Raw genomic sequence first — 144,179 nt, 5'->3', positions numbered from 1 at the left:
GAAGCATACGTAATAACCTTACCATTCTGCATTAAAACACATCCCAAGCCCTTATAAGAAGCATCACTAAATATAGTATAACCATCCGTACCTGAGGGTAGGGTAAGAATCGGTGCAGTCACAAATCGAGTCTTTAACTCTTGAAAGGCTGATTCCCTCTGTTCGGTCCAGTCAAATGATATCCCCTTTTGAGTCAATTGAGTCAATGATAGGGCAATTTTGGAGAAGTCTTTGACAAACCTTCTGTAATACCCGGCTAAGCCTAGAAAACTTCAGACTTCAGACTTCGGTAACATTTGTCGGTCTAGGCCAAGTCACTACTGCTTCAATTTTCTGCAGATCAACTGAAATTCCATCCTTACTGATTACATGTCCCAAAAACATTACATTGTCAAGCCAAAATTCACATTTGGTCAGTTTAGTATACAGTTTCTGTTCTCTTAGGGTCTGCAAGGCAATTCTCAAATGATGTTCATGTTCTTCCGTGCTTTTGGAATCAATTAAAATGTCATCTATGAAAACAACTACAAATTCATCTAGGAATGGTTTGAAAATTCTGTTCATAAGATTCATAAATGCAGCAGGTGCATTGGTAACTCCGAAAGGCATAACTAAGAATTCATAATGTCCATACCTCGTTCGAAAGGTAGTCTTTTCAATATCCCCTGTCTTGACTTTCAACTGGTGGTACCCAGATCTAAGGTCGATTTTGGAGAACACTTGGGCACCCTGTAATTGGTCAAATAAATCATCAATACGAGGCAATGGATATTTATTTTTCACTGTTACCTTATTCAGTTCACGGTAGTCAATGTAAAGTCTTAGTGAGCCGTCTTTCTTCTTTACAAATAAAACTGGAGCGCCCCATGGTGAAGTACTAGGCCTGATGAACTTTTTATCTAACAACTCTTGTAGCTGAACTTTCAGTTCTTTCAATTCAGTCGGTGCCATTCTGTAAGGAGCTTTAGATACTAGCTGTGTACCCGGAATCACATCGATGGTGAACTCAATCTCCCTATCAATCAAATCTCCTGGAAAATCATCTGAAAAAACATCTGGAAATTCTCTAACTATAGGAATATTGTTCACATCCGTTTTAGCATCAGTAGGTACAGTCAATACATAACACAGATACCCTTTACACCCCTTTTTAATCAGTTTAAAAGCTTTCATAAACGAAATCAGATATGGGGGAGGTACTACTCCAACTCCATTAAACACAAATTCAGGCAATCTAGGTGGACGGAAAACAACTTGTTTTGTTACACAGTCTATGGTAGCATGATATTTTGTTAACCAGTCCATTCCCAATATCACATCAAAGTGATTGATATTCAGGCCTCGTTTGGGAACAGGCTAATTTAGTAACTTTTTGGCTATTTGGCTAAAAAGGTAGGTAAAAAAAACTTGTATGTTTGGGATGACTTTTTGGCTAATTACGAAAAGATGTGCAAAAAGTAGAGAGAAAAGAGAATCTTTGACTTTTTGGTATGAGTTGTTGGCTTTTTGGCTAATTTAGTAACTTTTTGACTAATTGGCTAAAATAGCCTCTTGCCAAACGAGGCCTCAGTAAATCAATATACAAATGAACATTCCCAACAATAATTCACATGCAAGGTACATATAAGCACAAGTCATAGATCCCCCAACAGGTGAAGATACAGCTAACAGATAATTCATGGGTTCCAATGGTCTATTAAATTTCCGTGAAAAAACATGCGAGACATATGAATGTGTAGACCCCGAATCAATCAAAACATAAGCATTTTGAGTACAGATTGAGAGTATACCTGACACAACGGTCTCGGTATTCTGCACATCTCCCGATACGAGTGCAAACACTCGGCCTTGCCTCATAGGCTCTTTTTCGGTAGCTTTGGGGTTGGGTTTCGGTGGAGCAGTTGATACTGCGGCGTTGGGTGCAGCTTTACTATTGCCCTGAGGAGCAGAAGGGCAATCTTTGACCATGTGGCCCACCTTGCCACACCTGTAACAAGCACCTGAAATTTTATAACAAACCCCTTTATGTTTCTTACCATATTCAGAACAGGGCGGTATGGAACCACTCCCCTGACTGGAACTAGTTGTTGACCCTGTATTTTGTTTTTTATTCAATGAACTGTTCCAGCCTTTCTTAAACTTGAAGCCTCGTCTCTTACCCCGCCACTCAGTCGCTGGTGTTTCAGTCTGTTTCAGTTCCTCGATGTTCGATTCAGCCATTATTGCTCAGTCAAGAACATCTACATATTTCAGTAGTTTCAGAACATTGATTCTGTTAAGGATTTCAACATTAAGGTTGCCTTCAAACTTCCTGGCCTTTTTGTAATCGGTGTCCACCATGTGTGGTGCATATTTGGCGAGTTCAGTGAATTTCAATTCGTACTCAGCTACAGACATAGTGCCTTGTTTCAGTTGTTCAAACTCAGTTACTTTGCGGTCCCTGACACACTGAGGGAAGTATTTCTCAAAGAAGGCTCCCTTAAACTGAGCCCAAGTCATAACAGTGTCGGTGTCACGGATAAGCATCCACCACTTTCTGCCCTCTTCTTGTCAGATGAAGGTAGCCAGTAGCACTTTGTGTGCTTCAAAACACGGAAAGACTTCAAACAATATCTCGGTCTCTAGGACCCATGCTTCGGCCTTTAGCGGTTCAAGGCCTCCTTGGAATAACGGTGGTTTCATTTTACTGAACTTCTGCGTTAGAGCAATTATATCATCATTCACATTCTGCTCAGGTTGAACTGGAGGAGGTGGGGGCTGTTGGTTCTATTATAGCCTCAAGGCCTCAGTCAGCAGTTCAACTGTTCTTTCTAGCCTTGCCATTCTGGCCTCAGATGATTCAGGCTCATCAGCATTTCTTGTGTTATCCATTTCACTATAAACAATTATGGCAATTATAAACATAGACAATTGCATACTTAACATATTAGCACATATATTCATGTCATGGCCATACACACTTTTTCAATGCTCATGCAATGCCCTATCCACTTTTCTAGGACATCCTATAGCTCATTTGGACATGTGTGTGCGGTATAACTCGTGGTTTGATATCGCTCTGATACCACTCTGTCACGACCCAAACCCGTCCCTATGAGTTTAGCACCGTAACCGGCCAGTAATCCGTGATTACCGAAGGTCTACTTAACAGTAATAACAGTAATACAGAGTACAGGGGCTGGCGGAAGCCAAAACATTAATAAAAGATATCCAACGAGTTGTGACAGTCTGTATGCAAAAAAGACTTTTCATAACATATTCACATTCTGAACCAAAACAGTATATACATACATGTACAATCATCCAAGGCAGGGACCTAATCCCTATTAGAACAATACAGTATAGGTACAGTCAGTCTATACAAAAAACAAAGACAGAAAGAATGAATCTAAACACCCCAAAAGCCCTAGCTTGAAGGACTTGGAACCTCACAGTGAGGCACAGTGGTTGGCTTGACAAAAGGGAGTTAAACCCAACGCTCCTAACTCCGGTCCGGTGCCTGGACACCTACATATATATATATATAAACAATGAGCTAAAGCCCAGAGAATAACATATGCATAAAAAGGTTAAGAATGAATGTCCTTTCAGTATTTAAAACAGTCAGTTATAACAGTATATTAGTTATTCGATCATAGCAGTCATAAGTGGTACATCCAATAGCAAACAGTACAGTAGATCTTAACAGACCGAACAGTCAGTTGATGGCCATCATATCAGTAAACAGTAGTGGTTCCAAACATGGGAACCAACAGAGATCTCTGTGACAGTAGCAGTACAGTACAGTAACAGTAACAGTAAATTGCTATGGATGCCACGAATACAGTTCACAAATAGGACAAGCATTCATTCAGTAAGAAATATCATTTCAGGAAGCAGTACAATAGATCATTCAGAAAATATTCATGATTGAACATATCTTTACAACATTGTTACTCACAGAGTTCTGGGTTACAGATAGGCTAGTGAGGGTCCTCGGGTGCTAACCCTACACAGTTACAAGATAAACACACACTAAGTTGCACATTTGGGAAACAATAACTTAGTCCCTATCTTGACTCAGTGTGGTTTTAAAGAATCATCCTCATTAAGATGCCTTAAACTAGGCCTAGGAATGCCTAGGATGAAATGAGGATGCAAAGATGCACTTTAAAATACTTTTCAGAATTTTCAGAAAACAGGGGTGTCGCTCGAGCGTGGCTTTCTCCGCTCGAGCGGACATGCAGACAAAAGAGCTACGCTCGAGCGTGACTTTCCTCGCTCGAGCGGACTGCAAAAGTACTGGATGCATGAAATTCACGCTCGACGGGCGCTCGACCCCCGCTCGAGCGTGAGACACAAGTCCTCGCTCGAGCGTGCATTCCCTCACTCGAGCAGACTGTAAACACATGCAAAGTACTGGATACACGCATTTCACACTCGAGCGCTACATTACTCACTCGAGCGGACTACATGAACTTAGAATGTACGCTCAAGCGTGAAGTTCCTCGCTCGAGCGTGGGTCCAAAATCTGGAATTTCCAGATTCGTCTCCAAGCATGAAACTCAACATTTAAAGCATCAAATTCGATCCTTTTGGGCTAATTTTCTGGAAAACACTTTAAAACTCATAATATGACATGTTTCAAAGATCAATTTGCAAAATCAAAGCCCAAAGGTAGTTCAATTGAACCCATTTCTAAAAAAAACTTCAAGAACGTGATGAACATGCAATATGCATGAATTTAATCAACTTCAAAGCTTCCAATACATAATCAAATGAGTCAATCCTTTCAAAAACATGATGAATTCATGAACTATAATCAAGATATGGACATGCATGTAGCAATTTCCATGAAAACAACCTCAAAATGCTGGAACATGTACATGCATGCATTGATTACTACTCAAATCAACATTTTAAACCAAATCTTGACTCCAAACTCTAATTCACCAAGAACCATGCAAGAAGTAACTCAAATTCATAATGGAGAAGGTGAATACTCTACCTTAGGTCCTCAATTTCAAGTCTAGGAGCTCAATTATGCAATCTCTCTTTAAAATCTTCAAGTCTCCAAGCTAAATTTGTTGAAATCAAGTTTTTCCTCTCACTCTCTCTCTCTCTCTCTCTCTCTCTAGTCGGTTATGGTTCAAGAAATGGCTGAAGAAATATTATAATGCTAGCATATAGAAATCAAATGAAAGGCTCATGAACTAGTCCACTAAGTGGCATTTTGGTAGATAAGTCCAACTAATGTAATTTAGCTTATTTAATCCAATTTAATCATACCAAATCAAATTTCAATTAAACATACCATAAAATCACATAAATTCTAATTAGCATAAAACACTAATCAGTTTCGGATTTGGCCGCCGATAAGGCCTTCAATTTGCAGTTTAAAACATAAAACATGAACAGATCATTTAGCAGTCAAACAAATAGTTTTGCATTCAAACTAATACACTCAATCAATCAGTTCAGAATTTCAGTCAATCAGTCACTTAACATGCTTAATTATAGATTAGCACTAATCAGTGGTGAGTGTTGTCACAGTTTGTCTGTTTCTTAACACCTGAGCTGTGAACAATTTTCATTATGAGTACCATGAATATATAAGCTTATGGATGTGATGTAGATGTCATTGAATTAAGATGCATTAACATTAGTTCCTAATTTCGAATTTGATAACAATTTAATCTTTTTAATTTGGAGAAGCAGCATTCCTTAAAAGTTAAAAGGAAATTTCTCTCTATGTATGAGTAGCAAATTCCTTGAAAATTATGATTTAGTGTACGCTTGTTATGATTTTACAAGTGAAATGGTTGTTAGTATAGATCATTATTAGCTTTAGTTCAATAAATTTGCTATAACATGATGCATATTGTGTGATCCACCAATGATGTATACTCATTTACTAAATAGTCAATACTTGAAGAAAATCTATTTGCATCTTATATGGATGGTTGATGTTTAGAAAAAAAGCTTGTCGGGTTGAGATCAGTGAATTTGGTGATTTAGAATTTCTTTTTTTTTTTAAATACAACCTTCACAATATCTTTACAAATTGAATGAGTCCTCAAAATTTGACTTCGTTCAATTTGGATGATGACACCAAACAGTTTCAAACTCGCACCTCACCTGCACACATACATGTATATATTGTCAAATTGTCAGTTAATGTAGAATGAAACATCGAACGCTTTGTCCCCATAGACAAAGCCTTATTCAGATCAATTTCAATAGATCTACTATGACAAAAGCTGCAAAGTGTTTTGGATGACAAATGGATTCCCAGTAAATTATAGTTTGGCCATGGCAAGTGAGATTTTGTAAATCTTTTTCCTTGATATTTGGTTGGTAATTATAATATTGATGAGGACTCTGATAATTAATTGTATGGGCCGTCTAATATGGTTAATTGTAACCATGTCTTTTATTTTAGTGATATGAAGTTTGAGAATGCTACATCAATTTAATTTCATTGCTATAGCCTATGTTTTTCCTGATATGCTTATTGCTTACATTACATTCATTATTTCTTGCATTTCGTAAACACCAATAAAACACTTCTTTTTATATTTTTTTAAAGTGAAACACTAATATTTTTGGTGTAAAATATTGTTGTTTCACTTTAAAAAATTGTAACTAGTAATACTTGTAAAATATTACTGGTTGCCTAAGATATGCATTCGAGTTTTCAAAATTTTTATTTAATATTTATTCGAGTATGCAAAACTAATGATTAATTTGAAAACATTACTTAATTTTGAGTTTTATATGTTGGTAGCCAAAAATGTAAACAAATTTATTCTATTGGCAACTATTGAATGAGATTTGCGGATTGAATAGCGTGGTCAATTGTGGTGCACGACATAAGCACATATATAAGAGAACAATGCTACTAACTGAGCAAGTTAGAGTGAGCAAAGGAAGCCCAATTGTTACTTGTCTTCTAGAAGGTCCAAGTGGCAAGTAAAAATGCATCGGTTTCTTGTCCTCATTAGCTAATGATCATTTTCTAAATCTTGTTTGTTTTGGACAGTGGTAAGACTGCAATGGCAGCTACTGTTGGTATTGATAGTGATTTTCCCTATGTCAAGATAGTAAGTAATCCTCATAGCCTACCCTCCATCCTTCTCTTTCTCTCTCATGTTTTTAAATTCTACTTTTTTGCCTATGACAGATATCAGCTGAAACAATGATTGGGCTTAGTGAAAGCAGTAAATGTGCTCAGATTGTGAAGGTATTTGAGGATGCTTCTAAGTCACCATTAAGCATTATTATCCTAGATGACATTAAGAGGTAACTTCAGCTTATTCTAAGTTTGTGTTCTGCAATATGTTTGTCCTTACATTCCATTGGTAATCAGTCTTTTCAACATTCATTAATGCAGGCTACTGGAGTATGTTGCAATTGGACCTCGGTTTTCTAATTTGATTTCTCAAGCATTGACGGTCCTTCTCAAAAGGCTTCCTCCCAAGGTTTTTCCTTTATTCCATTTATGTATTGGCTAAGTTATTATTATGGTTAAGTTACATTTATTTTGTTGAACTTTAGCATGACTTAAACTTACCCGAAAAAGGGCAACAAGGGGGTGAAATTGGGAAACAGCCTCCAAACCACTGTATGGATGTCACGGCCACCTTCCCCGTGACAACTAGGACCTGTCACAATAGACAAAATGTCATTAGCACACGTAGTTTGGGAGTTAGAGCTGAAAATGCATTAAACTTAACCAAAAAACGTTAAATGGGTGAAAATGCGAATCAGCCCCAGAACCACCGTATGGATATCACAGCCACCTTCCTGAAAATTCAAAACAGCCCCCGAACCACCGTCTGGCTCACACGGGCAGTTTCCCCATGACAAATAGGACTTGTCACAACTGACGGAACATAATTCGGACCCGTAGGTTGGGAGTTATAGCCGAATACGCCCAAAACTTAGTCGAAAAAGGGCGTTTCGGGGGTAAAAATTCAAAACAGCCCCCAAACAATCATGTGACACACATGGACAGTTTTCCCATGACAAATAGGACTTGTGAGAACTGACGGAATGTAATTCGGACACGTAAGTAGAGAGTTAGAGCCGAAAACACCCTAAACTTAGTGGAAAAAGAGCGTTTCGGGGGTGAAAATTCAAAACAGCCCCCAAACCACTGTGTGCCTCTCATAGGTAACTTTCCCATGATAAATATGACTTGTGACAACTGACGGAATGTAATTCCGACTCGTAGGTTGGGAGTTAGAGCCGAATACGCTCGAAACTTAGTAGAAAAAGGACTTTTCAGGGGCAAAAATTGAAAACAGCCCCCGAACCATCGCCTGGCTCACACGAGCAGTTTCTCCATGACAAATAGGACTTGTCACAACTAACGGAACATAATTCGGACCCGTAAGTTGGGAGTTAGAGTCGAATACGCCTGAATCTTAGTCGAAAAAGGGCTTTTCAGGAGGGAAAATTGAAAACAACCCCCAAACCACCGTGTGGCTCTCACAGACAGCTTCCCTATGACAAATAGGACATGTGACAACTGACGGAATGTCATTCGGATCCGTAGGTTGGGATTTGGAGCCGAATACGCCCAAAACTTAGTTGAAAAATGGCGTTTCGAGGGCGAAAATTCAAAACAACCCCCAAACTACCGTGTGCCTCTCATGGGCAGCTTCCCTATGAAGAACATGACTTGTGACAACTGACGGAATGTAATTCGGACCCGTGTTTTGGGAGTTTGAGCCGAATACGTCCGAAACTTAGTCGAAAAAAGGTGTTTCGGGACGAAAATTCAAAACAGCCCCTGAACCACCGTGTGGCTTACACAGGAAGCTTCCCTATGAAAAATATGACTTGTGACAACTGACGGAATGTAATTCGGGCCCGTAGGTTGAGAGTTAGAGCCGAAAACGCCCGAAACTTAATCAAAAAAGGGCTTTTCGGGGGCGAAAATTGAAAACAGCCCCCCGAACCACCATATGGCACACACAAGCAGTTTCCCCATGAGAAATAGGACTTGTCACAACTGACGGAACATAATTCGAACCCGTAGATTGGGAGTTAGAGCCGAATACGTCCAAAACTTAGTCGAAAATGGCGTTTTGGGAGCGAAAATTCAAAACAGCCCCCGAACCACCGTGTGCCTCTCACGGGCAGCTTCTCCATGAAAAATAAGACTTGTCACAACTGACAGAACATCATTCGGACCCGTAGGTTGAGATTTGGAGCCGAATACGCCCAAAACTTAATCGAAAAAGGGCGTTTCGGGAGCGAAAATTCAAAATAGGCCCCGAACCACCGTGTGACTCTCACGGGCAGCTTTCTCATGACAAATATGATTTGTGACAACTGAGAGAATGTAATTCGAACCCATAGGTTGGGAGTTGGAGCCGAATATGCCCGAAACTTAGTTGAAAAAGGACTTTTCGGGGGCAAAAATTGAAAACAACCCCCGAACCACCGTGTGGCTCTCACGGGCAGCTTCCCCATGACAAATAGGACATGTGACAACTGACGGAATATCATTCGGATCCGTAGGTTAGGATTTGAAGCCGAATACGCCCAAAACTTAGTCGAAAAAGGGCGTTTCGGGGGCAAAAATTCAAAACAACCCCTGAACCACTGTGTGCCTCTCACGGGCAGCTTCCCCATGATGAATGACTTGTGACCACTGACGGAATGTAATTTGGACCCGTAGGTTGGGAGTTAGAGCCGAATACGCCCGAAACTTAGTCGAAAAAGGGCTTTTCAAGGGCGCAAATTGAAAATAACCCCCAAACGGCCGTGTCGCTCTCACGGAAAGTATCTTGAATGATATGGCACTGAAAGACATTAATAAGTAAAGATAGTTTTATATCCAATCTAATGATTCAAGTGCCTTTTGCAAATAATTAATGAGGAAATTAGTAAAAAGAATGCTTTTATTCATATCGGGCTTTGATATTGGTTTAGCCACAGAATTTAGATAGATGTTGCATACAAATAGAAGATTGTTACATTAGCTTCATGTTAGCAATGACAAATTTAGTAATGCTTGCTCTGCATTTAACAATGTTCCTTATAACAAAAGACTTTAGAAAGACTGATAATTGATTCATCATGGAAGGTTGCTTTTTTGATATGTTATGTGTCACTTGTTGCCAAATTCATTCATGAAATTGGGCATTTTTGGGTCTAATTCTAATTTTTTTTGTTTTTTTGTAGATGACTTTGTTACGTGGACTTGTGGAGAAGAAATTTCACTTTTGTATAGAACTAATATAATACTTTTGTCGTCTCCGATTTTTGTGCAGTTCACCATTACTAATACAAAAAACTTTTGGCAGCCAACAGATAATTACTAGCATAGTTCATAGATCACCTTCTGTCGTCGTACAAATATATGAGTTTTTTTCGTGGTACATAGATGTACTTTTGTCTTCGTACATACATCACATTTTGTTGTGGTACAGATAACGATGGTAATTTGTACCATGTCAAATGGTCATTTTACATTGTAGTAAATGTAATTTTTGAATACGAAGGGCTTTGATTTTTGTATGATTCTATATTTTATATAGAATTATTATTTTAGTTTGGACAATAGTTGGTTTGTATGGACTTTAACAGTTAAAGTTATTTATTTTTTGTATACGGATACAGCTTGTGGCATGATTGATAGTATATGTATCATTTTATTTATATACGTATAACAGGTTGCATGGAATATAGACAGGTTATGGAGAAATTATAATATTTGCAATAAAACATAATATCATGTTTTTTGCCACTAAAAGTTTTGTAGTAAAAAAAAAAAAAAATCAAACATTTGGTGACTAAAAGTTTTGTAGCCAAAAGAAAATCAAACATTTAGCGACCAAAAGTTTTGTAACCAAAAGAAAATCAAACATTTGCCGACTAAGATATTTCGTAGCTAAAAACAAATAACAAAACTTTTGCTGACTAAAAATTTAGTAGCCAAAAATGTGGGACTTTAAACGACTAAATTTTTAGTAGCTAAAACAAAAACTATTTGCCGACTAAATGTGGCACTTTAGGCGACTAAATCTTTAGTAGCCAAAAAAATTTGACTTTAGGCGACTAAAATTTTAATAGCCAAAACACTAGTATTTACTTTAGGCAACCAATATAATTAGTGGGTAAAAACTTTTTTCGCGACTAAATCTTTGGTCGTTAACAATAATTGAGACTTTTGGCGACAAAAAAATTGATCGCCGAAAATGTCTTATTTAATTTTTTTTTCCAACCTTTTGGCTACTAAAAATTTAGTCGGCAAATGAATACATTTGGCGACTAAATTAATTTAAGTTGCCAATTAGCTTTCCCGACTACTCTTCGGCTACTAACTCTACGACCAAAAAATTTAGTCGCTAAAGCTCTTCGGCGACTAAAAATTGACTTTTGGCGACTAAAAATTTAGTCGCCAAAAGTGATTTTTTTTGTAGTGTTAATTTATGCATCTTTTATTAAATTATAAAATAAAATTTTAAACTTAAATTCTTTTTAAAATTATGTTACTACAATTAGAATGAGATCAATATTCACATGTGTCATAATGAAGTGTCATAATATTATTGGTCTAAACATAATATGTTATTAAATACACGTATTCAAATTATTAATTACTGTTAAAAGTTTATAATTTTATTTTTTGTCATTTTTGGTTTTAAATTATATATATATATATATATATCCTTCTAAGCTACAACGACTTAAGCAATAAAAATTTTTAATACAAATATTTTTTTAAACAAAAGACAAAAAAAAATTAAGAAAATAAATGATTTTTTTAACAATTTCCAAACATAATGGATTCTATTATTTATTTTTTTTTATCTCAATTGTGAAATAAACAAATTAAAATAAAATAAAATAAACAAAATTTTTTGCCTTAAATAGTTAAGAAGTGACTTTTGCTAAAATTAAAAAGAAATAAATATTTTTTTTCTATTAAAAGTGAGAGTTTGTGAAATTTATTTTTTTTACATAATAAAAAAAAAAAAGTGTTACACGTGATAATTTATTATTTTAGTAATGTTACATACATCCACTTTCATCTACAATGATGTGGCAAGGGATTTGGGCCCTATGTCATTGAGTGTATAGCAAATCAAGAGTTGACACATATGATACCATATTATTGTAAATACAATTGTGATTGTTTTTTTGTAGATCTCAAACATTTTCCTTATTATTCATTTAGACTTTTTTAGCACTTGTGAAATACGATTGATTCTGTTAATTTTTTTTTAATCTCAATTGTCAATTAAACAAACTGAAATAAAAAAATTTTGGCTCAAATTGCTAAAAAGTGACTTTTGCTAAAACAAATAAAAATAAATGTTATTTTTCTAACAAAAGTGATAGTTCATAAAATATTTTTTTTATTTAAAAAAAAATAGGGTTATAGGTGATAATTTATTAGTCATCTAAAATTATTTTCAGATCAAATAAAAATATCATTCTAAATTTTCTTCTTACCTTTTTTTTATCCACATACTTTTATTTTGTAAGGAATTTAATTTTATTATATTTAAATATTTTATTGTAATTTTTAATTAAAAATAAATTTTGAAAAATCATATTTAAATTATTTTATACCATTACAAAATGTAATTTTTTTTAATATCAACTTGTTCGATGATCCCTTTCTAAAAGGTGTATTTGCTTTTGTTCATTAATATTAAATGTTTAATTAATCTTATTTATTATTAAAAATTAAATTAGCAAATAATTTTATATATTTATATATATAATTTTGTTTCGATTACTCAGGTTATTTGGTATTTCTGCCCAAATTTATTCAAATTTATTCAAATTTTTAAATTTTACATAGATTCTCACCAAATTAAAAATTATATTACCCAATCTTAAAAAATTTACTAGCTTGACTCAAGTTGTTTGGATTTAGCTCGCGCAAATTTACAACTCTAGCAAGAGAATTGAAAGTTACATGAATGAAATTGTGACAACTTAAAAATTAATATACAAATTGTGATAAAATTATAAAACTTAAATTATAGGTTTCAATATTTTTCTGTTTTCATAATTTACATACTAAAATCTAACTATTTATATTATTTTATATAAACATGTTTTTTATTAATTTTTTCACATCTTGTGCACAACACAGATTTTCACTAGTTAAGCTCATAATTCAAATTTCCCTTAATTAGAGCATCTACACCAACCTATTCAAATTTTTAGTCAAATTAAACCAACCCTAAAACTATTTTGTTATTTTAGCTAATCACCTTCTAACACCTATTGCATCAAACTCTTTATTCTAACTTATTCTTATTAAATATTATTTTCTTATTATGTTAATCTTTATTTTTTTATTAAATTGATAAATTACTAGCCAAACACTTCTTAAAAAAAATAACAAAAAAAAATTGTCGTTTACCAATTGACCGGCCAGACGTCCGGCCGGACTTCCGAATGAACATCCGATAACACTAATCTAGCGATAAACAATACATCACTGCTTGTAGCAAGATACTGTAACAAACAAAAATTTTGACGAGCTGAAAATGAATTTGATAGAGTTGATTTTTTAAAATTTATTAGCTAAAAAATAATTTTGAAAAACTTGATGAGGATGCGCTTAGAACCCTCATAACTAACGTCGAATAGTGTTTGATGAACCGTTATGAACTTAGGGCACGTTTGTTTGTAGGATTAAAAGGGAAATCTAATTACGGCCACAGATCACTATTCTTTAATTTATCTGTGCTTCTGTCATACACTCTCAAAGGGCACCATAATAGAGAGTAGGGGTGGGCAACGGTTTATCCGAACCGCTCAAACCGCCCAATCCGCCCAACCCGCATATAAATGGGCGGTTTCGCAAACATGATGCGGGCGGATGCGGTTTGAAATATGACAAATTTGCGGGTTGCGGGCGGGTCGCGGTTTAAACCCGTAACCCGCAAAAACCGCCCGCACTTTAATTATTATTATTATTATTATTATTTTTACTTTTTATATACCAACTTTGTAACTTTTACAGGAGTACCATTATATTATCTATGACACTATAGGATCCTTATTTTTAAGTATTTCTCAACTTTCTTAATGCCGTAGAATTATCAAGTCCTAAACTTGGTTTCTTATATGATTTTCATTGGTGATTCATCCACTTTTTCCTAATAAAATTTTCCTTCTAATGGTCGATGGAACTTATAGTTTGATTATTGAGTACTGAACTGGCAATTCTAATTGAGTACAACCTTTAATGCATTGATATACATTTTTTTCATGGCAAAAATGCTAGTGTAGGGTCTCTTTGTTTTGGGTACTTTCATTTAATGCATTGATATTCAACTTTTATTTGTAAACTCATCAAAAAATTGTTATCACAAATATATAAAATGAATTTGATGCCTAAATTCGCTGGGAAAAAAAAACTCGAAAATTAATTTTTAAAGAAAAAAAGTGTAAACCGCAAACCGCCCGCAACCGCCCGCACATTTGCAAACCCTATCCGCACAAACCGCAAACCGCACTGTGGGCGGTTGCGGGTTGACTTTTTCCCAAACCGCATAGATGCGGGCGGGTCAAAACCGAACCGCAAACCGCACAAAACCGATCCGCGAACACCCCTAATAGAGAGCTCTAATTAGAGCTGCTCAAAAGCAGCTCTAATGAGCTGTCACCATTTTAAAAAAAAAAAAAAAAATAGAAGAAGGTAAAAGACAAAACAGGAGGAGGAAAAGGACAAATTAATGCCCCTTTAGAGCATCTCCAATGCACTAGACATATAATACTTATTAGTTAAAATGCCTAGTGTGATTCACTTTTTTCAATTCCAATGCACTAGGCATATGATTAGGCATTTTGGCTCAACTCATATTCACTAGCTACATGTAGCTAGCCTTCAACGCTAGGCAAAATGTATTCAATCATTAGGATCATTTCCCTCCATCTTTATTGTTGACGTGGCATTCTATAAAATTAATAGTATTTGGATAAATAGCTAAAATAAAGAGCATGGTTGGAGTAAAAACATAAAACAGTTGATAGGCAAAATAAAATATATACTTTATAGTAATATTTGGATAGGTAAAATGCCTACTACCGTTGGAGATGCTCTTAGAGCTCCAATTTTAGAGGTCTCACTCATTTTTGTTACAATAGACAAGGAGATTATAGACACCCAGGATCCCTGCCTCTTTTGCAACGCCCCAAGTTGCGACCCCCCTCTTGCCGTCGCAAAAAGTTATTTGTCATCGCAAAAAATTTTTTGCGACGGCATTAAGAGTATTAGCGACGGCATTTTCCCGTCGCAAAAAGCTGAAATTTTAGTAGTGTACTTTTAAGACTGTCTTCCCCTTCCTCACCTTGCAAAAAATTCAGAGGGAAGAAATGCGTCCACCACCCCAAGTAAAGGCCCAAATGTCTTCCTACTAATACAAAGTCCATGGATAATGTGTTACGGTTTCATTGAACAAAATCCATTAGTTGAATGATTGAAAGAAAAAGTTTGCAGCAGCTTCAAAATCAATACAAAAGCTAATCTCTGCTGCCTGTCATTTTTTACGTCAATAAAAACTATAGGATTCAGACACATTTTACAATCTGTATAATCCAAACTGAGAAATCAAAAGAAAAGCTACAATTGAGACAATAAACAGAAAAATGTCCAAAACATTTAGAGCTTACTCTTTTGGATCAACTTTCAACTTGATGGTGGCGGTGGTGGAGGAGCATTGAGAGGGGGAGGTGGTGGCATTGACATCTGTGGCATAAAATGGGGCCTCCCAGCCAGCTGCTGTGGCGGTGGTGGAGGTCGCCAAACAGGTGGAGGGGCTGCCATTCCAGTTGGAGGTGGAGGTTGCCTCGCAAATGCCGGAGCTGCTTGTGGAGGTGGTGGTGGCATGTTCGGCGGTGGTGGCCTAAACTGCTGAAGAGGCGGTGGTGGCATATGTTGACCTGGTTGCTGTGGCTGCCCTTGCCAAGATGGTGGTCCAGGCATTGGCATGGGTGGGAAAACACCACCCTGTGGGGGGGCCCGGAGTGGTGTAATTGGTGGTGGAGGAACAGTGCCGTTAGCAAATGGGCGCATAGGAATTGGAGTGCCCATGGTACCGTTGGCCTGAGGAGCATTCGGAAGCGTAGGAGGCCCACTTGCAAACAAGGTGTGCGGCCTACTTCTCTGGGTACCGGGATTGCTGGCAGCCAACACTCTCTCTGCATTGAAATGGAATAGAATTCAGAATTTTGGGTATGATGCCACAATATCAAGTTTATTGATCATAACAAACGCAAAAACCCCTCACTAACAAAACTTCAACCCTGATGTGCCTATGTGCTTACGATGGGCAACACTGGTATTGTATGGGTGTGCATGCAGAAACTTAGCAATGAGAAAAGTCTCTCTCACCTGCTGGGGTACCATGACGCTCCCCTTTCGTGTCTTTCTTGTATGCATAGGATACTGTTATCTGTCGGTTGCAGAGATATTGGCCATTCATTGCCTGAGAAAGTAGAGGCTTATTAATTCTTGAATCAACTCTAATTTAATCAGATTAAAGAGTTCATTAAATTCCCCCAGACATTGAATACTATTTAACAGCAATGAATGGAACAGTAGATAAAGCCATCATCGAGTAGTGATCTCTGAAATCATCTGATTATTAGGATTTGCCATGTTAGTAATTTTCCGCATCCCTTTTGTGCACCTACCAATCCACAACAATATATTAACTGATTCACATGCCTTTATGTATATAGTCCAAGAAAAAATTGTGATTAGACTAATTATTTCACTGTCCATATCTATAACTACAATTAAAAAAGGTGAAAGATGAAACTCCACACATATCATGTATATAATGCATTTTACTGTTGTTTTTTTATTGCCTTTTTTGTCCTCAAATCTTTTATTTATTATGTTCTTTTCCTATATTAGAAGTGTCGGTTTTATAAATGTTTTAAGACTCATTAGGAGCATGTGAGTTGCATTCCCAAGAAAGTTAGACCTTGCTCCTGGTATATAGGTCATGTTGGAAATGTTCAAGAAGTGATGTTGAAGTGTCCAAAATTATAAAAAAAATTATTTTCAAATTAGAAAATGTCCATGTGTCTTAACAAGTTTCTAGAATGTTCGTGAAATGCATTTAACACGAACAAGGCTTCTCCCTAAAAGTGCCTGCATTACTTGGATTATTGGAAACAGTATAGTTTGAGCTAGTGAACAGTTAAACTTCAAACAGTGTTTCTTTTAATAAGCTATAAAGGTGGGACCTTTTTTGAAGTACAACAATTATGAGAAAGTGGCTGGCAATCTGGCACAGTTTTTCTAAAACATTGCTATTATTAAATACAATTTTGTACAGTGTAAGCAATCTCAAAAATCCAAACCCAAAATTGAACAAAAACAGAAAAATCGCAAGTCACGGCTCGAGATTCAATATCAATATGAGAGTTGTCAAAGAGTCTTAACATTATTTAGAATCAAATTCTTTTCCAAATGCCAAGTACAAGAAAAAGTAGATTGTTTAACTAGTATCAAATTTGAAAAAGGGTTCTGAATTACAAACAAGTCATTAATCTCCAATTTTTATTTTTAATTTTTTTGATAAAAAAGTAAACTTTATTGAAAAAGCAACAAGACGATGCAAAGAATACAAAAACAAACCTAACAGCTAGCAGCAAACATAAACCAAAACAGCATAAACAGCAAGACAAAGAGCAAACAAATCAGCTACTGAATCAAGTCCTCTACAAAATATGCAGATATGAAGTTAACAACAAAAGTCAAATACCTCTATTGCTGCATCGGATGCATCGAAAGAATCATAGCTAATAAAACCAAAACCACGGGAATTCCCTGTCTCAGGATCTCTCATTATCTGGGGAAAAGGCAGGGGAAATCAGAATCAAAAGCAAATAAACACCATACAAAAAAAAAAAAAGCACTGTAACAATGTTTTCCCTATTCATTCATAGATGATACAAATAGTTGAACACACCACTAGTGCCAAGCCCAAGGCAGGCAGGGACTTGTGTCAAACACTTGTTCAAGTTCATGCAACTCCTCGCACAAATTAAACCAGGTTTGCATCTGGACCAACTCTGCCCCCCTGCCTAGAACCCTATAGTTAGGACCAACAGGCATTATTTGGCTTTCTCCTTTCCACATATACACTAGCATTCCAAAGCAAATAAACAAGCTAAATCCAGATTTCTGATGAATGTCAGAATTAATAGAGCACCTTAGTTGCACAAAGCATGAGCAGGAGCGGGGAATTGTAGACATTCCAAGAATCATTGGTAGGGAACGTTTGTAAATATATTAAATAATATAATATATAAAAATATATTGTGAGATTATATTTTTTTTTTCTTTAACGATAATGAAAATATATGTTATAAATTTTTTTTTAAAAAAAAAAAGAAGTATAAAAAATCATATGTTAAAATATTATAATTATATACTTTTATTAGATTTTTTTCATTTATTCTAAAATATTTATTTTATTTTTTTTATCTATTTATTTTAAAATATTTTAGTTAAAAATTATTTGTTTTAATTATTTTCTTACAAAAATAAAATAAAAGAAGAGAGGGAGAGGAGAAGAAAAAGACAGATGAATGGAATAGAAGAAGAAGAGGAAAGAGAGAGAGAAGAAGATGGAGAGAAGACGAGGAGGAGGAGGAGATCGATCTCGAGGGGAGAAAAGATCGAGAGAGAGAGAGAGAGAGAGAGAGAGAGAGAGAGAGAGAGAGAGAGAGAGTAGGAGACAAGATCGACCGAGAGAAACGATGAGATAAGCGAGAGAGAGAGAGAGACAGATGATGAGAGAGAGACAGAGAGAGAGGGAGATGACGAGATCGAGAGAGAGAGATGGAGAGACGACAAGATCAAGAGAAGACAGAGACAATCGCCAAAGAAATTGAGGTCGAGAGTGAGGATGATAGATCTAGATAAGTTCCTTCTCTTCTTAGATTCCTCAGATTCGCGTTTCTCTAGCTTTAGACTTGCGATTCTGACTTCTTTGGCTGATTTGTGAGCAACTTCAGCGATTCTTGCTACTAAGTGGAGCACTCCTGAGAAGAAATTCAAGTCATGCATTGACATTGTTGACTTCTTGTAAATGAATGAATCCGAAACCAATTTGTAATGATGTGGGCGCATACTCTCTTTAGTGTGTGTGTGTGTGTGCGCCTATGAATTTGGATGCAACTGACAAGAATTTTCCTCCTATTGTCTTCTTCTTGTTTCTCTTAACGTTCAAGTTCTCAACTGTCTAATATACCTATGCTACCCATAACCCCCAATCCAACAGAAAATGGTAAAGACCAATCCTATCCACATATTATCTCAAACCACAGTGTCAGTCCATACCAAAAAAATTGGAACATTGTCAATTTGTTCATGCCCTAGTCAAAGAACCTATGACAAGAAAGCACACATGGGCAAAACAAAGAAAAATCTCTATAATGTAAACTGAGTTTCATAACCAAAGGACTAAAAATAATAATATGCACGAATGAAAACACAGTGATAAGATTTTAAGGATGGAAGAGCAGTGCATGTCCTCAGTTCTGTTATATATATATCAATAAAAAACAAACAACACAACTATATGGGAGCAAGAGAGAAGAAGTTTGACCTTGGGATTTGTAACAATGACTCCAAATGCACTGAAAGTATCATACAAAAGTTTCTCATCCACATCCTGCAAAGAAAATCAGAGCCAGGTTTGAAATTGAAAAATTGTGTCATAGGCATATACGAGTTAAGGCATGAAAATACATTCAAGTGCATCAAATTTCTTACAGGATCGAGGTTTCCCACAAAAAGGTTAGCTCCAACATCCAAGCTCTTTTTATCTTGAGAAGCCTAGAACCCAAAAACAAGAAGATAAAACTATTGATCAGATTTTACATCTAATTCAAACAAAGGCTCTGAAAATCAAACCATGAAATCATTGATGAGGCTCCTGTGGCAATATCCTAAGCGTAAGCATAAAGAAATAGAAAATGATGCATGACAAGGATAAACATTCACACCTTATTCACTCTTATTGGCTTCCCATAAAGTTTAATCATATTCAGAACTTTTATTGCCTGCATTGTGGATTTAAAAAATAATAGATAAATAAAATTAAAAAAAAGAATTGATCATATAGCCACCAGCAAGTAGGGAAAGCAAAACTCAAGAGAACAGTAAAATAAATACAAAGAGCATAACTGATGAACAATAAAGAAAGTACAAAAAGCATAACCAATGACACAAGCAATGAAGCATAGCTTACATAATCTGCATCGTCCTCGCTTCGGAATTCCACAAAGCCATATCCTTGATGAAGATTGGTGACTCTATCTTTGGGAACATACACATTTACTGAAATGGAAAGGGAAAAATACCACAATTAGGCGTCCCTGAAATTTCTAGAAGGAGCTCATATATGGTAACTCTTAAATAGTGAATACCAGACCAAGTCTAACCTATAAAACAGAAAAGAGAGATTGAATAAACTTTTAAAGCAATACAAATAAATTATTGTTTATAAGAACATTTTTTCAAACGGAAACAAACCAGCACGTTCAGCCCAATTCTTTTCGCAGATCTTTAAACCCAAATTCAGATTTCAGAACAATGAAAATATAAATTATGCCTCTCCTTCCAAATACTAGAATGATTATTCAAAGATGCTCTAAGCGTTTATTTTACATTTTGACTTCACTACAAGAGCATAACTTTTGTTTTGCAAGTTTCATCCTTCTGTTTTAGTATTCAAGGATGGTACTGATTTTCAGAACTATCTAAAGACATAAAGAGAGATATCAATACAGCACACCAAGAATGTAGAACTCAGAAGTTAGAACAACTTAAGCCCATAGTTTTACCCATAAATATGACAAAAAATGACCAAACCAAAACAGACTTCAGCTCCAAAACTACAGTATAACCTTGAAACATAATCTTCACCGAGGGAGACCAGCAAGTATTTGAATGGGCTACGTTATGTATTTAAAACAATGATGAAAGATATATACAGCAAGAGAATATGTATTATATGAATTATCAACGATGTCCCCACTGATGGCTAAATGTTTTGATGATACTTATCAAAAACAAATATAGCCAAGTATTTAAATGTTGCTGAAGGCTATGTACATCTCTCTTTTGCACACTATCTATTTTCTTTAAATAAGATTTAACAAAGAATTTTTTCAAGTGCCGTAAAAATGGAAACCTACCAACAGGGCCTGCTTGAACAAACAACTCCCAGAGTAACTCTTCAGTTATCTGCAAGCAGAACAATATAATCATCAGCAAGACCAAAAGTTCAAACAATCAAATAATTTTTTTGAGGCATCACTTGCTGGGATGGTTGTCACTCAGAATGCCAAGCATATGAATGCCATCTCAAGTCTAGTAGCATCCACTTTGTCCGACCAATGGAAAAGGAACCTAGTCTTACCCCTCCCAGCACTCTCAGTTAACAACAACAAACACTAGGTTAGAACAAAGAAACATTTACCCTTAACGACAAAGGTATCTAACAAATTGATATATATGTCAAGTTTATAGAATATGATATCGGATTACAATAGTTCTGTAACCCGTTTAAATTTATATGTGATATGGAATTAGAAGAAAAATTGGGGAATGTTAGGCTTCCACAGTAATGTATAAAAATTAAAATCACAGAATAATGAACCCTAATAGTTTAAATTAAAATAAAGATGGAATTTAATCAACTTAAAACCTCAATCGGCAGTGGCTTAAAAATCTATAAAGCGTCAATTTAGCTAATTCAGGCGATCCCAAGACTCGCAAGCAACATTCACCCAAAACTTAACAGCTGCGGTTACTAAATGCTAATTTTAAAAAATCATTCTGTATCTGATATCAAAAACCCTAAAATTACAAAAAAAATAATTTTTCCAAAATATGAAGTCAGCAATCACATGATAGTTTTATGAATAACAGACAACCCTCGAATTCAAATCACTGAAAGAAAAAAATGCAAAACTAGGTTTGGAACATACTGGCTCAAGGAGGAAGACAGTGAACCCTATATCAGTGAGGTTTAGCTCTAAATCCTATTGTTTAGCATTTTTTAATATATTTCTATACAGAAAACTTTGATAAAGGAAGGAATTAAGAGAAAAAGGAAAAAGAGAAAATTGAGGGGAAGAGAAAAAGGACCTGAGGATCGAGATTGCCGACGTAGGCGGTGGCGTCTTGGTTCCTCTCGGCGGAGTGTTGGCCGAGCAGGTTCGCTCCGACGCCCGGAGCTATTCTAGTCGTCATCGCCCTCCCTCTCTCTCTCTCTCTCTCTCTCGCTCTCTGCTCCTCTAGTTTCTCTCTCTCTCTCTCTGTCTGTCAATCTCTCTACGTATCTCTCTGGCTCCTTTGCGTAAAATCTATATTCAACCGGACGGGTATGGGCAGGAGACCCGGATAAACCCCTTCCTTCACCCGCCCCGCCCTGCCCCGCCTTTTTTTTTTTTTTTTTATTTGTCCCTATTTTGTTGGGCAAATTACCTTACACCTTCTTGAGATTTAACGAAATTACAAATTCTCCCTTAGGTTTCAAAAATTATGTCTTGTCACATCGCAATTAACACCGTTAACGGATATTATAAATTGACTAAAATGTCATTTTGACAATAAGAGCAAATTACCTGCACCCCTTGAAGTTTAGCTAAATTACAAATTCTCCTAAGGTTTAGCTAAATTATCATATTTAAATAAGTTATGAAATGCAAAATTAAAATAGAAAAACACATATCACACTACAAAAATTAAGGTTTTAGTACCCAAAATTTAGGGATAGAATTATTTTTAGTGGACCAAATATTTTTATTTCGAAAAGTGTAGTTATTATATTTTTAGCAACGAAAATTGAACATTAGTAATTAATTATTATCTTTTTGGTATTAAACTTTTTGTCTCAAAAAATAAACCATTTTGAGACTAAATTATTTTATTCCTAAAATTCTATTTATTATTGACATTTTTGAAATTTTATCGCTAAAAGCCTTATTTTTTACTTTTCATGACGACTTTTTAACGACTATCCTCATGACAATATAAATTAGTCCTTAAATGTCTTTTACAACAAAATTTTCACTTTCACAAATCAAAAAAATTGATCTCTAAAACTCTTATATATTATAGTGTCATATGATGAAAATATCATAAAATTAACAAATAATTAAATAAGTTAAAAATACAAGAAATGGCTTGTCAAAAATTCTTAGAATATGTTTGATTTGATTTTTAGAAAAAAAAATTAAATTTTCTTTTAAAAATATTAAAAATTAACTTGGTTAAGAAATAAAAAATAAAAAATTATTATTATTTTCATATAATTTTATCTTTTGAGGGGTTAGAAATAATTTTTACAAATTAAATATATTTTTTCTATTTATTTTTATTAAATTAGTTTTTATTTTTTTTAAATTCTGAAAAAAAATTTTAAACAACAAATCAAACACAGTTCTAAAAACTTTTTTTTTTTTCCATCTAACGTAATTCATTTGTAAATTTTGTTGATTTATCAAAGGGATTTCAGTAGGGGCAATATCGTCCATCAATTTATATTTTGGTGATGTCAGCTAACCTTTCTTAACGTTTAGTTAACGGTAAGAGTTAAATTGTTATGCGAATACAAACCTCAAGGGGCGAGATGTAATTTTTGAAATCTCAGGAGAAAATCTGTAAGTTAGCTAAACCTCAAGGGAGGTGTAGGTAATTTGTCCTATTTTGTTTTATAGTAATACTAGTGTATGGAGATACGGTGTGAATAAAAATAAGTGAACAAAAATGAGAAAATAAAAAAATAAACAAATAGAGAGAAAAATAAAAATGAGAGAAAATAAAAAAAAAATAAAAAGAAAAGAGAGAGAAATGTGAGATCACGGGATCCTGGAAAGATAGGTGAGAAAAAGAAAAAGTAAGAAAACGAAGCGGGAAAGTAGAAAATGTACATGTAGGACATTTTTTGAAAAATATATCTCAGTCATTGTTTTATAATTTAAACTGATCTGAGCCATCCAAGTGTCCTACTAAGACAAAAATATGTTAAAGATTCAAAAACCGTCCTATTTTATTATATAGATTTTAGTATCAAATTTAAAGATTGATTGAAAGACTACTTTATTATATAGATTTTAGTATCAAATTTAAAGATTGATTGAAAGAGAACGGGTGTAATTGTATATATAAAACGTAAAGTAAAAGAGGGAAAATATATATATATATATATAAAGATCATTTGATGTGATAATAATAAAATTATACAAAAATAATAATAATTTTGTATTAATACATATAATCCAATCAACTCAAGGTTTCCTTCTACTACTTCGAACAAACCCATATCAATTTTTTTTTTTATCTTTAAATTTAATTTTATTATATTAAATAAGCTCCCAATCTTATCACATCCCTCCGGTTGAGATTTTTATTAATTTTATTCTCTGTATATGTTGACACAAGTGTAATACCATTAGCTGTTTAACCTACTACAGCATTACAATATAAATCATGGAAGCCAACAAAAAAGTCTAGCCCTAGTAAACTAGCCCTTTTGCTTGTGTACACCCTGCTGGATACACAAGTCTAACCATACACAAGCCTCTATAATAGGATCTGGGAGTCTTCATACACCATCAGTTCTTGCTGCCCAACTCCAATATTTGCAAGTGCATGATTGGCCTATCAGTGAATGTGCCTGATTGAGCAACTTGTTATGTGAATCAAGAATTTGGTGTCTTCAAACAGTGCTATGTAAAGGGCAGTTTGGATAAGTGTCTTCTTGGATCAACTTTGCAGCATCTTGACAGTCTATTTCAATCTCCACTTCATGCCATCCTTTCTCATGAATGATGGTTGTTCTGCGGTAAATTGCTCAAATTTCTGATCAAGGCAAGTTGCTGTAACCAACTTTCAAGAATAGCCGAGCAGCCGTGAACCACTTTTCAATATCATTTTTGTAGACAACCCAGCAATAACATTTGAGCATAGTATAGACAATCTATTTAGAGTTTAATATATTTTAACAAATCAAATACCTTCAATTAATAACCACAAACAAACTCAAATTTGAATCAAACCAAAAAATTCAATCTAATATTAAAATGGAACAATAAATTTTATTAATAACTGGACAAATATAAACCTTTTATTTGTAAAAATTGGGGACATAATCAATGCTCAGACTGAACTCTGCGGTTATCTCTTTGTTAACAATTTCAAACATCAAATCCTTTTAGAAGGCTCACTGCCACTAGCATGACAAAACATGACTCAGATTATTACCAAAAAAAAAAAAAAAAAAAACAACAACAACAACAACAACTAGAGCATCCAATTGCATGCTAGACAAGGAGACAAAACAAATACTAACATCAACATAGAATTCAACCAAAACTTTAGCATCTCTTTTGAAGTATAACAATAGCCTCATTCAAAGATTCAATCTGGCTTTCAGTCAAATCAAAAAAAATTAACATTGCTAGCTCACAATTTAGCCAAACTGCATCCCTTGAGTTGCAGATCAAAAATGATCATCAATTCCCAGTGCAAAAAGTTCCAACAACACTCGAAGATTAGCCTATCGTTTTTCACCAGTCCCTGAAGAAGGAATTGCAGCCAGATCAAGTTGCTCTTCGAGTTTCCTCCAAGCATTCAAAAAGTTAGCCGGGAACTTCTTCTTTGCTGTCCAACACATCCTTTTTGCCTCGTCAATTTTTGACTTCTTCACCAACCCATGCACCAAATGCTTCAACGTGTTAAAATCCGGAATCTTATGAACCTTCACGCTCTTCTTGAACATCTCGTAACCCTCCTCAAAATCCTCACTCCGGCACATATGATAAATCAAAGTCCTAAAAGTTGCAGCATTTGGATAACATCCATTTTCCTCCAACCCTTGATAAACCTTCTTAGCCTCATCCATCATCCCACACTTGCAATAACAAGTCATCAAATAATTGTAGCTAATCGTGTCCGGTTTTAGCCCAAGATTGCTCATTTCCTCGATCAATCCCTTCACATTTTCTGCTTCACCACCTTGAGAATGATGCATTAACCGAACATTATAAACTGCAACATCAGGCAAACACCCTTTCTTCAGCATCTCATTCCAAATCCTCTCGGCCTCGTCTCGATTCCCTTTCTTGTACAAAGCATCCAAGATTGTCGTAAAAGTAACAGTGGTAATTTCAATCCCTTTATCTTCCATTTCATTCATTGTTTCAATCGCCAATTCAGGCGAACCCGACTCACAATACGACTTAACCAATACACCATACGATACTCTGTCGGGCAAAAACCCGTATTTTTGAGGAATTTCTTTGAACAGTTTGGGGACCTGATTGAAGAGCTTGGATTGGTTACAGGCCGAGAGAAGAGCATTGAAGGAGATTGCCGACCTGGGAGTTCCGAGATCATCCATTTGATTGTAGGTTTTGAGGGCGTGATCGAACATGCCGGCGAGGCCGTAAGATCGGATGAGGGTGGAGATGTAGGGTTCTTGGGTGATTTTGGGATCATTTTTGTGGGATTCCAGGAGGGTTTCGATATCGGCAAAGCGGCGAGACTTAGCGAGACGCTTGACGGTGAGGTCTTGGGCGTAGCGAGAGGAGACAGGGGAAGTGTAGTGGTTGGAGACGGAGGAGTAGATTTCTAGGGCTTTGTCTGGGTCCAACTCCGATCTCAGTTTCGCTTTGGCTTTGGAGATGGAGATAGCGGAGGAGGAGGAGGAGGTGGTGGCGGCGGCGGTGGAGAGGTGGCGAACTTGGCGGAGTAGAAGAGAAGTAGACATTATCAGGGTTCGTAATCGTCCACTATTGTTCAAGGGTTTTGGGGGAGGAAACGGTAGACCTGAGGGTCGGAGCTGATTAGGGTTTTACAGTCTTGGTATTATAATTGATATATATATATATATATTCGTCTTTTCTTTTTAATTTTACCATTATATTTTTAAGGAAAATGTCTCGTAACTCAAATTTTGTGATTCAAATGGCCAAAACGACGTCGTTTTGGCCATTTTTATGTTGTTCTGTACTCAAAACGACGTCGTTTTGGCCATTTGAGACACTTTTGAGCCACAAAATTTGAACTACGTAGCATTGTCGTATTTTTAATAATTTATTAATAATGACCAATATATTCAGCGAAAGTTTTTCGTAATCACGTGAATATTTTTTTGTTAATTATACAATAGATTTTTTTATAATTACGCAAATATTTGTGATGAATCATGAAATAGATTTTCTCGTAATTACGTAAATATTCTTAGTCAATTATAAAAACATAAGAAAGATGCTTTGAAGTTTTAATTCTTAAGTTCTAAAACCAACTTTAATAAGCTAACAATGGATCTCATCCACGATGTGATATTTTGGTCTTGGTTTTTTTTTTTCCCTTGCCATGTCATTAGTGCTCTGAATTATTGCTAAAAACATAAATATTTTATATTTTAACAAATTATAAATACACTTATAAGGTTGGTTTAAAATATGAATCGATCTTATAATATTAGAAATTAAAACTATTATTTGTTATAAATTTTCATTTAACACAATACTCAGAAGAAGAAGAAGAAAAAAAATTCTCCTATGCAATAATAAATTATCAAAATTGTTTATTGAAAAATATTTCTCATATCATTAAAAACTGTTAATTGACTTAATGATTTATTTATTAATAAAACGGTTAACTGAAAAATATTTTTTATACCATTAAAAAATGTTAATTTATTTATTAATAAAAGTAGTCATTTGTTAGGCAAATATGATTTATTTATTAATAAAATTAGTTATTTATATATATATATATATATATTTTATTTTGTTTCTTTATTAGTTCAGTAAATTATCTTGGTAGTTTTTTTTTTTTTGGCAAATTACACTAATAGTCCCTATAGTTTGGGTCTTATGTCATTTTGGTTGACTTTTCAATTGCGGCGTATTTTGATCATAAATTTTGAATCTTATTCCAAATAAGGACAATTGAATATACATTGCTCAATTTTAAGGGCAAAGTTCTCAATTTAATAAAATACAAACTAATTTGAGAAGAACAATGCCTCGTTTGGTAAGTGGCTTTTTAGCCAAAAAATCAAAAAGTTACTGAAAAAACTAAAAAATCAACAACCTATACCAAAAAGTCAAAAAATATTTTTCCTCTCTACTTTTTGCACATTTTTTCGTAAAAAATCAAAAAGTCATCCTAAACATACTATTTTTTTTTACATCATATTTTAAATGTCAAAAAAATATTTTTAAATTTTTAAAAATTATTTATACCCACTAAAAATAAAATTATGTAAAATTGATAAATTTTTAAAACATTTATTTTTATATTTATCAATTAATTTTTATTATGTGTTTGAATGATGATCATGTAATGGGTGATTGTTTTTATTTTTATTAAATTAGTTTATATTTTTCCAAAAGTCAAATATGACAACTTTGATATCATTATTAAACCAATTCATTAAATCAATAAATTCAAAACTAAAAACATTTTATATATTAAATATATCGATTACACATTTAAAGCTTAACAACCGCCCATTGCATGACCATCATCTAAACACATAATAAAAATTAATTTGATAAAAAAATAAATAAATAAATGTCTAAAAGATTTATTAATTTTACATAAATTTATCTTGAGGGATTGACCAATAAGTCCCATATTTTGAACTTGTAATCTATATAGTCCCATGTTTTTTTTTTTTTTTTGGTGATCTATTTAGTCCTTTTGGATGTGTAATGACTCATTTACCCGTTACATTGGAGTGTCACATTTAAAAAAAAGTACACTAAAGGGTTTTTTAGTGTCACATCATACCCGTCACATTAGAGTGTCACATTTGAAAAAAATACACTAAAGAGTTTTTAATTTTTTTTAGAGTGTCACATGATACCCGTCACGTTAGAGTGTCACATGTCACGTTTGGAAAAAGCACACTAAAGAGTTTTTATTTCTTTTTGAAGTGTCACATCATACTTGTCATGTTTGGAAAAAGTACACTAAGAAGTTTTTAATTTTTTTTAGAGTGTCATATAATATTTGTCACGTTTGAAAAAAGTACACTAAGGAGTTTTTATTTTTTTTTTAAATGTCACATCATACAAGCCACGTTGTCACGTTTGAAAAAAGTACATTAAAGAGTTTTTATTTTTTTTGAAGTGTCACATTATACATGCCACGTTGTCATGTTTGAGAAAGGTACACTAAGGATTTTTTTTTTTTGAAGTGTCACATCATATCTGTCACTGTTACATTTAAAAAAGTACACTTAGGCCTTGTTTGGCATAATCTAAAAAAAGTCAAAAAGTCGCTATCTTATTTAAGTCACATCATCTTATTTAAGTCACATCACATTTCTAACATATCACTTCAAATTCAACTCATACTCAACCTATATTTTCATAAAAAGTCAAAAAATACATTTATTTAGATCATCCCAAACTACCCCTAAGGATGAATTTTTTTTTTAAAGTAAAAGTTTTAGAGTGTCACATCGTACATGTTACGTTGTCACATTTAGAAAAAGTACACTAAGAAGTTTTTAATTTCTTTAGAATGTCACATCGTTGGAGTGTGATATTAATACCTGTCACATTGGAATATCACATCATACATGTTGTGGGGATATATTTTCTGAGTACCAACACGTGGCAAGGTGACGCCGACGTGTCAGCCAAGGTGCTACGTGTCTTGGTCGTTGTGCCGAGGTCATCTCGGCTAGGCCGAGGTTGCCTTTGAAGATATCGGAATCCGAGATAAGCGGATAAGGGACAAGAGTCCTAGAATGAAGAGGGAACTCAACTTGGATATGGACAAGAGTCCTAGATTGGGAGAAGACTTCAGTTTGGGTAAAGATAAGACTCTTAGAGAGTTTATCCTAATCCCACTGGGAGTCTCAGATTAGCAGTAATCCTAAGTCCATTAGGGCCAGGCTCCTTTTGGGACTATGATTGTATTGGCTATAAAAGAGAGGCACCCCATGGGTCTAAGGTATGCTTTTGATACTCAAGCTTGTGAGTTTAGTACTTGATTTATCTTTGAGAGATATACTGACTTGATCATCGGAGTGCCCCCGGGTGGTCGAAACCACCGCGGGATTCTTATATTTCTGTTGCAGGTCAGTCAGGTGCCATCTATTCTGCCAGTGCTCTCCAGCTGGTTACTAAGCGGACAGTGTGGTTGGAAAATCACCCACACACATGTCACATTAATAAAATGGTATAAGTGTCTACCAAAACACTACCAAAATAAAAAATAGGACCACATAGGAAAAAAAAAAACTCTCCACTAAAACTCTCCACATAGGACTTAACAGATCAATAGAAAAAACTTGAGACTAATTGGAATACTTGTTTATAAAATAGGATTTATTGATAAACATCTCATTTATCTTTGGTGGGTAGAAATTATTTTTAAAAATTCAAAACATATTTTTTTGATATTTATTTTTGTCAAATTAGTTTATATTTTATCAAATTAGCGACTTTGCTCTTGAAATTTAGCAGTGATATCTTCAATTGTCTTTATTTGGAACAAGATTTAAAATTCAAGGTCAAATATGTCGCAATTGAAAAGTTATAGACCAAAGTGACACGAGCCCCAAATTATAAGAATTGTTAATGTAATTCGCTCTTTTTTTTACATGGGATAATTATTTTTGTATTTGTTTTATATTTATCTGTTAAGAAAAGTTACACACAATAAAAAAAAAATTTTAAAAATTTGGAAGAAATGTTAAAGACTAATAAATTCTCCAAAAATGATATGGTAATAGAATTCAAATCTACATCATAGAGTGTATAATAAATCAAAAAATGATATATATTATATCATATAATTTTATTATATATCTGATGATTTATTTTATTCAATTCCATAAAACAATATTTTAATTTTTAAAAAATTATCAAAATACAAAATTTAAATATACTGTAATAATAGCCCGTGCCTTACACGGGCCTTTGTAAACTATACACTAGTATATATATATGGGCCGGAAATGAATTTTTTTTTCTTTTCTGTCTCCCAAACCGACTTAACCCAACCTAATTAATTTCTCATCGGGAGAGAATTCTCTCCTAACTAGGAAAGGATATTTGCTTGTTGGCACGTTTAACCCGTCTAATTCAACCTTATTTTTTTAGAATTTGAGAAGGTTTTTAGCTTATAAAGTTTGGTTGCACTGACATTTTCCGCCCGAATATTAATAGGTATGACTTGGGATTTGTACTTTAAATCTAGCCCGATTCGGCCCACTATTGAATCAATTGTTTATTTATAATACATTAAAATAAATATTTTTTATTGAGATTTAAACTTTATTTTTATTGATTTTATTGAAACTCACATTTACGGTGATGCGTGATTGAATTTATTTAAGAAATCTTTCAATTTATACGCAAAATCTTACAATTATAATGATGCCAATATATTTATTTAAGAAATATAATGTGTGATTGAATTTAATTATGTAATGTTTTAATTTTTTTTTTTTAACATATAGCTCGGTGAGCATTCTTAGGATTTATAATTATTTTTTAGACTGGGCTTGGGCAAATATAGAGGGCCAATGTTAGGGCCAGGCTGGACTTGGGCAGACACAAAGTTCATTATTATGTAGTGCCGGCCCAATGTTTGTCCACCCCTTCTCCCAACTGGAGGGTATTGGGTATTGTTGGGCTCTAGTGGGCCCATCATGGAGCCCAAATCGATAATCTAAACAGTTCAATATGTAAAATTTATATTTTATTTCTGTAAAAAATTACGTTAATCAAATATTGATAATCACTTGATTATTTCACATTTGTATCAATAATTTATTTTTTAAATTATTATTACCGTTGACACAAATATAATTTGATCATTTATCTATCAATATCCAATCGATAAATTCTATACATTGAACGATTTAGATTATCAACATAGGATCTGTGGTAAGTCTACGGAGAGCCAATAACACCCTCCAATTTGACATAGACTGGAGAATATCTTTTTCTTTTCCATAATGATTTTTAGATATTTATTAAAGTGGAAATAACTTGACAGTGGATGTCAAGGAAAAATAATTACAAAATATTATAGATATTAATAATTAAAATTATAAAAAATTTCACTAATATATAATTAATTTTCACTAACACCACTTCAATGTAATTGTCCCATTATTAAATTATTGCAGTGGTTGATAAAGCTAAAAATTAAAAATTAAGTACTAAAAATTGAATGTTGAATTTTTTAAGTTGAAAAGATATTTGATAAAAATTTAAATGTTGAAGCAAAGCAAATTGTTTGATATATATATAATCAAATTTGAAATTTATTATTTTCAAATTATATCTTTTAATTTTTATATTATGATGGTGAGTTAGTAAAGAAGGTAGCAACGTTAGGTATGGCGCTGATGGTAGAGATAAATGGATAATGGTTGTGGTGATGGTAAAAGGGTAATGTCTTGAAAAGAAAAAAAAAAAAAAAAAGAGTACTGACAATGTAATGATAGTGGTTGTTGTATTTTGATGGTGGTTATAGTAATTGTGACAATGGTTGTAGAGGTAAAGAGTTGTAGTAGTTGTTGGAGTGGTAGTAATAGTGGCAATGGCGACTATGGTGGTGAAAATTGGTGGTTGCACTTATAGTAACAATGATAATGGACCTAGTGGTAGCAGTGGAGGTGATGGCAATGGCATAGTGGCGGCGGTGGTGGTGGTGGTGGTGGTGGTGGTGGTATGGTAGTAGTAGCGGTATGGTAGTAGTAGTTATAGCGGTGGTTGTAGTGGTGTCATGATGGTGGTGGTAGTAGTAGCATCGGTAGTAGTAGGGAGCTTCTATTTACACATCCACCTTCCCCTCTTTGCACACACTACATAAAAATTATTTTTATTATAAATTTTTTTTCAAGTGAAATTACTATTATAGACATCAAATAAACACATTCGGAAGTTGAATGTCGAAAAAATAATAAAAATTCGGAAGTCTACTTCCGAACTAATTGTTTATTTTCGGAAAGCTACTTCCGAACCAATTGCTTATTTTCGGAAATCTACTTCCGAACCAATTATTTATTGAAAAAGATGTGTAAAGAGGGGAATGAGTGTGTGTAAATAGAAGTTCCCGTAGTAGTGAGATGCTTATATTTGATATTTATAAATTCAATTAGGATTAGGGGTACTTACACGTAAGTTCTAATAAGTGGACTTATTATTTAATAGGTCTTATGAAAATATGTTTTATATAACTTAATTTTTTTTTTACTTCTAATCTATAGGATAAATTATAAACACACCCTTTAAGGTTTACTTAAATTACAAATTATCTCATGTGATTTTAAAAATTACATTATGCCCCATAAGATTTCTAATTTCATAATAAATAGGTCATTTTATTAATAAATTATCAAGTTAATTAACAATTTTTAATAATGTTAAAATTTTATTTCAATTAATAATTCAAATAATTTTGTTATTGTACAGGTGAACAGTTAGTAATTTCACTTTTTCAATTAATTCTATTAAATAAAAAGTTCTGATAGGAAATTATATATAATTTTTCAAATCACAAGGATAGTTCGTATTTTAAGCAAATCTCAAGAAGGGTATTTGTAATTTAACCCAATCTATATTTTAAGAGACACTTAAATTTGTAAGTGATATCGCTGTGGTTATTAAACGACCTTAATTAATTATCACTTTTGTTTAGTTAATAAATATTTTTCTGGAAAAGATGTTATGGATTTTCTAGTATTTGGTACAATGAAAAACGAAAGTCAACGAAAAACATTTTCCATGATCAACAAAAAACAAATCTATAAAGACAGAAAATGTTTTACGCTTTTTTAAAAAAGAGAAAACGTTTGTCGGACTGAAATTATAGCAATATCGCCACATTATTACCACTACTTTCACCACGACCACTGCCACTATCACCACCACCGCCGCTACCCCACCACCATGCCACCACCTCCATCTCCTCCTTCACTTCACCACCACCATCACCACCACTACCACCACCACCAAACATTATAAAAAATAAAAATAAAAATTCAAAAAATATTTTTTTTAAAAAAATATCCATAAATAATATTTTCATTTAAAAAATACTTTCGCCTAAACAAACGAACCTTAATGCAATTACTGTTTTTTAATCAAGTTATCAAGAAACCCTCATCTAAGCTTTTGACTTTTATAGCAAACCTTCATTTAAAAGTAGATTGTGATCAAATATTGGAGGACAATTGTTTTCAATTGAGGAAACTCAATTTTCTAGGGAAAAAAATACAAATCAATGAGAAAGATGAGAAATAATTAAAATATGTATATATATATAAATATAAATATATGTAAAAGTATTCTAACTGTTGCGACATTATTTTGACCTTAACAATACTCACGTAGATTGTTGTTTAGCCTGAACCTGCAATTATATCAATAATAGACAAAACTAGAGGTGCAATTTATATGATAACACAAATCATAAGCTTTTGAAAGCTTCATGCATCACCGAATTCATTAAACTATTCAGCCAAACAATCCAATTCAAGCCAAACACATTAATCAAATTCAGAATGTATTTTAACTTGCAAAACATAGATTCATCCTTAAAAAAAATAAAAATAAAAATTTTAAAAAAGACCATTTAAATATCCGATGACAAAAACAAACAGTCGAGAGTCCACCTTTTAGCTCTTTAGAAATTGCATTTCCAGCCTGCTTTACTGGTCCCCTAATAAATCTACGGAATTAATGTTCATTTCTTTTTTCCCCTCAATTTGGCATCTGGCACTGAAATTAATGTCTAACAATACCAAGTCTGACAAAACAAGGGAAAATAGGAAGTAATTTTTCCTCAAAACATAAAATACAATCCACTAATTGTCTGCAAATAGACCTCTATAAACCATCCATATCAAAAATCCTAACAGAAACAAATTAACATCTAGTTGTAATAACAGAGATGACAGTAACTTAGTCATCGTACTCCCCCTCTGAGAATTTGTTCTCCGGATAAAAGACAGCCACAACTTGATTCCCACCAAATTTTCTACCATTCAACCCTTGTCGAGCTCTAGTGGCACTCTCAACATCAGCATATTCCAAGAACACCTAAAAACAACAAGATAGTTTTCTTTAGCAATTGGACTCAAAGAAGTGCATATCATCAGATTCAAGAATCACAGAAGGCAGCTCTGTATTGGTATCAGATATATGGAGACTATTAATTCAAGAAATAACCCAACCTCCATACAAAGTAGCTCCCTATTGGTGCTTATAGTATAATTTTTTTTCACCTTCCATAGCGAAAGGATCCATAAAGCAAAGAAAGCAAAGACTGCTCAATACTAACCTTCCCAACCCCCGGGGTTGGTTCACCATTGGGATTCGGGCGGGGGATGATAATGTTCACTAAGGTTCCTGCAAAATGCAATGAGAATTGAATTGAGATCCAAATTCACAGAATAGACAAGAAAACAGTCTCATGTGAATGTAGATAGAAGGTTATGGAGTCTTCTGTTTGTTAGGCCTGATTCTGTATAGCAGAATGTGGGACTACAATAGGCTGTAAAACAGAAAGATATAGCACAAAGTAAATCAATATATGTTAAAACATATTGGCATGAAAGAGTGAAATAAGCAAACAATCTCATAGACTAATCACAGGTCACTACTAGTATTTACCGAATTTTCCACATTCTATTCTCATATCTTCCAGTATGTCTTCATAGTCTTCATCATCTTTGAGTTCATCTGCAGTAACCACTTGTGTCAAGCATAAAACCTTGGTGGCCAGTGCAACAGGTTGTAACATAAGTCTCTGCAAAAGAAAGTGGCAGTCAGAAACGAACATATAAACTCATGCGAACGCTAAACAGTCAAATAGCGCACAAATAAAATGTGAAGGACAACCCCAAAAGGTTACCTATCAAACAAAAAAGGGGAGGTGTACAATGACTCTGATGCAGGATCTTTAATTTCAGCACCAAAATCGGGTCAAATAAAGAGAGAAAATAGGCTAAATGATATGGGGGTTTGGGGACAGATTGTGGCTAGGGTCTGATATTCTAAAGAAAGGTTTAAGAAGCTCAAAATTGAGTTTTGAGACACAATCAACAGGCCGGATTTATGTTTAAAAAAATGCGGCCAAGGTAATGAAATAAAGCATGTAAAGAAAGCAAAGATGACCATGCAATCACACCTAGGTTCAAGGGCAATCACACCCAAGAAGAGATGTATCAAATACCTGGATATATAACAAATATTTATTATTTCTTCAAGTTCTCCAATAAATTACTGAACTTACATTATTATAGGCATCTCAATACAATAATAGACAAACAATCAAAATACAAAATTCAAAGTGAAATATGCACATTAATCTTTTTTTTCAAAGTAACAGATAATGGTTGGCGGCTGGTGGCAAACAATCAAAATGCAAAATTCAAAGTAAAATATGCACACTAATCTTTTTTTTTTAAAGTCAAAGATAATGCTTGTTGATAATGGTTGGTGGCTAGTGGCTCTATGCTTTTATTTGTCAACATTATCAGGCTAGATTAGAATCCTGCCAAAAAACAATGATAGCTTTTGACTTTAGCTTCCCCTTCCTTTTGTAATATTTTCCATATTTCCCAGCCATATTCTCTGCATCAGACTCATGATTAACTGAGGTCCGAGGATGTTAAGCCTGAATAGGTTCAGTTCAGGTTAGAGCCAAACCCATAATTGAACTGACCTTGGTTGGTTCTCAGCTTTTAAACCTAGAAATAAACAGATCAAAGTATAGAACCGAACCAACCAACCCAAGGAAATTCAGGTTGGCTCCGATTGGACACGTGAGTCTAACTATATTGTAATAAATTTTGACTTGTTCATAAAATGCAAAATGGTAAAATTGTAAAGACCTATTGCATACTATTATTATGTGTAGCAGTGTCAACTTAGACATAGTCATAACCAAGAACATTAAAACATGTTATTCAGAACTCAATTCATAAAATTTTGTAAAAAAATATACAAGGGTTGGTTCACAGATTGATTCAGGGTATCCAGCCACCAACCCAATAACCAAACTAATTTGGCCAGTTCTGGGATTTTTGGACTCAGAATGAAATCCAACAGATACTACAACCACTTATTTGACTCTTTTGTGCACCCCTAGATGCAAGTGTGGGTCAATAAGAAAATGCTCAACAAGTAGAGGAAAATGAAATTTCACCTGTAACGCTATTTGTTGTTGCGCATGCAACAGAACACTCTCTTGCTCCGGTTTAGGTTGGGTAGTACCCTGGTTAGCACGCCTAACAGTAAGAGTTTTATCACCCATTTTAATTCCATTGAGAGCAGCACAAGCAATATCTGTAACTGATAGATCCTGGTAAACACAGAAGGCGTAGCCTTTCGAGTTTCCAGTTTCTCTGTCCTTCACGAGATCAAAACCTCGAAGGGGCCCAAAAGACTCGAGTAGCTCCCTGATTTGTGCCTCTGTGAAATAATATGGGAGGCCACCCACAAAAATGCGATCAGGACCCTCAAGCCCGCCAGCAGATCCTATTGTTAACCCAACAGCAGCAAGATTCAGATTCGGGTTGGGCTGGCTCGGCCCAAGTGTAGCAGCTAGTGAGGGGTTGTAATCACTAGGTCTCCTCACCTTAACTGGTGCTCCCTGGACATAAGAATAGCAAAAAACAGAGGTCAATACTAGTAAATGGGAAACATGCATATACAAAAAATGCCAAGTACTAAACAACTTGCAGACAGGATGAGAACAAAACAGCACAAAAACTAAAAAGTTTTTTCTTTTTCTTTTTTTTTTGTTTTTCCCTCCTTTCTTGCATGCACAAATCAGTGTTGTGAATACCATACCAGACCGGACTATTCTGGCTGGCACATACCATACTGGTAGGAAAACGATACAGAGCAAGTTCCATACCAGAAAGTTTCGGAATGTACTGGAATATACCACCAAATTTTGGGTCATACAGGATTTTACCAGTGCGTACCAGGACAATATAAGTATTATTTAGTAAAGTTGTAGGATTTAAAAAGGACAAAGGCAACTGAAGTTTTAAAAACTCAACAAAAAGACTTTAAATAAAAAATTAAAAATAAAAAGTGATTAATATATCCAATTATTCAAAATGTAATTAATAAAGTGTACAATAGAAGTCATATTATTTCTACTACTACAATTTGTGGAGAACAGAAATGTGAAATATTTTATAAAAATCAAATGTATTTTACCTTACAAATCATATTACTTTTCTTGTGCATTGTGTAATGTGTAGTATGAAGTGTTACATAAAGTGATATGTTTTAAAAAGGACAAGCGGTATATTTTATAAAATTTGATGAAACATGGCTAATAAGTAACTAATATATATAGGAGTGTTACTTTTTCTTTATTTTATTTAAAAACTTCTATAAATCCAAATATTTGATAAATATCTTAGTTGCACGAAGTGGGAGTGGAGAATCGTAGACATTCCAAGAATCATTGGTAGGGAACGCTTGTATATAGATTAAATAATATAATATATAAAAATATATTGTGAGATTATATTTTTTTTTTCTCTAATGATAATGAAAATATATGTTATAAATTTAAAAATAAATAAATAAATAAATAATCATATGTTAAAATATTATAATTATATACTTTTATTAGATTATTTTCATTTATTCTAAAATATTTATTCTAAATATTTATATTATTTTTTTATCTATTTATTTTAAAATGTTTTTGTTAAAAATTATTTGTTTTATTTATTTTCTTACAAAAATAAAATAAAAGAAGAGAGAGGGAGAGGAGAAGAAGAAGATAGATGAATGGAATACAAGAAAAGGAGAGAGAGAGAAGAGGAGGAGATCGATCAAATCGATCTCCAAAGGAGAGGAGAGGAGAGGAGAGGAGATCGAGAGAGAGAGATAGGAGACAAGATCGACCGAGAGAGACAATGAGATAATCGAGAGAGAGAGAGAGACGATGAGATCGATCGAGAGAGAGCGAGAGAGACGACCGACAGAGAAATTGAGGTCGAGAGTGAGGATGACAGTTCTAGATAAGTTCCTTCTCTTCTCAGATTCACGTTTCTCTAGCATTAGACTCGCGATTCTTCTCTGAATCTTCCTCAGAAGCTGTGTTACATGGACTCTTCTATTTCCCCCACAATACCCGTGTCCACCGGATATGACATGGATAAGGGTGTGGGATATGTGTCCGACGCTCATACCCAATTTAGACACTCAGATCCTTTAATTTGTGACAATACATGAAGAAAAAGAAACTTGCATTTGTTAGTAAAGCAATATTTTTAGGCTCCCACATGAATTAGATATAGAAATTTCATATTTTTTTCTAAATCATATTTAATTTCTAATATATTTCTACATAATTTAAATCATCTCATTCGAGAATATTATATAATATACAATATATATGTGCATATGACGTGTCCCCGTATCCATATCCAATTTTGGATACATACCCCAAGATCCTAAGATTTAAATTTATGAAGGTCTGACGCTTGGATACACACCCGCACCCGACACTCGTACCCGAGTCCATGTAACATAGCTCAGAAGCACAGAATCACGCTTCTTTGGCTGATTCATGAGCAACTTCAGCGATTTCTGCTACTAAGATAAATATATACCAAAACATAGAAGGAAAGGGAAGAAAAGGGGGTTCCATTGCTTTAACATGAATTCCTCAAAGAAAGAACTTAAGAAACGTGAAATTCTTGGCCTGAGTTCAATGACCACTTTTCAACATCAAGATCAATTGGAAGTTTAATATTAGTTTATCAAAATCCAAGAAAAAATCAGACTCCCTTTAAAGTTGATATAGATAATACTACTTATCCCAATAATTCTGAAATGGCACGTCAAAAGGCACAGATATCAGTATATTCTGTACCAATAACAAAAATGGTTGGGGTACACTAGCTAGTATGGTATTAACAACATTTACAGAAAGCTCCAAAATACACATGCAGATTTTTTTACACAACCCGGAAAGGGGGGAGAATAAGCATATGAAAGAACTTCCAAAGAATGGAAATTGCAAGTAAACAACCAAAACCTAAGGTCCCTCATAGGCTAGTGGAGTCGGATAAACATTCAAGTACCTCAAATATAATGCCATCCAAGGCCATGGCATTACTGGCTTCCTCAACAGATCTCATCTCCACAAAAGCAAACTTCTTCTCATGGTTTATATAAACATTGACAACAGCATCACCTGAACATCATAGAAAGAATAAGTATCTACACAGCCAAAAAACAGTTTACTTTAGTCATATATAAAAAACGCAATCTCATATTGACTAACCTGGACCAGCAGTGTTTCCGCCGATTGCAGACATAACATGGCTGAAAAAGGTTGCCACAGACTGCATAAAAGGTAAATATTTACCAAGCTGACCACACTTTAAGCAATCACAAGGAACCCAAAAAACAACAATCAAACAGGATCCATTCCTTATTTCCCACAGTTAAACAGGACATTCAATAAAAATTGAAAGCAATTTTTATTTCGCTATCCGTTTCGGCTAGTGTGAAATAGGGTAGCCAGTCGATATCTTAAGATATGGGCATATCAGGATATCCTCAATAGAAATATCTATTCTTTTTTCTTTGGCCATTTATTTCTTTGTATCCAAATCTCAAGTTTAAAGCATCGAATGCCCCCTTCCCTCCTGATCAGATTGAGCTGCTTCACCTCCAGTTCTCAGGAAGATCCTTAATTGAAAGAGATCCAAAAATCGAATCTAAAGTCTTGTACAACATTAAAAGTTTAAAAACCTACAGGTCTCTCATTAATTGTTTTCCCCCTTAAAAACAGTGAAAATTAGAAATTAAAAAAGATTGGTTCCATACAGGTATTTATAAAAGTCAGTGCTTGGTTCGTATAAATTACTTTAGTAAAAATAAACAAAGACGCCTAGAATTGAAAACATCAGAGTAATAGCACACTATGATATCTGGAATGTAATACATAAGAGACATGGATAGTGCAGCGGAGCTAATGGACAAAGAGACAAACCTGTTCATTTGCAGTGGGGGAAAGCCCACCAACGTACACACGTCGAGCATGTCTAGTAGCCTGCCATTATGATATTTAAAGCAAAATGTCAAGTATCAAAACAGAAAACATTGCAGAATAAAATACAAAGAAACAGAAGAATTAGCGAGAACATATGTCTTTATCCTGCCAACCTGCTGAGTCATTGCCTGGACTGGCATAACAGGAAGAGGTCCAAACTGCTACAAGGAGGGGGAGAATTTAGAAAGAGAGACAAGGGAAAAAAAAAATGAAAACAGATATAAGTGAGTGTGAATCAAAAGATGCACGAGTAATTATTCCACAGGATAGGAAAAAATTACCTGCCCCGACGCTAATGGAAACATGTTAGGAAACATTCCAGGGATAGCTGGGGCGTTCCCAGGGATCTGACCTGCAAAGGCTAAAGGAATTACATAGCAGAACGAAAGCTGAATTATCCTCTTACTCTTCTAATATACTATGAGTAATACTAGTCAACAGAATTCCCCTCACAGTTGTAAAGAAGTCGATTATTTAATAAATCCTAGGACCCGTAGTAAAATTTATCAAAAAGAGATGGAAGGAATAATACAACTTATTCAAAACTGGAGGAAATATTTGTAAAACTACCAAAACAGGCAATAGTTGCTGGACGAAGACGGACAAGACCCATCAAACTGGTGCATTGGTTCCTCCTTGTATGCTAAAGCTACAGAAGTCGGCTCATGCCCATTGTCAGCACAGTGGGGCTAGTAGCTCGACATTGCCTTCTTACAACAAAAGATAAGACAGAGAAACAACAAACAAACACCAAACACAAGAAACAACCAAAAAAAAAACCTCTCAGTTTCAGTATTATTTACTGAGTAAACAATTAAAAGAAAAACAATACAGCATGTCCAGGGACCACGGCTCTAAATCACATGCAAATAAAAGAACAAACCAGCATGGCTTACCAAAATGATACCATGCAATTTGATACGACCTTTCCACACTATATGAAAACCAAAAGAGAAAACGAAAGTTATGAAAATACAAGAAGTGAACCAAATACGATGACAAATGTACCTGCAACAGCAGCAGAAGCAGCAGCAGCTGCAGCCGCAGCACCAGCTAAAATTGCAGAAGCAGGAGGTGCCATGTCGAAACCACTGATCCTTTTGCTGCAAGTATACACTGTTAATTTAAAACCTTACAGGAAAAGATCTACAAGTAACAAAGTTTGAGTCAGAGTTGTCAGTAAATAATCAAGCTCCGCACCCCACATAAATAAAATAATTTTTTTGGAACATAAAAGCATAAGTTGGCCATAGCTACAACAAAATCCAGCCATTGATCTTATGACAATTGGTAAGTATAATCAAAGATGCTGCAGCTTCCGCATTACATTGCACAAATAACAGTGTAATCAAGGTTCTGAAAAGCGGTTGCGGTCGCCGTAACGGTAGCGGTGACGCGGTTGCGGTTGCGGGGTGTAAAGACCATAGTGTAACGGTTGCGGTAACCAGAACCGTGAATTTTTTTATTTTTTGCATAATTTGAAAAAAACTTACCGATACGCATATTTTTTTTCCATGATCATATTTATTGGGTTAATAAATATTGATCAATTTTTGTAAATTTTTAAGTATGATCCAATATATTTCATATTTTTAAATCATTATAAACTGAGTTTTTTACATTTTATTTTAATAATTAATAATTAATGACTTTATATTTTACAAAAAATTAATCACTAACTATTATATATAAGATAAATAATGACAAAAGTAAGAGAATAAATAAGAACCTAAATATATATATATACATATTTTAACCAAGCCAAATAGATAATGACCACACTTATTATTATTATTATTTTCAAACAATATATAAATAGACACACACAAATAAAATGGTTTAATGATAGCAGTTGAATAGAATAGCATAAGTCTTACAGTTTTAACAAATCAATAACATGTTCTTCATCTTCCCTCTTCTCTCTCTCTCTCTCTCTATCTCTTGCTCCTCTATTTTCTCTCTTTATCTTCCCTTTTCTCTCTATCCCTCTTCCCCCATATTCAGCTTTTTTTTGTGTGTTCTTTCGAAAGAAACAGTTTGGAACCGTTACGTAACGGTGCGTAACAGGCTATTACGGCTGTTATGGCACCGTTACGACCGCTACGGCACTGTTACGACCGCTACGGCCGACACACCTGTGAATCTCAATCACACTGCAAAAGCGGCCGTAACGGGTGACAGTAACCGCCAAAACCGTTACGTAACGGTTGCGGCCACTTTTTAAAACCTTGAGTGTAATACATTCAAACAGTCACACTATTACTTAATTTGATAAAATATGCAGTTTAAACTTAAAACTTAAGGCTTTAATACAATCCAACAAAAGAATACCACAGCGATATTTACAACCTATGAAGCATGGACACGGCAGATTTCATGCCGTGGCAGTGTCTGACACGGGGACACGCCGGGGACACGGGGACACGCCGGGGACACGTACGGGACACGCCGGGTGGCGTGTCCCTTTAATTTAATTATTTTTTTTGCAGGGGACACGGTGGAGACACGGCGGAGACACGCGTGTCCACCAAATCTGGACACGAGTGTCCAAATCTGGACACAGAGAGCAAAAAAGAAGAGTAAAGGAGAAGAGTGAAGGTGTTGAAACAAACCTGAACTTCGATCCAGTCCAGTTGACTCGCCGGCGACCTCCATGACCTCCACCGTAAGCCGCGACCTCGACCTCCATCCCCTTCGACTTCGACGATCCAGTCGCCCTTTGACTTCGACGATCCAGTCGCCCTTTGACTTTGACGAGCTCTATCTCTCTCACCTTCTCTCTCTCCCTCGCGATCGCGATCGCGATCGATCGCTTCTTCCTCTCTCTCTCTCTCTCGCGTCTTTGTCTTCTTTCATCTACTGGACTCATATATATCTATAATATATAACTATTATTATTATAATAATAATAACTGATAGTATTATTAGTATAATAGTTATAAAAGATGATTATATAACTATTATTATTATATAACTATTATATTATATATACTCATACATATTAATAAAAATAAATAAACATGTATATAAAATAAAATAAAAAAATTAATTAGAACATATTACTTAAAAAATATAATAAATAAATAAAATAATTAATATGTATTAAAATAAAAATATTTATAAAAAAATTAAAAAATCTGCCGTGTCCCCTGCCGTGTCCGTGTCCCCATTTTTTAAAAATTAACGTGTCCCGTGTCAGTGTCCGTGTCCGTATGCGTGTCCGTGTCCGTGTCCGTGCTTCATAGTTTACAACAGTGCAGCATATCAGAGGTACAACTTCAAATCTTATCAAAAACCAAGACTGAAGAGCAATCTATGGCAAATTGATTTAAGAATAATTGGTAACACTTACCTTTTTGAACGTGAACGAGATCGCGATCTTGATCTATGCTCCGATCTACCCCTGGAGCGAGATCGAGGACTATGTTTATGCCTGTCCTCTCTGTCCCTGTCATAATCTCTCCGCCTACAAGCAAAATCCATTCAACATTTCATCAATGCCTCAAAAGAAAATACCATCAAGAAAGATGGCATAAAGCTTTGGCTATATAAAATGTACACAGCAGTGCATAGTCTTGCAAATAAAAAATGCTAGTATTAGAATATCAACTATGAGAAAACGTCACCTAATTAAAGCTCATCAGTTATCCGCAATGTACAAACATGGACCTAAACATAAACTTAAAACAAAATAAAAGGGAAAACTTAAACTGCAAAACAGCATTACATTTATGTTACCTTTCATAGTCCCGAGTGTGGTGATGATAATCATCATCATCTCTATCTCTGCCCCTATCCCTCCTCTCGCTCCGTTCCCTGTAGCGGTCTCTGTCTCTGTCTCGGTCTCTGTGATGACGATCACGAGATTTATCTCGATCCCTCTCCTTATCCCTTTCCCTATCTTTATCTCTGTCCCTGCCACTATCCCTATCCTTGTCACGCCCTTTCTCCCTTTCCTTCTCCCTGCTCTTTGAAGACTCTCTTTCACAGTCTCGCGAGTGCTGCCAATGACACATATATACCATCTTTTTCAGTAAACGCATCCAACGCACAATTAGATAATACTCAACATCAAGTACCAATTTTTAGGTACTACTGCTAGCTACAACCAGGAATTATGAAACGCAAATCTCAAGTACCTAGTATCCCCTAAGTTGATTACAAACATGACTCAACGCAAATCGTTCAGAAAGAGATGGTTTTTAGACCAAACTCGAAATAGATATATACAAAAAAAAAAAAACCCGATTTCATCCAAAACCCTAAAATCACGTGGATTTTCTCCTAGGTACAGGAAGAAATTTCAAAACAACCAAATTACAGAGCTATGAAGAACAAAAACCCTAAATTCATAGAAACCCTAATATCACAATCAAGGTCTCAGACTCATGCTTCTTCTATCTGATACGATCTTGTCAATAGAAGAACAGAAAAAAAAGAGAAGGATTTGAGTTTAGAGATAATGAATACCTGAGACTTGGAATCACTGTAATCGCCATGGCTGCTACCTCTGGGTGGAGGGGAAGAGCCACCATAGTTGTCGAGATCTTCTCCATTGCCCTCGTATCTTCCTTCGTCGTAGTCCGTCATCGTTCGTTTTCGCTTTGGCTTTAGCTTTCCTCTCGATTTTCCGTCTCTTCGACCTAGAATTACTCGGTTTGTCTACTGGGGACAACAGGTTCGATGTCTCGGGATTTATATTCCTTTGGCAATGCAGCATTTTATTTGGGGAAAAAATGTGTGTGATTGTGTGTGATTTATTTTATTTTATTTTATTTTTTATGAAAAGAGAGCGTCAATAAAGAAAAATGTTTGAGGGTCACAATTTTTGTGGTAATAATGACTTAAAATTATCAAAACGACGTCGTTTTGACAGTTTTGAGCCATTGTAGCCACAAAAATTGTAGTCATCTAGCATTGTTGGTCAATAAATTAAAGACATCTACACACCAATTTTAATTTATAAACTTATACTTTATTAAATTTTAATTAAAATTTTTTAATTTTTAAAATTTTATTAAAATTTTAATAGTTAAAATTACCTTTCAAATAATAATTATTCATTATTTATGATTATCTATGAAAGAATGTGATGATTTGACATTTATTTTGATTTTTAAAATTTTAAAATATCAACTTTTAAATTGAAAAAAAAAATTAAAAAAATATGTGCAAAAAAAATAATGTTTTTTTTAAAATAAATTGAAAAAAATGATTTTTTTTTTGTGCAAAACTGAAAATTTTGTGTCTATTAAGGAGCATGATTATGGAACATTGATTTGCAAAACTGGAAAAATAAAAAAAAAACTTTAAAAATAAAAAAATTGATAATGTTCTCAATTTTAAAACTGAAAAAAACTAATAATATTCTCGGTTTTTTTAAATAGTTGAATTAAACCAACAAGTAGAAAGGTAAACACGTTTAATCTCATACTCTATTTTTTTTATCAGATAGTGAAACAATTATCTAAAACATTATTATACAAAATTGATAACGCTCTTAATTTTAAAAATTAGAAAAAACTGATAATATTTTCAATTTTACTAAATAAGACTTATTGGTTCAAATTTTTTTAGATAGAATCTAAACTATCATAACATTTGTAAACAAAATTTTTAGTTAATTAACTCATAAATTAAATCATAAGAAAATAATTGAAGAGAGTGTATATAGATGTAATTAATTGTACTTTATTATCATTATTATTATTATTATTATTTTCTTTCCTTTTTTATTTTTTTATTTTTGATCTCATATTCTTCCAATGATAAAAAATCCTACGTAAGTCCATGTTAGTGCACATATTCCCAACTCCCAAGTCATTCAAGCTGCTATGAAAACAGAGGATTATGAGGATTGGGCACTAGCCGCAGTTTATGCCAGCCCAAATCCAGGCATACGTCAAAATCTCTACAATGATATGGAAAACTCTTCAAGCACCATGGTTTGGCCTTGGCTTATTGCAGGCAATCTCAATGATATCATGGGACAGAAGAGTTACTCCCAAAACAACCAGAATTATCGATGCAGAAAATTTCTTGATAACATTAACTACTATGGACTTATGGACATTAGTTGCACAAGGCCGAAATTTACTTGGTCCAACAATAGGCAGAAAAATGGCTAATACTATGGAAAGATTAGATCGCGCTCTCTGCAATGCGGAATGGAGAACCGTCTTTCTTGAAGGAGCAATCAGAAACTTTCCTCGTACATATTCAGATCATTCACCTCTTATAGTCTGCACAGAGAGCATGTTTGTTTGGACAGACTAGATAATGAGGGATTGTAATCCATCGGACTGTTTTCTTGTGATACATTGTCCCTAGACTATTTGGTTGGACTGGATTTGTATCCTATGTTTGTTTAGTCATGGGATTAGATATTTGGATTTGACTATTCTATTAAATCGCATGTTTGTTTGGGATATTATGGAGAATGATAAATGCTCAAAAGACTATTTTGCCCTTTTGAATTATTTACTAAATAATAGGAATATTAAATTTGAATTATAAATTTTATTTAATTTTTTACTAGAAGTTTTAAAAAATTAAATAAATAGAATATTAATAATAATTACATAAACTTATTTTAATTTGTAGTTGAGATTTTTTTAATTTTATGACTACTTTACTAAATATAATTAATATCATGAATGCACCAAATATGAAATTTTTTTGACTTCAAAGCAAACTCAACACCTACACAATTGTAGGAACTTCATGTCAGAAATACAATAAAGTTAACTTTTTATTCTTATTTATTTATTTATTTATTGAGAAATAGAACAACATAATACAAACAACATGTTAGTCAAATCTCCTCATGAAAATAAAGCGGTAAGATAAAAGTTATCATTGAACACATAACCAAATATATAAAAAGCATCACAATTATAGTAAACAAAATACGGGTGCTTGTACACAAAAGAAGCTATAATTAAGTCTATCAACAAGTTTATAATAGACTTAACAAAAAGTATTCCCTACCATGCATATCAAATCATGCCCAAAAAGAAAGTACTCCCATGAAATGCAACAAGTTTATTATGGAGCATGCCTACTTAGCAACCTCATCACTCACCTTAGCCTATTATCATGTGTCAAGCTGAAGAACATATCAAGCTTTTGGACATCATGGGATATGATTTCACAAGCATCTAACCTTTCATGTACAGTAATTGGCAACTTCGTAAGTTCATCGTTTAGTAATGCCCGTTTAGATGCAAAATCATGTGAATACCCCGTCCTTTTCCAACGAATTCTAACTTATCATTGGTTGTTCCCAAGACATCCACCAACTTGTCAACAAACATGGTTAGCCCTTCAACTACTTCATCATTGGCTTTAGGTCTTTCTTGTCTTTCTTTTTAGCAGAACTATCAGAAGGCCGTTGAGTTGCTAAGTTTGAATAGTCCACTGCTTCACCGGTCTGACTATTTAATCCTATTTGCTCCAGAAAAGTGTCATTATCTGCGAGGCCATGCAACAACACATCCCACATCTTCCTCAACATTCATAGCCTCAACTGCATCAACAGGGCCTTCAGCAAACTCTCATGTAGCTCGATCTTTGCCAAATATTTGAATCCATTCATCGAAATGTCAGAAAGTTTTGTTCCTAAGGTGTTTTACATTGTTGTCCCTCTACAATAACCAACTAATCCCAATTAATTTCTTCAACATAAGGTTAAAATACATATACAATAGTACGTAAATATGTAGCAAATTTTTGTTATGATCTGACGAATTGGTTTATAATACCAAGCATTGCAAATATTAATAACTAAAATGAGATAACTTTACCCGAACATATGCCTCACATACACTATCACTCTCCACGTCAATTCTTTTTTCAGTGTCATTCCATCCAAACCCACTAGTAATAAGCATACCAGACACAAAATCGTAATTTTTTTTTCCATATTTTAATCTTTGATTAGATATGGGGAGAGCCACGTAAATCTGTCCCAGTTAACAACTTTGCCATTTTATTCTCCAGTTTCATAAGATAGCCTGCCTTTGAAAGAATTGTAAACTTTTATTCCATCACTGACAATGAACAACAAGGCTGAATTTTGATGAATCAACCTTATCATTCTTTTTCTTATGAGAACTGGATACCTCATTATCTATGCCTACAGTAATAATTGAACATTTCGTACGCATTACCATAAAATATAAATAACTCACAAACATATATATCATAATACCAACCATTGCAAATATAATTCAACATCCACAATGTCAATTATTCATAAACGTACATAGCAATGATACATCACAAATTTAAATGGTTTAACAACAAAGCAAAGTAGAAACACTAAGCTATCTTTATCTAGCCCCTCCATTAGCCAGCCAATTGTTGTACATTTGCATTACAAATGTATCCTGCCACTCAGTCCACTTGTTAGATGTCTCAATAGTCTTAGTAAGATCATCTCCCATTGGGTGTTGATTTTCTAAGGCATCCTCTAAGTTTGAATCATACTCTATAGGGTCAACTGCCATCTCTCGTTGAATGAAGTTGTGTAACAAGCAACATGTTGTGATAATTCGATTTGGGGTTCTAATGGAATAGTATGATGCATTGAGAAGTATAGCCCATCTCATTTTCAACATTCCAAAACACCTTTCTATGATATTCCTGGCTGATGCATGTTTCAAGTTAAAATATTTTTGGTAATTATTTGGAGTTGCTTATTCTCTCCAAATAGACAAATGGTATCGCTAACCACGGTAAAGTGCTAGGAATCCTTTCCCATTCGTATACCCCGCATCCACTAGGTAATAGTAACATGTGCGTAGAATGTTATGCATTAGATTAAATTATTATTCATGAATTTAAGAAAAATTAAGTACTTTTGTATTACCATTTGGGATCCTTAATCCATTGGGTCGATCGATTGCATCTCTCAAAACCCTAGAGTCGGCCACTAACCCTTCCCACCTCAGCAACACATATATGAAATTCATGTCTTGGGAGCAAACTCCTAAAACATTGGTAACAATCTCTCCTTTTTTTGTCCTATATCTTGCTTGATGAACCATAGGTACACGAACTTTAATATAGGTGCCATCGATGCTCCAAGACAATTTTAAACAAGCCAATTCAATAGACATTATAATAGTTATGAATTTTTTTTTTGGGTAAAAAAGATTTAATAAAAGAAATATATATAAAAAAAAGTAATGCAATGTTACCAAATTTTTACAAAATCCATTACCTGGAAGCAATTCCAACTTGGATTAGTGCTTGCTTCAATTGTAGGATTTGGTGTGTATAGCTCGCCTTTTTTGTGCCCTCTTTCGGAAGGTTGAAAGAAAGCCCTATAGTTCGGACTCCCGCGGTTCTAAACCTAATCTCACAAGTGCAATGTGAAATTGATAAATATCAAAGAGTCCAAATCCGGCAAATCTTTTAGAAAATCGATTTTAGAATTAAAAGTACCAAATTGGACTGTTTTGCTAGATATAGAGTTGCCACCTAAATATTTTATTTTTGGAAAAATTTAGGAAACCTAGGACTTGTGCCAAAGGCCACATGTCCGCCATCACCAAAGTTGTCTCGGCTCAGGAACATAGGTACGAGAGGGGAAGATCATGAATTGAGCATCCCCACTTGCCTGATCAAAGTTCAGCCTCTACTAATCATGATATGATTTTTTATGTATATTATATGTTATCCCAGGTAGGCAACCCAAGAAGGGAAGTGAATTGGGTTATTAAAAATTTTATAATATTAAAATTAACACGATATTCAGAATTTTAACAAATAAAAAAATAATAATAATAATGATCAATATAAAAGTAAGAGAGATAGGGAGAGAAAATCAAACACTGAGATTTATAGTGGTTCGGTACGCCAGACCTACGTCCACTCCCCAAGGAACCTCATTGAGAATTTCTTTACTATCAATTGAATAAATACACCACCAAGCTTGTGGATTTGGCACATGACTTACTCTTATCTATTGAGCCTCACTCAATAATAAATGTCTCACCCTTACAAAATCTCTCACAAAAATAATGAATAAAAATAAGTGGTACTTAAACCATCTTTTACAATAATTCTCTCACAAATAGTAGATATGAAAGTGTAAGAGCAAAGGTTAGACTTAGATCTGAAAGTGAAAGAGCAGAATACAATATATTCAAAATTTTGGAGCTCACGAAAGATTTTCTCTTCAAATTCTTGATTTTTCTCCACACATAATACTTCTATTTATACACAAAAATATACCCGTTAGGACGCTCCTTACTGACGTCATGGCTTACATAAGTACGCTCTTAACGTCATGGCTTACATAAGCACTCTCATTGATTTTAAATAGTCAGCAAATGTTAATAATTAAAAAGATAAAAGTATGACTAATTTTTTCTTTTCCTTTTTTATTTTTTTCAAACATGGAGCCACCGTTTTTGTAGATAATTTAATACAAAGTTCACAACTTTCAAACAAACAAATGATTTGCTCCATATTGTTTATAATATATATATATATATACATATATATATAACTCCATCTTTTTCTTCTTGTTTGATTATAATATGATATAATCAATGTAGTGTAGTGTGATATGATATAATCTATGTAGTGTAAAAAGTTTAATAGCGCACGTGATGCATTCTATTTATATTATATGCATTATATATATAATGTCCTAATCAAATATCTGTATACAGAAAAATCTCTTTAATAATATTTATGATGGATCTGAAAATATATGTCATCTTTAAAATATTGTATATGTTGTAGAGATTTTAAACTAAATATATCCTACCACTACATTTGGATATATCACTTTTGTCAAAAGAAGACAACTCATTAATATCATATTTGTCAAGATAATACAACCAATCAATCATTTTTGTCAAAATAATATAATTAATCAATTTTAATTTTGTCAAAAAGTGAATAGTGATCAGCCTAAATTTTCAAAAAGTGAATAGTAAAGTTTTCAAAAATATTTTTATTTAAATAATATTTAACAAATATATATTTTTTAAAAAGATAATATTTTGTGTCAAATAATATGTATATTAAAAAAATCTAAATTGTTACAAATAATATTTTAGACATCATCAAAATTAAATAACATGATTAACAATCTCCCCATTTTTTATGATGACAATATTTGTATGGATTTGACACAAAATAAAATTAACAAAATATTTGACAACCTTGCAACATATAATTTTCAAAAGCAAAATCATATTTTTTTCCTCCCCCTTTGACATCATCAAAATAAAGATGAAGAGACGAAACAAACACATTCGATAAAATAATCTGAGCGGCCAAAAATAAAATAATGGGCCTTCTGTCTTATCAGAATTGTTGTGGGGATTTTGGAGCATCTCAAGCGTACAAAATGTTGACAAACAAAAGATTTGAGCAGATATGCATCGAGTATTGGATCGATGGAGTGTATAAAAAGTGACACAGATGATAGGCAAAGATACGAAATCATCAAGTGTTAGAAAGAAAAATTTATTTTACCTTATTTTGTAATAATGTCATTCATTACCTTATCTATCAATGAGTCGGACCTGTATGAGGTGCCTGTAATGCAGGCAAATGAGAGAGTACCAGTGGTGCAGGCATATGTTATGCCTGTAAATGAGGGTTCTAGTGTTATTGGTAATCGAAATGATATCAATGCTATTAATAACACTATGACTCTTAGTACACAGGCCATGACTGCAGTTTCCAATATGGCGCGATGATTACAAGCAAGAGTACAAGAAAATCAACAATAGAGAGATGAGGTGTGCTTGTTAAAACAACAACTGGTTAATATGTGTAAGGAAAAGAAAGAGCTAAAAAGGAAAAATGCACAGTTGGAAAATGCGGTGCAATATTACGCAACAGTTATAATGTCGAGACTCACAGAAGTCGAAAATAGAGAGAAGCATGTAAAAGAGGCTCATGAAAAATTGTTGAGAGAAGTGAAACGGAAAAAATCTGTGAAGCCTTCTGAAAATTTACACGTAATCGAATAATATTTTCTTCTTCTGAAATAAAATTGCAAGCATTTCTTCCTTTTTATTTATTTATTTATATTTTTTTTAATTCTGTCTTTGCACAAAAAAAATGTTTGTTGATGCAGATAAGGAGTATTGTAGATAAGGAGGAAAAAAAATGTATATATACTCCCCCTAAAATTATGCACATAATATACACACGTACCTTTTTTATATATATTTTTATAATAATTGTTGATATCAAAATATATGAGTCTCCCCCTAAATTAATGCACTAAAAATTACATAAATTTAAAGAAACAAATCACCAATCTATAATACCAAGGGCCATTAAGATCCGGCCATAAACAACTACACCAAGTGCACTAGCATAAAAGGAGAAAATAAAAATAAAAATAATTTTTTCAGACAAGGTAGAAACAACCATTATTAAATCCAAGAGAATTTGGAGCACATACAACAACTAAAAAAATATAACACAGTGCAACAAGAATTTTAACATGTTGATCGGTGATAACCTTGATGATCGGAAGAAATGGAGAAGATTGGGTAGATCAATGACGAATTTGTGTAGATCGACAATGGATCTTGATGAATCAGTCACGGATCTTGATATATCAGTCATGGAACTTGATGGATTGGTGATGGAACTTGATGGATCGGTAAAGATGGTGATGCGGATTTTGGGTAGAGAAGTGATGGAGTTCGAGGGATTGGTGAGGGATTTGGGTGGATGATGGTAGTGATGAAGTGATGGATGATTTTGTGGATGGTGAAGCTGGTTGTAGACGATGGTGAGCATGAAGATGGAGTCGGCTGAGGATGTGAGGAAGAAAGGGAGAGCGAGAGACCAAGAGAAAGAGAAAAAAAGAGAGTAACGGAAAGAGTGGGTGAGAGATAGAGACGGAACGGGAGACAGAGAGAGAAAAATTATATATATATGTATATTATTATTATTGTTATTATTTTTTTATAATAATAATTATTATTACTATAGTTATTTTATTTAATTATTTATTAAAAAAATTATTTTTTAATATAAACATTATATTAGAGTATTCATCATACCAAGTTCTGTTCTAATATAACAAAATTGTTCTTCATTTAGAGGCTTGATAAATATGTCAACTAATTGACGATTTGTAGGCACAAATTTGAGTTCAATGTCACCTTTGAGTATTTGATCTCTTAGAAAATGATGCATTATTTCAATGTGTTTAGTGCGTGAGTGCTGAATAGGATTTTTTGAAAGGTTAATGGCACTTGTGTTATCACATTTTATAGGAATATGATCATAGTAAAGTCCAAAATCTTGAAAGTTGTTGTTTCATCCAAAGCAATTGTGCACAACACCTAGCGGCGGCAATGTATTCTACTTCAGCAGTTGACAAAGCCGTTGAATTTTGTTTTTTGCAAAACCAAGAAGTGAGAGAGCGTCCAAGAAAATGACAAGTGCCACTAGTGCTTTTTCGGTCAAGTCTACATCCCTCAAAGTCGGCATCTGAGTAACCAAAAAGTTCAAAGGTGGTTCTCTTAGGATACCATAATCCCAAATTTGGAGTGCCGACAAGATATCTGAAAAATGTTTGACTGCGATGATGTGTGACTCTTTTGGTGCGGATTGAAAACATGCACACATACAAACACTAAACATTATGTCGGGCCTACTTGCAGTAAGATAGAGTAAAGAACCAATCATACCTCGATATTTCTTTTCATCTACAGGTTTACCTTGCTCATCTTTGTCGATTTTTATTGATGTGCTCATTGGAGTTGGTGCAAGCTTTGATGATTCCATTTCAAACTTTTTGAGTAGATCTTTGATATATTTCGTTTGATTTAAATGGATCTCATCAGTAGTTTGTTTAATTTGTAGACCAAGGAAGTAATTTAACTCCTCCATCATACTCATTTCAAATTCACCCTGCATATCTTTAGCAAACTATTTGCACAAATTTTCATTAGTAGCACCAAAAATGATGTCATCAACATAAATTTGAACAATTAGCATATCTTCATTTTTGATCTTTATAAAAAGTGTTATATCAATTTTTCCTCTACAAAAATCTTTGTCAAGTAGAAAATTACTCAATCTTTCATACTATGCTCTAAGAGCTTGTTTCAAGCCATATAAAACTTTTGAAAGTTTAAAAACATGATCTGGGTATTTATGATTTTCAAACCGGGAGGTTGTTCAATATAGACTTCCTCCGAAATGTACCCATTTAAAAAAGCACTTTTAACATCCATTTGATATAATTTAAAATCTTTAAAACACGCAAAAGCAAGTAATATTCTAATAGCTTCAAGTTTAGCAACTGGTGCAAAAGTTTCATCAAAATCAATGCCCTCTTCTTGATTATAACTATGAGCTACTAATCTAGTTTTATTTCTAGTAACAACTCCGGATTCATCCATTTTATTTCGAAAAAAACCCATTTTGTACTAATAACGGGATGATACTTAGGTCGAGGGGTCAAAAACCAAACTTCATTTTTCTTTCGAATTGATTTAATTCTTTTTGCATTGCTAAAATCCAGTTTTCATCATTTTCAGCTTCTAAAAATGATTTTGGTTCAATTTGTGAAACAAACGCTAAGTTATCACAAATATTTTTAACAGAGGAACGAGTTTTTATACCTTCTGCCGCATCACCTATGATGAGGTCTTTGGGGTGGCCATGAGCATACTTACATTCTTTTGGTAGATTTGAGTCACTTTCTGGAAGAGCATATATTTCTTGAAGTTTCTCCATTGTTATTTCTTCTTCATGTTCGCATAATGGATTTTCTTCATTTTTATTTTTGTAAATGCTCTCCGTGCTTGGCTGATTTTCTACAATATCATTACTTACAAGATTCTTGAAAATAATGTCATTAGATTCATAAAAAACAACATGCATAGATTCTTCAACAAGTAGAGTTCTTTTATTGAATACTCTATAAGCTTTACTGGACATAGAATAACCAAGAAATTTAGCTTCATCCGATTTAGCATCAAATTTTCCTATGTTATCTTTATTATTATTTAATACAAAACATTTACAACCAAAAGCACGCAAGTGACTAATATTAGGTTTTCTACCTTTCCAAAGTTCATAAAGGGGTTTTCTTAAGAATAGGTCTAATCATGGCACGGTTTATAACATAGCATGCAGTGTTAACAGCTTCCGCCCAAAAATATTTAGGCAAATTATTTTCACAAAGCATAGTACGGGCCATTTCTTCAAGAGTTCTATTTTTCTTTCAACCACACCGTTTTGTTGAGGAGTCCTAGGGGCTGAGAAATTATGATCTATTCCTAAGTCATCACAAAACATAATAAAATCATCATTTTCAAATTCTCTACCATGGTCACTTATAATACTACAAATATTAAGATTTTTCTCATTTTGAATTCTTTTACAAAGTTTTGAGAAATTATAAAAAAGCTTCATTTTTGTGTGCTAAAAATAATACCCATGTATATCTAGTATAATCATCAAGACAAACAAGGGCATAAGATTTTCCTTCTAAACTTAATGTTCTAGATGGTCCGAATAGATCAATATGCAAGAGTTGAAGCGGTCTAGTAGTTGAAACGATATTTTTGGTAAAAGAAATTCTAGTTTGTTTTTCAAATTGACATGCATCACAAAGTTTATATTTTTCAAAAACAATTTTTGGTAAACCTATAACTAGCTCATTTTTTGAAAGTTTGGAAATTAAATCAAAATGAGCATGTCCTAATCTTCTATGCTAAAGCCAACCATTTTCATTTATAGCAGATAAACATTTAATGTTAAAATGAGAAGATAAATCATGTAAATCAAACACATATACATTCTCATGTCTATAACCTACAAATAAAGTTTTATTTTCTAGGGTGTTTTCAATAGTGCAATGAGTTTTCTCAAAAATAACTCTATAACCTTTATCACATAATTGACTAATACTAAGCAAGTTATGTTTTAAACTTTCAACAAATAAAACATTTTCAATAATAGGAGAGGAATTTTTACCAATACTTCATACACCAATGATTTTATCCTTGCTATTGTTGCCAAAAGTCACATAATCGCCATCCTTTGGTTGAAGTGTGGCGAACATAGCTTTATTTCCAGTCATGTGCCTCGAACATGCACTGTCAAGATACCATCTATCGTTACTGGATTTTGTCTTGAAACATACCTACAAAAATTTGATTTTTCTATTGGTACCCACTTTTTCTTGGGTCCATAAAAGTTCGAATTTGATACTCTTGAAATGTCCTTAGGGACCCACATCTTTTTTATTTTAGCAAAATGATTTCTTTTAACAGGACATGAAAGTAAAATATGACATTTTGAACCACAAAAATGACATGTGAGATGAGAGTGATTAGAAGATGCATACACAAAGCCATTTTTGACAATTTTTACTTTTGAAAAAGGTTTATATCCAATTTCGGCTCTACCAAAAGTATGATTTTGATTTTTAAGAATTTTATCTAAAGTTTATTTACCTTGAGTGAATTTTAAAAGAGTATTTTTCAAGTCTTCAATATTTTATTTCAAAATAATTTTCTCATTTTTTAAAGACTCGTTTTCTTTTTGCAATACAACTAAATATTTTTCAGAAATTAAAGACTCTTTTCGAGTTAAAATCTCATTTTCTTTTTTCATTTTCAAGGCTTCATTTTCTAAAACATTTATCTTGGAAATCAATGATTCATTTTCTTTTGATAAATTTGAAATTACGTTCTTTTGACAATTACTTTTCAAACTAAGTTTCTTAAATTCAGCATGTAATTCATCAAAAGCTAATTGTAATTCATCAAATGTAAAGGATTCGTCATTTACCTCATTTTCGTTTCCAAGTGCCATTAAGCGTAGGTTAGCAACCTCATTTTTGCAAACTTTGGTTTCTGTGTCGCTTTCATTACTATCTTCTCCCTATGCTGCAACCATAGCTTTCTTCTTGTCCTTCTTGAATTTTTTCTTAAGTTCTGGACCTTCTCCCTATGCTGCAACCATAGCTTTCTTCTTGTCCTTCTTGAATTTTTTCTTAAGTTCTGGACATTCTAATTTGTAGTGTCTAGGTTTGTTGCATTCGTAGCAGGTTACTTCAGATTTTTTGTAATTTTCTCATCTTTGAAAATCCCTATTGTTGAAGTCTTTCCTGAAAAAATTTCGTACGCCTTGTTTTTTTCTCACAAACTTTTGGAACTTTCTAGTGATGAATGTCATTTCCTCATCCTCATCTGAATCATCTTCCTTATCCTCTTGATATTTTGAGGTAGATTTGAAGGCTATTCCTTTCTTCTTATTGTTGTCCTCCTCTTCCTTTCCTTCTTGCATTATGAGCTCATGAGTTAAGAGAGATCCCATTAACTCATCTAGACTTAGCTTTGATAAATCCTTGGCTTCGGTAATGGCAATGACTTTTGTCTCCCAAATTTTTGGCAATGACCTAAGCACTTTTCTTAAAATTTCAGCATTAGTATATATTTTCCCAAGAGAAGTTAAACCATTAATAATATCAGTAAAGCGAGTAAACATTTGAGGAATAGTTTCATCATGCTTCATTTTAAAGAGTTCATAATTATAGACTAGCAAACTAACTCTAGATTCTTTAACTTGTTCGGTTCCCTCATGAGTCACTATAAGCTTGTCCCAATTTTTTTTTGCGGTTTTACATGTGGAAATTCTGTTAAACTTGTTAGCATCTAAAGCGCAGTACAACATGTTTGTAGCTTTAACATTAATTTGAGCCATTCTAGCATCTGACTCATCCCACTCATCTTCAGGTTTTGGTACCCTAAGTCCATTTACGGTTTTGGTAGGAATTTTTGGACCATTGCAAATAATTTTTCAGCATTCATAATCATTAGATTGAACATGTATGGTCATCCTAGTTTTCCAATAGTTAAAATTTATGCCGCTAAATAGTAGTGGTCTATTAGATGCTTGTCCCTCGGGTAAGGAATAACTAGGGGTTGCCATGATCTATTCTAAGACGGTTAAGTCACAGAAACGAGAGTCTAGGCTCTGATACCAATTGTTATCCCAGATAGGCAACCCAAGAGGGGGGGTGAATTGGGTTACTAAAAATTTTATAATATTAAAATTAACACAATATTCAGAATTTTAACAAATAAAAAAAATAGAATAATAATTATCAATATAAAAATAAGAGAGATAAGGAGAAAAAATCAAACACTGAGATTTATAGTGGTTCGGCTCGCCAGGCCTACGTCCACTCTCCAAGGAACCTCCTTGAGAATTTCTTTACTATCAATTGAATAAATACACCACCAAGCTTGTAGATTTGGCACAGGACTTACTCTTATCTATTGAGCCTCACTCAACAATAAATGTCTCACCCTTACAAAATCTCTCACAAAAATAATGAATAAAAATAAGTGGTACTTAAACCGTCTTTTACAATAATTCTCTCACAAAGAGTAGATATGAAAGTGTAAGAACAAAGGCTAGACTTAGATCTGAAAGTGAAAGAGTAGAATACAATATACTCAGAATTTTGGAACTCACAGAAAATTTTCTTTTCAAGTTCTTGATTTTTCTCCACACATAACACTTCTATTTATACACAAAAATATACCCGTTAGGACGCTCCTTGTTGTCGTCATGGTTTACATAAACACGCTCCTGATGTCATAGCTTACATAAGTACGCTCCTAACGTCATGGCTTACATAAGCACGCTCATTGATTTTAAATAGTCAGCAAATGTTAATAATTAAAAAGATAAAAGTATGACTAATTTTTTCTTTTCCTTTTTTATTTTTTTCAAACATGGAACCATCGTTTTTGTAGACAATTTAATACAAAGTTCACAACTTTCAAACAGACAAATGATTTGCTCCATCTGGTTTATAATATATATATATATAACTCCATCTTTTTCTTCTTATTTGATTATAATATGATATAATTAATGTAGTGTAGTGTAATATGATATAGTCAATGTAGTGTAAAAAGTTTAATAGCGCATGTGATGTATTCTATTTATATTATATGCATTATATATATAATGTTCTAATCAAATATTTGTATACAGAAAAATCTCTTTAATAATATTTATGATGGATCTGAAAATATATGCCATCTTTAAATTGTTGTATATGTTGTAGAGATTTTAAACTAAATATATCCTACCACTACATTTGGATATATCACTTTTGTCAAAAGAAGACAACTCATTAATTTCATATTTGTCAAGATAATACAACAAATCAATCATTTTTGTCAAAATAATATAATTAATTAATTTTAATTTTGTCAAAAAGTGAATAGTGATCAGCCTAAATTTTTAAAAAGTGAATAGTAAAGTTTTCAAAAATATTTTTATTTAAATAATATTTAACAAATATATATATTTTAAAAAGATAATATTTTGTGTCAAATAATATGTATATTAAAAAAAATCTAAATTGTTATAAATAATATTTTAGACATCATTAAAATAAAATAATATGATTAACATTATGTGCTCTTGTTTCGATTTATTAGGCTAGCATTACTATGTGATACGTACAAGCAAGTACAGACTAGTTTGCCCAAATTGGAACAATTCAATTTCATGTTTGTTTTGCGAAAAAGGATTTGAATTTGCCACCTCAAGTGGGCTTAAAGTTTGTGAATTTGCCACTCAACAAAGTGGGCTTAAAATATATATTTATTGAATCGTTCCAATTCAAGCAACAAGCCTTTATCCACAGGCATTCAAACAGTTTAGCAAGTAAGCATTTAGCCTCATGGTAAGTATGCTAGTCAAAGCAATCACTTACACTCATGCAAGTATGTTAAAGCACTAAAAACTCACCTAGTACTCCAAGTTAAAAAGATATGAGTTAGAAAAATATGCATGATTTCTAACTATATAAGATGTCTAATGCAACACATGCAATATGCAATTACTAGGCTCGGCTACTAATATGACATATAAATATTAATTCAAGACATGCTTTTTAAGCATGTATTCAACGAAGTATTTGAAATGATAATGCGGTTTGAATGATGCGCCGAGCCTCGGTGCATGCAATATGGGATGAATGGATGCAAGCATAAGGTATGCTAATTGAAACGTGATGCTCCTAAACTAACCATCAAAAGCGGTTAAGTAAAAGGGAGAAAGACATGGGGTTGGAAGACATACACATTATTACATTTCGCTCTCACGAAGGAGAGTCCGAATGAATAAAGCTAACTAGCTAACTAAGCTAAGCTAATTAAAGCTAATTAAGCTAATTATTACAAACCGAATAAACAACTAAACTAATTAACTAATTATTACAACAACAAATGAACTAATTAGTTAACCAACTAATTACATAATTACAAAACAATTGCAACTAATAATTTAACTAGGTAACTAAACTAAGCTAATTGCTGTTCCGCCTCGGGAAGTGAAAAATGTGCATGAGCATGCTCGGTTTCCACCGAAAAGACCATCGTTTCGCTCTCGAAAGCCTTTGTTTGCACAATTGAACACTTCTAGAACAATTTTGCTGCACCTTACCAACATTCTGTTGAGGTTTGCATCAGTGGCCAGCCGACCACTGGTAAAGCTTGCCGGCCACCTACCGGCCATCAATGGTGCACTGCCGGCCACCTGCCAACCATGGATAGTGGCCTGCCGGCCACTGATGCACTGGTTCATCTTATTGTAACAGAGGACAAACAAAGCAAAATGAGGGTATTCCCACAGATTGTTTGCACAACTCACCCCTCCTATCATGTACAAATCCAAAGAAATGTGAACTTAAGCCACAAGCCACAAACTCAAGCAATTTCATTGCATGATGGCTTGTGATTCAAGATGTGCAAGTTTAATAAATGCTAAATGAGACACAAACCTCCTCCCTTTCATAAGAAATCAAGGGAAGAAGTTAACCTTGGAGACTTGGATAATTTCATCACTAGCAAGTATGAAATGGTCCAAGTTCCATGTATTCAATTAACGTCCGATTGAACATACTAAGTTATTATCTTGTTCATCTTTTAGTCCCAAGTTTTAATTACTCTTTTTAACTTACCAACCATTCTTTAATCCAATTAAGTATAAAGGGTGAAGTAAAGTCCTCTAATGGAAAGAGAGCTCAAAACACAAGTTGTTTTGGGTATGAAAGAAGAATCATACCGTTGGTAATGAATCCCCTAAGGGATTAAACCATTAAGTATGAAACCTCAATTTTACACTTAGGCAAACAAGTGACTTGAAACCAATTTCAAAGTAAAAAGAAAAACCAAGAAATGAGGGAGGTTGCAGAGATGATTAGTACTAAAATTAAGTGTGAAAAGCACCAAAAACATGCAATCAACTCAAATAAGTGGTGTCTAAATGCCTAAAACACAAAGCTTGTAAGGACTATTACACTACAACTATGCAATATAAGACTCAAATGCAACAACCAACCCAAAACAGAGTTAAAGCAGTCCAAAATAAAGCCTAAAATATGCTGGAATGAAGCTACCATAAGCTAGAAAATTAAGCTAATGTATGATACCAACTAGGCTAGCAAACAAGACACAATGACGGGAGGTTAACCCCTCCAAATTTGGACTTCAAAACCCGATTTTCATCACTAAAAAAGCTCTGAAATTTAGTGGTTAAAAGCTTGAAAAAAGATAGTTTGAAAGTGGGAAACACAAGTGGGAAAGCCTTATAAACAAGGTACAAAGAAAGGTGAATCAAACTCTACCTTCAAATGGCTTCAAACCACAAATTTTAGTCCACTTTAACAGAGTTTTTATAGCCCAAAAACAACTCAAAAACAGTAAAAAAAAGATAGGAATACAAGTATGTAAAGCAAGCTTACAAAGCTAGTATTATACCTCTTGAAGAGAAGAGTGATTTCAAGTAACAATTCCAAGCAAATACCACCTTCTAGAGCTCAAACCAAGCCCAAGAACACCTTAGCTCAGAGATGAGAGGATTTGGTTAAGGGTGTACATGCAAGAGTGTAGGAATTGTAGGCAAAAGTGTAGAAAATTTGTAGAGACAAAGAGAGTTGTAGAAAGAGAGGAAAATTTGAGTCTAAAATTTTCTAACCCCAAAACATGAGAGAGGGGGTCCCTATATATAGAAAACATGAAATCTATACAAAGAGATCCAGCTCTCCACGTGTGGACAGATGCAAGCTTCTGTGCAAGCAGTTGGCATAAAATATTTGCAGAAAACACTAGTGGCTGGCCGGCCATCAATGGTGGTCGGCAAGGCACAGTAATGGTCGGCAGACAAGAAATGATGGTCGACAGCCTCCAGGGATGGTCGACAAGCCACTAGAGATTGCAAGATGGAAAAACCAAGGCATAATCCAAAAATGAGACAAAAAAGATGCAGGGTTTGAAAGGCTCAAAGTTGTGGCGTTCCGCTGAGGACTTCGAGCGCTCGATGAGCAAACAAACTCATCATCGAATGTACCTGCAAGAACATCCAAGTCTTGAAGGGCCGTAAAAAATGGAGTGTCTACAGTGTGACAAGTAAATTGGCTTGCATACGGAATACAACCTTTAAGACATCATTGAAATATCTACTAACAGTCTCTCCAGACCTATAGAAATTGAACTTAACATTTCGTATTTTCAAGTGTTGTGCCAAGATGAAGAGGAAGAAAGCCATCTTCTCTTTTAAAGAGACATATTTTGAATGCCCTAACCCGCCTATTATATGAACCATATTGCACAAGGTCATAGAAGAATGCCGATCCATACGGGGTTGTTCAACACATGTGATGTCACTTTCTCTCACTAAACTGTTAATATGGTCCATTTGTTTTTGCAATCGATTGGGCCCTCTAATAAGGTTATGGCGATACTTAGATAAATACCTCTTCAAGACAACCTCAATGACAACAAAAGCTACGGCGCATAAGGCATGTAGTTCTTGCATTACTGCTTGCAACACTATGCATAATTCAAGCTCATCGTTATTCTCATCATCAAAATCATTGATATTCTGATCCATCTCTATATACAAGAAAATATTTAAAATTACAAATAAATTAAATAAAGGAGAAAACATAACAGCAAATCATAAATAATTAGTAAACAATTAATTACACTCAACAAATGTTTACAATCCACAAAAATTAAAAAATCATGAACAATAAAACAATTAATTACACTCAACATGTGTTTACAATCCACAAAAAAATGTTTTCAATTTCTATCATTTTTTTTTTAAAACAAACAAAAAGTATTTGATTAAATTGAGTACATACAACACAACATAGATTGATCTTCAATTTGAGTACATACAACATAAATTGATCTTGATCAAGTATCAGGATACATCTAAAGATAAGGCCAATTAGATTTTTGTTTCTGTAAACAGAGTATAGATTTTTTAGCATAGATTTTTCTTTCTCTAAACAAAAAACAGAGCAAAAAAAGAACTACAAGAATTTCCTGTCATCTACCATAGATCCAAGGTAGATAAAAGATAAATAAATAAATTAAACTGAGTATTAAACCAAGACTAGCCACAGACCTTTGAATTGAATATATTAAAAAAAAAAAAAGTGAATGAAAAAAAAACTGAAAAAATAAATAATGAGAATGAGTTTCAAAATCAAAGATGTAGAACTTGATGCAAACGAATGAAAATAAAAGATGTAGAATGAAATTGAGTTTCAAAATCAAAGATGTAAATTGAAAAAAAAAAAAAACTAAAAAAAATTGGAAAAAAAAATCCGAATGAAATTAAAAAATAAATAGCAAACAAAATCAAAGATGTAGAATGAGTTTCAAACCTGAATGAAAATTGGAGATTACAGATTTGAACTTGATGCAAAGGTTCAACAGAAAATGGCCCTAAGGTTCTGTTGCAGTGATAGAACAAAGGTCTTTTCTACTGCTGTGAAAGCATAAATGGGCAAAAGATGAGGAAAAAGATATTAAATACTAGAGGTCAAAAATGTAATTTCATTAGCCAATCCCATGGGATGAGTTATCACATGGTTTCTATCCTACCCTCCCATGGAATACAACAGTCCCACAAATATGGGACTAATAGTCCGGAGGGACTATTAGTCTGGAGCAAAACTTTTGAACCAAACAACAGACTATTAATTCATCTAGACTAATAGTCCAATCCCATGCCCAATCCTTCAAAACAAATACCACCAGAAAGTATAACTAAACTCTCTCCTGTTAATCGTCCATTTCATTTTGAAGCAGCTTGGCTTCCGCATCCTACATATAAAGATATTGTTAAGTCTTCTTGGAATCATGAATCTTTCATTCAAGATAACCTGTTTTCTATTGCTACTAATTCTCTTACTTGGAACAAGGATGCTTTTGGTAACATCTTTAAAAGAAAAAAAGTGGTTGTTATCTCGTATTGAGGGAATCCCAAAAACTCAAAATTCTTCTTCTCATTTTCTCATAACCTGTTTCGTTTAGAAAAGGACCTTATTGATCAGTATAACAAACCTCTTTTTCAATAAGAAGTTTTATGGTTTCAAAAATCTAGAGCTAATTGGATCACTCAAGGTGAGAGGAACACTAAGTTTTTTCATATATCTGCCATTACTAGAAGAAAGAAATTAAGAATTGATTCTTTGAAAAATGATCAAGGTGAGTGGATTGATAACCCTTTATTAGTTAGAAATCACATTCAGAGCTACTCCATTTCCTTATGCAATAATGATCTGTTAATGCCTTAGACCATTGGTGCAACATTACCACTCATAAAGTTTCACATAATGAAAACAACCTTTTGTTGAGAAACATTACTAATGATGAAATTTGGAAGGCTGTCAAGAACATTAGTGTTTTCAAAGCTCCTAGGAGAGACGGATTTCTAGTTATTTTCTACCAGAAATTTTGGGATGTGATTGGGGATAATGTTTGTGATTTCATTAAGAACTGTTTCCAATCTAAAATTATACCTTCTGTTGTGAACCAAACTCTTATTGCCCTTATCCCCAAAATTGAAATTCTTGAGAATATCAAACAGTTTTGCCCTATTAGCCTTTGTAATGTCTCGTACAAAATTTTGTCAAAAATTATAGTGAACCGTATTCGACTCTTCTCAATGATCTTGTTAGCCCTAACCAAAGCAGCTTCATACCTGGTAGATCCACCCATGATAATATTATCATCACATAAGAATTGATCCATACTCTTTGACACAAAAAAAAAGGCTTATGACAGAATATCTTTGTGACCCCCTAAATATTTAATTAATACTACAACCAATCACAATAATAATAAAAATAATAATAATAATAATGAAAATAATAAAATAAATAAGCTATACATGCTATGTAAATTAATTTGCCATTGTGGTTATTAAATATATGAAATAATACATCTAATTATATAGTTATATGTGCTAAGGATGTAAATTAATTTAGCATTAGTTTTATCAAAAATAGAATGAATAGATTTACTTGGGGCAAGATAACAGTAATTAAATCAAGAACATTTGAAGGAGAAATGCTTGGCCCACCTCTGCCGTCTAGTAGCTTAGGAGGGATGAGTCATTGAACTAAGGCATCATTACCATGTGAGTCATCACAGGGGCTTGTGTATATAAGGGGGGCGGGTTATGCGAATCAGTAAGGGAATGAAAAGAAGAAAAGAAAAGAAAAAAAAAAGGGAAAAGAAAAGAAGAGCAAAAGAACAACCTCAAAAGTAGACAAAAATAGGAGGAAAATAGTAAGAATTAATATAGAGGTGAGTTATATTATACCTTGAGTCACCATAATATATTTTACGTATGTTTTGACTTACCATAATTTATTTTATACAAGTTATGTTTTATAAATTATATTAATATTTCAATTACGTGGATTAATTTATGAACTCTATTTGTTTAAAATGAAACCCATGGATATATTTGTTTAAATTTTAGAAAATATTTGACTATGACCTTATAAACAATTACGTTTTATAAGTACCACTACGGGAGTCTCACACCTTGGGGACTGAAAATAACCATTGGATTTTGTTTGGCCACTCTATGGTCCTCTGTTTGTCATAAATCCATTGACCTCTATTATGATTGTCACTCCAATGACTTCTATTTTGTTCTGTACCATAGTTATGGTTATTTATTTATATAATTTATGTATTTCAGTTTCTTCCACTTTAAATTATTCGTTTATTCAAATTAAGTTCTGTTACTATTTTAGCTTAAATAACTATCCATGGTTATTTTGTATTACCTATACTCTTGGCATAATATTTCTCACTCTGCTGTGTACTTATAGCTGTTACCCTTTCAGGTAACGAGATGTAAGGAAGACCCATAATTTCACGTAATGGAACCCCTACAAGAATTTGATACTGAACCATTATTTTGTTTTTCTTTTGTCATTATTTTATTTTATATATTTTTTTGCTCCTTTTTGTTTTTACTCAGGGTCGGTCATTGAATAATAAAATAATAAAAGCCCTATAGATGTATTTTCTCATATTAAAATAGTAGAATGAAGTAAATTTTCTATTTAATTATTTTTATTTCCATTTGCCTCCGCCTGTGCCATTTAATTTGTTACGATTAGAATAAAGTAGCGAGTTGCGATTCCAACCCTAAGCCCCTAGGGTTGGGTTGTGACAAGATGATATCAGAGCAATGGTTTTAAAAAGATAAATATTTACCTACGACTTTAGTCTTTTTCTGTAAAATCTCACTTTTATTCTAGTGATGTAGGAATGTCCGAGATTAACCTTGATAAGGCATTTTGGGAGGAACTTGAAGCTATCAATTTGGATGACATTTTAGCAGAACACCCCGCCCCCACTTCACTAGAAGGATAGGGAGACTCAGAGGATATAGTTAGGAGACTACACCCCGCCCTTGCCCAATTGATGAGTAGGCCAAGTTATATACAAACTGACCTTACTGATGTACCATACTTACTGTGGAGGCAGAGCCGTGCCTATACGCGCGGAAGATTTCTTGGACCCACCCATGTCCTCGGTCTTGCCCTAGGCTATGACCACTAGCACTACATCGTTGGCCCTTTGCCCTCAGATTTTGTGGCAAGAAAGGAAAATGTGTACCCTAAGGACTATATCTTCACCAATGTCCCTAACCCACTGGAGATTATTAATATTCAAAATGTTGACTTTAACAATGGCCTAGTATACATCGAGACACCCGGCTGGATTGTTAATCGAGCGTTCTGGGGATACATACATTCTGTTTCCGTTTACATAGTCTAAGCAGTGTGGATGTGTTTTGGTGTGGTCCAGTTAGGATGGGAATTTGAGTTTTCATGCAATACTACTTTCCATGGTTGTTTGACCCATTCGACCCCCCACTCCAGATTTGGTAAAAGAAAATCCTTTTTGTATGCTAATCATGATGTGCTCTAATCCTTGTTTTTTTTTTTGTTTTTTGTTGTACCACAGAGATGAGCCACTAACATATTTTGACTTTTGAACAAAGATGTAATATTAATTGTAAAAATAGTAAAGTTGGTATTTTATATAGATTGCGCAATATATGCTTATATATATGTTGCGTTATGGATATAATGCCTCGTTTATTACTTTGTAGAATGGCCAATAATGGTAACGAAAGCGAGTCATCAGTCAGTGGAACCGAATCGATGGAAAGAATAGTTACTAGCTTTTTGCAAGCCTTGTAGACCAATGTCAACAATGGAATGGCAAAACAGCGAGAAGAGCCGATTACTATAAAATAGTTCCAGGATCTGAAACCCACCACATTTTCTAGAGGTCCAGACCCAATAGTAGCAGACGCATGGGTTAAAGACATGGAAAATATTTTCCGCGAACTACCCTGCACCAAAAGACAGAAGTTTACTTTCGCCACTTTCACCCTTAAAGATAATGCATAGGAATGGTGGCTTCTCATTCTGGAGAAAAAAGAAATTGCGACTTGGGCAAGATTCTTAGAAGTATTTTATGAAAAATACTTTCCAGATTCATTGCGGGAACAAAAGGCGTTAGAATTCATACATCTAAAGCAAGGAACCATGACGGTAGCCAAATACACACAATTCGCTCGGTTTGCGACATACTTCATTCTCACCAAAGCTCGAAAAGCAAGGAAATTCGAAGCAGGATTGGATGCTAAAATCAAAGATAGGCTTGAGGTTTTGAAACTACCAACCTATGCAGGAGTGGTAAATCGAGCTTACATTGCAGAAAAAGGAATTAAAGCCTTCCGTTCCGGGGAACCAAACCAAAAGAAGTGATTCCAGGAAAGAGACAACAGAAGATCCGAAGTTGTGCCTCCCAAGAGAGTGAGTACGAGCATAACTAGCCCAAGTAATCAAGGTTCTACTAACCCTAGAGATGGCATCATTCCAACTTGCCCTACATGTGGAAGGGCTCATTAGAGACAATACTATCAAGATACATAGAGCATGTTTTAAATACGATCAAGTTGGCCACTTACTGAGGGATTGTCCAAAGCTGACCAATCCTACAGCCAGCCCCTTTGGACCAGTCAGAAAACCCGCAGGACCTAGAGGAGAGATGAAGAACCAAAAAGGCCAAGGAAGTGCTTTTGCCTTGGTACTTGGGAAACCAGAAGTTACTGAAAATGTTGTATCAGGTATACTTTTTGTCTATCATCATTTAGCTCATGTTCTCATTGACTTTGGGTCAACTCATTCTTTTGTTGCACCACACTTTGCTGCCAAGTTGGCATCAACACCCAAACCTTTAGGATATATATTGTCTGTGTCTTTCCCTTCTGGTAATTCTGCCTATAGTACTGAGGTGTATAGATCATGTACCATATCCTTAAAAGGTAAAACCTTATACGTAGACTTGATTTCCCTCTACATTGGGAACTTTGATGTAATCTTAGGGATGGATTGGTTGGCTGCCAACCATGCCTCTATTGATTATAAAGCCAAAAAAGTCTCCCTCAAGTTACCAAACCAACCCAAGCTTGTCTTTGATGAGACTGGAGTTTCCAACCCTCCCTGTATTATATCCACCATGACAGCCCAACGACTTCTAAAAAAGGGTTGTTATAGTTATAATTGTTATGTGATCGATACACAAAAAGAGGTCCCCACCGTTGATGCAATCCCCGTGGTTTGAGAATTCCCGGATGCCTTTCCTGAAGATCTACCTGGTATCCTGGTTGATCGGGAAATCAAATTCACCATTGAAACTCAACATGGTACCCAACCAGTATCAAAAGCCCCTTACCGCGTGTCAATGACGGAATTGAAAGAACTGAAGACTCAACTCCAGGAACTCCTAGACAAGGGTTTCATTCGACCTAGTACCTCATCCTGGGGAGCTTCAGTACTATTTGTAAAGAAAAAGGATGGCACGATGAGGTTATGCATCGATTACCGGGAGCTGAATAAGGTCACCGTCAAGAATCTGTACCCTCTGTCGCGAATCGATGACTTGCTTGATCAACTTCAAGGCGCCCAAGTATTCTAAAAAATCGACTTGCGTTATAGCTATCACCAGCTAAAAGTCAAAACGGAAAGCATTGAAAAGACTTCCTTCAGAACTCCTTACGGGCACTACGAGTTTCTCGTCATGCCATTTGGCGTCACAAACGTTCCAGCGGCCTTCATAGACCTCATGAACCGAGTGTTTAAACCCTATCTTGATGAGTTCGTCATCATCTTCATTAACGATATCCTCATATACTCCAAGTCATCGGAAGACCATGAGTAGCACTTATGAACAGTTCTATAAACACTACGTGATCACAAGCTTCATGCCAAGTTAAAGAAATGCAAATTCTGGATCACTAGTGTACACTTCCTTGGTCACGTCATTAACAATGATGGCATCTCGGTTGATCCGCAAAAAGTTACAGTAATCGTAGATTGGCCGCGACCTACTAATGTGTTAGAAATTCAAAGTTTCTTGGGTCTAACTGGCTATTACCGACATTTCATGCAAGATTTCTCAAAGATAGCATCACCCTTGACCCAGTTAACTCAGAAGAACACACCCTTCGAATGGACTGACAAACAGGAGCGTTGCTTCCAAGAATTAAAAAACAGACTTATGTCAGCTCCTATACTAGCACTCCCTACAAGAGCAAATGGGTTCGTAATTTATAGTGATGCCTCACACAATGGTTAGGGTTGCGTCCTTATGCAACACGAAAAAGTCATTGCTTATGTCTCGTGACAACTAAAGACCCACGAGAAGAACTACCCAACTCACGATCTGAAATTGGTTGCGGTAATCTTTGCCCTCAAGATCTGGCGTCATTATCTCTACGGTGTAACCTGCGAGGTTTACACTAATCACAAGAGTCTTAAATATTTATTCACATAGAAAGACTGAATATGAGGCAACAACGGTGGCTAGAATTTATGAAAGACTATGATGTAGAGATCTATCACCATCCAAGCAAAGCTAACGTAGTGGCAGACGCACTAAGCCGAAAGACGACCAGAAGTTTGGCATGTACTCTCATTTCCCACAAGATCAACGAACTGCTCGCCAACATAACCATGGAACCTACTTGATTGAAGAAATTAGAGTACGCCAATGTGAAGATAAACTTTTGAAGAAAAAGTATGAGGAACAAAGGAGTACGCATGATCTTGATTACACTATAAGCAATGGGATACTGAAATTTTGAAATTGAATTTGCATACCCGACATTCCGGAACTCAAGAAGAAAATATTGGTGGAAGCTCATAGCTTGAGATTTGCAGTCCACCCTGGCAACACAAAGATATACTAGGATTTAAAGGAACACTACTGGTGGACAGGAATGAAAGAGACATAGCAAGTCATGTCTCCAAATGTTTAGTGTGTTAAAGTAGAACATCAGAGACTTATAGGACTACTGCAACCACTCCCTATTCTTGAATGGAAATGGGAGCACATTACTATGGACTTCGTGGTAGGGCTACCACAGTCATTTTCAAAGAATGATGCAGTATGGGTTATAGTAGGCTGATTGACAAAGTCGGCGCATTTTCTACCAATCAAAATTCCCTTAATAAGTTTGCCACTTTATACATCAAGGAAATTATTCGTTTGCATGGCACCCCAGTTTCAATTGTGTCTGACCGAGACCCCGCTTCGTGTCTTACTTCTGGAATAAATTACAAGAGGCTTTGGGGACTACACTGAAGTTTAGCACTCCTTATCACCCACAAATTGATGGGCCATCCAAAAGAACAATCCAGACGTTGGAAGAAATGTCACGTGTATACGTGTTGGACCTCAAAGGTAACTGGGATGAGTATCTACCTTTAATGGGATTCGCCTATAACAATAACTATCAGGCAAGCATTGGAATGGCACCGTACGAAGCTGTGTATGGAAAGAGATGTCGATCACTTCTATACTGGATGGAAGTTGGGGACAGGAAACTGTTAGGCCCCGAGATCGTGCAAATCACGAGTGATAAAATCCAACTTATCTAGCAGCGAATTCACACTACCCAGAGTCGCCAAAAAAAGTTATGTAGATACACGGAGAGGAGACTTGGAATTTTAAGTAGGGGATCATGTGTTCCTCAAGATCTCACCAACAAAAGGAGTTATCCAATTTGGAAAGCGAGGAAAGTTCAACCCACATTGCATCGGGCCATTTGAGATACTAGAAAGGATTGGTCCTGTAGCATATCACCTTGCACTACTGCCTGAACTGTCCAACGTTCACATCGTGTTTCACGTTTCGATGCTCCGACGGTACCTCCGAGATCTAGAACATGTCGTCAACTATGAGAATTTGGAAGTCCAAGAGGACTTTTCTTATGAAGAGCAACCAGTGCAGATTCTCGATCGTCGTGATCAAGTTCTCCGAAACAAGACCATACCGCTGGTAAAAGTCTTTTGGCGAAATCATCATATTGAAGAAGCTATGTGGGAAACGAAAAGTCAAATACGAGTCAAATACCCACACCTTTTCGAAAATTAAGGTACGTCAAGTTTGGGGACAAACTTCTATTTAGGAGGAGAGAAATGTGACACTCTAAGTATTTAATTAATACCACAACCAATCACGATGATAATAATAATAATAATAATAATAATAAATAAATAAATAAATAAGCTATACGTGCTATGTAAATTAATTTGTCATTGTGGTTATTAAATATATAAAATAATACATCTAATTATATAGCTATACGTGCTAAGGATGTAAATTAATTTAGCATTAGTTTTATCAAAAATAGAATGAATAGATTTACTTGGGGAAGGTAACAATAATTAATTAAGAAGATTTGAAGGAGAGATGATTAGGCCACAAGATAACAATAATTAAATTAGGAAGATTAGAAGGAGAGATGATTGGGCCACCTGTGTCTTCTAAGTAGCTTAGGATGGATGAGTCATCGAATTAAGGCATCATTACCAGGTGAGTCATCAAAGGGGCTTATGTATATAAGGGGGGGCGGGCTGTGCGAATCATTAAGGGAATAAAAAGAAGAAAAGAAAAAGAAAAAAAAAAGGGAAAAGAAAAGAGGAGCAAAAGAATAACCTCGAAAGCAAGCAAAAATAGGAAGGAAATAGTAAGAATTAATATAGAGGTGAGTTATATTATACCTTGAGTCACCATAATATATTTTACGTATGTTTTCATTTACCATAATTTATTTTACACAAGTTATGTTTTATAAATTATATTAATATTTTAATTACGTGGATTAATTTCTGAACTCTATTGTTTAAAATGACACCTATGGATATGTTTGTTTAAATTTTAGAAAGTATTTGACTATGATTGTAACAACCCCAACCTCTGATTAACGTTAATCCATGATTAATTGTGCCTAATAAGTAACTAAGATGAAATTTTGCATTCATTACATGTGTAATGAGTTATATGAGTTTTTATCTGTTCTTTGTAGGAATATTTGTCTCTGATTTTGTTCTATTCTGTAAATTGAAAGCCTTATCAGCATTCGATCATGAAATTTACTTGATTTATGTGTTATTTAGGATTTTTGGAAAATTATGGTAGGTTTAATTAAAATTTGGTTCGAAACGATTAAATTAGAATAATTTAATGTCCAATTGATTAGTTGATTAACAATTTAATTAAACCATTAGCCAAGCCTATATAAGGCTCCTATATGTGCCTTCACTCATTCTTTTCTTCACCTTAACATATTTTTGAGCTCACACACAAACCAAACGTGAGAGAGAGAAAGAATAGAGGTTTGAGCTCAAATTAAAGAGATTGCTAGAGAACTTAGAGAATTTGGCTTGGAACTACCAAGAATTGATCATCTAGAGCATCATTGACAAGCCTAGGTAAGAATTCAACCTTTAGATTGTATAATTATGATGTGTAAGACATGAACCTTGGAGAATTATGATGGATAATGCAAGAATTAAACTAGGAATGAAGAATATTGAACCATGTCACGCATGCATGTATATATCAAAGCATATTGAGTTTGAATTTCACTCAAGTCATACATGCATGTGTCCTTCTTGACTTGGTTTAGAGAATTCATCACATTTATTACCATTTGACCTTAATTGATCATGTTTTGGAGAACCTAAGTTTATATCAATTTATGCATGTTATCTTCAAGTTATGTTCTTTGAGCTTAAGCTTAGTCTTGTATAAATTATTTATCTTTGGGCCTTGATTTTGTGAATTGATTTTGAATTCAAGTTGTTTTGCATGTTCACACTAGTTTCCTTCAGTTTTTGGCCCAAAGGGTCATGAGTTTCAATTTAGAATTGGAGTTTTGAGCTTAGGGGCAAATATGGAAATTCTAGAATTTTGCTCTTACACTCGAGTAGAGGAACCTACGCTCGAGCGACCTAAAGTTGGCTCGAGCGTGAAATGCATGCTCCCATAAGTTTACCATTTTTGTAGACCGCTCAAGTGACAAGAGTTACGCTCAAGCGAGGACCTGAGTCTTACGCTCGAGCGATCGTCGAGTGTTCGTCGAGCGTGAAAATCACACAACCAGTACTTTTGCAGAGGTTTACAGACCGCTCGAGCGGAAAAAATTGTGTTCGAGCGACCACTCATGTATTTGTATGTCCGCTCAAGCGAAGGAAGTTGTGCTCAAACGGGACCCTTGTTTTCTGCAAGTTTTGTCAAGGGTTCTAAAGTGCATCTTGGCATCCACATTGCATTCTAGGCATTCCTAGGCCATGATTAAGACATAATAATGAGGATAAGAAGTAGAAATACATCAAGATAAGAAATGATGAAGTTAATGTTTCCAAGTGTGTAATTCGGTATGTGTTCATTCTGTAACTGTATAGGTCACGCACCACAAGACGTCTAATTTGCCCATTCTGTCTGTTTGCCTTGGAGCCATCTGTTAATTGTGAGTAATAACTTAGTAAAGTTATGTTCAACTTAATTTATTTTCTGAATGATGAATTAAGATTTGTTTTATGAAATGTTATGTTTGTACTATGAATGATTGTCCAATTTTGATAAATAATTGGGGCTCGAGTAAGTTATCTGTTCCTGGTCCGGAGGTTCCTTTATAGAACTGACAAGTTATCTGTACCCAACCGGAGGTTCCTTTATGGAACTGATAGGTTATCCGTACCCAGTCTGGAGGTTCCTTTGTAAAACTGACAAGTTATCCGTACCCGGCCGGAGGTTCCTTTATGAGACTGACAAGTATGATCTTCGATGCCCCATATGTGATCTGTTAGCGCTAACGGATGTGAGATTAAGTATGTATTCTGATTTCTGTTATTGACTTGAAAAAGAATGTGAATGTAAATCTGTTTCTAATATGAATTCTAATTTCTGATTATGTTATGGACAACATCATTCATTATAACCCTTTACTCTGTTCTTATTCATTGGGCTCTCGCTCACCATTATTTATTATATATGTAGGTGAGCAAGCGTGTGACCAGGCCTAAGTTGCTGCCTGGCGAGTTTTGGATGTCAGCCAGCCATTGTGCCTCCCGTGGAGGTTCCTTTTTGAGATCTGATTAAGTTTTGAGTCTTGGGGATTTTTGTACTTTTTGATGTTTATGTTTTGTTTAAACATGTTTTGGAAAGTTCTGTATATGTGGCTTTGGTGACGTAAGACTAATATATTTATAACGTCACCTATATATATATATATATATAAGTTTGTTTTAAAGATCTTTGTCTTACATATGTTAACACAGCTCTATGGACAATGTATATTTCTATATTTGCTTCCGTAGCCCCTTATAATATGTCATTTTGTTAAAAGGTCTTTGGTAATCTAAGGATTACTGGTCGGTTACGATACTAAACCTATAGGGGCGGGTTTGGGTCGTGACAATGACCTTATAAACAATTATGTTTTGTAAGTATCACCATAGGAGTCCCACACCTTGGGGGACTTAAATAACCATTGGCCTCTGTTTGACTACTTTGTGGTCCTCTGTTTGTCATGGATTCATTGATCTCTATTCTAATTGTCACTCCAATGACCTTTGTTCTATTCTGTACTGTGGTTGTGGTTGTGGTTAGTTATTTACATAATTTCTATATTTCAGTTTCTGCCACTTTAAATCATTCGTTTATTCAAATTAAATTCTGTTACAATTTTAGGTTAAATAACTATCCATGGTTATTTTGTATTCCCTATACTCTTGGCATAATATTTCTCATTCTGCTGTGTGCTTATAACTGTTACCTTTTCAGGTGACGAGATGTAAGGAAGACCAATAACCTCATGTAGTGGAACCCGCACAAGAATTTGATGCTGAACCATTATTTTGTTTTTCTTTTCTCATTATTTTGTTTTATTTTATTTTTGCTCCCTTTTGTTTTTACTCAGGGCCGGTCACTGAATAATAAAATAATAAAAGCCCTATAGATGTATTTTCTCTTATTAAAATAGTAGAATGAAGTAAATTTTATGTTTAATTATTTTTATTTCCATTTGCCTGCTCCTGCGCCTGCGCCATTTAATTTGTTACGATTAGAATAAAGTAGCGAGTTGCGATTCGAGCCCTAGGCCTCTGGGTTAGGTTGTGACAATCTTGGACTTTTTTTGAAAGCAACTCTTGAAGAATTCAATATTAACCAACATTGGATAGATCTCACAATATCCTGTGTTTCTTTTGTGAATTTTTTTATCTTATGGAATGAAGAAACTATGGATAATTTCAATCCAAGAAGAGGCCTAAGACAAGGTGACCCTCTTTCACCATATTTGTTTGTGCTATGCATGGACAGACTATATAATATGATCAGAGTGCAGGTGGAAGCAGGAAAATGGAAGGGGCTAAAAGCTTCAAAAAATAGTCCATTTGTCTCACATTTATTCTTTGTAGATGACCTCCTCCTCTTTGTTAAAGTTGATCAGACTAACTGTGATACAATCATGGAAACCATGAATGAGTTTTGCTGCATTTCAAGGTAGAAAATGAACCTACAAAAGTCTAAAATGTTCATCTCCCCAAACATTCACAGGAATTTAGCCAAGGAGCTTAGTTTACTTTGTGGTATAAGTTTGACTTAAGACCTTGGTAGATACCTTGATGTTGCTTTTATTCATAACAAGATTAGCAGAAACATATACAATGGTGTCATTGAGAAAATCCAAATAAAGTTTTCCTCATGGAAAGCTAAAGCTCTATCCTTAGCTGGGAGAACTACTGTGATCCAATCTGTGTCATCTTCTATACCTTCCTACATCATGCAAACCTCTAAACTCCCCCAAAGCATTTGCAAACAAATTGACAAGCTTAATAGAAACTTCCTATGGGGTGATCTAGAAGGAAGGAAGAAAATTCATTTGGTAAATTAGAAACAAGTCTGTAAAACTAAGCAAGAAGGAGGTTTGAGACTTAGAAGGGCTAAAGACCAGAATTTAGCCTTGTTGGCCAAATTGGGATGGAAGATAAACTCTGAAAAAGAAACTGCTTGGTCCAAAATTCTCAGAGGCAAACACTTACATAAACACACTTTTGCTAACTGGCCTGCCAATAAGAATGCATCACAAACTTGGAGGAGTATTATGAAGACTAGAGATATACTGGCAAAGGATACCAAATGGACAGTTGGCAATGATAAGAACATTTCATTTTGGAAAGATTGGTGGTATAGGGATGGGCTTCTTGCTTCTATTTTCCAGGACCACATACCCAAGAAGATATCAAAGTTACTGATATGATCGATGAGGAAGGGGATTAGGACATGGTGGGGTTGAAAATATTCTACCACATTTTATACAGCAACTCATACAACAGATCCATCTTTCACTTTTTGTTGAAATATGAGATAAACCCCACTAGATTGGCTCTTATAACACCCCAACCTTTCACATGTCATCGATATTGTCTGTTTTGGGTCACGCTCGCGTGTATTTGTTCTTCCCAATGGGTCACCCATCCCAAAACTACTCCGCCTAAGCACGTTTAACTGGGGAGTTCTACTAAAGATTTCACCACCCTAGAAAAGGCCTCAATACTATATAAGGATCCGCGTTTTTACTTTTATAGCCTAGAAACTCCCCATCCATTCCCGATGTGGGACACCGGGACCTCACAATCCACCACCCTTAGGGCTGCACATCCCCGTGCAGTAGCTTGCCAGTTCACAAGCCTACCCACATATACCGAGAGACACCAGGGGCCCACACTCGGTACTCCGGAGAGTCGGCTCTGATTTGTAACACCCCAACCCTTCATATGTCATCGATATTGTCCGTTTTGGGTCACGCCTGCACGGATTTGTTCTTCCCAGCGAGTCACCCATCCTAGAACTACTCCAGCCTAAGCACGCTTAACTGGGGAGTTCTGCTAGGAATTTCATATAAAGGTCTAGGTTTTCACTTTTATAGCCCAGGAACTCCTTATCCATTCCCGATGTAGGACACCAGGACCTTACAATTTGTAACACCCCAACCTTTCACATGTCATCAATATTATCCGCTTTGGGCCACGCCAACACGGATTTGTTCTTCTCAGTGGGTCACCTATCCCGGAAACTACTCCAGCCTAAGCACGCTTAACTGGGAAGTTCTGTTAGGGATTTCACTACCAGAGAAAAGGCTTCGATACTATATAAGGGTCTAGATTTTTACTTTTATAGCTTAGGAACTCCCTCTCCATTCCTGATTTGGGACACTGAGACCTTACAATCTACCCTCCTTAGGGCTGCATGTCCCCGTGCAGTAGCCTGCCAGTGCACAAGCCTATCCACATACACTGAGAAACGTCAGAGGCCTACACTCAGTATTCCGAAGAGTCGGCTCTAATTCCATTTGTAACACCCCAACTCTTCACATGTCATCAATATTGTCCACTTTGGGCCATACCCGCATGGATTTTTTCTTTCCAGAAGGTCACCCATCCCGGAACTACTCCAACCTAAGCATGCTTAACTAGGGAGTTCTGCTAGGGATTTTTGTAACACACCAACCTTTCACATGTCATCGATATTGTCCGCTTTGGGCCACGCTTGCACAGATTTGTTCTTTCCAATAGGTCACCCATCCTAGAACAACTCTAGCTTAAGCACGCTTAACTGGGGAGTTCTGCTAGGGATTTCACCATTCGGGAAAATGCCTTGATATTATATAGGAGTCCAGGTTTTTACTTTTATCACCCAAGAACTCCCCCTCCATTCCCGATGTGGGACACCGGGACCTTATAATCCACCCTTATTAGGGTTGCACGTCCCCGTGTAGTAGCCTGCCAGCTCACAAGCCCGCCCACATACACTGAGAAACGCCAGGGGCCCACACTCGGTATTCCAGAGAGGCGGCTCTGATACCATTTGTAACACCCTAACCCTTCACAAATTTAGATAAAAAAATAATGGAAGAATCACTATCCACATGTCCTTTCAAAAATATATTATAGATACATGAAAAAGTTTAAGACTTTCATTTTAATATGGATAAAGTTTATCACTAATTTATAAATTATTTTTAGAACTTGGATTGATTTGCTATTTCCTAAAAACTAATCCTGATTTGGTTATAAATTTTGGATGAAGAGCAGTGTTGGAGACCATTTAAATACAAATTAAATAAATTGGGAATCAAACTCACGCAATTAAAATAGAGTGCTGCTATTACCGCTCCATTAATTATTTTGAATCTCCCATTTTTTTGGACCTCCGCTTATAAATTTTAAAACTCTTAAAATTTCTTTTTTTCCTCAAAATAATATCAAAATTATCCTTATGAAAACATTTCACCCATTCAATTGAATGCACACCCTCATACCCCAAAAAACATCTATTCTTAAAACCCTAACAAAACTCACGAAAGCGATTACTACTTCATCTTCACATATTTGTTCATGACCTAAGAAAATAAATGTAGGATTTTTTTTTTTTGTTGATTCAAAATTCTTCTTTTGTGGGTTCTGAGATCTCCACGAATTTTGGTTATTTGTTCCCAAACAAATAAGAAATGTACGATTACCTGTTACCGAACAAATGAATAATGTTCGGGCCTGTGTTCCCGAATTTCGGTCATATGTTCGAGAGTTCATTCCTGAAAAAATGAAAAATAGTTTTTATTATTTTCATCATTTTTTTCAAGAAGCTTACCCTTACGAGGCATTTTCTCGGGTGGTGAAATCCCTAGTAGAACTCCTCAGTTAAGCATGCTTAGGCTGGAGTAGTTTCGGGATGGGCGACCCACTAGGAAGAACAAATCCGTGCGGGCGTAGCCCACAATGGACAATATTGATGGCATGTGAAGGGTTGGGGTATTACAAATGAATTAAATGTATTTTTATTTGTGTTTGGTGGACACTTAGGTGTCAAATATTTGTACTCATACCAGTATACTTGTATACTAACCCGTTTTGTCTCTTAGCATCTCAGGTGCGTTCTATTTGAGTGCAGCCGAACTTTCTTTGCAGGATTAGTTGGGGCTACGATGGTGACGAGAAATAACTATAGTTGTTGGATATGTCTTTCAGATTTCTTTTGTTCTCTAGGGTTTAGAGTTTAGGGTTGATATTAGTTTATTTATTTATTTATTTGACCTTAGTATTTTGATAAGTTGGCATTGTGGGTTATTTTTCAACTTTACATTATTTAAGTGGTTTTAACTAGTTGTTGTTACTTTAATATTGGAGGTATTGGATAGTTATGAATTCATGATAAATAGTTTGGTTGGCATTTGTTATTATTATTTTTTTATCCCTTGTTTTTTTTAGCATGGAAATTTACCTAAACTTTATGGAGACAAGAGCATTTAGATTTTATTTCACTCCTAGGATTTTGATGATGAAATATTGATTGAATATTTAATTATCCAAATTTTAGGGCATGACAGTTCGCTGAGTGAATTTCAGTCGTGAGGCGAGAGACATCGTCGGAGAGATGAGTGAAGGGGTATTTGTCGGAATAAGAAGCGAGAAAAGCCCTAGTTATCGGAACTAGACCGACCATGGAAGCCATTGAAGAGACGAATGTGGAGAGATCGATCGATCGATCGAACTGTGAATGTGTTTGTGTGGATGTGAAATTTGAATCGATCGATTGGATTATCAGACTCTGTTCATCTTTTTCTCCTCCGGCGGAAGCGAAAGAGGAGTCTTGGGGGTGGGGGGTTTTAGGCTATCGCTATCAAGGAATATTAGAAGAGTTTATTCGTTGTTCCAAGAGTGAAAATGTAGAGAAATCAGGAAACCGTGAGTCCACCGTCACGTCGTGTTGCGTGGCCGTAAATCGAATTTGTTTGCTTCACCAATTGGCTTGTATTGTAAGGTCCCGGTGTCCCACATTGGGAATAGAGGGGGAGTTCCTGAGTTATAAAAGTAAAAACCTGGACCCTTGTATAGTATCGAGGCCTTTTCTAGGGTGGTGAAATCCCTAGCAGAACTCCCTAGTTAAGTGTGGTTAGGCTGGAGTAGTTCTGGGATGGGTGACCCACTGGGAAGAACAAATCCGTGCGGGGGTGGTCCAAAGTAGACAATATCGATGACATATGAAGGGTTAATGTGTTACAAATGGTATCAGAGCTGACTCTCCAGAGCACTGAGTGTGGGCCCATGGCGTTTCGCGATGTATGTGGGCAAGCTTGTAAGCTGGCAGGCTACTACATAGGGACGTGCAGTCCTAAGAGGGGTGGATTATAAGGTCTCGGTGTCCCAAATCAGGAATGAAGGGGGAGTTTCTGGCTGATAAAAGTAAAAACCTGGATCCTTATATAGTATCGAGGCCTTTTCTCGAGTGATGAAATCCCTAGCAGAACTCCTCAGTTAAGCTTGCTTGGGCTTGAGTAGTTCTAGGATGGGTGACCCACTAAGAAAAACAAATTCATGCGTTTGTGGCCCAAAGCAGACAATATTGATGACATGTGAAGGGTTGGGGTGTTACAGCTCCTTCAGTGGTGGGTTCTCTGTTGGGGCTACCTATACTTTGATTGCTAATCAAGCATTTACTCAGGAAAATGGCTTAGTTAACTGGAACTGGATTTCGAAATTGAAGATCCCTAAAAAATTGAAGGGATTTATTTGCCTGTTGATGCTTAACAGGTTGCTTACCAACTATGAAAGAAAGATTAGAGGCCTCACCAATGATAACACTTGCCCAAGATGTCAGAACTACTGTAAGGACTTAAATCACCTACTGAGAGAGTGTAAAAAAACTGTGGAAGTCTGGGATATTCTCACCAATCATAGCTGGAGAGATTCTACTCTTAACATGCCCTTGGATACATGGTTCCAACATAATCTAAAGAGCAAGAACACAGAGTGCTTTAACATCCCTTGGGGAACTATTTTTATGGTGGCTCTGTGGAGCAAGAAGCAGCAAAGATTCACCAGGCCTTCCGCACAGACCATTTCACAAGTGACTCATTATATCTTAAAACTGATTGGTGTCCTCCTTGTGCAGGACAACTCAAGCTCAACACGGATGGATGCTCCAAATGAAACCTTGGCCCTACCGGGTATGGTGGCTTATTCAGAGTTGCTAGAGGAGCCTGGATTTTTGGTTATCATGGGAAATTAGAGTCAACAACAAGTAAGGAAGCTAAGCTTTGGGGAATTTACAGAGGCCTCACAATTATTTTGAAGAAAAGCATGCGTGATGTTTTGATTGAAACTGATGTAGAAAAAGTGGTGCTCAACATCAACAACACCACAACCAACAATTACCCTTACAGAGCTCTCGTAGAGGATATCAAATTCCTTATGCACAGATGCAACTGTGTTGTTAGCTACATTCTCCATGGTGGGAACAAATGTGCTGATGGACTTGCGAATATGAGAGTGAATCATAGAGGAGATCTGGTAGCTTTAGAGAACCCATTTAATGAAATTGCTAGTCTGCTTGTTACAGACATAGTTTGAACATCTTGTGAAAGGGCTTAAGCTTGTTTAGCCCTATGTGTTTTGGTCTGCTGGTGTTGTGCTTTTGTTTTGTTTCTTCTGCTGTAACCCTTCTTTTGAATAAAATAAAATAAAAAATTTGATAACAGAATGGGGGAATTATGCCTAGTGAGAGGTGGACAAAAATATTTATAAAAAAGTGATTTTTTAAAATTTTAATTATTAATATTTATTATTTTAATTTTTTTTTCTCACCACTAATGTGTAAATGCCCTAAAAGAATTACGGTATAAAAAAAATAATTTAAAAATTGCAACATTAATGACTATTAACTTGAGGATTCTAATGATTCATAAGATAGTTTTTATACTCATTCAAAAATTTAAAGTTTTTATTTCAAACAGAATCATGATTTAGAGCTTTAATGGTGAAGCTCTAATCAGAGCTCTACTAACGTGGCAGGAAGAATAAAAATAAAAATAAAAATAAAAATAAAATACATACATCATATCATCAACGGGTGGGACTCACTACCAACTCATTAGAGCTTTGATTAGAGCTCTATAATTAGAGCTCTGAAACATTTTCTTTTCAAAAATGATATATCCCCCTAAATGAAGGAGCTCTAATGATATGAAAAGAAAAAAAAAACACACACACACACACACACACAAACATTACTATCACAGTAAAACCCGCCCCTAATTAGAGCTCCTTTATTAGAGCTCTAAAACATTTTTGTTTTTATTTTTCTCTTTAATTTTTTTTTTCTTTCTCTTTTCGCTTCACACCATCCAAACCAAACAGCCGATTACACCTCAAGAGTTGCCATACACTTGTTCATTATTATTATTATTTTTTTATTTTAAAATTTATGCAATATAACTTGTGCTTATCACGTTTATTGTAAAAAAAACTCATTATTGAGAAGCTAGATAAATGATATTTTCAACTCCTGTATTTTTTATTATCAATTTTTATTGGGCAAATTATTGATAAATCCCATTTAGAAGTATTTTAACCCAAGAAGTCCATGAAGGAATTTTTTAACCCATTTAGTCCCATGTATGTATAGTTTTATTCCATAAAGTCATTTTTCTTGATTTACACTATTTTCTTGGACACTTATGCCCTTATATTTAATTTTGATACCCTTATAAATATTTTTTAAACGGTTAGCAATTTTATGATGTGAACATTCATATTTTAAAATTCACATTGGTAGGAATGTAAAATTGGCTCGTGGGCGGCCCGAAACTCGCCCGCGAGCCGGGGCAGGCCCGGCCCGTTGACAATGTGAATATTCATATTGACATAGTAACATTCACATTAATAGGAGTGTAAAATTGGCCCGCGTCCCAAGGCAGCGCGAAACCCGCCCGCAGCCCATGGGCGGCTCGAGGCGGGCCCAGTTCGGCCCATTGACAATGTGAATATTCACATTGACATGTTAACATTCACATTGATAAGAGCATAAAATTGGCCCGTGGCCCAAGGGCGGCCAAAAGCCCGCCAGCCGCTAGGGGCGGGCCCGGCCCGACCCATTGACAATGTGAATATTCACATTGACATGTTAACATTCACATTGATAGGAGTGTAAAATTAGTCCGCACCTCGTGGCTGCCCGAAACCCGCCCACGACCCATGGGCGGCCCGGGGCAGGCCCGACCTGGCCTGTTGACAATGTAAATATTCACATTGACATGTTAACATTCACATTGATAAGAATATAAAATTGGCCAGCGGCCCAAGGCGGGCCAGACCCAGCCTGTTGACAATGTGAATATTCACATTGACATGTTAACATTTACATTGATAAGAGTATAAAATTGGCTAGCGGCCCAGGGCGGGCCCGACTCGGCCCGTTGACAATGTGAATATTCACATTGACATGTTAACATTCACATTGATAGGAGTATAAAATTGGCTAGCGGCCCAGGGCGAGCCCGACCCGGCCCGTTGACAATGTGAATATTCACATTAACATGTTAACATTCACATTGATTGGAGTGTAAAATTAGCCCGCGCCTCGTGGCTGCCCGAAACCCGTCCACGGTCCATGGACGACCCGGCCTGTTGACAATGTGAATATTCACATTGACATGTTAACATTCACATTAATAAGAGTATAAAATTGGCCCGCGGCCCATGGGCGGCCAAAAGTAAGCCCGCCCGCCGCCCGGGGCGGGCCCGGCCCGGCCCGTTGACAATGTGAATATTCACATTGACATTGATAGGAGTGTAAAATTAGCCTGCGCCTCATGGCTGCCCGAAACCCGCCCACGGCCCATGGGCAGCCCGGGGCGGGCCCGGCCCCGCCTGTTGACAATGTGAATATTCACATTAACATGTTAACATTTACATTGATAAGAGTATAAAATTGGTCAGCGGCCCAGGGCGGGCCCGACCCGGCCTGTTGACAATGTGAATATTCACATTAACATGTTAACATTCATATTGATAAGAGTGTAAAATTAGCCCGCAGCCCGTGGGTGGCCCAAAGCCTAACCGCAGCCCAAGGCGGGCTCGGTCCGACCCGTGACAATGTGAATATTCACATTGACATGTTAACATTAACATTGATAGGAGTGTAAAATTTGCCCGCTGCCCGAAGCTTGCCCGCGGCCCGGGGTAGGCCTGGCCCGGCCCGTTAACAATGTGAATATTCATATTGACATGTTAAAATGCACATTGATAGGAATGTAGAATTGGCCCGCGGCCCGTGGGCTGCCCGAAGCCCACCCACGGCCCGGGGCAGGCTCGTTTCGGTCCGAGCCCGAGCATGTCCGAGACCCTAGGTTAGGGCCTAGGTCATTACTTTGAAGCCCGGCCCGGCCCAACCTATCGGCCCGCTTAAGGCCCATTCAAGGCTCGGTCCGAGGCCCAGCCCGCTCGAGGCGCAATGTATTTTTTTGTTGAAAATAATAAAATTTTGATAGAAAAAATTAAAAAGAATTAAAAGAAAATGGCCAGGCTCGCCTAAGCCTGACCTAAGCTCAAGGCTAGGCATAGGCCCACCGGCTCGGCCCGACCCGAGGCTCAATCCATCGGCCCGTCCAAAGCCCGAATACCCTTGTGTTAGGGCTAGGGCCTGGGCCTAATTTTTTGGCCCATAGATTGGCCCGACCCAGCCCGGGAAAGGCTCGTTTGGGCCCAGGCTCGAGCCTAGTCCGAGACTCTAGGCTAGGGCCTGGGCCATCACTTTGAAGCCCAGCCCGACCCATCGGCCCCGTTAAGGCCCATTCAAGGCTCGGTCCGAGGCCTAGTTTCTTTTTTTGTGGAAAATAATAAAATTTTGGTAGAAAAATTAAAAAGAATTAAAAAAAATGACCTGGGCCGCCCATGGGCCGTGGGCGGGTTTCGGGCAGCCACGAGGCACGGGCTAATTTTACACTCCTATCAATGTAAATGTTAACATGTCAATGTGAATATTTACATTGTCAATGGGCCGGGCCCGCCCTAGGCCACTGACCAATTTTATACTCTTATCAATGTGAATGTTAACATGTCAATGTGAATATTCACATTGTCAACGGGCCGGGTCGAGCCTGCCCCGGGCCGTAGGCAGGCTTTTGGCCGCCCATGGGCCGCGGGCCAATTTTATACTCTTATCAATGTGAATGTTAACATGTCAATGTGAATATTCACATTGTCAACGGGCCCGCCCATGGGCCGCGGGCGGGTTTCACACTGCCACGGGACGCGAGCCAATTTTACACTCCTATTAATGTGAATGTTAACATGTCAATGTGAATATTCACATTGTCAATGGGTTGGGCCCGTCCCGGCCCGACTTGAACTTTTCCAGGCACCCACGAGAATCGACACGGGCCGGGCCTCTACACATTGACGATATGAACATTCACATTGACAGTGTGAACATTCACATTAGGGGTATTTTGGTAATTATGTCACCTATAGGACTTATTGAAACATAAGAAAATAATGTGAACTAAATGGAACATAAGTAGATGAAAATGGTATTTTGGTCTTCTTATCTCAAATAGGACCTAATGGAATAGTTAAAAAGAATATGGGTTGGATGGAATAAAACTCTTAGAAAGTAAATTTATCAAAAAAGCCTCAATTTTTATTTTACAAAAAACTACACCAAACGGGCCATTATTATTAACTAGAGTATAACCCTTTGGAAAAAAAAGCAAAAAAAAAAAAAGAAAGAAAGAAAGAAAGAAGAAAAAAAAAACTAAACTAAACATGTTTTTCAATATATTTTTAAAAAAACTATACTCTGGTTGGTTCGTAATTTTTAAAAACAAATTTCTAAATTTTCAGTTCATATTTTATATTTTTAGTAATTCTTTAAAATATTTTAATTAATTATTGTTTTTTACTTTTTAGATCCATTTAAAAAGTAAAAAATTTGTACAATTTTTTTTTTAAAAAAATTACTGAATACAACAAAATAAGAAAATTTATCAAATTATCATTTTTTTTTTTGTATTTGATGATTTTTTAAAAAAAATTAATAAATATTATACTTTTTAAGTGTACCTAAAATATAAAAATTTTACATAAAATATTTTTTAAAATTCACCAAAAATAAAAAATTTAATTTTTTAAAAAATAAGTTCAACCTAACAAGTTTCAATTTGCGAGTTGCCGAAGTGAAGGTGAGGTTCATAGTAATTAAATATAATTATTCATAAAAGTCCACAAGAAGTGGATTTTTGACTCTTTTTTTTTGTTAAAATTTACCAAAAAAATAAAATAAACTAAAATAACTAACAAAACAAAATATTATCTCAAATCTATAATCGTTTACTTTTTCTCTCATAAACATCATATTCAACTACAAAAAAATTCAACTATTTTCTCAAACATAAAAATTATAACCTACTAAAATAGTTAAAAACTAAAATAACCTATTAAAATAACAAACTTTCCCAAGGAGGCCATAGATTCTTGAAACCCCCCAACCTTCAAACATTCCTTTGTTTTATTATAAATAATATGCCTAAGGTTTATCAATTTCATTTTATTTGGTGCTCAGTGAAGCTCATGTATTGCATATATAATATATTTATATATATTACTATAATATGCCTAAGGTATTAAATTATAATATTTTACTTGGTATTAAATTATAATTACTTGATATATATACTATATTTATATATATTATTATAATATGCATTGCATATTATTTGGTATTAAATTAAGAAAATGATAAAAATTAAGAAAATGATAATAGAACAACAAAGAATATATAATATATTTATATATATTATTATAAATAATATATTATATATTCTTTTTGTTCACTGAGCTTCACTGAGCACCAAATAATATGCCTAAGGTTTATATTTTCATTTTATTTGTATTTTCATTTTATTCATTTTGTTTTATTATAAATAATATATTATATATTCTTTGTTGTTCTATCTTCTCCTCACAAAAATAAAATATAAAACTTTCACTCAAAAAGTAACACACCACCTTGCCGTTGATGTGGTCTCAAATTCCAATCAAAACAGAATTTATAAAAGGTTATTTGAGATGTTTTAAATAAGTGTACTTTTTAACTTTTTATGAAATATGAGTTAGATATGGATTGAATTGAAGTGATGTGATAGGAAGGTAATGTGACTTAAATAAGATGATGATAGTGATTTCTTGACTTTTTTAAGAGATGACAAACAAGACCTTAGTCAAAATAAAACATTCACTCATTCCACCATGCACTTCATCCAAAAAATTAGAGGTAAATGAGATACAAAACGCAACCATGCTATGCTACGGCATACTTCAATGAGGTGATTTGGAATTGATTGTGGAAAATATACACAGCGTATACAAGAGCTGGCTGAGCTCATCTCCTTTCTCTTCCCTATCTCTAAACTGTTCTTCCACCTTGATAAAAAAAAAAAAAACAAAATAAAACAAAACAAAACAAATATTACTTGGGATTTCCATCACCGCGTTTTAAGACCCATGCAGAGCCTTGGGATATACACAGTTCAGTTAAGACCTGCAAAATCAAAAGAGAAATATCTCAGATATGATTTAGTATATCTTTCTTTGCACGCTCTAGCACTTGATGCGGAACTGTGTTTTTAAAAAATGAAAACACAATCAAACATGTCATAAAATAATATAATGAATAGTAGAACTAACAGCACTGCTATTGACCAATACCATCAAAACCCAGTAACTTTCTCGAAAAGATATTACCCTCGAAAAATAGAATCAAGTAAATCCGCACTGCATTTTTATAATCATCAAGTCGTCTCACCCCTTTTAATTTTCTGAAGAGTAGCTGCTCTGCCGCCAAACATTTTGGACAATTTTATGAATGGTAGCTCACACTGGTTTCACTTCATTTCAAAGTTCTACCATTATTGCCATTACCTTGGGATGTTAATTCAGAGCAACAGTACATTTGGATATATACACAGATTGTTATTATTGTTATATTATTTTTTTTTATCCTTTGAAATACAGTTTATTACCTAGCCCTAGGGTGATGGAGACTAAGCAGGCTCATGGGAAGAGCAATTCTGGGAAGTATGGTGGTAAGTCACCTGAGATGGGCTGGGCAACAGCAGGAGAGAGAAAGAAAGATGGAGGTCTGGGGTGGAGAAGATGGCTATCTTGCATGTGTAATATTAATACGAGGGTCACGCCATAAAAGCCAGCACAGCTGGTCACATGTCCAAGTGGAAACAAGTCCCTTGACCATCTTAACGAACCCTCAATTTTAGCCACCACAACATAAAAGCCCAGTGATCCTAACAGCAGGCCATGTGATCTCTCAACCACTCCACGAACATTCCTAGACTGCTCATGACCTAGGCTAGCATGGTTGAACCAGGTACATGTGGGATCCAATTATATGTAGAAGGTGATCCAATGACGTCGTGGCTGAGCCACATGGCAAGTGGGACCATGTACCTCCACACCCCCCAAACACTACATTCCTGATGCTACCAAGCTATATAAACCAAACAAAGCCTTATGTCCCAAGCAAGTGGAGTCGGCTACATGAATTTTTTCCCATCATTATGCTCTGTCAATGGCTCTATATTCATTTAAATTAAATAAATCCACTTTTTTTATTTTTTTTATTACCGCATCCCATGTCAATTTAGATATTCCCCTCCCTCTATAACATTTCCATTTATAGTGATCATATTACTTTTCCTTACTGCTACATCTGTAGTATTCATTGTACATGACCAAACCATCTTAATCTGTTTTTTCTCAACTTATTTTCAATTAACTCATATCATTTCACAATTATATTTATTTCTAATTCTATTTAACTCAATCTTACCACAATCCCATCTAAGCATTTTTATCTCAGCTACACTAATTTTATGAATGCTACGAAGCCAATATATATTACATATATTGGACAACAGAAAACTTCATTAAGCTAAAGTTATGTACATGTTCAATAATCTTCCATGCATTTAAAAGTTCAACTAATTTTTATGGTTATCCCACAAGAAATGTCATGTATCAAGGGATTCACAAGTCAGTTGAAAAGGATGGATATCAGTTGTAACCCATGATTTCAAATTAAATAAAGTCCAATCATATGCAGTCGAACTTCATTAATACGCGCAATGATCCAAGTTACTTGTATACAGGTTCAACACGAAAACAGCAACAAAACTACACTGACTAGAATTTGTGCTGACCTTTTGATATTCATTGGGAGTAATATCCCTATTAAGTTGCATCTTTGCAGCTTCAACAATAGAAGCCTTTTTAAGCTTTGCATTAGGTCCTTCAGCAATAAGAAGATCAATGACAACCTTCCTGTAAAAGAGAAATATACATATTAATTCAAGGATCAAGCACATTATTTGACGGAGCAAGGTATGTATTGGAATAACCTCAAAGGATCATATTGGGGGTGGTCTGAGGATGACTTTGAAACGTAGACGCCATGGATATTAGTAGCAACTTGACCAATGATTTCCAGCAGCTCTTCTTGAGGAGTATCAAATCCCTTAGCTGCAGCTATTGCGTCTTTAGGTACCCCCTTCGGACGAGTGGACTCAGAAAGTGCCATTTCCCGCAAACGTTGGCAAATCTGTTGAAAGCTGCCAAAAGGCATAATCCAATGTCATGCACAGCACAGAAATCACCAAATATACATACATTAGGATAGTCATTCCTTTTGTTTGGTGAAGTGGTTCTACTTCTATGAACTTGAAGTGCATAATTTTTCCCATGTATTAAATACCCTATCGGATCCTCTATTTTCAAATCAATTAAGATGGCCACTGAATAGCAGTAGATGGAGGTTGATGGCACAACTTACATTTTGTTTGGAGCTAGCTAGGTCTGCTTAGTTTAGCTAGTTTGCCAAGGAACACACAGCTAAATCACAAGCACATACAATTAGAAATTAGGCAGTGAAAGTGAGAATTGAATCGAGGCACAAAACAGGGCATCTTATAAAGCAATTGATGGCATTACATTAGGCAAATGTTGCCACAAACACTGGCAAACATGCTATACAATAGGGCACAACAGGTGCTACAAGGATCTAGGTAGGAGAAGCAGATTGACTAAAATATGATTTATAGTGCCTAATATTTATCTTGTTAGAATTTACCATAAACCTACCACCACTACCACCTCACCTACTCCACTAAACCTAACCCACTACACCACTACCACCTCCACTTCACCTACTCTCCACCTATTCCCAAACACACTCCTATATAATAGGAATCCTTGTAATTGTAATAGATACACAACACATCAATATATCAATCAATAATACATATATTTTTACATGGTATCAGAGCAAGGTTAACAACTTAGTAATTCCACTTCACCGGCGGGCGGCAGCCTCGCCTTAGCCGCCCGCCGAACCTCTACACATACCTTGAATTTTTTCACTAACAAGGCCCGCCATGTTGCTATACAATCATCACCTTAAGATCAGCTGTGATTCATGATCCGACGGTCCAATTTTGTCTGGGACATTTCGTCGAACACCACACTTGCAGACTCCTCATCACTTGGTCGCAAGAACATGCTACTCCTATCCTGCCTCCTCATGTCACTTGCTGGCCTCTCCACAGTGTTCTCCACCAACATCTGGATCTACTCAGCCCTGAGATTTGTTAGCAGCTTTGGCCGTTCCACCATTGGAACCTGCTCTCTGGTTCGGCGTGAGCTGCGACCCCACCACACGCCGAGTCGCCGACATCAACCTCCACGGCAAGTCGGTCTACGACAAGGCGATCCTCATACTCAAGTGCTTCGCGGCCGGAGTAATTCTCTCTACATCGATCGTCCACCCCCGTTCTATTAAACCAACCATTACCTAGAGGGGTATTTTGATCCTCTTCATCGTCGGGGTCAGGCCATTCTGGTTCATCATCATCATTCTCATCATCAACTACTTCACCAATATCTTTTCTTGTTGCACCAATCACTTTACCAAGCTTTCTAGGACCTGATTCCATTTTCTCCTTGGCCTCTGTATTTTCACAGATGCAAGCTGCTGGGTTCTCGTGAAACTCACCCCTGCCTGGCCTCACCTCCTTTGGTCATCAAGTGGCGAATTGGAAGGTTTTTTTTTTTTTAATTGGTAATGGAGAAGTGGGGAGTGTGAGATAATGATGCTGTCCCTGCCTTGGACAGTGGGCTACATGTTAAAACCCATCTTTCCTTTTACACCCCACTCACCGACTCCCTCACATTTTCGCTTTTTTTTTATTTTCTTTTCTCTTTCTCTTTCTTTTCCCATTAAAAAAAAAAAAAAAAAAAAACACCAACACAATTTACAAATTTGCACAACAAACCATATTTTATTCATCTCAGGGAATCAACCCCGATCACATTTCTACAACAACACAAAAAAAAAAAAAAAAAAAAAAAAAAATACACAAACACCCACAGTGGGATTTTTTCTCTACTCTGCTGCAGGTCTCTTCTTCTTGCCTCCGTCCTGGACGGCCCTTGCCGGTGTTGCCTCCGGATTTCCCACGCCACCGAGCACATTTACTCCCTGCTCCTCCACTGCAGCATATGGCGGCCCTCCAAATCGGAACATAACGGTGGCCTTCCGCTTCAGCTCCTTATTTTCTGCTTTCAGCACACTTATCTCTGCTCGCGCATCCTTATACATGCGTTGGAGCAAAGCCAGTTGGGAGTTTAAATGCTGCACCTCATTTGCCCTACTCTGCAGCCGGTTCGACAAGTTTGTAACCGCAGTCATGGTTTCCACACATGACTTCAAAGTATACTGATTGGCCTCCACATCTGACTGCACTGCCATTCTTTGCTCCACCGACCGCATCGGAAAGTTCAACGGAGCAAACTCCGGGGCGCTTGGTTGAGATTCCAGTGCCACCGCACCAGTTCTCTCTCTTGTTGACTCGTTGAGGTCGGGAAAGAGGGTGAGCAGTCCACGGGAAGACGAGGACGAGGCCATTTTCTGAGCAACAGCGTGTTACAGACTATCTCTCTCAGCAAAACGAAGAGTTTTTTTTTCAGAGGTTTTTTCTCAGTTTCTTGTCTCAGCCTCTGCCTTGGCCTCAGCCTCCGTCTTGGTTAAATAGCCGAGGCAGCCACGCGTATCGCGCGCCACTTGCCGCCAGACGACAAACGGGCACGCCAACCAAGGCACTCACGTGCCTCGCCATCATGTCCGGCACACCTTTTGATGAATTGGGTACGCCTTTTTATGTCACGCCTTTTGAAAAATTGGGCACACCTTTTGAGGGTGCGACTTTTTAAGGGTCCGACAAGACTCTGTAAACTGTCCCGACATAGATTCCGGTTAGTTTCTACAAGGGTCCGACAAGACTCTGTAAACTGTCCCGACATTGATTCCGGTTAGTTTCTACAAGGGTCCGACAAGACTCTGTAAACTGTCCCGACATTGATTCCGGTTAGCTCCTTCACGGGTCCGACAAGACTTTGTAAACTGTCTCGACATTGATTCCGGTTAGTTTCTACAAGGGTCCAGCAAGACTCCGTAAACTGTCACAACATTGTCTGCTACAACGGTCCGACATGACCCCATAAACTGTCTTCTACATGTTAGAATTTACCTCACCTACTCCACTAAACCTAACCCACTACACCACTACCACCTCACCTACTCCACTAAACCTAACCCACTACACCACTACCACCATCCACTACACCTACATCTATATAAGGAACCATTTGTAATATACAGAAGATCAACAATCAAATATCAATCAATAATACATGAATTTTAACATGGTATCAGAGCAGGTTTAGAACCTAGGATTTTTCGCTTCACCGGCGGACGGCAACCTCACCTTAGCCGTCCGCCGGACCTCTACCTATTCCGCTTATTTTCTACACATACCTTCCCATCACTGCCCAAATCCTCTCTGTTTCTTCTTCTCTTCATCGTTTCACTTGTTGCTTCCAATCGGCGGCCTCTCTCTCTGCCCGGAACAGTGAAGACTGAAATTTCTTTCTCAAGTCTGCTTGAACTTGCTGCAGACAATGATGTTGAGGGGTTCAAGCAATCAATTTTGCGTATTGCTTCTGCAATTAATGAAATGGGACTCTGGTATGGTCGTCAGAGAGCATCAAAACAGATAGCACTCGAGAATCGCACCCCGTTAATGGTTGCTGCCATGTATGGCAGTGTTGATGTTGTAAAACTAATACTCTCTTTATCCGAGGCAGATGTAAATCTTTCCTACAATGAGTCATCATCGGCTACAGTCCTCGATCTCACAAGCTTCCAGCTACACGATCTCGACTCAGTCGAGCTTCCACCGAGTCTGACCGAGTTGGACCTCACCGCCAATCGACTCTCCACCTTGGACCTCCGGATGATGCTTCTTGCACAAAATTCCACCCACCCACTCTGTCCGCTTTCTTCGTCGACCAGATCTGCATCTTCGATGGCCAATCCCATTACGTTGTCGCCCTCTCGAATAATCTCATCTTTGCATAGACTCACAGATCCAACTCAGATCCGACCAGATTTCCGTCGTCGGCTGTGATGATACGCTGCAGATCTGCTACTGTTTTCATCGCCACCGTCAAGGGACCGTAATCTTGTGGTGAGGTGAGAGTCTACCATTATATAATTATATAAAGAGATAAAGTGAAGTGAGAGTTTTTGGTCTTCCAGCACATTCATATATTCTTATTATTATTATTATTATTTTTTTAAAAAAAACAAAAAAAAATAAAAAAAACCATATATATATATATACTAAACCCATTGCCCCACATGGGCATGCCTTCCACCGCCCACTTTATTTTTTTTAATCAAATTTTATTTTATTCTAAACCTTCATTGATGCTCTCAGACATCATGTTGTTTCCCACTTTTTATTTTTTATTTTTTTTTATATATATATATATATCTCTTCTTTTTTTTTTCTTAACAAAAAAAAAATATATATATATATATATCAAACAATTTACAAATTTGCACAACACCCATATTTTATTCATCTCCGGGATCCACCCCGATCATAATTTTACACAAAAAAAAAAAAAAAAACAAAAAAAAAAAAAAAAAAAACAACAACAACAACAGCTTTGTTTTCTTTTCTGCAGCCGGCCACCAACCGACCTCACTTCTTCGCCTATTCCGCCGGTCTCTTCTTTTTGCCTCCGTCCTGGGCGGCCCTTGCCGGTGTTGCCTCCGTGTTTCCCACTCCACTGGGCATGATCCCTACTCCCTGCTCCTCCACTGCAGCATATGGCGGCCCTCCAAATCGGAACATCACGGTGGCCTTCCGCTTCAGCTCCTTGTTTTCTGCCTTTAGCACACTGATCTCTGCTCGCGCATCCTTATACATGCGTTGGAGCAGAGCCAGCTGGGCATTTACATGCTGCACCTCATTTGTCCTGCTCTGCAGCCGGTTCGACAAGTTTGTGACCGCCGTCATGGTTTCCACACATGACTTCAGAGTATACTGATTGGCCTCAATATCAGTTTGCACCGCCATTCTTTGCTCCACCGACCGCATCGGAAAGTTCAACGGAGCAAACTCCGGGGCGCTTGGTTGAGTTTCCAGTGCCACCGCACCAGTTCTCTCTCTCGTTGACTCGTTGAGGTCGGGAAAGAGGGTGAGCAGCCCGCGGGAAGACGATGAAGCCATTTTCTAGGCAACAGAGTGTTACACAGTATCTCTCTCAGAAATCTCTCTCAGAAAACAGAGTGTTACAGAATCTCTCTCAGAAATCTCTCTCAGAATATCTCTCGCAGGTTTTTTTGCCTCAGCCTCAGCCTCCGTCTTATAGCCGAGGCAGCCACGCGCATCGCGCGCCTCTTACCACCAGCCGACAACACGGGCGCGCAAGCCAAGGCGCCCACGTGCCTCGCCATCATGTCCGGCACACCTTTTGATGAATTGGGCACGCCTTTTGATGGCACGCCTTTTGACAAAATTGGGCACACCTTTTGAGGGTGCACCTTTCAATAACGGTCCGACATGACCCCATAAACTGTCCCGACATTGATTCCGGTTAGCTCCTTCATGGGTCTGACAAGACTCTGTAAACTGTCCCGACATAGATTCCGGTTAGTTTCTACAAGGGTCCGACAAGACTCTGTAAACTGTCCCGACATTAATTTCGGTTAGTTTCTACAAGGGTCCGACACGACTCTGTAAACTGTCCCGACATTGATTCCGGTTAGCTCCTTCAAGGGTCCGACAAGACTCAGTAAACTGTCCCGACATTGATTCCGGTTAGCTCCTTTATGGGTCCGACATGACTCTGTAAACTGTCCCGACATTGATTCCGGTTAGTTTCTACAAGGGTCCAGCAAGACTCCGTAAACTGTCACAACAACTGTCACAACATTGTCTGCTACAACGGTCCGACATGACCCCATAAACTGTCTTCTACAACGGTCCGACATGACCCCATAAACTGTCTTCTACACCGTTATGACACCCCCATACAGTGTTCTCTACAACGTTCTGACACCACCATACAGTGTCTTCACCATCGGTCTGACACGACCATACAGTGTCTCCTATCCTCTTTTATTTTTATGTATTTTATTATTTTGTTCCTCTCTTCAAACTCAAGTTGGCTAGTTTCTATCCTCCTTGAGTTTGCGGGGGGCTGTTAGAATTTACCTCACCTACTCCACTAAACCTAACCCACTACACCACTACCACCTCACCTACTCCACTAAACCTAACCCACTACACCACTACCACCATCCACTACACCTACATCTATATAAGGAACCATTTGTAATATACAGAAGATCAACAATCAAATATCAATCAATAATACATGAATTTTAACACTACATCGGTCTGACACCACCATCCAGTGTCCTCTACCACGTTATGGCACCACCTTTCAGTGTCTTCACCAACGGTCTGACACAACCATACAGTGTCTCCTATCCTTTTTTATTTTTATGTATTTTCTTGTTTTGTTCCTCTCTTCAAACTCAAGTTGGTTAGTTTCTATCCTCCTTGAGTTTGCGGGGGGCTGTTAGAATTTACCATAAACCTACCACCACTACCACCTCACCTACTCCACTAAACCTAACCCACTACACCACTACCACCTCCACTTCACCTACTCTCCACCTACTCCCAAACACACTCCTATATAATAGGAATCCTTGTAATTGTAATAGATACACAACACATCAATATATCAATCAATAATACATATATTTTTACATATCTACATTAGTATTTCAACAAAACCAAACTAATAGGGCTGTGTCAGCTGGACTGAACTCTATCCCAGCCTGATCTATTTGCATGTTTAGACAAAAAATTTCATTTTTCATCAGGGGTTTGGTTGAAACTAATAAACTCAAATTAAATTCATCCTGGGCTTACAATGTTTCAAATATTTATACATATGTGACATAACATATAGACAAACATATGTAGTGTGTATCTTACATTCAACCCTTATTCAACTTTTTAATCAAAAAAAAAAAAAAAAAAATACTCAGCTATTAGATCTATCATCGTTGACATGGAAACAAAATCCCATCAAAATAAAATAGGGTTTGCATTCTATTTCAATTTTTTTTTTTTTTTTTTTTTTGTTGGGCACTTCGGAAATGACATTCTATTTCATAAATCCATGTGTGATGAGATATACATGTTTACATGTTGTATAGCATGGATCGGCATAACTTTTTGTTTGGATGAGTGGTGATGTTTTTTTTTTAATTTTTGTTCTTTGGTTTTTGTCAAGGATCAAGATCTCATTCATCTATGTCATTTTTTTTAAAATAAAAAAGTAACTGAGACACTGATTTTATCATTGAAAGATTATTTTTTTACGATCAGATATTTAAGTGCATTTTTTCCCAAAAGCAAAACAATAATAAGATCAGAAAAAAAAATTTCCCCTGCGAATGCAAATACAAGAAAATTTGAATGCCTGTGTTCTCTGAAAACTCAATAAGCCCTAATGAATTATTTATAAATAAATAAATAAAAATTGGCAATTGAAGCTTATCAATTTAAACTCGGGATAGGCCGGGCTGGGCTAGGCAGCCAGGCATTGAGGTTGGGTCTGTGTAGACACTCAAACAACTTGGATGGCCTGGACAGGCCCCCAGCCAGATCAAAACCACCTGAGTTGCAGCCTACAAATCATTATTGCCATTACCACCTTACAAAACTCACCACCACACCCTGTGATCACTGTCAGCACAACTCTACTACTATTCAGCCACCCACTACGATGACACCAGACCCATCCACAGTATACCAAACTGCCAACACTCACTATCACCTCTATTACATTGGCACCTACTGCCTAACTGCAATCAATATTGATGCATGGCCTACATTGCCACACTCATTGCCCACTTATTTGCTTGCCATACCACTGCCTTTGCCTAGAAAAAAGTAAAACGAAAAGAAGAATGGGAGACATGGTTCTGCATTCACCAGTGTTGAGGAAGTCCTCACTGACAGTTTCCCGCAATTAAGTGTTGATATCAAAGTAATGAGATGGTCAAATATGAAGACAAACATCAACTGAAGACAAGAAGTAAGTAATTGAAATCTATGTTTTAAAAATAAGAAACAATGAAAGCTAATAATCTCACCTGCAAACCTTGTGTGTTTGGAAAAGCTTCTGTAAAGCCTTCGGTAGAGCTTCTCGAGTTTCAATTGACATGGGAGTTCTAGAAACTGCTCCATTTGAAGATCTTGCTGTAACTTTACTAGGATTTTTTGATGTTCCAGGCCTATTAGCCATATCAGGCTTTGCAGAATTCTTCAAACCAATCGGACCCTTCCTGCTTCCAAAAATACTTTCAGTTATCGATTTCTCCACACGTCCCCAAGCTTGTTCTTGCTCTTTAACAATATTTGGATGAAGTTTCATAAACGATGTGTCTGGCAGCTCTTTAAACTTCCAGTCTTTTAAGGATGGTCTCTCAATGGCCAAAACATTCAACACACCTTTTATAGCTTTACCAAGAGAGCGCGCAACATTTATTTGTTCATAGCTGATTGCAGGATTCTTACTAAACAAAAGAAGAATGTAATCTCTAGCTAGACCTTCAACTCCATGATTTCCTTCAAAGAGTGCAGTTTTAGGAACCCAAAGTCCTTGTACAAGATGTGCGAGTTTCTGGAGGACTCCTAGAACATCTTCAATGGAATCAGTAGGAGCTAGGTGCTTGATAGTGTCGAAGCGGTTTGCTGGAGGGCCCTTATTACAAAAAGTTTTAAAAACAATTAATTGCAAAACAAGTAAGAATAAAATATTGCAGTAGTTACTTTAGTCAATAGCCTAATATGGATATCAAAATAATAAGCAAGAGGTGCACCCTTTAGAAACTACAGTTCTCTCACAATTCAATGAATAAAAGGTTGATAATTAAATGTAAGTATAAACATATCGAAGAACATGGAGCCATAAAACCAGCAAGCTTTAGACATGCTTGATTCGCAGTGGTGAAAATCTTCAAATAAGACCATATAATTTTGTGTCTCAAGTGAGATATTGCAGCATGTAGAAATTTAATGTATAAAGAGAAATGATTGTATTATTGATTGTTATATTGATGATTACAATGATTCCTATATATAGAAGAGTAGGTGGTAGTAGGTGGTAGATGGAGTAGGTAAAGTGGAGGTGGTAGTGGTGTAGTGGGTTAGGTTTAGTGGAGTACGTGAGGTGGTAGTGGTGTAGTGGGTTAGGTTTAGTGGGTGAAGTAGGTGATAGGTTTTAACAGCCCCCCGCAAACTCAAGGGGGATAGGAACTAACCAACTTGAGTTTGGAGAGAGTAACAAAACAAGAAAAATAAGCTGACAAATAAAATTAAAAATGGGATAGGAGACACTGTATGGTCGTGTCAGACCATTGGTGAAGACACTGGATGGTGGTGTCATAACGTTGTAGAGGACACTGTATGGGGGTGTCATAACGTTGTAGAGGACACTGGATGGCGGTGTCAGACCGATGTAGAAGACAGTTTATGGGGTCATGTCGGACCGTTGTAGCAGACAATGTTGTGACAGTTGTTGTGACAGTTTACGGAGTCTTGCTGGACCCTTGTAGAAACTAACCGGAATCAATGTCGGGACAGTTTACAGAGTCTTGTCGGACCCATGTAGAAACTAACCGGAATCAATGTCGGGACAGTTTACAGAGTCTTGTCGGACCCATGAAAGAGCTAACCGGAATCAATGTTGGGACAGTTTACAGAGCCTTGTCGGACCCTTGTAGAAACACTGTGTGGTCGTGTCAGACCGATGTAGAAGACAGTTTATGGGGTCATGTCGGACCGGTATAGCAGAGGTTGTGGTGATGCACAGTGCGCCATGAGCGACTTATACATGATACTGTGTATAACCCCCCCTCAAACTCAAATAGGTGTGAAGATAAAAACCTATTTGAGGTTGAAAAGGGATTGATAAAGCGGACCGGTGTAGAAGACACGGTATGAGTGTGTATATAGGCTGCCCAAAAGATATACATGGATGTAGATATCGAGCCCTCAAAAGTCGTGCCCTCAAAAGGTGTGCCCAATCTGTCAAAAGGCGTGCCATCAAAAGGCGTGCCCAATCCATAAAAAGACGTGCCATCAAAAGGCGTGCCAAGTTGTCGGCGAGCGCCGAGCGGCGCATGATGCGCGTGTCTGCCTCTTCGTCAAGGTCTTTATAAATCGAAGCGGAGGCTGAGGCTGAGGCAGTAAACCCGCTAAAAAACTCTGAAAAACTCTTCGTTGTGCTGAGAGAGAGTGTCTGTAACACTCTGTTGCCCAGAAAAATGGCTTCGTCTTCCCGCGGTCTGCTCACTCTCTTTCCCGACCTCAACGAGTCAACAAGAGAGATAACTGGTGCGGTGGCACTGGAACCTCAACCAAGCGCCCCGGAGTTTGCTCCGTTGAACTTTCCTATGCGGTCTGTGGAGCAAAGAATGGCAGTGCAGTCGGATGTGGAGGCCAATCAGTATACATTGAAGTCATGTGTGGAAACCATGACTGCGGTTACAAATTTGTCGAACCGGCTGCAGAGTAGGACAAATGAGGTGCAGCAGTTAAACGCCCAACTGGCTCTGCTCCAACGCATGTATAAGGATGCGCGAGCAGAGATAAGTGTGCTAAAAGCGGAAAACAAGGAGCTGAAGCGGAAGGCCACCGTGATGTTTCGATTTGGAGGTCCGCCATATGCTGCAGTGAAGGAGCAGGGAGTAGTGATCGTGCCCAGTGGAGTGGGAAACACAGAAGCAGCACCGTCAAGGGCCGTCCAGGACGGAGGCAAGAAGAAAAGACCGGCGGCATAGTAGAGAAAAAATCCCGCCTGGGGATGGGTGTTTGTGTTTTTTTTTTTTTTTTTTTTTTTGGGTGTAAAATTGTGATCGGGGTTAATCCCCGTTATGAAAAAAATGACAAGTTTGTGGAATGTTGGTGGTGTTATTTTGTGTTGTGGTTTGGTTTAAGAATAAAATAAAATAAAACAATAGATAAAGAAAATAGATAAAAATATTTGTGGATGGAAAAAGAAAGATAGAAAAAATAAAATAAAATAAAATAAAATAAAATAAAATAAAAGTAGGGATAGAGGAAATATATTAAAATAAAAGAAAAGTGTGAAATAACGTGGGTGGAAGCACATGGTTTTGGTTTTATGGTTGTGGATTCTGAGTGTGTGCATAATAATAATAAAAGGAATGAGTGGAGAGAGGGTTGTATGTGTAAAGAAAAGAAGGGTGGTGTTTGGAATATTCCCTTTTGAGGCACACCAAGCCCGAGCCCCTTTTTTTTTTTTTTTTTTTTTTGTCAGAAACCACTCTATTATTTCCACCATCCACATCAATCTTGTTGCCTATAACAACAAATGGGAAATTTCTGGATCCGAAGGGCTTGCCTGAATAAGGAACTCTTCCCTCCAATTGTTTAGATTATCAAATGACTTCTTCATCACATTTACATCATATACAAGAACACAGCAATCAGCACCGCGGTAGAAAGCGACACCTATCTTCCTGGCCAGCTGTATCCCAGATCTGTAAAGGGAAGAGCCTATCTTCAAACGGCACTTCCTTGGTCAAAAAAAAAATCAGCTCCGATGGTCGCCTTGTACTGATTGCTAAACTTCCTGTTCACATATTGATTCATCAAAAGAGGTCTTTCCCACCCCGCTGTCGCCGACCTCGGAGGTGAGGTGGCGGCAAAGGAGGCGCCAGGTGGGGCCGTCGATGGGGCCGTACTTAGCTCGGCGGCCTCGGAGGATGGGTCTGGTTTTGTTTTTTTTTTTTTTTTTTTTTTTTTTTTTTTTTTTTTGTGGTGTTGGTTGATGGCTTCTTCCCTCGAACAGCAGCAGCGGCCATGGCAGTTTTGAAGAGATTTGCTTGCATGTGATGGAGAGAGAGAGAGAGCCCGAGAGCAGATGCATGTGTGTATGCGTGTGATCTCTTCATTTCCGAACCAGTTCATGCCAGAGAGAGAGAGACCAGGTGCAGAGAGAGAGAGAGATATCAAGCATCTCTTGTGTATATGAGCTGGTCTGTGGTCTGTGTGGAGGATGGGTCTGGAAAAGCTTGGTCTTCGTTGGCAGCCATTGTAAAAGCAGAGAAGAGCTTAATTATGGAAGAAGGTATGTGTAGAAAAACAAGCAGACTAGGTTGAGGCCCGGCGGGCGGCTAAGGTGAGGTTGCCGCCCGCCGGGGAAGTGAAAATACTAGATTTTAAACCCGCTCTGATACCATGTAGAAATTTAATGTATAAAGAGAAATGATTGTATTATTGATTGTTATATTGATGATTACAATGATTCCTATATATAGAAGAGTAGGTGGTAGTAGGTGGTAGATGGAGTAGGTAAAGTGAAGGTGGTAGTGGTGTAGTGGGTTAGGTTTAGTGGAGTAGGTGAGGTGGTAGTGGTGTAGTGGGTTAGGTTTAGTGGGTGAAGTAGGTGATAGGTTTTAACACAGCAGTTAACAAAATAAGAGTATCTGACTGGCACACCATTAAGGATTAAAAATATGTGGAATATCTAAAGGCCAATGTTTCTGGATAATAGAATACTAAGGATTGAACATGTCGAATATCTAAGCAAAAGAACGCAATTTTGACACAAATAAAGTGCACTTAATTATTTTATGTAAATATTTAGAGAATTGGAAATAATGGTTCATACTGATGACAAAATTGGATAAACACTGAGATAATGCACAATCTTGGCCAAAATGACAAAAAAATAACCAACAATTAAATATAAACATAATGACAATGAAAATTTTCAAGCCTAAATTCAAAATACTGACAAATTAGTACCTCTAGACGATCTAAAATGACTGTAAAAATAAGGATAAAAACCTTGAAGAAACATCATCCTCAGAATCCTCATCATACATTTCATACAACTACAAAATAAACATTTCCAAATTTTGCAAATCCTTAAGCCACTACGAATTTTTTAACCTTTATCTAGGAGTATTTGTCCTTCTAACCAGCTCCCCAAGTCTCCAAGTGATTACTACCTTCACAAAATAGGGTGCACTAGCATAAATCCAATCCAGTGTTACCAGAAAATGATAATACCTTAGCGATTTATGTTTTGGAACACACGTTCCAAAATATGATATACTTTCATTCCAAAACGCTGAATTTAGAGAGCCAAAGTGATTCCAAAATTTTATCTTTATTTTCTTAAAGTTTTCTTTGGGATAAAAAAAATCTAGTATAAATGAATTAAAATGTAAGGAGAATGGAGTTTTGGTAAAACAAAATATAAAAAATGGGCTATAATACTCCTAGAAATGTGTTTAAGGGAAATTGTTCTAACAATAAGAGGCACCTTTCTAATACTGTAATTTATACAAGACTACCTACCCCTATCATACCACATTTTAGAGCATGTGGCATATCATGTTCTAGTTCCCATTCCTCGAACCAAAACAATCCACGTTCCAAGTAACAATGTAAGAAAGACACAAACTCAGGAATCAGCTTTGACATAATAATGTAACTACAAATGAACACCAGCACGTGTCAATTACATGCAAGCACAACCAAAATTGATAAATAGTGTGTTCATTAGCAATTATCCAACAGTGAATAGAATTTAAAACACTAAACATTATGGTACATGGAATGGGAACAGAAGCATGGTATGAAACATTTACAAGATTTTGCCCATGAGGTAGATTTAAGTAAATGTCAAATTGTCAATAATGGAAATCAGAAGACACTTTTTTTTTTGGTTGTCTTTTTCCTTTATTAATTGTTAGTTGGCTTAATAGAGATAATTACTTTGACTAAAATAAGTTCACTAGTTACCCCTCTTTCTCACTCTACAAAATAACCCTAGCTTTCTCTCCATATATACAAATCTCCACCTCTTTTTCACTCTAAGAAAATAATCCTCTCTATTGATCCAAATTTCTATATATATGCAAAAAGTCTATTTGGATTCAATTTCTCCCTTTAAAAATACTTCCCTGGGATGGTTTGTTTCGTTTGTTACCTGGTGTACGAAGGTATCATACACTATTGAGTATGCGGCTAAAATCCTCACAAAACCATGTGAACAAACGGGGCACGTGATCATTTACTAGAAGTGGTGCTACACAGACTGCACGTGCATAAATTAATTTATCTACATCAATTACATAAATAGTGAATTTTACAACTTTACCCTTACAGGCAAGACAAACATAATTGCAATTTGTCACCATCATAAAATGCATATTTACAATCTTGACTACAAACCTCACGAAGCCATGTCTTAAAACGTTCTTCCAGTGGCAATGAAAGCAAAAACCTGAAACACCAGCCAACCATTCACAACTTTAAAAATCTAAATCTGAAAACAGGTATGTGGAATGTTACAGCTCTGCCCAATAAGCAATGAAAAAAAAATCATGAGATAAACGTACAAAGAATTAATTTCTATATTAAAAAATAAATGCTGTTGTCGACATATTTATTTTTTAGCAGGGAGTTTAAGAATGCAAAATTCAGAATGGCTCAATCAAATATGCTTATAATTTCAATAATAACACATTACTTCTATTCCACATCCCATTCATGCAGCGGGGTGACCTATAATATGGGCCAGACAGATAAAGTTGAAGCAGAATGATTACCAAATTAAAAATAATTCAGACTTCCAGATGAGCAATAATGATTTGTTTGGATCTCCGGAAAAATAGAACACTGATAAAAAAATTTAGTTACATTTACTCTTCACAATCAGTAGTCTTTGCCCATACAAGGGAAACCCAATTAACTCGAAATTTCAGAGACACACAATCAGTAATCTTTGCCCATACAAGGGAAACCCAATTAACTCGAAATTTCAGAGCCACAAAAGAGTCCTGATTACAAGGATTTTTAAGTGCATAAAATTTCAAATGTCAAGACACCTGGAGATTTAAGAGAAACAAAATTACGCAACAGTATGAGCATACCTTTTGGGAGGACCTTTGGGTTTGATGTTGCCATTAAATGCACCAGGACACAAGGAGCTAACATAATCGTACCTTCAGATTGAAATAACAATAAAATGGATTAAAAGGTAATACAACTACCATGCACATTATTCTACCATAAAGTCAAACCACTCGAGAACATTTCCTAAATGCATACGGGCTCATTGAAAAGTGTATAGGAGAGCCTTCATCTACTGCCATTTTTTCCAGATATCTGACAGAGAAATCACTCTTTGAAGGATGGTACTTGAGTGCAACCCAACCCTGAAAAGAAAAAAAAAATGCAAAAAGAAATTCAATAAACAAGAGCAGTGATAGTGATGATGAAGATCATTCGTTTTACCTCTCCAAGATCATTATTATGTTCGTTTGAAGTTGCTGGTAGCTTGTTCTGCACAAAAAAAGATATATCTCATAGTTGGAACTGGTGGCTTTATAGAGAACAACCAAGGAATGGATATGGATCAAATTAAATAAACTCAAATATTCAACACCCCAAAATACCATGACATGCACTCAATGTTGTCACCACTAATCACTCTTATCATTATGTTAGTCAACAAACAAAAGAAATGGAAGATAGAGGGTGGAAACCGATTCTGTGTAAGCATGGTGGTAAGGGAGGTAGAAACTCAGATCTGGGTAATGAGATCCATACGATCTTTGTGGATAATCTACCAGAATCTATGGATCCAAAAGGGTTGTATCACATATTCACCAACTATGGTATAGTGAAGGATGTGTTCATCCCTAACAAAAGGAGAAAGTTGACTAGATCAAGATTTGGGTTTGTCCGCTACGCTTGTCCAGTAGCAGCGAATATGGCGGTCCAAAAAGCTCATGGCATCTGGTGTGATAACAGAGCTCTGAAAGTGAAGATAGCAGATTTTGTTCAAGGAAAGGAGGATAACCAGAAATCAGTAACCACATCAGTTGGAAGAAGGGCTATTGCCATAACCAGCAGAGCTCCGAATATGTTACAAAGGAGAAAGTCTTATGCTCAAATATTGAGTGGTCCAGGGCTGGCTTCAAATTCAAACATCAGTATACAAGCTTACGAGGAGGGTAATGGATGGTTGTATGACAGTGTGATTATTCGATTGAAATCTCAAATTCTTGCGGCGGAGTTCAAAGAGGAATTGAAGAACAGAGGCATGGGTAATGTTTACATTAGAGATGGAGGGGGATGAGATATTGTGCTAACGTTTGAATCAGAGGTTACCATGAAAGAGAAGCTCAAATCAATGGAGGGGTGGATTCAGTCATGGAGCGAATCAGTCAAGGTATGGCAGCAGGGGATGATTCTTGATCAAGAAAGATCTGTATGGTTTACTTGTTATGGTGTTCTCCTGAATCTCTGGAGTAGCAAAACGTTTAGTAGCATTGGAAGGGCATGGGGGGAAGTTATAGGCATTGATGAGGGCAGATCCAGAATGACGTCTTTTCACAGTGGGAAGGTGAGAATTGCTACTAAGTGTATGGAGTCCACAAACACAACAATTATTCTGCGATGCAAGGGGATCGACTTCCCAGTCAAGGTTTGTGAAGAACAAGTGGTGATTTCAGAGGTGACATACAAGCAATGCAAATGTTATAGTGAACAGCCCCAAACGGAAAATTCAAATTCAAATGGTGACGAACAGGATCAAGAGCAGAGATCTGTTGTGGGGAGCAAGAAGGGTGAAGATGAAACTGATGTGGAGGGCCACGTTGGTGGTGTGCTGGACAACACAGGTGCTGTGGAGGCAAGGGGGCCGAGGGTAGGATATGATGACCATACAGCCACTGATGGACAACTGAGGGAGCTAAGTATGTCTAGGGTTGAGGAGACTATCATGTCGATAGGTCAGGTGGGCTGCTTGCACAAGCAACCTGGAGGTGGCGATGAAGCATGCGGGTTTCAGTCAGTCAAATCAGGGCCAACTCTTATTCAGATTCAAAATGAAGGTAACCAGATTATAGAAGATGATGCTCTTACAGGTTTTATGAAGAGTCTTAGTGGGCCAGAAAAAGATGTACTTGGGCTTAATATAGAGGTGTTATTAAGTAAGGCCCATGTCTTACAGTGTGGTAACATTCTGGGCCATAGATCTTCTGAGTTAATTGATCCAAAGGATCAGCCAACAGAGGAGGATGAAGTCCAAACTAGTAAGGGAAAGGTAACCCATGACAGTGTGGATAAGGAGCCCCACGGAGTAGCAACATGTTACACGGCAGTGGTAGATCAAACAAGGAAAAATACCACAAAAGAGAAAGGTAAAGGGATGGTGAAATATCAGAGGAAGAAAAAAGAAAACATAAAAATAAGGGTTGGATCAGTGATGAACTTCAAGAAAGGGGCTATATTCAGGTCGCCAGCTGCAGCTATTTCTTTGTCCATGGCAAGCAAATCGGGTTCTGGTTAGTTGCTCCTTAATGATGCAGAAGCGTCTCTGAAGATAGGGAAGTTGCTTGGGCTGAAATGTAAAGGTAAGGTTGAGGAAGTACTTAGTAAATTGATGGAACTGGAAGTTAAGGATAAGGAGGTGCTGGGTAAAAAGGGCAGCAAGGCAGAATAATCTGTACCTGCTGTGGAGTTTTTGGTGCGTAAATTTGTTTTAAGGAAGCTCTTATCTTGGAACGTTAGAGGGTTAGGCAAGTCCATTAAAAGGAGAAAGATCAAAAAACTTCTATTTAAAAGGAAGGTGGATGTGGCACTGTTTCAGGAAACAAAGAGACCTGCTATAACTGAGGAATTTGTCAGATCTTGTTGGCCTGGGGACCAAATGGCTTATATGGCTGTGGACTCACAGGGTGCAGCTGGTGGACTACTATGTGTCCACAAGTGTTTCAACTTCTGGACTGCTGCTGTAACAGGTATTTTATCATTTTGTCTGGCACTCTTTTTACAAGTCTAGCTTGTGTTATTGTGAATGTTTATGGCCCAACTGATGGTGCTAATAGGAAGGGATTATGGGAAACTTTGAAGAATTTAAAGAGAAGTTTTATCAACCCTTGGTGCTTAGGGGGTGATTTTAATGAGGTTAGGAAATTATCTGAGAGGGTGGGTTGTTCCCAAAAGTGTGGTGGTATGAAGGATTTTAACGAGCTAATCGATAACTTGGAAGTGTGTGACTTACCAATGTTGGGGAGAAAGTTCACTTGGTGTAACTCTCAAAATGGTGCTAAATGGAGTAGGCTGGACAGATTTTTACTCAGCCCAGATTGGTTGCAAAAATTTAACTTCAAACTGTGGGGATTACCAAGAAGGCTCTCGGATCATTGTCCTATTTTAATGATGGAAGATAAAAGAGATTGGGGTCCAAAGCCATTTAGGTTTCTAAATGACTGGTGTCTTCATCCGAATTTTAAGATTTTTGTGCAAAAAATTTGGGCTGAATCTCATGTAAATGGTTGGGCTGGATTCAAATGTTTAAGGAAACTGAGATTACTTAAAGAAGCATTGAAAAGATGGAACCTTGAAGTGTTTGGCAAGGTGGACTTTAAACTCAAGCAACTAGAGGAGGAGATACATGTCCTGGATTTGGTAGCTGAACAAAGATTACTCACTGATGCAGAGAGATCTACACTTAGGGAGTTAAAAGGTGAAGCATGGAACTTGAGTAAAATGGTTGAATGGTTATGGTTGCAAAAGTCTAGAGCTAATTGGTCATTAAAAGGAGATAGAAATACCAAATTTTTCCATGTCATGGCCTCCACGAGACGGAATAGGAATGCACTGTGCTCAATTGAGATTAATAGGGCCTTGACTGAAGATCCTAAGGAAATAAGAACCGAAGTGTTCAATCACTTTCAGAGGCAGTTTTCAGAATCATGGTTTAATAGGCCAAGTTTATATGGTCCATTTAAGTCTATCGGGGATGAAGAGGCGCGTGTTGCTTTGGAAGCTGAGTTCACAGAATCTGAAGTTGTGGCAGCTCTTAAGAATTGTGATGGGAATAAGGCCCCTGACCCTGATGGTTTTAACATTATGATGCTCCAGAAGTGTTGGGAAATAATTAAAGGGGATGTGATGCAGTTCATGAGTGAGTTCCATACCAACTCAAAGTTGGTCCTCGGTATTAATAGCTCCTTTGTAGCCTTGCTTCCAAGGAATGAAAATCCTTCTTGTCTTAGTGATTTTAGGCCTATTAGTCTTATTGGATCATTGTACAAAGTGCTTTCCAAAGTTTTATCCAATAGACTCAAAGTTGTTTTACCTAAGATCATTAGTGAGTCTCAATCAGCTTTTATAGGGGGTAGAAGTATTCTTGATGGTATCCTGGTTGCTAAGGAGATTGTTGATGATTGGAAGAAAAAGCATAAGAAAGGTCTTATTTTAAAGCTCGATTTCGAGAAAGCATATGATTTAATAAATTGGGAGTTCCTCTTCTCCATGTCATCAAACTTTGGATTTGGTTCAAAATGGATCAAATGGATGAAGGAATGTGTCTCAACTGCCAAAATCTCTATTCTGGTGAATGGATCACCTACAACTGAGTTTAGTCCTCAAAAAGGACTTAGACAAGGTGATCCCTTATCCCCTTTTCTCTTTAACATTGTAGCTGAGGGTCTTAATATTATGATACATAGAGCTGTCCAGGCGGGATTGATTAAGGGTGCATCAGTTGGTTCAAATGATTTTACTATTACTCACCTACAATTTGCTGATGACACAATCTTGTTCTGTGAGGCAAAAAGGGAGGAGGTGCTTAATATCAAAAGAATATTGACATGTTTTGAAATCTTGTTGAAGATAAACTATCACAAGAGTGTAGTGTGTGGTGTTGGAATTAATGATGAACTTACCAAAGATTTTGCTGCCATACTGAACTGCTTGCATCATAGGCTATCTTTGAAGTATTTAGGGATGCCATTGGGGGCTAATCCAAGGAGGAGAAGGTCTTTGATAATTTCAAGTCAAAACTTGCTTCCTGGAAGCGTAGGCTTCTTTCCTTCGCTGGTCGGTTGACGGTGTGGAGGGACATTTTGAGGGATGCTATTAAGTGCCCAGAGTTGCTGGAGTTATTTAAGGCCAACTCAAAGATTAATATTGGGGATGGGAGGCTCATAAGTTTTTGGCTGGATCTGTGGGTTGGTAATGACTGTTTAAAGAATTTATTTCCTAGATTATTCTCTGTGTCTATGCATAAAGGTATATCAATGGCAGTGACTAAGAGCAAGAGCAATGGAAATGAGGAGTGGGATTTGGTTTTCAGAAGAGCATTGTTTCAATGGGAGCTTGAAGAGTTGAGGAGGATGAAGGAGTTGCTACAAACTGCTCCAGAGCTCAGGAATGGTGTGTTAGATGGGTTGTATTGGGCTGCAGACAAGTCTGGTACCTTTACCGTTTCGTCTACCTACAAGTGGAGTGAGTTACCATCTACTATGCCTGCAAAAGTGGTGGATCTCATCTGGAAGAATGCTGCACCTCCGGAAGTGCAATTTTTTGCTTGGCTAGTGTGGAAAGGGAGGATGAAGACTTCTACTTATTTGCAAAGAATTGGAGTCCTAAGTGCCAACTCTGATGTTAACTGTGTATTTTGCAGGAATGAAAGGGAAATTGTATCTCATGTGCTACTGTGTTGTACGTTTAGTTGGAGAGTTTGGTCTAATATTATTGGATGGTGGGGTGTATCTTGGGTGCAGCCGGGGTCAGTGGTGGGTCTTATTCAATGGTGGACTGGGTTTAGATGCAACAACAGATTGAAGGTAATCTAGAGGATAATCCCACTGGCAGTGCTTTGGTCTTTATGGAAGCAGAGGAATGAAATCATTTTTATCGAGTCGAAGTTGGATTTCGAAAAGTTGTGTGATCTAATCAAAACACGGATTGCATTGTGGTTCGGAGCCTATAGTCCTTCCTTTTGCTTTTCGGTTGATGATTTGGTGTTTAATTTGTAAAATGTGAAATTCTGCATCATGCACTGAGGGTGTTAACCTGTGTACTACTGTTTTTGGTTGTTGTTCTGTTCTGGTGCATCTGATTTAGAGGGTGTTCTGTTCTGATGTGTTGATCTGTAGTGCCTGTTCTGTTTTGCTGATGTGCTCCAAGCACCAAGTTTTGCTCATGGCTGTGTGCTGATGTGTCTGATCTGTTTGATCTGTTTTGCTGCTGTGTTGGTTTAAACAATCTTGGTGCTTGGATTGGATGAAGGGCTGCTGTAGTTCAAGGCAATGTGTTTAGCATGATTGTTGGGTTGTTTAAATTCATGGCAGTACAGTTCAAGGTTAATCTTCTCTGCCTGTTCTGTTTTCGTGCTTGGAAGGGCTGCTGTTCTGCTTTGGTGCTTGGACGGGCTGTTGTAGGGCCTCATTTGTTTTGGTGCTTAAAGGAGTGCTGTAGTGCTTGATCTGTTTTGGTGCTGTAGTGCCTAATCTTTCTGGTTTTTCTGGTTCTTTTTTGCTCTGTTTGCTTAGCTCGTTGGTTTCTCACCAACTAGGAGGTTGGAGCTTGTTCTAGCTCCAAGCTCCTCTTCATTGATGTAATTTTTCATTTATTTCATCAATAAAGTCTTTTTTTTGCCAATCAAAAAAACTAATTACTCTATCATTATTTGTTAAAGAATAAAGATATCTAAATGACAAATGGAACTGTAAATTAAAGAAAACAAAGCTGAATAAGATGACTTCAGTAGCATGATATATCAGATAAAAAATTACCTGTTTCTTTGATGGTCCTGCAGATTTTTCATCCTGCAGATCTTCTGACTTAATAGTAACATCTGCGTTGCTTGTACCACTGTTCTTCTTTTTAGAGCCACCAGACTTGAGATGTTCCATTGAAGGTCGCAGCTGCACAACTGCACGAATGGGATTGATGTGCAACTGCAAGATGGAAAAGAAAATGATGTCTTAAACAAATATAAATATTATACAAACTATATTTATTTGCAACTACTATGCAAGCTTTGTTACAAAAACATATCAAAACTTGACAATCCCACACTATAAACCATAATTTTTTTATTAAGTTGTATTATAACCCATAGTTCTCTGGTCAAAACCCTGCCTACTACCACCTCATGGACATTCCTGATCTGTTCTAAAGCATAACTTGACATTTTTATCGCTCACTATAATGCTGGAGTTTATATGTCCTGTATTCCAACAGCTCGCCACAAAAACGTCAAACAAAAATTCTAAATGATGCCCATAGAATGGCCAAGGGGTGGGCCTTATTAAAAACATGCAAATTAAGTTATCCCTGAAACATGGGATGTAAACTTGAAAAATCCCAGTAGAAATCTACGGAAAGCCACTTTAGCACTTATACAAATTTGATGTAAATATTATCTAGGAAACTCCACCATATACATTTTGAAATAGTTTGACAATTTCAAAACCCCACATGGAAGTTTTGCAGACCATGATTTTGCATTACTTCAGCATGCATATTTTCTCTTCCACATTGAAAATGCCAATCTGAATGCACCTTTAATTGCTTAATTTGGCATCATCTGACTGAGAAAATGAGCAGCAAATCTTACCTATTACAAAGATTAGAGGTTCCTCGCATGAAATGACGGCATTACTTGCCATTTTTTGTCAACAAAGTTCACAATTTAACAGAACAAGATTTGGAAGCATATCAAGCAACCCATTGACAAAACAAACTAATTGGCTGTGGAACCTTCATGAAAATATAAGCAGCATGGCTAGCAAGATATACCTGCTTGGCCTAAAACAGAAATTTCAATAGAATGCTAGCAGCACTACGAATAACTAGTTCAAGTAAATCCAATGAAATTTTAATGGATAATAATGGGTTATTAAACATGACAAAGTTGGAAATCAAAGAAGTATCAATGCGATTAAAATGTATACCTTATTGCCCATTAGCACCCCAACAGCATAGCCAGTTGCACATGTTGGCCTCATTGAAGACGACAAAGTCTAAAAGTAATCAAGAATGAAAAGGTTATACAATATTATCTAACCTTCGTGGAGCAAAATAAGTTGCAAGCACAAGGATCAAAATATGAGCTGATGCAATACGCTGGGAAGTTAAGATTACCAAACAATGCAAGTGGCACATAACTAGAGATTTCCTTTAAATCACAGATCTGGCACCTCTATATAGCATCAAAATTATGTACTAGTGACGAACTGATGCAATTTCCGTCACATAAAGAGGGCAAAAAAAAAAAAAAACATGAACAACACAGGAAAAAGCAGTAAAAAAAAACCAACAACAACAACAACAATAATAAAACTGGTAAGTTAAGATTACCAAACAATGCAAGTGGCACATAACTAGAGATATCCTTTGAAAAAAAGATATGACCCCTCTACATAGCATCGAAATTATACTCCATAAAACAGCACCAAAAATATTGAAAAAAATCATTTGAGTGAGATTCAAGCCAAATACCATGCATGTAAAAATAAATTTATGTACTTGTTATGTATTATGCACTTAACCCATGCAATTTTGAACTTCACGATACTCCTGGTCTAACCAGAAAAGCACCCACATTAATTGCACAGAAAAATAAAGACATGAAGGAACCCAGTGACATGTATACCTCTATCGATTGATAACAAAATTTCGTTGTCAGTCCCTCTACCAATCACCAATTACTTCCCATTTAAAGGTATTAATGTATTGTATTGAAGCTAAATACCATTTTTTACATAGTAGTTGAAAGAAACTAGACCTTTAAGGTTTGTTATAACCACACTAGTTCTAACACCAAACAACATTCAGCATATATGTGAGACAAATTCAAACTACTCAACAACACCTGTAGGGATAAGGTACTGCAAATATTGGATACATTAAGATTCAAGAAATATGCAGTTGCTTAAGAACGCATGCTAACTACACCCTAGACAAGGCAAGATGTCAAAAATGACGATGCCTGGTTCCAATTGGAATGGCTAAGTCTTCAATTAGTTGTTGAGATCCAAGTGAATCAAGTTTCGTGTGTATATCTAAAATGCATTAAGCTTTTGGTTTGTTTATTTTTTATTTTTTTCAATTGCTCTTATCTACTTTGCCTTATTTTCATGCATTTGAAAACCTTTAGGTAATGTGTGATTCATTGGAATGAAACGGAATGAAATGATCATTCCATCAAAATGTTTATTCCCATGTTTGGTTGACTAAAAAAATTATGATAAAGTGCATTACAAATGGAATCATCATTCATCATTTCAACGGAATGGTCAGCCTAAGGAAGGAATGATCATTCTATTCCATTCCATTCAATTCCAACTTATTCCAGTGAGCCAGATAGAGCATTAGCCTCTATTTGGTGCTAATTGGAAAGAGTGGGGGAAAGAAAAAGAAAATTAAAGGGGGGATGGAATTCCTTTGTGTTTTCCATCCAAATTCAATAAATATAAAATTAAAAATCTAATTGGAAATCCTAAAAACAAGAATAAAAATATAAAAAAAAAAAGGAAAAATAATTTCCAAACAAATTCTCCCATTTTTTTCATCATCTATTTTTTATCCTCCATATCTTTCATGGCAAACAAACAAATGAAAAATAATTTAAATCCAGGAACAAAAAGAAAATACAGAACAATAGATTTATTATTCCCAATAAAAAACAAAAAAAACAAAAAGTGAAAGTGGACATCTTAAGAGCAAATTTCAAAGTGTTCTACACAAAACAATCTAAATAGCTCAACAACTTAGCATAGTGAGGTAAGCAAAGACAAATTGAATTGCATAAATTGGAATGACCTGCTTTGTCATCCTCACTCTGGGATCTGCATCAGTGTCATAATTCTTGGAATCAACATCAATTGACAAATCGACCTCAACCTCCGTACTCGTAGGTTTGACCCTAACCTGCGACACAAAGCAAAATCCAAGCTAACTCTCTTAAATTTCCGGCTTCCCATTATCATTTAGCCTTATCTTATCTTAACGTAGTCATCGAGTTCCATCCCGTAAAATTAAACAACATAAAATCATCATCATCATAGTGAATGCAAAGAGAAGGAAACAAACAATGCACACCTCTTCACAACGATCATCCAATTCGTATGGACGCCAACACGGCCTAAGTGGATATTGCATAACGTAAAGCTGAAGAAATAGAACAAAAGTCACCACCAATACATAGAACACGTATACAAACATAAATTAAATACATATCGAATTGCCTTAGTGTTGGAATCGATTTGAGGAGTGAAGAAAACGTCAATTTCGCGAACAACTCTATCTCTGCCATCGTCGTCTTCTTCCATTGGATCGTCCTTGACTTCGCCGCATTCTGGCTTGGCTTCGAAGTCCATTTTGACGGCACCGTCGGCGTATTCAGTCTTGGCGGTGGTGGAATCAAATGGTGGTGGTGGATGGGAGTCGAGTTCCTCCTTCTTCTTGAGAGGAATGGAATCGAAGTCTTGGGGATGTTGGTCTGGTGATGAGAGTGGTTCGGACTTCAATTTGAGTTTCGGCTGGGGTTTGAGTTTGGAGTTCTTGGGGGCGAATCTGGTGGTTCGGGACGGAACCTGGCTCGGACCGTCTAGGTCGTCCAGGTCCATGTCCGCCATCTCTCTCTCTCTCTGTAGAGTCGGCCGACTGACGAGTAGCTTTGTTCTTCCTCTCGCTGTGCTCTCTTTGGCGAGTTCGGTTTTTCTGATGAGAGAGAGGGGTGTAACATATGGTGGTGAAGTATATATATATATATATATAGGTGATGGGCAAATGGTATTGGGCCGGATTTTATTAAGGCCGGTTTGGGGATGGGTTTTTTAATGATGTTTAGGGTTGGTTTGGCAAGGGTTTATTGGGCTTTTTTGGCTCAATAAGCCATAAAAGACGGAATAGGCTTATGAGTCACAACAGACAAAACATCACATTCAATCCCATAATCATTACATTCTTTTCTCACAAAAAAATCAAAAAAGTCAAAAAGCCAAAAGCCCTTTTCAAACTAAGCTTTTGAGCCCAAGCTCATATAGTCAAAAAAGTCAAAAAGCCAAAAAGCCAACCCACTTCCGAAACGGAGGCTTAGTGTTTTACGCCTCCAGCAATTTTTTGACGATTTTTCTATCCATTTTTTCAAGAGTAATGCTAGAGACTCCAAATATTTTACTAAAAATTTTACCAAATGTTTCACATGAGTGTGGAACCCACACAATGTGGGTCCCATGTGGGTCCCACACCCATGTAAGACATTTAGTAAAACTTTTGGTAGAATTTTTAAGACCTCTAGCATTTTTGTTTTTTCAATGCCAGTGGAGGTCTGAGTACGATCAAGCGATATCGTGGCATAAAAAAATTAGAATTTCTAATTTAAGATATCTGTTATTCAAATTTTATAAATATTTTTATAATAGTTGAATCATTTAATATTTTTATAGATAAATTTTGACCCAAAAAAAAAAATCAGCACAGATAAATTGTAGTACAGTGAAATTTCGACACAGATAAATTTTCCTTCACAAAGAAATTTCAGACGAATTTATATATGAAGAGAAATTTCAAAGATAGAATTTCTCTAAAAATTTGATTTTCACTGGCCACATTACACTCTCATTGCGATATGAAATTTCGTTGACATGTTAATTTTTGTTTGGCGGTCACATCACCTTTCTATTTTTTTACATATCTTTTCATAAAAATTCAAAAAATATATTTATTTAAATCATTCTATGCATTTGAATTTCACTAACTACATTATAATTCTTTTGACATATGGAATTTCTTTGAGTGTCTATGTTCATGCGTGTGAAAATTCACCGGTCCCTTTTTATTATCATAATTATTTTTTCCGGTCATTACACACTTACTACTCTCTTGTTCAATTCAAATAAATTTTAAAATCATATAAAACCATATGAAAAACACAGAGAAATATACAAAATTTAAAAATATCAAAATTCAGCAATGGAAGACATTTATAACAACATACATAAACCCAAGAGAGAGAAATGCAAGAAAGTGAAAACAACATAGATACATAGAGAGATTTGAGTGAAAACTAAGGGGACCATTTTTGCACCTCTAATGTTGAAGAAGGTGGGCCTAAAGCAGAGCGCCCAACAAAACTTTAGAGGCAAATAATTCATGTGAACCTAACATCATATATACATATTGGAGAATTTTATTATACACATTTTATATCATATCAATTCTTAATTATGTTATTTTCTTATAAGTAAATTACTTCAAAATCTTATTTATAAATGTTATGGTAGCTCGTATCCTATTTAATATTTTTTGAACTAATAAGTTCTATTTAATAAAATTAAGAATATTATCAGTTTTTCTCAATTTTTAAAACTAAGAATATTATCTATTTTACATAGTAATGTTTCAAATAATTATTTCACTAGCTGATGAAAAAAACAGAGCATAAGATTAAGGCAAAGTTTGGCAAGTCTATAAAAAGTCAAAAAGTTACTTAAAAAGTTAAAAAGTTATCACTATTTACCAAAAGTCAAAAATTACGACTGCACAGCTCTCAATCTTAATTTTCCCCTACACACTAATTTATACAATTTTTTAATACACATTTTTTCATAAAAAGTCAAAAAGTTAACCCAAACATCCATATTTTTTTCCTCAATTTTTTAGTCCAAAAAGACAAAAAGTGCACTTATTTAGAACACTCCAAACAACCCCTTTTCACCCATGTGTTTATTGATTTGATTCAACTATCCAATAAAATAGATAATATTATCAGCTTTTTCATTTTAAAAGTTTTCTTTTTCAATTCTGCACATTAATGTTCTATCATCACTCTCCTTTATAAACACAAATGTTTTGCACAAAAAAATAATTCAAAATTTTTAATTTTCAAAAAAAAAAATATTAACTTAAAAAAAAAAATTCAATTTGAAAGTTGTTGTTTTAAAGTTTTGAAAATCAAAATAAATGTCAAATCATCATGTTCATTTATAGATAATCATAAATAATTAACAATCATTGTTTGAAGGGTAATTCCAACTATTAAAAATTTAATGAGACTTGAAGGTTTAAAAAATTTTAATTATAATTTAATAGAGTATAAGTTCATAAATTAGAACTTGTGTATAAATGTCAATTTTCTTATTTAGTTATGACTTTATTTTAAATTTTTCATCATTTTTATTATTTTTTGTACTTAATTATTATTATTATTTTTTTTAATCATGACTCATAAAATATGTCATTTTCTTCTATACCATAATATTTCCCTATATATATATATATATATAGAGAGAGAGAGAGGGGGATTTTGGAGTTCAACCAGCAATCATACACTTTCTACAATCGGGTGTTGTTGCTTCCGGCGATCGAAGATCGCCGCCTCTAGTGGCGGCAGAGTTGTCCATACTCTGGGTTGGTTTGGCATACCCAAAAAAAATTAAAAAGTTATCATTATTCACTTAAAAAAATATAAAAAAATATTTTTACAAAAAAAAAAAGTACAACTCACATGTCACGTGAGTTGTACTTTAACTGTTCACCGTTTGTACAAAGGGAACAAACGGAGAAACAAACAAGATGGTGTTGTTCGGCCGTGGGATCCATCACGGGTCCCGTTTTGATAATCTGAACCGTTCAATGTGTAAAACTCGTCGAGTAATATATGCCTGTAAAAAATCACGTTGATCGGATATCGCTAACTACATGATCAAATCAATTTTGTATAAAAAATAGATGGTATTATAAGTTAACTGTTGACAAAAAACTAATTTGATCAGTTAGCTATTGATATTCGATTAATATGATTTTTTACAAGCATATAATACTCAATGAGCTCTACACATTAACGGTTCTGATTAGCAAAATGGGACTCGTGGTGTTCCCCCACGGGCCGAACAGCACAGTCCAATTCAATGCTTGAAAATGAGGCAAACTTCTCCTATACATTACTCTGCCCACTGTACTGCCTACTCTGCCCAAGCTTCTCCTATACATTAATTTATACAAATTTCTAATACACATTTTTTCGTAAAAAGTTAAAAAGTAATTCAAAACAACTATTTTTTTCCTCTCAACTTTTAAGTCTAAAAAGTCAAAAGGTGTGCTTATTTAGAACACCCTAATCAACCCCTAACACGATTATGAATCTCTCTCTGTGTGGGTGTGTTGATGTGTATATATAGTGGGTGTTTGGGAAGTTACTATTTTAGTTTTTAATTATTTTAGTATGTTAAAATTTTTGTGTTTTGAAAAATAATTGAATTTTTTTGTAGTTGGATGTAACGACCGTGCTAGGGAGCTCGAAAACGAGCTCCCCCGAATCCCCCTAATCTTGATTTTTTTTTTCAGAAGCAGAGAAGAAGAAGAGAAGGGAAGAGGAGGAAGGAGGAGGAGGAGGAGTGGACTGGAGGGGGCCATAACAGTGGGAGGAGGCAGAAGCGGGGCTGGAGGCGACGGCGGAGCTGTTGCGACGATTGGAGCTGGGTGACGGGCGGCGGCGGCGACGGGCTGGGTGATCAGCGGCGACGTGCTGGGCGACGATCTCGTCTCTCTTCCCCTCTTCTTCTCTCTTTCTCTCCCTCTCCCTCCGAGCTGTTGCAGAGTCGAACATGGAAGAAGAAAAAAAAAAAAAAAAAAAAAAAAACCCCAAAACGACGTCGTTTTGGGGATTAGGGAGGGCCAAATTCGAGCTCTCAAATATTATTCTTGGATGTAATGTTTGTAAAAGAACAAGTGAAATAATTATGGATTTGATATGACATTTTGTCTTATTAACTACTTTAACCTATTTTGTCTTTTGTGAATTTTCCCAAACAAACAATGTGTATATAATAAATTTGAGAGACCTTAATTAATAAGAAAAAATATATTAAATTTCTCTTACTCTAAAAAATTAGAGAGGAATATTTCACTATTTTTTTTTTAAAATACATATATATATTTAAAATAATAATTTATCAACTTACTATAATTTTATAAAGTATGTCATTATTTAAAAAACAAAAATCAATTATTAGATCTATCATATTCAGCCTCCGTTTGGGAAGTGGGTTGGCTTTTTGGCTTTTTGGCTTTTTTTGCTATTTTAGCCTGGGCTAAAAAGCTTGGTTAGGGAAGGGCTTTTTAACTTTTTGGCTTTTTTGACTTTTTTTGTGAGAGAAGAGTGTAATGATTATGGATTGGATGTGATGTTTTATTTTTTGTGGCTAAAATAGCTTATTTTGTCTTTTGTGGCTAAAATAGCAAAAAAAGCCCATTTTAGTTCTTCCCAAACGGAATCGGCTTATCATTGGTAAATTTTATATTTATTGTATTTTATGTATTTTTATATTCTCATGGCATTTACATATATGAATCCAGATTGTTAAAATGAAAACTTTGTGAAGCCGTATACTTATTTAGATATTTTAATATAATTTATAAAATAATGGTAACAAAAATAAATAGAATAAATTACACTGACATTCCCTAAGGTTTCTATTTATTACAGATTCTCTCATCACATTAAAAAATTACATTTCTCTCCCTGATATTTATTATCTCATCATAAATTGCCCATGGATTACTAATGACATGGCCTAAAATTTTCTAAATGGCCATTTTGTCATTTTTCTTACTATTTTTTCTTCCTATGTCATGACTACATTCTACAACTTTCTATGATTAAGTTTTACCTAAACATATTCTTATTGCGTAATGATATGCAAACTAAATTATATATAAAAATTTCAAACACGATGATATAACTTAATAGTGATATTTTACTTTAAAACAAAACACACCATAAACATGATTTATATTTACAACATCACTATCGCAATATTTTTATAATGTTTTTTGTATAAATTTTTTTATATGAATACAAATTTCCATTATTATTTCCACCATCATTTTTCTTTCTTGTATATTCACCTACATTTATTATAGTATTACCAAATATCGTCATTCACATTTATTATAGTATTATTGAATTTTTATATTTTTGTATTTGGTGAATTTAAAAATATATATAAAATATTATACTTTTTAAGTATATTTAGATTATGTGTATCTAAAAAAAAAATTTACTGAAAATATTTTAAAAAATTCAATAAAAATAAAAAACACGAAAAATAATTTTTTTTTTATGTGAGTTAAACCAAAGAAAATAATTGTTATTTTTCTTAAAATGACGTGAATAAAATATCAGTATTATTTTATTATTTTATATGCATAAAAGTTAAGGAACAAATATGTCATTTTAATCTGATAGGAGTAAATATTATTTTTCAAACGCAAGGAGACTAGCGTATACCCGTGCCTGAAAACACGATGTAAATAATGTTTTTTGAATAATTTTCATTTATCATTCTCTCTTAAGCTAGGAACATTGACAATCAAACATATCTAAAGTTCCGTTTACCCATGACATACAAAATGAATAGATAACATGCATTTGATCAAGAGAATCCCCTTTATTATAGATGCAACTTGAAAATAAAAGGAATAACAAAATAATGTTCTCCCTTTGGAGCACCCCACGCTAATATGAAAATGGTGTTCTTGATCAAAATCCAAATAGCAGATACCTCCAAATGTCTACCTCTCAAACCAAACCAAACCAAATCTATATAAATTTACACAACGTCAATCTCCCTCTAAATAATCTTTAACTTTATACAATGTCAATCATTTTCAAAATTTGGTAATGATAAAACCAAAAATAGTATAAATTCTGCCCTCAAACTCCTAGCTTTGCACTAATATAAATTTATATATAAATTTATTGACGTGCAATACATGTGCTTACGCTACTACACATAGTCAAAAGACGCTTTATGGGTAAAGAAACTTCTTTTAACTATCAAAACAAATATTCAAAAAGTGTATTAGGATATTCACAAATTACTTTCACATATAGACATGACAAAGTTTTAAATTTACACATGAAAATGAAGTGCATAGTTCCATACAATTGAAAATAACAAACGAAGATAAGTTTCTTCATTAGCAAAAGGGCAAAAATAATTGTAAAACTAATGATGCCTAAGCTCTCCTACATTCTAAAACAATTACCAAATCATTTAATAGAAGTATTTAGATGAAAATCAAAATACTTAAGCCGAAACTTTAAAGATAGAAGGCTTGGAATATATAAAGCTTAACAAATTGCTTAAAATTTCAAAAATTCTAAATGACTCAATTAAACTAACCTAGAACAATGAAATTCTTAACAACCAATCAGAGAATTCTAAAAAAATAAAAGGACTTGCTAATGAGATTAATGAAAGCTTGAACAGTATGATATTACAAATTCAAACAAATTAAGTCATTAATTTCAAAATCAATTAACTGAAAAAATTCAAATCCTAATCAAATCAAACGGATTAAAGCCATGCACTTGAACATGAATTTGAAATTTTAGTAAACAAAAACTCGAACTCAGCTTTTATAGTTGTAAAACAAATTAACTCATAAATTCTATAATTCTGTTAAGAGCCTATTCGTTGAAATTGTTTAAATGGTTGAATTTACAAAATCATTGCATTCATATAATGCCCCAATGTGACTAAACTAATCATGTAAATGAAAAAGTACTTTAAATAAGAGTAATTACCCAGATGATTAATTTGAAAGTCATTAATTACATCAACTACGACAACTTTAAAATTGAAATTGTTACATTAAAAAATAACTATAGTGAAACGACTTTAAAGTGGTCCAATAGTCGTTTTAGTAGCAATATATGAAATAAATAAAAAAATAAATCAAATCAAACGGATTAAAGGAATGTTATTTAGAGAAAAAAAAAAGTTTAATATGAATTGCTAGCATATCACTCATGCCTAAAAGCACTCTCATATAAATAGCTTAAATGGCTGAATCTTTTCTCTATAAAAAATAAAAAATAAAAGATAAATCATATAACATGAAAGTTTAAAGAGATTACCTTGATTGGAGAGTTCAAGGGTGCCATTGGTTTGTTTCCTTCTATCAATGAACAACCCCGAACTCTTTCAAAAGCTTCTTCATCTCATCCAATTCCTATAAATTCATATCCAACCAACAGTGGTAGAGTATTTAGCATGAATAAGGAAGAAGATTAAAACAGCAAAATTACTTTAGGAACATGGCATATTTCAAAAAGTTATTTAGGAACATAAAGTCTAAATATGAGTATTTAGAAACATGACATATTGTCACAGTACACATTAAAAGTATAAAATTTAAAATTTACTTGGCAAAAGTGTCATCCTTCAAAAATATATAAAAACAACGCCCAAATAGTACACATTAAAATCCATTTAAACTATTAAGATAACTGTGGAATATAAAATTTTATAAAATTCATGCGAGTTTACCATTTTGGATGCTATTTAGGATAACCCTCCATCACCTCCTTCAATCTTCACCTACACCCATTCATATTCATTTCGCTTCCATTACATGACAATAAGCAAAATATCAAACCAACCCCTTTGGATCCATTTGGTTAGCTCATGGGCAGCAGTCAACCCCTGCCACAACAAAAACAAAATTTAGATTGAAACTAAATAAACTATATGACTAAACTAATATAATAAAAAAAAATTTTGCTTTGACCAATCATTTTCAAAATTTGGCAAAGATAAAACCAAAAATAGTATAAATTTTGCCCTCAAACTCTCAGCTTTGCACCAATACAAATTTATTGATGTGCAATGCATGTGCTTAAACTACTACACATAGTCAAAAGATGCTTGAGAGGGTGATTTATGATCTGGAGTTGGGCCGAGATATCGACCGAGCAGGTTGAAAGCCCAGCAGTGCATTGGGCCGAGATGATCGACTGTTCGCCCAGAGAAGGGCTGCCAGAACTTGGGCCGGGCAGAGTTCGGGCTGTGTGTGCCACCCCGGACCGGACAGAAACTGCTCGGTAAGGCAGTGCTCGGTCGGACCATGATGCTCGGTCCGAGGATGGCCGAAGCCAGATAGGCCGAGTGACCGGCGCCCGGGAAGGCGCGGACATCCGAGGAAGTTGTCTGACCGGCAGAAAGGCCGACCCCAGGAGGCACCTCGGGCTAGGCTTTGCCGAGATGCCGCCTAGCCCGGTCCTCCTCAGTCTTGGCCAGTGAAGTGCTAGGGTATGGAGCACAGCATGGCACAACAACGGATAGGGCAGCTCGGCTGCCGAGCTCCAGCTGTGATGACAGGCAGTTGAGGTTAGGTGATGAATGGTATGGTTTATGCTGACAGATGGGATAGCAGAGCCACGTGTCAGGAGATGACTGGGAGTGGATATGGGGCTCAGAAGGTATATAAGCATGTCTGCGCCCCCCATACGCGACACACGAACATCTCTGTAAGGACTTCTTACACTCAAACACTCTCTCCCTTCTCTCTATCCATCCTAAGGTGTGTGCTAACTTGATCGTCGGAGGGTTTTTCCGGCCACACACCGCCGGGTAGCTCACCATTACTTGCTCGCAGGTGATCAGACATCGACGGAGCTCGGAAGAAAGGAATACGGGCTTGCCGAAATATTTGCTCCCCGTACAATTGGCGCCGTCTGTGGGAAAAGTTTTCAGACAAAACCTTGTCTTCCAGGTTCGTCTGATCGCCGTCCATGGCGAACAACGACGAGTTTCCGTTGTCCGCCATCGACAGAGCCACCCCGGAGTATACCCGAAGGAGAGAGGGACCTCCTGCCGTCCATCCAATGGCTGACTTGGGGACGCCCACTGGAGGACAGTCAGGAGACGCGCGGGATAAGCGCGGAAGGAGTCATGGTCATTCACGGAGTCCAGACGGTCACCAGCGGAGGAGAGACTCGTACGCCAGGCGACTGGAAAACAAGTTAAGGGACCAAGACGCTGTCATCAGGCGGATGGCGGCGGAGATGGAGGATCTTAAGCGGCATGTCAAAGGGAAAGGTGTAGCTGGAGTGGGAGACCATAGTGAGCGCACCCCATCCCGCCGGTCAGGCGATCAGAGTCAGCGACGTACTCAATCCATTTCCATCACCAGAAGCTACCAGGTTGGTGATTCCGACGTGCATGCAGAAAAGTCTAGCGCGCAAGACAGCACCTACAAACCCTCACGTCCGGCGACGACGTCGAGGTACTCATACTCCGCTCAGTCAGAGGATCTACGGACGGTCTTAAAGGAAAGGGCCCGCCGCCGCGAAGCTCAGAGGACACCTGCTTTCCAGCGGTTATCCTATGGGGTTCACGCCAGTGAGGAGGTCGGAATGCCTCCACCCCGCATAGTAGTTCCACTCTTCGAAGATATGGACTTGGCCAGGCTGAGTGCCACTCCTTTTTCCCTGGAAATTGAGACAACACCGCTTCCGGCAGGCTTCCACCAACCTAAGTTCACACTCTATGACGGAAAAACCGACCCTTACATGCATGTGAGTCACTTCCGACAGGTTATGGCCGGACATAGGCGGAATGACGGACTTATGTGCCTAATCTTCCCGTCAAGTTTGGGCGAGCTGGGCTTAAAGTGGTTTGAGAGATTGCCGGAAGGGAGCATACAAAGGTGGCATCAGTTGGCCGAGGCGTTTGTTACGCGCTTCAAAACCAACACAAAAACACCAAAGGAAGTCGATCACTTGCTAAGTGTCAAGATGGAACCGTGCGACACACTGAAGGCGTACAATTCAAGGTATTGGGAAACCTTCAACGAGATCTTAGACTGCCCGGTCAACCTTGCAATCACGCAGTATAAGCGCGGTCTCCCGGTCGGACATAGACTGCGGGACTCGCTTACCATGCACCAGCCGACCTCCATGGGCCAGCTCATGCAGCGCATCAATGAGCACATCCGTGTGGAGGATGACGCGTCGGCTTCTACCGTGAAAGCCAGTCCGGTCGTAACAGACAAGAAGACAGCAGGCAAAGTGCACGCAGTTGGGCAAGAGTCCAGCCGCTCAAGTGACCGAGCAGAGGAACCAGACCGGGGTTCAAATCGTAAAAACCGGGGTAGAGGACGTCGGAATGACCGGGATGACTACCCCCGAGATGACGTTGAGGACGCAAACAGAAGAATGAAGGCGAAGACTGGCATAACCACGGTCTTCAAGATTCCAATCTATCGCATACTTAGTGAAATCCGAGACGAGGAGTATGTCCGGTTTCCTGCTAAGTTGGGCGATGGACAAAAGGGCTACAATCCGCGGTATCGTTGCACGTTCCACCGGGAGAGAGGCCACCGGACTGAGGATTGTTTGCCTTTGCGACAACAATTGGAAGAACTGGTTGCGGCCGGGCATCTGGACCTTTACATTGATGGTGGCATGAAACCGAATCAGGCTCCGGTCGATCCCAGGGGACAGGATGACCGAGATGCACCACCACAAGGAGTTATTAATGTCATCCACGGCATCGTGGAACCGGAGCGTGTTTGCGAACTCCGGGGCATGATCAAGAAGGCAGAGCATATGAGGGAAGTTTTGTCGGTACAGCCTGCCATCAAAAGGGGGAAGACAGAAGAGAAAGACGTGATTAGTTTCACCTCAAGGGATTTAGAGCGTATCCAGACGCCGCACAACGATGCTCTTGTAGTAACACTACACGTCAAAGAATTTGATGTTAGACGGATCTTGATCGATCAGGGAAGCTCGGTCGAGATCATGTATTATGATGCGTTCAAACAGCTCAAACTCCGTGAGACAGACTTGGCTCCGGCTACTTCGCCATTGGTTGGATTCAACTCGCAACCGGAGTGGCCTTTGGGAAAGAGAATCCTGCCGGTCAAAGCGGGATCCGTGGTCAAGCAAGTTGAGTTTTGGGTGCTGCAAGTGCCTTCGACGTACAACCTTATCCTTGGAAGGGGATGGCTACACGCCATGCAAGCTGTGGCATCAACTTTTCACCAAGTAATGAGATTCCCCTCGGCTATGGGGGCAATCGAGGAGATTTGGGGCGATCAGGTCATGTCCAAACAGTGCTTCGTGGCGGTCAACGGAAGCCGGGCTGCCAAAGGATTCGTTCAAATGATTGAGGGACCGGAGGACCAGGGTGTCTTGGATGATGTGGGCACCAAGGCCGAAGATAAGGCTGTTGAGGAATTGGTTGAAGTGCGGATTGATACCGAGCAGCCGGACAAGTTCTTCTTGCTGGGCTCAAGTCTCACGGCCATAGAGAGGATCGAGATGATTGAGTTTTTGATGGCGAATATCGAAGTCTTTGCATGGTCGCCTTACGACATGCCTGGCCTCGACCCGAATTTTATCTGCCATCACCTCAATGTCTTCCCTGGAGCAAAGCCAGTCATCCAGCGAACAAGGAGATCGGCGTTGCATCACGCCGAGGTAGTTGCCGAGGAAGTCAAGAACCTGCTTGAGGCACGAGCAATCCAAGAAGTGCACTATCCCCGGTGGATCTCCAACACAGTAGTGGTGCCTAAGAAGAATGGGAAGTGGCGAGTTTGTGTCGACTACAAGACAGTCAACCGTGCTTGTCCCAAAGACAGCTTCCCCTTGCCGCGCATTGACCAGCTGGTGGACTTGACGGCTGGGCACAATAGGCTCAGTTTCTTGGATGCGTACCGCGGCTATCACCAGATCGCCATGCATGGGCCTGACCGAGAGATCACCTCTTTCACGACTCCAAGGGGACTCTTCTGTTATCGAGTTATGCCCTTTGGTTTGAAAAACGCCGGGGCAACCTTTCAGAGGATGGTGACCAAAATGTTTGCTCCTTTGCTCGGCCGGACAATGGAGGCTTACATCGATGATATGGTGGTAAAGAGCCGACATGAGGCAAACCATTTGTCCGACTTAGCCGAGATGTTTGCCATTCTGAAGAAGCACAAGCTGCGCTTGAACGCCTCAAAGTGTGCCTTCGGCGTGGGATCCGGAAAATTTTTGGGATTCTTAGTCACGAACCGAGGCATCGAAGCAGACCCTACTCAGATCAGAGCCGTGCAAGAATTGAAGCAGCCCAGCTCGGCTAAGGACGTGCAGCATCTGGCCGGGATGGCCGCCGCGCTTAATCGATTTATAAGCCGGTCATCAGATCGCTGCCGCCCTTTCTTTCAAGCATTGAAGTCAAAGTTCTCATGGGATGCCGAGTGTGACCGAGCTTTGGCCGAGCTCAAGGATTATTTGTCTTCTCCGCCGCTGTTGGTTACACCAGAGCCGGGTGAGGAACTCTACCTTTACCTTGCCGTCTCCCAGCACGCAGTAAGTGCGGTGTTGGTCCGGGCTGAAGGAATCAAGCACCTCCCAATTTTTATGTCAGCAAAACTTTGTTACCGGCAGAATCAAGGTACTTGCCGTTGGAGAAGCTTGCCCTGGCCTTGATGATGGCTTCTAGAAAATTGGCGCACTATTTTCACGCCCATACCATCATCGTATTGACCGAGTTTCCCCTCAAGGCTTTGTTTGAACGCGCGGACTTTTCAGGCCGAATTCTAAAGTGGGCGGTCGAGTTGGGACAGTTTGATGTGAAGTTCCAGCTGCGCACCGCCATCAAAGCCCAAACCTTGGCAGATTTTGTCGCCGAGTTCTCACCTGGCACTCATCCGGTATGCCCGGTCGACATTGCCGAGGCAGATGATGAGATGCACGCAATGCCTACCGAGGAACAACCAGTTGAAGGAGGTAGCGCCGCGGAGTTAGCGCGCACCATCGAAGTTCCCTCAGCTTGCACGGTCATACCACCCGGTGATGCGATGACAGAGTTGTGCATCACCAACCCATCCACTCTGTCCGGTACCGCATCACCAAGGGGGGAAGAAATTGAACCACACCGCTCAGAACTTGATGATTCGCCTACGGACTTGGGTATTCCGAACCAACTTGCTGAGTCCGGTGCCGAATCATCAAGGGGGGAAGGAATGGCTCCACACAGCTCAGAACCTGCGGCCGGCTTCACACCGCAACCTGATGATTCGCCCATGGACTTGAGCATTACAGAACAACTTGCTGAGTCCGGTGTCGAATCACCAAGGGGCACTGAATTCGAACCGGTCAACACCGAACTCAACACCGCACAGCCGAGCAGTTGTGATCCCATTGCCCTTCGCAACTCTCAGGACCCATCTGACTGCTGGAAGCTTTTTGTGGGGGACATGTGGAAGCTTTTTGTTGATGGAGCGTCCAACCACCATGGTGCCGGCCTAGGTATTGTTCTTATATCCCCGGATGGCCTAACCATTGAACATTCTATCACGTTTGGCTTCCCGGCGTCTAACAACGAGGCTGAGTACGAGGCACTTCTCGCCGGGCTCAAGAGCGCAATTCAAATGAAGGCTGCCGAGCTCCTTGTGTACAGTGATTCCCAGCTTGTGGTTAACCAAGTTTCTGGGATTTATGAAGCAAAGGATGACAGGATGGCGAAGTACCAAGCTCTGGTCAGGGAACACATCAAGCAGTTTGAGGCAATCAGAGTCCAACAGATTGGCCGGGAAGAAAACAGCCGAGCTGATGAACTAGCCGGCCTCGCTTCCATGGTAGATAGTACGTCTCCAAACCCCCTGTTGATAGACTTTCTTCCGCGGCCGAGCATTGAAGACGCCGGGCAGACGGATGTACTCTGCGCCGGGCTAGGTCCTTCCTGGATGGACCCCTTGATCTTATTCCTCAGAGATCGGACTCTTCCAACGGACAAGAAAGCAGCACACAAAATCCGGGTGAAATCAGAGCGGTTTTGGCTCTCTCAATCGGGCGCGTTGTATAAGAAGTCCTTCACTGGGCCTTATTTAAAGTGCGTGCACCCGAACAGTGTAGAGGCCTTCTTGTACGAAATTCACGAGGGCATTTGTGGCAGCCACATAGGGGGCAGGTCCTTGGCCTACCGAGCTATTTCGCAGGGATACTGGTGGCCGTGTATGCAGGCCGACGCACAAAAGTATGTCCGCAAGTGCGAAAAATGCCAGAAATTCGCCCATCAGATCCACCAGCCTGCCAGGGAACTTCTTCCCCTCACCAGTCCTTGGCCTTTCGCCATGTGGGGGCTAGATATAGTGGGACCACTGCCAACAGCACCGGGCAACCGGAAATTCTTCATCGCGGCCACAGATTACTTCACAAAGTGGGTTGAAGCTGAGCCCTTGGCAACCATCAAAGAGAAAGACGTGAAGCGATTTGTCTGGCAGAACGTGGTCACGCGGTTTGGCGTCCCCAAGATTTTGATCTCTGACAACGGCACCCAGTTTGATGGTCGCCTATTCAGAGGATTTTGTGAAGATTTGAAGATAGAATTCTACAACTCCACCCCGGCTTACCCGCAGTCCAATAGTCAAGCCGAAGCATCGAACAAGACTATACTGGATGGGTTGAAGAAACGGCTGGAAAAGGCCAAGGGCAAATGGGCTGAGGAATTACCCAGCGTCCTTTAGGCATACCGAACAACCCCGCGACGTTCAACCGGGGAAACTCCATTTGCTTTGGCTTACGGCATGGAGGCGGTCATACCCTTGGAAGTTGAAATGCCCACCCTCAGAACCGAGAGTTTTGAGCCCGAGCTAAATGCCGAGGCTATTGCCTTGGAGCTGGACCTAGCGGAAGAGCGCCGGGAGAAAGCCCTCATCCATGTGGCCGCCTACCAACAAGAGCTCTCCAAGAAGTATAACAAGACAGTGCACCCCAGACCGTTCAAAGTTGGAGATTGGGTTTTGAGGAAGATTATGGGCAACACCCTGGTGCCAGGAGAAGGCAAACTAGGGGCAAATTGGGAAGGACCCTACAAGGTCACTGGTCTGGCGGGCAAGGGGGCTTACCACTTGGAGGATTTAGAGGGAAGAGCAATACCCCGGCCATGGAATGCGGCCAACTTGAAACTGTATTATTTTTAAGCTTCTGCTTTCTTTTCTTGTGCAAAGAAATTTTTTGGCTTGCACCACAACATGTAATTCTTTTTTTCAATTTATAGAAGTAATTTTGCTTTAGCACTTGGATTGTTGTTTTAATGTTACGGACCGAGATGATGTACTCCGGTTGGAAGAGTTGGTGTCTTGTCCAACTTAGGATTCCCAACCGAGATGATGTACTCCGGTTGGAAGAGTTGGTGTCTTGTCCAACTTAGGATTCCCAACCGAGATGATGTACTCCGGTTGGAAGAGTTGGTGTCTTGTCCAACTTAGGATTCCCAACCGAGATGATGTACTCCGGTTGGAAGAGTTGGTGTCTTGTCCAACTTAGGATTCCCAACCGAGATGATGTACTCCGGTTGGAAGAGTTGGGGTCTTGTCCAACTTTGGATTCCCAACCGAGATGATGTACTCCGGTTGGAAGTGTTGATTTGTTTGACTTTGTTACAGCCGAGGTGGCTATTTCGGTTCATGAATTTGTCTTGTTCTGCTGAAGTGCTTCGACCGTGTTATGTATTCCGGTCGACAAAGTGTTCAAACTATGAGTTATACCGAGGTGTTTTGCTGAAGACAGAACTGATTACAACCGTGCAAACACTTGCAAAAATTAGAATTTTTCATTGATAAGAAATTCATTACAAAAGGTGGGGACAGAGCCCGGTTACATCAAAAGAGTTGGAAGCAAAAATACAAAAACAAGGAAAAAGAAAACTAAACTAAGGGGGAGAGATTGGTGAACTCGTCCTCGCCAGCATCAAGGTTGATAGTAGGACTGATTTCTTGGGCACCGGGCTCAGCACTGCCGGGCTGCTCTGGCACCTCGGCCTCCTCTGCCTCTGAATTTGTGTCATCCTCTCCATCTTCAAGTCCCTCCTCGGCCTCCGCTTGCAGAGCGCTGAATACATCGTTCGCGTAAGGCACAAGGTAGACCGGTAGCGAAGCTGGAGGAGGGTTGGCAAATACGTCGGTGCAGGAGCCTTGGCCGAGGTGTTCGCAGGCAGACTTCCAGCCTGCTTTGAAGTAGATGTCTTGCGTTGCAAAGACCTGCTTCTTGTAGCTCTCCTCGGCCTCGTTGAAGCCAGCGTGTTTGCAGCCCGGCAAGCTTTCTTCTTCGACTTCTTTAGAGTGTCCACCTCAGCTTGGAGCTCATCTCGTTTTTTCTCGGCCGCATCCAGCTGGCCGAGCAGTCTGTTATTGTCGGAGTTGGCCATTTCAAGCGAAGACTTAGCCCGGCCGAGCTCGGCTTGAAGGCTTTCAACCTGGCTGGCTGTGTCGTTGGCTTTTTGCCTAAGCCGGTGGATGCGCTCCAAAACCAAGTGTTGTTTTTGAATGGCCTGCACAAAGAAGCAAAGTTGATCAGAAAGGGGATCGAGCAGAAAGGGAACCGAGCAAACACTTGTGAAATTTTTAAAAGGAACATCAACTTACCCTGGCCATAGACTTCACTGACGACTTGACCAACCGAGTGTCGGGGACGTGGTCGCTGCCGACCACGTCGCTCGGTAGTAGCAGAGCTTTTGACAGATCAAAGGCGAGCAGATGCTCTTTGTCACCCTTGATCGAAGCCGTCGCCGAGATGTCTTGGCCCCGGTGCTTCAAATGTAGGCGCCAGGCCGGCATTGGGGCGGGGGCGTCTGTTGGATGCTCGGTGGTAAGCTCGGTGACAAGCTCGGCGGACGGGTCTGCCCGAGCTCTTTTCCCGGCGCGCCGTGCAGAGGGTTCTCGGCTGGATTGCCCGGCGGATTGGGAGGCAAGGGCGACCACAGCGCTGCTGGATTGACCAGCAGCTGGCGACCGGGTTACAACGCTCGGCAGCTCGGCGGATGTGGCGGTGAGAAGATTCTTGATTCTGCTGTGTTTGGCCATCTCTTGTTCCTCGGTCAGGCGGATGAGAGGAACGTCTGGAAGGGTAGGATCTGGAGGTGGCGAAGGAGCCCGGAGGAAGTCAGTTACTCTACTCCGGCGCGGAGCAGAATACCTGTATGTCGGTGTGTAGCCAAGTAATTCGTTGCAATCTCGGCGGGGATACCGAAGCACGGCCCGAATTGCTTCGACGTTGGGAAATTGATAGTTGGCTTGCAAGGCTTGGATTGCTGCAAAGGAAACAAGAAAACCGGTTAGTTACAAGGTAAAACGTTAAGCTAAACCGAGCAAGTTTGAATGACTTACAGGAAGAACCGAAGTCCTTGTTTATGAACCAGCCCGGCACCTCGGCTGTTTCGTAATTGCCCGACACCCAGAAAAAATCATCGTCGTGAAGATCTTTATCCGGGGTGCCGGTCACAATTTTTTCCTTGCCCGGTCTAATCTTCAAGTAATATGCTAGGCCGTCACCGGTGTGGCCCATTGTGTATTGCCTTAATATCTCGGCTAGACCTAAGTGGGTGCCTAGCCGATTGTTCAGTTCGTGTACGCCGTTGATTATTCTATAGGTATTGGTTGACACTTGTGTGGGTGCCAGCCCGGTGCGACGAAGGAACTCGGTTATAAGAGGATTGAGCGGGAAACGGAGACCCCCTTCGACAATTGAGAGCACGGTGAAGGGGCATTGATCAAGTCTGCCCCAGGGTGTGGTCTCTTCTTCTGCCAGTTCGAGATGAACATCGGCCGGGATGCCGTAGTCCTCTCTGAAAGCAGCTAGTGCGGCCGGAGTATCCACTAGGAAGCGGAATTTCCCCATTGGTGGCCGGCCTAGTGTATCCCGGCTGAGAGGTTTGGCACTGGTTATTGGATGCTTCTCGGTCCTGAGAGCCTCAGGAATGACAGTGGTCCCCTTGGACTCTGCAGGAAAAGGATGGTAAGTGTTAGGTTTGGGCGCGGTCGCGCAAAAGGAGCTGGATTTTAGCTCGGTCATTAAGAGTGCCAAACCACCTCGGTTGTCTACTCTATCTAAGGAGCCCGGTCGCCCAAGCAGACCAGATGTTAGCCCGGTTGAGCGACCAAGTCCTTTTGTTATCTCGGTTTGTGCCGGGGTTGCGACAAACATGTTGTTTGCCCGGTTTGATTGGTTTTTCGGATCAAAATAAGACCGAGAGCCTGGTTCGCCCCAGTTCTTCAGTGTTCTTCAGGAAGACGAAGAACACCAAGAACAGGAGGAGGTTTGAGACGTTTTCTATGGCCTACGCCCTAAGGACTACGTTTTTGTGCCCTAATGTGTGCAATATGAAGGAAAATAGCAACAAAATGAGGGTGGAATGACTTACCAGTGAAGGACAGGGTCGTGTCCCTCGAACACGAAGAATGGCAGTCGAGTTTGAGGAGAAGGCTTGAGCTTCAGAATCGTCAGAAATGGAAGCAGCAGTAAGAAGAAATGAAATGATGGGGGTCGTGTATATGTAAGCATGAGACCGCCCAAATTCAAATTCTGACACAGACGGCGGGTGGGCTGCTCGATGACCAATGGCAGCCCGCCACGTGTCCCTATTTATGGCGACGTCAGGACTGATGCGACGGGTTGAAGAGTCGAAGAGCCAGTCGAGCTACTTTTGGAAAAAGATGTCAGCCGGGGAATATAACCGGGCAAGTTTGCAGACAATTATGTTAACTAGCCCGGACGAGGTTCGGCGACTTGAAGACCGGAGAAATGTTATCTCGGTCGAAGTGAGTAATCCCAGTCACGCTTTCGCGGATGGAATTAAGGGGCAATTGAGAGGGTGATTTATGATCTGGAGTTAGGCCGAGATATCGACCGAGCAGGTTGAAAGCCCAGCAGTGCATTGGGCCGAGATGATCGACTGTTCGCCCAGAGAAGGGCTGCCAAAACTTGGGCCGGGCAGAGTTCGGGCTGTGTGTGCCACCCCGGACCGGACAGAAACTGCTCGGCAAGGCAGTGCTCGGTCGGACCATGATGCTCGGTCCGAGGATGGCCGAAGCCAGATAGGCCGAGTGACCGGCGCCCGGGAAGACGCGGACATCCGAGGAAGTTGTCTGACCGGCAGAAAGGCCGACCCCAGGAGGCACCTCGGGCTAGGCTTTGCCGAGATGCCGCCTAGCCCGGTCCTCCTCAGTCTTGGTCAGTGGAGGCACCTCGGGCTAGGCTTTGCCGAGATGCCGCCTAGCCCGGTCCTCCTCAGTCTTGGCCAGTGAAGTGCTAGGGTATGGAGCACAGCATGGCACAACAACGGATAGGGCAGCTCGGCTGCCGAGCTCCAGCTGTGATGACAGGCAGTTGAGGTTAGGTGATGAATGGCATGGTTTATGCTGACAGATGGGATAGCAGAGCCACGTGTCAGGAGATGACTGGGAGTGGATATGGGGCTCAGAAGGTATATAAGCATGTCTGTGCCCCCCATACGCGGCACACGAACATCTCTGTAAGGACTTCTTACACTCAAACACTCTCTCCCTTCTCTCTATCTATCCTAAGGTGTGTGCTAACTTGATCGTCGGAGGGTTTTTCCGGCCACACACCGCCGGGTAGCTCACCATTACTTGCTCGCAGGTGATCGGACATCGACGGAGCTCGGAAGAAAGGAATACGGGCTTGCCGGAATATTTGCTCCCCGTACAATGCTTTATGGGTAAAGAAACTTCTTTTAGCTATCAAAACAAATATTTAGAAAGTGTATTAGTATATTCACAAATTACTTTCACATATACAAATGACAAAGTTTTAAATTTACACTTGAAAACGAAATGCATAGTTCCATACACTTGAAAATGACAAATGAAGATAAGTTTCTTCATCAGCAAAAGGGCAAAAACAACTGTAAAGCTAATGATGCCTAAACTCTCATAGTGTGTAACTCGTATCTAAAGGCAATCCCAACAAAAAAAAAAAAAACTGATAACACTGATTATTGGGATTTCTCAAGCGGTAGCACTTGTCAACCTTCACTAGGTTTAACAGAATTACCAAATTCAATAGAGTACTCACCAATTTTGCTAACTGTTGTAATTGATAAGTAGCTCACAACCTAGTAATGACATCAACTTCATCACCACAACTAAGGTTGCTCATTTTCATCAGACACAAATTGGCATGACCGATCAAAAACTTATCATAGAGTAGAAGCAAGCTGTAGAGGCACACACTACGACCTAATTTTCAATCGGAGGAATACAAAAAATATGTAACAGAACATTATTAGCTATCCTGACCATCATTTTCTTTAAGGATGGAATTTTTATAAAGATATCCCATTGCTGAAAATATATTATAAAAAATGAAATGCGAATTTGGGAAGGGAATAACTCCAATGACCTTTTCCCACACTCACAGCATTCTCATTAAAATTTCATATACAATGGAAAACCAATCTGCTAACCAAAACATTTATAGAGCAACGGGTTCAATTGGAGAAAACAAAATTAAGATCAAATTAAAATGGTCAAAGTCATCCACAACATGTTCTTTCACCATCCTATTACGAAAATGGGTCAAAGCCATGGCATCATTTGCCATAAATATTGCAAAGCCAAACTGCATCTCACGAAAGTATTATTTGATATAAAATAGAGAGAGTTACCATCCCAAATTCAAAGCACAAAAACTCTGAAGGCAGTCAAGCTTATGCTTCCACTTGGTAACTACAGTGAAGGAAATAAAGAAAAGACTCTATTTTAGGTATTTTATCAAACATTCTACTGGCAAAATTACAAAATATGCTATATAATCGCAACACACAAAAACATAAGAGTTTGACTATAACCTATAATCAAATCAAAAATAGTATGCGAAGGGAAAATTTTGAGAAAATGAATAAGCATAGAGTTTTACCTGAGTTTAAGTCTCATTCACCTGTAAATTATAGGAAAAGCTTTTTATTAAGAGGAAATTAGATATAATAAATAAATAAAAGCCTCAACCTATAAGAAAGATGTAGTAGAAAGCAAAAAATAAACTATATTACATGGTACTCCTAGAGTATCTAATAATTTTCTATTTAGAAATGAAATAACCAAGTGTACCTTTCTATAGTTCCTACAATTACTAACATTCCTCCCTAAAGACTTGAGGCATCATTAATATAAACAAATTAAATTGATTAACTACAAGTTCCTGATTTTAATTAAAAAAGAAGTGATATTGTTAGGTGCAAGGGGATACATGGAGCCATGTGAAACAGAAGAAAATATAGAATGGCATTAAATAAAATAAAAGGACAAAGATTCAATTCTAATTGCAATGAAAATAAGGGATAAAGAAGTGGGGTTGGAAACAACTAGGGAGGGTTGTTGTTTTCTATATCAAATTAGTGATTGTTACATTACAGCTTTTGAAAGTTGGAGTAGTCATTTTGTTTTCTTTGGTGCTGAAGCTGAAATAGACAAAATGAAAATAATAGATATCAGTAGAGGAAGTTTCAAAGGGCCTTGTTTAAAGCCAAGAACAAAGTCAATAAATTCAAGCTCTTTTCATCTCCTTGAGATATCCATATCTAAGACTAAGAGACACCCCTCCTGAATGGATGATTGGGGTTAATGTGTTACACTTAAAAAAGAAGTTGGTATTTCTTTCTTCATAAATATGATTTATTTAGAAAAATATTCAGAATTTAAATAGAGTTGAATTTGTCTCCGGTCCACTGTAACAATTAAGAACATCAACACTTGTTCTTGAGTACAAAACCCAATAAAAATTAATTAATTTTGATAAAAATACAATCATAACAAACCTTTCAGTCAAACCCAGAAATGACAGTAATCAAAATTTCATTTTCTTTGCTTCTGCCGCTACTTTCTTGGCAACCAAACAGGAAGAAAGAAAAAATAAATAAAACCCAAATAAAAGAAGGGGGGGAAGTGAGAGAAAAACTTCTGGAACTTTAGTTATGAATTAAATATCAAATCTTTACATTCTTTACATTCATTCTTTACACCCTTGTTGTTTTTCCTCCTTGTTGTTTTTCTTTCTTTCTTTTTCCCCCTCTTCAAATGGAACACATAATAGACTTCTCAAAACTTCTGGAACTTTAGTTATGAATTAAGTCATTAAATCATAAAAACAGGGGCAAAAGGTGTTTCTTTTGCAAATCAATCACTAACCATAAACAAAACCTAGCATTTATATACAACTTTAAACCAATTTTATGCATACAAAAGAAATTCATAATACCCAATTCTAGAATTCATTAGGGTTAATCACTAAAACAACATCATAATTCCACCCCTATTTTCACTCAAACCACATAGAGAGAGAGAGAGAGCAAACCCAAATAGAAGGGGGAGAAATAGAAGAAGATATTGAGGCAGATGGAGCAATATTCCGGAAATAGAAGATGGGGGAAACCCTAGATTCTTACACCTACAAAAAAATAACAGGGAGGATAGCTTTCTACCTTGGAGCCGTGCAGAGAGAGAGGAGACAGAGATTGGGGCAAATGGAGCTATATTCCGAATATCACCATCGGGGTTATCTTCCTTCAGAGCTAATCACCATCGGAGAGAGAAAACTTGGTGGAAAGAGGAAGATATGTGGTGGGAAGGGGAAGAGGTGTGAGAGAGCGGGGTTTCAAATTTTGAAATCAAAATGAGAGCGAGAGAGAGAGAGAGAGAGAAGATGTCTGTGTGAATATGTGAGAATCTAAAAACTAAATGGAAAACTGATCTGAACCATTGATATTCACCCAAAAAATCTAAACCATTGAAATGTCCAAGTGAGTGAAACATTTTCAACCATGGGATTGAACCAATCTAACGGTTCATACTTTGATAGATAAACAAAAGTCCCATCGAACATTCAAAAACCTTCATACCTTATTATATAGATGATCTAAATAAATAAACTTCTTGAATTTTTATAAAAATATATACAAAAAAAACAGAGAAGGTGATATAACCCAAAAAAATAAAAAAATAAACAGTGTGTTTATATAGCACACCCCCAAACAATCTTTTATAGCACGCGTTAGGATCCTCTGGGGTATAAATCCTACAGTGATCTCCTGGAGTGGAACCAAAACGACGTCGTTTTGGTGAGTAAGTTGAAAAGAAAAAAGAAAAAAAAAACAAAACAAAAACAAAGAGAGAGACAAGAAGATAGAGAGAAGAGGATCCCCAAACTCTGTCATGGTTGGGTTTTCAAATTTCTGAGTTTTACTTCCCTCTCCCCTTCATCTTCCCTCTCCTCTTCTTCATTCTCTCTTCGGTGATCGTCACCTACGTTTTTTACCAACAAGCACTTGATGAGTGGTCATATAAGGATTTGAGAAAAGTATATTTTTTTTTTATAATTTCTGTACTTGATGATGATGCAAATCCCCTCATTCTTTTTCTCTAAAAACTACAAAGCAGTTCTTCTTTACACCCACATTAAACCCACTTTTGTGATTTTTTTTATTTATTTATTTTTTTTTGTTGATAAAATCGTTTGTATATTTGTTTGTTTTGATTTATATATATAGAGTTTTGCTTTAACCTGGGAATGATTCTCTGTGAGAACAAATAACAAACACCATGGCTACAAAATCAAAACAATAAAGAACAAAAGACATAGACATGTAAGATTAATCTCAGATTTCCCAAGAAACAAACAAGCAGAGCCTGAACCTTAATTATACAAAGTAATGCCACAAAGATCACATAGATATTTATTTGACTCCATTACTTGCTCCTTAACAAGGAGACAGTATCATCAAAGGAAGGCATTGTCTTGAATATCTTGAAATTGTTTTTGGAATCTTCATTTTTATCTAGAAGGCTAAGTTTTGCTTCTTCCTTAGCAAAAATGCAGCCATCATCGTTTGTAATCGACTCCAGAAGGAAAACTCTCATGTATATTGTAGCTATCACCCAGATGAGATATTGACAGTAGTAGAGGTAAGAGTTGTAGCCAATATGAATCGGCGACGTCCGATGGCGGCGGGGCGACGAAGAGGAGAGGGAAGATGAGGGAGTGAGGGAAGTAAAACTCATTAATTTGAAAACTCAGCCATGGCAGAGTTTGGGGATCCTCTTCTCTCTCTCTTCTTGTCTCTCTCTTTTTTTTTGTTTTGTTTTGTTTTGTATTTTTTTTTTTCAACTTACTCACCAAAACGACGTTGTTTTGATGAATTTTATTTTCAGCCGTTTGACCTTCCACTCTAACGGATCGCCGTAGGATTTATACCCAAAGGATCCTGACGCTTATACCACACCCCCAAACAATCTTTTAATAATAATAATAATAATAAATATTTGTGGACGAAATAAATTGTGTCTTCCGCACCCCGTTCAACGATAATCAAAAGGCGGCAAATCAAAGGTAAGATCAACATTCTGTAATACACCCTTCAATTTGCCCATTTTAGTCTAAAATTCTTGTATAACTTGTTGTCACAAGCTGGCTCAATTTCAATTTCTTTGCTCACTTTGTTTTACAGATTTGAAAACGATGTACTGGGTTCAACGCAAGATCTATCTTTACAACGTCACCTTTGGACTCTACATGTTAGACTGGTGGGAGCGTTTTCTCTTCAGTATCCTCCTCTTGAATTGATTTGCTCATTCCCCCATTTACTTATTTTTTTATCTAAATCTAGGGTTCAGTCTGCAACTTTGGTCTATAGAAGCTTGGCAGATATATACAATGGAAAACTATACAGATCAATTGGTTCCGTAACAATTGAAATTGATTTTGTGAATTATTATTATTTCTTCCCCTTCTTTTGTGTGTGTGTGTGTGTTCATGTTTTATGGAATTTCAAATTAAAGAGTAGCATTTTGGCTTGAAGTTTGGTGATTGTGAACTCTTAACGATCATAGACACTCTGGTGGTTGTGTTGATGTGGTTCGTTTGCTACAATGGGTTTCGAAATGCCTCTGAGTTCTGCAAAAGGTGATGCACTCTGGTGGTTTTGCCTTTTTTTTTTTTGAAAATCGAATGTTTCATTTCCTTACTCAATATTGTCGTCTTCTTTTTTTATTTTTATTTTGCTGCTAAGTAAGATTATCTATCTATCTATTATATAATTATATAAGTCACTCACACAACTCATTGGAAGCCTCTATTTTCACGCATTGAATCAGTACACATCTTCTCTAAATACAAACATTAATTTTTTTTGAAATTTGACATTTTGCTTAATACACAACCCACCAACATGTAAAAAATACACCATCTTCTTCAATCTTCAAACCCTAAACCCCTAATTTTTAACCACCGGTGGCTAGCCACCTGATGTCATCACTAGCCTCTTTCCCCTAGCACCCCAACCCCTCCCCCACCACCTGCCACCATCATAGTCCAACCAGCCACACTGCAAACCACACCATTGCAAAGCTCATCCCCACAAACCCTCCCACCCCCACCACTGGCAGCTACCATTGCAACACCCATCACCACCATCGTCGGAATACTCTGTGTGTATGTGTGTGTGTGTGTGTGTGAGAGAGAGAGAGAGAGAGAGAGAGAGACAGGATTATTGCTTTTTGGAATACCAAACTGGAATGCTTAACCTTTGTAATTTGATTAAGAGATAAAATAATAATTTAAAAAAAAAAAACAAAATATGTGTACTTAGGGTTATTGGTGATAGAAGCTCCCCAACTCATTAGGTTTGAAGCTTTGTCACGCAATTTTAGTTCCTAAATAACAGCAACAACATTAGATAGCGTTTAGTTTAATTTTTAAAACTCAATTCTGTTTTCAAATCCTGATTTGAATCAAAATTTATAACCAAACAAATTTTTAAAATACAATTCAAAATTACTTTCAAAACTCCTTTCTTCTTCTTTATTATTATTATTATTATTAATCAATCAATTAATCACTTTTTCTCTCTCATCTCTCCTCTCTTCTTTCACCTCTCACCTCTCACCTCTCACATTTTATACATTAATCAATCAAAAAAAAAAGAGTACAAATCAACCAAAAACTATTTTCATAACTCATAATCAAACAAATTTTCTCTTTTCAAATCATAATTCAAAAACTCAAAACTCAAAACGCAACTCTACATTCAAATCATAATTCTAAAACTAAACCAAACGGATCTTTAGATTTTCCCATATATTTATCTTTACATAGCAGTTAAGTTACTGTAAGGACCAAAAGGTAAGACCAACCAACCAAAAGCTATTGTTAAGTTTCCACTAGGCTTTCTCCACTCTCACCCACTATCTCTTCAATTGCACACGTTGGTTTGCATAAACTTCTAATATTGAAGTATGGCCACCGTTGTCATTATGATCATTAGATTATCGACATCATTATTTAATTTTTGTTTGTTTGTTTGTTTTTTTTTATGATGTAAAAACACCGACAAGTTCTGCCTCAAATACCATTTCAGTTGACTTGCCATCATCATCCCTATTGCTTCATTTTCCAAGCACCTTCATCAGTTATCCTCCCCATCCCCTCATTAAGTATCTTTTCTAGATCCTCTGTCACCCAAAACGCATGCATATATGTACTGAAAGGAGCTGCATAATGTGTGTGTGTGTTGGGAGGGGGGGTGGTGGTTTGTGACAACATGAATCCTCTACAACCTTTCTGCACTGTCAGAGGTCACATACATTCTACTTTATATCATAAATAATAGTATTTTTGGAAAGAAAAAATCCTACCATCTAGTGACGAATGACAGACTGGCTGTCCAACCACATATTTTTTAAAGTCTGTAAAACAATTTTCATAATCCAGTGCCTGGAAATAGCTAATCAGCTGGCTTCCTTTTTTGCATTCATATTAATATACCTGATTTAAATGACTCAAATGTGTTTTTTTACCGATTTCCTTTTCTTATGTGCAATTTTGAAACGAAGATGGAGTTTTTAAAATTTTGGATTCTCCTCTTATATAAACATATTCACATCTCATAGCGACAGTTTGTAGATTAAATGGACAATATGGGATTCAGTTTTTAATAGGATTCAGGACCTCACATGGTAAGTGTTGTTTTGATATGCTACTGCCTATTTCCTTTTTTGGGAAACTGATTCATGAAATCTCATCGAGTGCAGGGCTTATTCGAATCTGTTTTAATCTACCAGGTTTATATTTTAGGAATTATTAATCCAATAATTTGAGAATAGGCAATCACTTGTTGGACTGAGAATGAGTCATAAATGGTAATATCATAACACACCACAGTGGCTGCTGCTATTATAGAGGGCATATTCTTATTGTACAGATAACTTTATTTGTTTGACCCTTCCATGTTTTCCACAATTTTCAAGCTAGATTTTTCTGCAAGCCTAGTTCCATCACCCTGTATTTTCCCCTCCAATATATTATGCTTTGAATTAGGGAAACAGTTATAATGCCCTTTTTAAAGGGTAGGCACACAGGTTAAAGAATTGCACAATTATTGACCACACGTGATTATACAGAAAGTGATAATATACTTTATATATGATAGTTAAAAATAGATTAATAGCTGGTTTTCCTCGGAAATAGTAAAGTGTTTAGAAGCTTGACGATGAAAGATATCTAATTTGATTGGTTTGAAATCAAAACTGAAGGAAAAACAAGAACATCTATATGATATTTGTCATTTTTTTACTTCAGGAAAAAAAATTATTTTTGTTGTTCTTG

The 144,179-nt window shown here is 36.9% G+C and overlaps 6 protein-coding genes and 1 long non-coding RNA gene across 11 annotated transcripts in view; 3 read left to right on the top strand and 4 right to left on the bottom strand.

Annotated features, from left to right (window-relative positions):
• Positions 1-15,395: 15,395 nt before the first annotated feature.
• LOC114321095 (uncharacterized) lies at positions 15,396-22,375 on the bottom strand. The gene is made up of 9 exons (XM_028268241.2): positions 22,142-22,375; positions 21,187-21,235; positions 20,238-20,326; positions 19,993-20,049; positions 19,760-19,822; positions 19,593-19,658; positions 17,742-17,828; positions 16,358-16,451; positions 15,396-16,164 (listed from the first exon to the last, which is right to left on the bottom strand). Exons 1-9 carry the CDS (start codon positions 22,244-22,246, stop codon positions 15,653-15,655), a joined length of 1,122 nt encoding a protein of 373 aa, XP_028124042.1. The 5' UTR covers positions 22,247-22,375; the 3' UTR covers positions 15,396-15,652.
• A 2,695-nt stretch (positions 22,376-25,070) lies between these two features.
• On the bottom strand, positions 25,071-26,868 carry LOC114321094 (Tetratricopeptide repeat (TPR)-like superfamily protein). The gene has a single exon (XM_028268240.2). It carries the CDS (start codon positions 26,766-26,768, stop codon positions 25,557-25,559), a length of 1,212 nt encoding a protein of 403 aa, XP_028124041.2. The 5' UTR covers positions 26,769-26,868; the 3' UTR covers positions 25,071-25,556.
• Positions 26,869-34,732: 7,864 nt separating this feature from the next.
• Positions 34,733-45,830, bottom strand: ATU2AF65A (U2 snRNP auxilliary factor, large subunit, splicing factor). 4 transcript variants are annotated; one of them, XR_003650154.2, is made up of 13 exons: positions 45,554-45,827; positions 44,822-45,084; positions 44,436-44,549; positions 42,092-42,186; positions 41,365-41,435; positions 41,197-41,244; positions 41,024-41,083; positions 40,310-40,370; positions 40,107-40,219; positions 37,196-37,642; positions 35,659-35,794; positions 35,327-35,539; positions 34,733-35,085 (listed from the first exon to the last, which is right to left on the bottom strand). XR_003650154.2 is itself a non-coding variant. In XM_028268233.2 (13 exons), exons 1-13 carry the CDS (start codon positions 45,671-45,673, stop codon positions 34,948-34,950), a joined length of 1,734 nt encoding a protein of 577 aa, XP_028124034.2. In that variant the 5' UTR covers positions 45,674-45,830; the 3' UTR covers positions 34,733-34,947. The 4 variants fall into 4 exon arrangements, 2 of the variants coding, with proteins under 2 accessions (XP_028124034.2, XP_028124035.2); XR_014345547.1 differs by having other exon boundaries at positions 41,197-41,241; XM_028268233.2 differs by having other exon boundaries at positions 35,327-35,394; positions 45,554-45,830.
• Positions 45,831-72,176: 26,346 nt separating this feature from the next.
• Positions 72,177-73,873, top strand: LOC145822644 (uncharacterized). The gene is made up of 3 exons (XM_082920200.1): positions 72,177-72,368; positions 72,502-72,804; positions 73,835-73,873. The coding sequence occupies exons 1-3, from the start codon at positions 72,177-72,179 to the stop codon at positions 73,871-73,873; spliced, it is 534 nt and encodes a 177-aa protein (XP_082776326.1).
• Positions 73,874-88,963: 15,090 nt separating this feature from the next.
• Positions 88,964-116,692, bottom strand: LOC114321096 (SIN-like family protein). The gene is made up of 13 exons (XM_082896989.1): positions 116,191-116,692; positions 116,045-116,113; positions 115,766-115,873; positions 113,896-113,964; positions 112,732-112,896; positions 106,433-106,480; positions 106,247-106,353; positions 106,069-106,140; positions 105,368-105,419; positions 99,247-99,857; positions 91,064-91,273; positions 90,866-90,986; positions 88,964-89,190 (listed from the first exon to the last, which is right to left on the bottom strand). The coding sequence occupies exons 1-13, from the start codon at positions 116,578-116,580 to the stop codon at positions 89,119-89,121; spliced, it is 2,094 nt and encodes a 697-aa protein (XP_082753115.1). The 5' UTR covers positions 116,581-116,692; the 3' UTR covers positions 88,964-89,118.
• On the top strand, positions 100,020-103,725 carry LOC145803674 (uncharacterized). The gene is made up of 2 exons (XR_014345546.1): positions 100,020-100,160; positions 103,591-103,725. It is a non-coding gene; the product is annotated as an uncharacterized LOC145803674 (long non-coding RNA).
• A 24,102-nt stretch (positions 116,693-140,794) lies between the features above and the next one.
• Positions 140,795-144,179, top strand: part of LOC114278407 (uncharacterized) — a 6,992-nt gene continuing 3,607 nt past the window's right edge. For both annotated transcript variants that reach the window (XM_028220440.2, XM_028220441.2), the window contains exons 1-3: positions 140,795-140,906; positions 141,025-141,120; positions 141,407-141,479. In XM_028220440.2, coding sequence (XP_028076241.2) covers positions 141,036-141,120; positions 141,407-141,479 — 158 coding nt within the window. In that variant the 5' untranslated portion in view covers positions 140,795-140,906; positions 141,025-141,035. The remainder of the gene's footprint in view (positions 140,907-141,024; positions 141,121-141,406; positions 141,480-144,179) is intronic.

Source organism: Camellia sinensis, chromosome 1 (genome assembly GCF_055761805.1).
Source record: "Camellia sinensis isolate YWXY chromosome 1, ASM5576180v1, whole genome shotgun sequence".
In the NCBI taxonomy this organism is placed as follows: Eukaryota; Viridiplantae; Streptophyta; class Magnoliopsida; order Ericales; family Theaceae; genus Camellia; species Camellia sinensis.
Note: the sequence above shows the minus strand (reverse complement) of the source record. Positions and strands in the feature narration are given on the sequence as shown.

Excerpts from the sequence above, each read along its gene's own strand:
- ATU2AF65A (XM_028268233.2), bottom strand. The coding sequence starts at position 45,673 with ATGACGGACTACGACGAAGGAAGATACGAGGGCAATGGAGAAGATCTC. Across the intron at positions 42,187-44,435 it reads TCTCGTTCACGTTCAAAAAG|CAAAAGGATCAGTGGTTTCG; the intron begins GTAAGTGTTACC and ends GTATACTTGCAG. Across the intron at positions 40,371-41,023 it reads CCCCCACTGCAAATGAACAG|TCTGTGGCAACCTTTTTCAG; the intron begins GTTTGTCTCTTT and ends CCTTTTATGCAG.
- LOC114321094 (XM_028268240.2), bottom strand. The coding sequence starts at position 26,768 with ATGTCTACTTCTCTTCTACTCCGCCAAGTTCGCCACCTCTCCACCGCC.
- LOC145822644 (XM_082920200.1), top strand. The coding sequence starts at position 72,177 with ATGTCACGTGTATACGTGTTGGACCTCAAAGGTAACTGGGATGAGTAT. Across the intron at positions 72,369-72,501 it reads AACTGTTAGGCCCCGAGATC|ATCTCACCAACAAAAGGAGT; the intron begins GTGCAAATCACG and ends GTGTTCCTCAAG. Across the intron at positions 72,805-73,834 it reads GAAACAAGACCATACCGCTG|GAATATTTGTCTCTGATTTT; the intron begins GTAAAAGTCTTT and ends TGTTCTTTGTAG.
- LOC114321096 (XM_082896989.1), bottom strand. The coding sequence starts at position 116,580 with ATGGCGGACATGGACCTGGACGACCTAGACGGTCCGAGCCAGGTTCCG. Across the intron at positions 106,354-106,432 it reads ATAATAATGATCTTGGAGAG|GGTTGGGTTGCACTCAAGTA; the intron begins GTAAAACGAATG and ends TTTTCTTTTCAG. Across the intron at positions 105,420-106,068 it reads CCCAAAGGTCCTCCCAAAAG|GTTTTTGCTTTCATTGCCAC; the intron begins GTATGCTCATAC and ends CTGGTGTTTCAG.
- LOC114321095 (XM_028268241.2), bottom strand. The coding sequence starts at position 22,246 with ATGACGACTAGAATAGCTCCGGGCGTCGGAGCGAACCTGCTCGGCCAA. Across the intron at positions 20,327-21,186 it reads TGTTCAAGCAGGCCCTGTTG|TAAATGTGTATGTTCCCAAA; the intron begins GTAGGTTTCCAT and ends TTTCCATTTCAG. Across the intron at positions 17,829-19,592 it reads TCATTGTTACAAATCCCAAG|ATAATGAGAGATCCTGAGAC; the intron begins GTCAAACTTCTT and ends CCTTTTCCCCAG.